The sequence below is a fragment of the Physella acuta genome, unplaced genomic scaffold (genome assembly GCF_028476545.2).
Source record: "Physella acuta isolate Inbredline_101_S28 unplaced genomic scaffold, ASM2847654v3 ptg000594l, whole genome shotgun sequence".
In the NCBI taxonomy this organism is placed as follows: Eukaryota; Metazoa; Mollusca; class Gastropoda; family Physidae; genus Physella; species Physella acuta.
The window spans coordinates 39,987-156,246 of NW_026732113.1; the positions used below are offsets into that span (position 1 = coordinate 39,987).

Consider the following 116,260-nt stretch of genomic DNA (forward strand, 5'->3'; position numbering starts at 1 on the left):
ATATATATATATATATATATATATATATATATATATATATATATATATATATATATATATATATATATATATATATATATATATATATATATAAATATATTAAATACATTTATTATATATATATAAAAATAAAACTATTTATGCATTTATTTTTATATATGTATATGCGTGTATCAATCTATTTCAACAAATATCGCTTGCTAAATGCAAAGTGGACTAGACAAGATGTACATGAATTGTGCATATATTTAAACACTAGAACTACTGTACATGTCCTAACATAATATACCAATCTAGTAAACATTCAATTTATTAGATTTACAATCGGAATTAATACACCGCCCCGCCCACCCACCCCCAACCACCACCTCCCCTCCTCTATTTTATTGTATTTTAATAAAACATGATGTGTATGGAAACAATATCGACATTTGACATATAGATGTTTAGCCATAAGCCAGTATGCAGCGAGTTCAGCAACGAACGCTTGAAATTTATTTTATTTTTTTGGTTTTCTGAAGTCATAAAGCTGTTTCATGTTTAGTATGAGGCGTTGTTTTCATTTTCCTTATATCTTACCCTTGTGAATTTTAACAATTGTTTTCAAACATTTCTGGTAAATACTTCGAGAATACAAACGCAACGATGGGATTTAATTCTAATTTTAAATCATTTTCTAAATAAATGTTAGCTTTTATTTTACAAATTACAAGAATAAAACTTGGAAAAAACTAGATCGTAGGGCGTAGCGAGAGGGGGGGGGGGCCGGGGGTGCGGACCGCACCGGGTGACACCAATTAGGGGGGTGACACCAAGGCAAAAAAATAGCAAAATATATACAGAAAAATTTGAGGGGGGTGGAAATCGAAAGTTTGAGGAGGGGTGCAAATCAAAAGTTTGAGGGGAGGGGGGGGGGTAAATCGAAAATTAAAAGTTTGTCCCCGTGAAGGGTCGCTACGCCTCTGGGAGGGGTGACACCATAAAGTGCCGCACCGGGTAACACCCGACCTCGCTACGCCACTGGGTAGGGATCATTCAAACCGTCCGGTGAGCTGTCGTTCATAAAATGTTGTTTAGAACAATAGAGCCGTGACAGACGCTAGTACTGGAGTGATACTTTTCATTTTAAAATTAAAATACTGCTATTTATTGATTGTAATCAGGACTAAAATGTATTTGGTAGGTTTGCCAACATAAGTAATATTGATTGAACTGGAAAGAAAAACATCGAATAACAAAATGTAATTTAAAATTTCTTGATAATAAAATAGGAAATGCAATAAGATAATCTCGAGTTCGAATCCGGGTTCAAGTCAGTAGACTGTCCGTGAGTCCACCCAACTATGATGGGTACCTAACTCATGTTAAGGAACGTAAAAGCGGCTGGGCATAGTGCTGACCACACTATCTCTTCATATGCCGAGGTCACAGAAACAAGTCAACTCTACTTCACTTGCCCTTTAGTCCGTTTGAAAGGGAACTTTACTTTTACAATAAGATAGAACACTTTTAGGTATAAAAGAAAAGCTTTGGCTTACTCTTGTGTATCAACAGATTCAAAGTCATCGAGATCACTCAAATCCTCGTCACATGGAGAATCCTCAAAATCTCCGTATTCATCGTCATTAATGAAACTTGCTTTATATCAAGCTACTTAAGTTTAAAAACTAGATGGTCCTTTAACTTCATTGATAAAACGATCAGTAGATAGGTTCTGGGTGTGTTGTAGTACTGCAATTACAACCCAGTCCCCTGCTGCTTTTTGATTGAAGTACCTGCAGATACATCGATTCATGCTTATGTAATTTATAAACACGTAGAAATTAGCATTGGGTTATGCATGCACATAATAAAATAATCTTTAAAAAATATCTAACCTGTTTAAATTTATTTAATAACAACTTACCAAATTATGTTGAATTGGATGGTTTTATTAAACATAATAAGTCTTATTATTTTGCTTATCTTATTTCTCTCTGTTTCAGAGGACTGTTTAGATATTATTTTCACTACAGCCAGAGGCGCAGCCACCTTTACCGGGGCACCCGGGGACAAACTTTTCGATTTGCTCACCCCCACCCCCCCCCCCCTCAAGATTTTCGATTTGCACCCCCCCCCCCCTCCTCAAGATTTCGATTTTGCACTCCCCCCCTCAACCTTTTAATTTATTTTTCCAACCCATTTTGGCGCCCCCCTAAGATCGTGCGCTCGGGGGACACATATGTCTTCCCCCCCCCCCCCCCCTTTGCTACGCAACTGACTACAGCATATAATTTTACAAATAGGGAATTAGGAAGCGCTTCACGAGTTACAACTCAACTATTTTGCCATCCATCACACTCATAATAGATAAAGACGAACCTCATTTTTCTAACATAACAACAGAAATTTGTGAAGTTTATCTTAATAAATTAATTAAAAATAGTAGCCATAAACGTGAATATAAGGTAACTTATCATTGATTATCATACCACTATGTAAGTTAATCAAAACCGAAAAAAAATGTTTTTACTATACAAATGTTTTAGTAATTAACTCCCCTCTTGCTCAAAACACTTCACATTCAACTAGCCCTAGCCAAAATCCTACAAAACAATCGCTCACGCTACTTGTATGCCCATATTCAACCTTATGATAAATAATACAAAAAGGGAGCAACTACAACTCACTAACCGTGGGGATCTCAACTATTTCTACCTAGCAATAAAAGTGATACGTAACAATATAATTTGTCAACAAGTTATCTTATTATATACTTATAACTATTGTAAATATTCACCAAACTTTAGTATGAAACTTTACATCGTATTTTGAACAGATAAAATACAATGGCTGAATACAACCATTTTAATATTAAGTACAATTTCAGGCAGTATCGAGGATATAGTAATGATTACGGCCATGATTCATTTGGATAAAAGATAATACTATCTGTTTAATGTAAAAGGTTTCAGGCAAAGCCGAAAGATAGAACTAGTTTTAGCCCGAGTAATACATGGTACCAAACTATTAAATATCCAGCCCAAACTTAACTTAGACCTACAAATATGTAAGCAAGGGATAACGTAAGAAATTTTAAAACTCTTAAATTACAAGTAAAAGTTTCGTAATGATACAAAAGTTACAGCTAACATAATAAACGTCTTTCCTAGCTCTAATTTTACCTCGCTCTATTGAAATAGCATTTACATTAAACAAACACATTGAACAATAACCAGAATTTTCCTTAAACTCATGTACTGTCGAAAGTAAACAGTTTAAATAAATAGCCTATGATTCATACTTAACATTTCAGTACAATTGCACTTTTTTTTTAAAATAACTGCCGTGCAGTTTACGCAGTTAAACACCATAAGGCATAATACACAAGGTGTTAAATCGAATTGTCTACTAGATCTAGATCTATTATATATAGATCTATAAGAAACAATTCATGATTAACCTTCGATGCTTGGGGCTAAGGGCTTTACACTGAAATAAATGATGCACATACAACTAGATCTAGCGTTAATGGCTCAAAACTTACATATGTAGCCGTAATTTTAACCCTTGCTATATTTTCGTCTTTGTAAATGTATGCAATTTTAATTATTCACTTAAATACGCAGATCATTTTTAAAAACTTGCAACGTCTTGGTCAACCATTAGCGCACTACTTTGGTGCAAACCCTTCTTTTTCTATTTTCATTTTTTTACACTGTGCAAATATTGTGTGCATTGTAAAAAACAAATTCATAAAAAACGTTTTAATAACAAGCTTGTATGTAATAATGCACTAAAAAGTAGAAAATAAATTATACACTACTATTTAAATTACTATAAAGAAAATAATTTATAATTTATTTTCTACTTTTTAGTGCATTATTACATAAAAGCTTGTTATTAAAACGTTTTTTGTGAATTTTTTTATATGACTAATAAAAGCTTGTTATTTGAACGTTTTATTTTTAAAAATTTAGTACTTTACATGTTTTTATTTACAATAGAGTAACATGACTAAAAACCATTGCGAAGCTATTGAACGTGATAACGCATTTTTGCCGTGATGACGCGTGTGGATAGAACTGCCTACAAATGTTGTCAAAATTTTAATTAATTCATAACAAATTAATCAGGAGACCAGTTAAGTCAGATTTAATGTCACGATGCATTGTCTTCGTGTCTTGACATACGTATCAATCACGAACCGTATCTGTCAGATAGAAGTGCCTGCAATTTCGCTCCTGCGTTTCGATCTAGACAGACTGACGACTGACGACTGACAGAGTTAAATAAAAGCTTGTAAAAAATGAATATCAAGGTTTTATTAGAAAACAAAAAAGAAAATAAATAATTCTCTTTAAGTGTGGGTGGTTATAGTTCATCTATTGGGGTTGTCCATAAATGACGTCACACTCGTAGGGGGAGGGTAGTCCGTAATTTTGTGACGGTGTGTTTGGACGGGGAGGGGGTCAGATGGTGTGACGTCACTTTTTGCATTATAAAAAAAGAAATGTTTGAAAACAAGTTTTTTTAGCCAGAGACAGAGATCTGACAAGATTTTGGAAAAATTTAACAGCAATTTTTAGGGGGGGGGGGGGTATAGGTTGCGGTGTGACGTCATTTTAGGGGGGGGGTCTGGCTTTTTGTGACAACGTGAGACGGAGGGAAGGGGGGGGGGAGGTAAAAATTGTCAAAAAAGTGACGTCATTTATGTATGACCCCATTAATATTATGTCTTTACAAAAGCAAGAATTTCACTCATTAAGCGTGTTTTTCAGTTTGCATAACACGGTTTAAAAATGTGCTACTACGAGAGGGTTCCTGAAAATTTGCCTAATGTCATTTCTTAGATAAGCATCAATTAGCTGTACAAAATTAGTTCATTCATTACCAATATTCACAATTAAAGAAAAAATATCATGTACGTTCATCCATGTTTTAATATGCCATCTAATAAATGTGATACTATGTTGAAGGATGTGTGCCAATTCATAAGTAATACAACTTTCTCTATATTATCGTAATATCATTCTTATCTTAACACATTAACTTTTATTTACATTGTAGATGCTGAAATTAAAAACGTCATGTATTACATAATACAGCATTGTATACTATAAAATAAATATAAATTTATATTCTCGGCACCTTTAAGTTTAACTTTGCTACACTGAGTTAACCTATAAAAAGTATTGAGTACATGGAGGGCAGATGTGTTTTTTATTATTGAAGTCTCCATTAGAAGTATAAACTACAACACGGACTTGCCTTTATATTTTACTTGGATGGCAGACATTCATTACAAGAATAAGCCGAAAAAACAATGAATAAATATAAGCGTGCTGATTATGGTTGCAAATTGAGTTAAATATATTAATATCTTTGGGGGAAAAAACGGTTAATTATTTTGCTATAAAATAAATTATATCTAAAAGCAAAGATTTATATTTTTCATTTAAAATGACATAAACATAAAAATTGCTGGAGCAGCCAACACAGACCAGAGTGGAGAGAGAGACGCTGACAAAGTCTTGTTGTTCGTAATTATCATCTAGCTCATCAGCTAACAGGGTCGTGGTCAGAAAAAATGTGAAGTTGACCACCAAGTAGATGAATGTGACCGTCAAGAGCGTGCGTGTGGCCCTATGAGACCCTGAACTAGGGCTGGTCAAAATATCCTTTCTTTTCATCGTCGCTATTTTGATTTTGATGATGATCAATAATCTGATCCTGTCGATTATTAATTGGACAATACTTGGCTTATGATTAAATATTATGTAGCCTTTAAATAAAGAAATAATTTCCCAATTTGTGTTAATATATTACTTAATTCTTTTTAATAGAATAAACTACATTAGCGGCATGTAGCCTACTAATGTGTCATTTAGAAAACAATGTTACACGCCTAAAAATAAATGATTGGTATTGCGTTGATGAAACCCTTATAAACCGTGTGTAGGACTAGATCGAAAGAACACTCGACGAGTACGGGTATTTAATAAAGCTCGTATTTTTATATTGTTGGCTTATTTATCAGGTTATATTTTTTTCACAGCATTTTAGTAAAGTTATTAATACAAATCATCAAGTCTACATTTTAAATATTATTTTTTTACATATCTAAAGTTGAGGACTATAATCATAAACATGATTAGTCTAAATGATATGATCTCCCTGACAGAATTCGGACATAAACGGTTCGATAAACAGTAAACTGGCAAATTTTGACCTCATGCTTTATAAAGAGATTTTTTTGTCCAGTTCCTGAGCTATTGGTATCTGTATTTATATATATAAATATATAGACGAACCATGCGGGAAAGCCCCGCGTAAGCTCAACAGACCATATCGCTACCACCCCCACCCCCACCCCACCCCCACCCCCTCCCATCCCAACCCCCCTCACACCCCCCCCCCCCCCCACCCACAAGTCTGGTGAGCTGTGGTTCACGGCGAATGTTTACAATCGTAGAGTTGGGTCGAATTAATGACGGCTTTTATGGGCAGGTAATTTAGTTTTTTAACGATTTGAAACTAAGTGGAGGTAATAACAAGTTCTGCTTGATCTTTTCATTGTCGTCTTTAGACTGTTGTCACGGACGGCTGCTTTCATTGGGGCGGGGAGGGGGGAGGAGTGGAAAGTGAGGGTGAGGATAATCGTCCTTCACGAGCCACTGATAGTGTTTTAAAACAAAATATTTTCAGTCTCAGCATTGGTAGTGTCGAATTCACAAATGATGAATTACTGAAAAATAGGAACTAAAACAACTAAATAGTGGCGTATGCTGACGCGGGTCAGCTCGTTATGTAATAATTACTCGAAACTTTTTATCACTTGTATCAACATGCTGTTGTAGTTCTCTGTTAACTTATTCAAATTGTTGACCAGCAAGTGACGCTCACTGTTAAAGAATATTTGATTTTCATCAGTAATGACAATTTATATTTATTGCGAGGAATTAAAATTGGTAACAGATTCCTACGTTGTCGAACATAGTTAAAATTAAAATGAGCATATAAATCTAAAAATTCAACACGAACTGTCTTAGTTGTTTTTTTTTTTTTACGTTTAAGACATTTGCAATAGGATATAATCAAAGTAAGTAATGAAGATAATGATTATTCAAAAACAATGTCTATTTATTATGTGTTTGCTTTTATATAAGTGCAATTTATAACTATTCAAATATGTATTTCTGATTCTATCTTTTTTTTTTAAAGTCACTACACTTAACCCCCCTTAAATGTTAGTCAACAATTATATGGGAGGCAACTCTTCCTCTTTCCGGTGACATAGGATGGACAAGCACAGAAGCGTAGCGGCCCTTCCCGGCGCCTGGGGACAAACTTTTCGATTTGCACCCCCCCCCCCCCCCTCAAGATTTCGATTTGCACCCCACCCCCCCCCCTCAAGATTTCGATTTGCACCCCCCCCCCACCCACTCAAACATTCGATTTGCACACCCCCCCCCCCTCAACCTTTCAATTTATTTTTCCAACGCATTTTGGCGCCCCCTAAGGTCGGCGACGGAGACATATGTCCGTCCCCCCCCCCCTCGCTACGCTACTGGACAAGCTTCCCCTGATTATGGGACGGCCTGGTCGAACGTTAGAGCACTAGACTGCTAACCCGTTGCTCCCCGAGTTAACCCAGTTCTGACGGCTACCTGACGCACGTTAATGAAACAAACACGGCTGGGCATAATGCTGATCACATTATGCCGTTGTCATTGAAAGGGTGACCTCAATTTCATCTGCCCTATGTGTTTTCGGTAGGAAAAAAAATGAAGACGAATATTCTCCTGATTGAGGTTTAAATCTGCCCCGTTCGATATACGCTATACCTATTTCCAATTAACGGCTACTAATGATCCCCCCAACATTATAATTAACAGCAAATGTAGACTTTTCAAATAATATGTAAGTACCATTCAAATAGGTCAACTACAGGCAGAGGCGTAGCGAGGGCGGGGCGGGGGGTGCGGACTGCGCCGGATGACACCATTTAGGGGGTGACACCAAGGCAAAAAATTGCAAAATGTACAGAAGAAAATTGCTTTTTGCCAGTTTCATTAATTAAATATATAGTCTTTTAGGAACAAATCGAACATTATTACAAAGGGGCTTGGGTGACACCATGACGTAAACGTGTTAACTCTGGAGAAAACAATGCTACATCCAAAATGTATTATTAACAGACTATAGATAAAAATCGTTACTATTACGTCTGCAGTGAAAAGAGCTTATTCACATGCATGTACGCATATGTGGCGTATATTTAAATTTTAGGCACATGTTAGCCGACACACACACACACATCACACATATATATCTATATATATACATACATACATATATCATATATATATATATATATATATATATATATATATATATATATATATATATATATATATATACTTTCTTTATTTTTTAACTATTTAAATAGTCGTGTACAATTTATTTTCTACTTTTTAGTGCATTATTACATAAAAGCTTGTAATTAAAACGTTTTTTTTAATGAATGCTTATGTGTTACAATTTGGTAGCAGAACAATAAAAAATATAGATCTAGATCTAGGCTTAAGTTTGTTTCAATATAGATCTAGTAGAGCCTAATTCATTTTTTAAAACACCCAAATCTATTTTTAAAATATGGCGGCTTATTTACTTCTGTAGATGCGTGTTGTGTTGGCTTGTTTCTCATTTCATGTATGGTATTTAAAATATTTAAACGTTTTCTGGATGAGTGAAAGCTTCTCCAATAGATCTAGATCTAGATCTATATAAATTTAAAGCTAATGAAATATTTCGCTGTAGATCAAATTATTAGATCTAGATCTAGATCTATAATCGGTAATCTATCGTTTTGGGTACGTAAAATCGCCCGCGACTAGTAATGTGAAAAACAGGTGACTCCTTAAATTTTAATAATTATTTCACATTTTGAGGAGGATTTATGTTTTGAAAAATACAAAAATGTTTCCTTCTTTCATTTATGTACCTGTTTTTAAACAATTGAATTAAAACTTTTCAGTAATAAATGAAGACTAGCGATGTTTCCAACAGATGCAACCATGCTCATTTACTATAGCAGCCATCTTGTTTAAGTTTTTTTTTAAAGCGGATATAGCGCGAGACAGGCGGAAGTCACTCTATTTTACAAATGGCTGCTGTTTATATAGCAAATCTTGCTCGCAAACACTGCTGTTTAAAGTTAATTTCTGGCATATATTGATATATTTAGCCATTGATTTAGGTTTATTATTCATTTATCTATAATATTTGACACAAATATATCACAATATACTTCTACTAAAGCCTTGACAATGAGGTAACTTTTTCGTACATTAATAGCCGCGGGCGATTTTACGTACCCAAAACGATAGATTACCCTATAATCTTATATCTATTCGGCATTCGGTAATCTATCGTTTTGTACGTAAAATCGCCCGCGGCTATTATTAAAGTACGAAAACGTTACCTCATTGTCAAGGCTTTAATATTAATAGAAGTAGATCTAGATCTATATTGTGATATGTTTGTGTCAAATATTATAGATAAATGAATAATAAACCTAAATAAATGGCGAAATATATCAATATAGGCCAGAAATTAACTTTAAACTTTAAACAACTGTGTCTGCTAGCAAGATTTACTAACTATAGTATTATAGTATATAATTATAATATATTGATATAAGTATATAATAAATTATTATATACTTATATCAATATATTATATACTATAATTAAATAATAAAAAATAGAGTGGCTTCCCCTTGAATCTTGCGCTATAAGTTTATAAAAATAAAACTTAAACAAGATGACTGTTATAGTAAGTAAATGAGCATGGTTGCATCTGTTGGAAACATCGCTAGTCTTCATCATTTATTACTGAAAAGTTTTAATTCAACTGTTTAAAAACTTAATAAAAACAGGTGCATAAATGAAACAAAGGAACTTTTTAGTATTTTAAAAAACATAAATCCTCCTCAAAATGTGAAATAATTATTAAAATTTAAGGAGTCACCTGTTTTTCACATTCAAGTCGCGGGCGATTTTACGTACCCAAAACGATAGATTACCCTTTATTCTTTAAACTTAAAAATTTTTAATACCAGTCTCGTCTTTTTACATTATCAATCCAATGATTATCATTATGATTGATCATCAAATGTTTATGTCTTATGACTGTTGAGGGCTAGAATCATAAATATTAAATATGATTGGTCTCAGTGTTAACTGTTATGATCGCCCTGACAGAATTCGGACAAAAACAGGAAACTGGCAAATTTTGACCTTATGCTTTATTATTATTATATTATAATAGATTCTAGAATCTATATTTAAATTATAAAGAGATTTTATCAGTAGTAATTACTAGAAACTTGTTATCACTTGTAGATCTATGATGTAGTATCAACATACTCATCATACTGTTGTAGCTCTCTCTCTCTCTCTCTCTCTCTCTCTCTCTGTTAACTTATTCTTACTTACTGTTAAAGAATATTTGATTCTCATCAACCATGGACAATTTATATTTATAATATAACTAGTGAGTTAGCATTAGATCAGAGAGTTAGTCAGTCTAGCTAGCAGTAGCAGCTAGTCCAGCTAGCCACTAACTAGATCTAGATCTAGTAGACATCTAGAAAAACTAGATCTGGTCTAGATCTAGATTTTCTAGATGTGGCTAGCTAGTTAGCTAGCTAGACTCTACACCTGCATCAGCCTGAGCTACTAATCTAGATCTAGTTACTAGTAGCTATTAGAGACCGAGATCTAGAATCCCCCAGTCAAGCCAGTGTATTTGAGTAGTAGATATATAGAATAAATCTAGCACAGCCTAGATTAGTATTCTGGAATGGTATTAGTAGATCTATACAGATTAGCATTTTAAAAAATGGTATAAGGCGTAGTCTGTTACGTCGTTCCAGAATCCACTGGTGGTTGATCTATTCTACTTCTCTTTGAAATTAAACCTTACTTTATTAAACTTTATTTGGCACCATGTTTTGTTTTAATTTTAAAATGTTTATATATCTAGATTCTAGATTGATTTTAGGTGCATGTTAATAAAATTAAATACTATTATTTTGCTATTAATTTTGTATTTCTAATTATTTTTAAGTGTTTTTGCTAATTATTGCTGCTATTAAACATTGTTCTATTTCTAGCCATTTTTACTATTTTGGTAAACATTTTTACTTGGCCTAGATTCTAGGTCTGGATATCTAATTGGCCGTCACAATTTTTTTTTTCCGTTTCTAAAAATATAATTAAACTAATTAGGCTACTACACTTGACTTTATTATTTATATTTAGAGCTACTAGATTTAACTGTAACTAATATTCTATTTATTTTTGTTTCTTTGTGAATGTCATATTAAACTTAAAATATAGTTCAAACACCTATTTAGTACACTTGACTATTTACATTTCAATGGTCAGATAAACTATGGTTTACAGTAAGTAATGTTTACCAAACTCTACAAACATTACTGGATAATTTCCTACGCTATACTTGGAGATTACCCGAAAAGATAATCCTACTCCAAGTTAGTAGATCTCATCTAAAGAATCTAAGTGAATATACTCTGGCGATAATTCGATAATTTGTTTAAATTTATGGAACAAGATTGCTAATGTAAATAAAATAAAAGTTAAAACTTTAAAAGTTTTAAAAACTATTGTCTCTTTATCTGAAAATCTATTCTAAACAAAACTAAAAAAACTACCTATTGCATGACCACCTAAAACAGAATCCTTACGATGTTTATCATTTCTCTTATTCTATTTCTGTGTATATTCTAGCGTTATATTTTTTGTTGTTCATAATATATTTGCTGTTTACGGCTAATGTGAAAAAGGCTTCTGTTCCTTTTGTAACTTTTTAAAAAACCATTAACAAACATAAGAAAGTGTTATACATTTAAATTACAAAATGAATACCTTTTCTACAGATTGGCATAGCCTGATATTTTCAAATGGGTTCAGTATTATATTGCATGTAACACATAAGTAGATTTAGTGAGCAGACAGTTAAAACCTCTCAATTAATTTCTTTATTTTGTTTTGAATTTAGTCCAAGCTTGTTACAAAACGCACAAACTAGTTTGAAGAACAAACAAAAATTATGGAACCTGGCAATGAAGCTGTCAAAACTGTAAGATTTTATTGAATTGTAATTATTCATTATTTTACCTTTACTTTGTATATAAGACATAAGCGGATATAATAGACTACATTTACCAACAAAAGCGTCATCCTAATTCACTTATCATTTTTCAGACTGCAGACAAAACTAAGGCTGAGTTAGGAGATAAAAATGTCAACTCATCTTTCACCTTCAGAAAACCTTTCCCAGAAGTTAAAGCAGCGACCTCAGCACGGTTGGGTGGAGCATCACAAACTTTAAGTAAATTTCTTATTCAATGATTTTTATATGATATTAATATTTACACAGTTTTAAGTAAGCATGTAAAAAATGACTTTACTTATTATATCAATATTTGGGTTTTTACACAATTTTAAATAAAAAACTTATATGATGACTGTACACAAGCTTTCAATTTTTTTTTTAATTGACACATTTTTAAGTACATTGAGTGCACAGATATATATATCTATATATATATATATATAAATTTACACAATTTGAAGTAAATATTTATACATGACTATAAATTTAATCTTGTATAATATTACTTCAGATTTTTTTTTATTCAGCATACATAGTATCAACAAAAATTAGAAGAATTAACAATTTATTTGATAACTTAATTTTTAAAAAGACTGATCATAGAATAATATGATGTATTTTTGTACTAAATTATCTATTTTAAAGTACCAACATAGAAGAAACATGATATTTAACTAATGAAATAAATTAAATGACTGAACATACACATGCACATCTATTTATAGCAGAGGCGTAGCAACCCTTCCCGGCGCCCGTGGAGAAACTTTCTATTTGCACCCGCCACCCCACCCTCAAACTTTTCATTTGCACCCCCCCCCCCTCAAACTTTCTATTTGGCGCCCCTCGCTACACCTCTGATTTATAGCCTGAAGTACTTGGAAAACCTGTGGTGCACTATTCCAACAATACTGACAATAAACAAAAACAAAAAATGGTCCCCTACTACATCCGCAGCACTGTTAAATCTTCTTAAGGGGATATGCTATGTTTTTTTCTATTTTTTACAGTTTAAGATCTAAAGCCTTTTGAATACTTTAATCATATTTGGCATATAAAAGTAAGTATTAAACAGCAAAAAAAAAGGTCGAAAACAATTTTGGTTGTCATGGAAACCAAAAAACCTCCGCCATTTTGAATTTTTCGGTACTTTTAAAAATGCTAAGGCTTTTTTATTTATGCATCTATAGTAATCAAATTTAAACTGCTTATATTTCAGTATATATTAAAACTTTTGTCACGACAACTTTTTGAAATAATTACTAGTAAGAATTTTATAAGGTCTAAAAAATCGTACCCTTTTTAGTATTCAAAAGTTTCAAAATGTGCATATTAATTACCAAATACTTTTTTTCTATGAAAGCAATCACAATTCCCTCGTGACAAAAGTTGTATTTTTGCATCAAGAACGTTTACTGAAAATATGGTTGGCATTGTTTAATAAATAAAAAAGTAGTAGGCTTTTTAGTGTTAAAAACCTGCAAACTGAGAAAAACAGCCAAAAGTAACGAAAACTAGGTCAGGAAAGTACCATATCTGTGTAAACTGCAAAGCCGATTGTAAGCTTTGGATGTTTCCGAGATGTAGGAAATTAAGTTTATAAAATACATGAGAAATCCAGCTTTCCAATGATGTCAAATACAATATAATGACGGATATAAAACTTTTCATAGAGAGCTTGTAAGATTGGGAAAAATTGATTATTTTTTAATTAATAGGGTCATAAAAATCGTAATTCAAACACATAAAATAATTTTTTTTTCTTTAAAGTTATTATTTTCTATATACAAAAATGGACAAAGTATCCAAAAGTGCAAGAAACCCATCATGACAAAAAACAAGAAATTTTGTGATTTTTTTCCGCGCATATCCCCTTAAACAAAAATGACAAGAAACAAACCCCTCAAAAAAAAACTTTTAAGTATGTATTCATATCAACCATGTAATGAAGACATTTTATTTTACTCAGCACCACAAACTACATCAACAGAAAAATATGAAGACAGTAAATCAATTCAAGCGGCTAAACAATTTCTACAAACAGCGAGTAATTGGTTGTTTTTTTTTTACTGAAATAAATATATAAAAAAAGAAGCTAAGTTAAGCATGTAATACTTCTACTTTTAAAGTTTATACTTATTTCATTGTTTTAAATATTGTGTGTTAATTTTACATGTATTACAGAAATAATCAGTCGACTAGAACTTATAGAGAAAGCTCTATTTTCTCTTCAAGACAGCAAACAAAAGACTGAAGATGACATATTAGAAATAAAACAATGGAGAGACAACTTGCAGACAGAAAAAAATAATATGGCAGAACAATTTTGTAATCAACAAAAACAAAATCTTGAAAGCCTCAGACAAGAAATAAGAGAACAAGATGACAAAATAAAGGAGCTAAACAAAGAAATTGAGAGTTTAAAAGAAAAGGAAGCACAGTCAAACAAAACACTAGAAAAACTTTCTGTAAAGATCAAAGAATATGAAAACAACTTAAACCCAATAAATCAAGAGATGGAACTTAAAACAGATAGTCTAACACAAGAAGTTAGAATTCATTGCTCTCTGGTGTCTTCTATACAAGACCAACTACAGGAAAACATGCTACATACAACTTGTAACTTAAATGAGTTATATGCTAAGGTAATTAATTAGGTTGTTTTTTGTGTTTACTTATGAAAGCAATATTTTGTTTAACTAGTTTGTAGCCATGTTTAGAAATTTCATTGTATTGTGTTCAAGATGTGTCAGATATTTTACATTGTGATTGTAGGGTGTGTGTTTTCAACAGGTAAACCTCCATTAATTTGGTGAATATCGTACCGTGTTTTGTGTTATACATTTTAATACAAATTAAAACTGACAGGCTTTGTTATTGTCAGAATATAAACTGACCAGATTTATTGTTATTGTAACAGCTAGTATATCATATCCATTTATCATGTCAATGTCATAGGGAAGTAGACTGACCAGTTTTGTTAGTGTTACAGGAGATTTAAAATGACCAGTAACAAGAGTATGTGTCATATTAACCAGTTATTAATTTAAGTTTGCATCATAAAGAATATAAACTTACCAGTTAACATAGACTTAGGTGTCATAGGATAAAAACTGACCAGTTACTAGAGAATTGTGTTCTGTTTGAGATATATATTAATGTATTATAGTATTTATAGGGGATCTACACATTCAAAAGAAATAAATTTTAAAAAATTGTTTTTATTTAATACATTTATCTATATTTTTAAAAAATAGTTGGCCTCTTCTTTGTCATCTTTGAAAATACTTTTTAAATTATTAAATTTAATGTCTTTTTTTTACTGTTCTGCAGTTTGAAAATCAAGCGAAGAATGTTTTGAAGCTTGAAAATCAAGTAAAGGATGTTTTGAAGCTTGAAAATCAAGTAAAGGATGTTTTGAAGCTTGAAAATCAAGTAAAGGATGTTTTGAAGCTTGAAAATCAAGTAAAGGATATTTTGAAGCTTGAAAATCAAGTAAAGGATGTTTTTTAAGCTTGAAAATCAGGTAAAAGAAGGTTTTGAAGCTTGAAAATCAAGTAAAGGATGTTTTGAAGCTTGAAAATCAAGTAAAGGATGTTTTGAAGCTTTCAACACCTTTGAATACAATTAGTAAGTGTAGTAGTTTTACTTTTAAATTTCACATTTAAAATGTAGCTGTTATGCTTATTAATTTTATCCTATTACATTTTGAGATGCACAGTTATACCTGTTTATTTTAGACCACATATTTTCTTGTGGTGTAAAGGTGACTGATTAAATTATCTATAGACAACCTCTAACTGACTTAATTTAATGAGCCTAAACACTTGGATCAATTTATTTCCTACCCCCTGTCTACTGGGAGAATTGTGGCAAGAGTTACACCTCTTGTACACCCTGTCTCTGAACCATAGTGGTTGTCTCTTGACTTAGAATCAACAAATCCAACAAACACATTAGCTAAGAGCTATGTTGTTGATATGTATGTAGTTACCAGCTATGTTGTTTATAAACACCTGAGCTGACCCACTATGTAGCATACGCCGCTTTCTAGTTGTTTTATTTTCTACTTATCAACAATTCATAATTCGTGAATTCAAAAATACCCCACCCCCCTGCTTACCCGCCCAGTGAAAGCAGCCGTTTACAGACAACAATAAAAATATCAAGCAGAACTCATTACCTCCCCTTAGTTTCAAATCATTTAAAAAGAAAATTATCTGCCCCTAACAGCCATCACTTATTCGAACCAGCTCTACTATTGTAAACATTTGGGGTGAACCATAGCTCACCTGACAGGTGGGGATGAGGGTGGTGGATAAGCTGCGTGGTGTCTCGTATGGTCCCCATGAAGAGAATTTGAATTATGTATATAGATTAGCTACCAGCTATGTTATTTATAAATACAATAGCTACATTGACTACTTACAACTATGGATAAGTGTTGCCTTATTTAGATCCACTAAATATATCAATCAGTGTATTACCAATGTGTGATCTTACAACAGACTGTATTGAGGATGTGTAAACAACAGCCGTTTTAAAACATCAGTAGACCTTATAGACATAAAATACATGTCAAACAAAATATAACAACAGACAGTATTGAAGTGTCAGTAGAAATAAATAACTTACTTATGCACACCCTTTTCCCCCTCACCAAACACACGTTTACCTGCTTTCCCCCCCCCTCCCCACACACACACATAAAAACATTAAATTGACACAATCACACAGAAACAAACACATACATTATGTTTAATAATATTAACAATAATTTCACATTTTCCCAACAGAATCCCCTTCATGTAAACCTTACATCTGTCAACTGCACGTTGATAACAACACACCAGTAACCAGGGGAACCATTGTTTCTACATTCTATAATGTTTGGGAATGTAACGGCTGCCATTTTAATCAGACAACAGGCAAGCTTGTAGCACCAGATGATGGCATCTATCTGGTCATTGCAACATTGCTGGAGAATGAAAATAAACTAATTCGAGTGAATGTTTTAATGGGGGATGTGTTATGCAATGAAGTTTTTGTCAAGTCTGCCCTAACATCAGTCTGTGCATCAACTGTTGTTTCCATGAAGAAAGGGGGAGAACTTTTCTTTCAAGTGGTTCAAGCTGATGTAGGGGCAAGGCTACAAGGAGGAAGTGGTTTCACCATTGTTAGATTATAAAAATAAAGTCTGTATTTTACTTACTACATTTAGTGTTGAAAAATAATTTTCTGTATTTTACTTAATACATTTGGTGTTGTAAAAATTATTTTCTGTACTTTACTTAATACTTTTGGTGTTAGATTGAAAAAATAAATGTCTTATTTTACTTAATAATTAATACATTTAATGTAAGATTGAAAAAATTTATTTCTGAATTTTACCAAAAATATTTGATGTTAGATTTTTTTTTTATGTTTATTTTACCAAATAAAGTTGATGTTTTGTTGTTACAAGTTGAAGCTAGAAGGAGGAAGTGGTTTCACCATTGTTAGATTATAAAATTATAGTCTGTATTTTACTTAATACATTTAGTGTTGTAAAAATAATTTTCTGTACTTTACTTAATACATTTGGTGTAAAAATAATTTTCTGTATTTTACTAATTTCATTTGGTGTTAGATTGAAAAAAATTAATGAAATGTCTTATTTTACTTAATACTTTTGATGTAAGATTGTAAAAATAAATGTCTGAATTTTACCAAAAATATTTGATGTTAGATTTTTTTTTTAATGTCTTTTGCCAAATAAAGTTGATATTGTTGATGTTATAAGGAGGAATTGGTTTCACTATTGTAAAGTTTATAAATAAATTTCTTTATGTTACAAAATGCATTTGATGTAAGATTATAAAATACATCTTTCTTTCATAAAATCCTTGTGAAGCAATAAAACCTAGTGAACACAGTTTTCCTCTTTGATTCGCTAAAATAAACAAGAAATGCCATTGGTCAGTTATAGAAGAAATGTATACAATAAATAAATGTTATACATATTGTAGCATGTACAAAGACAAGTCAAACTATAATCACATGTAAAACTTAACAAGGCTTACTAAAATAAAAATGCACAAACAGACAAAACGTGATCAAATTTGGGCATTTATTAAGTATATAGTAATCATATTAACTCAAAGCCATACAGTAAAGTTATATATGTTTATGTCTCTTAAAATTTTAGTCCTTTTTTTACTTGATTCATTGGTAATAGCATTGTGAATTACTTACAAAATTTACACATTGGACACTTAACATATTTCATTTCAAAAAATTACTTTCTCACCCCATAGCTACTATATGAGTATTCTTTTATGCATAGTTCTTATGGCAAGTAAAACTATTGCTCTTATTATGTTTCAGCTCTAAACAATATAATCATAAACCAAATTAGCCCAGTAAAAGTAAATAATTGGAGAAGTAAGACAACGACCACATTTTAGAAAACTAAAAACTGTAAAATTTCTTAATCTACACAAAAATTAACAAACTCGGCGTATAAACAAATGATGCATGTGGTGAATTTCATTTATACATATGTTTTTTTACATAAAATTATGATGTTTATAGTACTTAAAGAATAAAGTTAATTGACCTACCAATAGTCTGGAAATCCTGTGACACTTTAAAACTTCTTTTTCAAGTGTTTGAATCTGGTAGTGGATACATGGGATGTCATATTTCAGACAGTAAAAAAATATTTATATAATTTACAGATACATTTTGATTGGCCATAATCATTGATATACTTTTTGCACAATTCAATACATATATTACACATTAACAGCCTGCATAAAGAGAGTGTTAACATTTACGAAAATTCTGATAACTCAAAATTGATTGAGTCATTTTACCTTCAATATTAATATTATGTACCAAATTTTTTCCTAGAAATAGCTCTTAATCTTTTTTTAAACTGGCTGAAAACACTATAAATTCATTAGATTTGTATTTGCACTATTCTTCAGACACCTAAAACTGTTTCCATCAAGCAGATGTACAAATATAAGTTTAGAATAAACAACAGATTATTGTACTTCATACTTTAATCAAGCATTGTACTTAGGCTACCATGATAAATTTATCATTGATTTGTTCCTTATTTAACTAACTAATGAATAAATATTGTTAAAAAAACTAAAGGTTATTATATTTACTTTGCTTTTGCTGTTATCCACTTGTAAAGTTGAAGTTTGTTCTAAAAAGCATGTGCTTTCTTGTGTAAAATTGTCAGATTTGGGAGTGTAAACTTGTATTTCTTCATTCAAAGTTCATACGTTTTTTTCATATTCTTTTAAATCTAGAGACAGTTTATCTAGCATTGTGTTAGACATTGATACGGTTTCTTTTAAAATTTTTGTTTCATTATTCAGCTCCATTATTTTCTCATTTTGTTCAATAACCTGTTGTATGAAGTTTTGTTTTTGTTTGTTTGTTAAGTGTTCAAATTGTATCCACAAGGCATTTTGTTCTGTTACAAAGTTGTTTCTCCATTGTTTTATTTCTGATATGTTATCGTCTGTCTTTAATTTTGTGAATTGAAGAGAAGATATGTTAGCTTCAATATGTTCTAGCCTTTTGATAACACTTGAATGAATTTCACCTGTTAGTTAAATTTTGATAAAATGTAATATATGCAATGGCATTTGTAGGAAAAAGGGTTATAAAGAAAATGTAATATATTTATTAGGAAAACATACATTGATAGAGATAGTATTCAAAGCTAAAAACATTGAGGCTATAGGAGAGGTAGGCTAATTGATATAAAGTTTCTACATTAAGTTTAAACTTGATTCAAAACTTAATGATTTGGTGATATTAATACGATGTTTTAATGAGGCACATATCAGATCATCAGTGATTTTCTACTCAGTTAAATATGATTAATTTACCTGACATAAGTGTATGAGAGATTGGTTTCGCTTGAGGTGGTGTCAAATATTTAGTTCCTGTTTGTATTTCTTCAGTGGTAGGAAACATCTTGGTGGATTCTGTTAAATTATGTAAGCTAAATATTGATCTTATCTTTGCATAACGCTATATATTGTGATATTTAAATGATGATTAAAATAATTAAATGCAATGCAATTTGTAGATCATGAAAACTTTGTTCATGTTATTTTTCATTGCAAAGTACACATTTTTATTTGTGGGCTATCTTTTTGAGAAATATGTTCAAGTATTGCTTATTAATAACTTACCCATTAACAAATCCATATGCTCTAGTATTATACTTTGCGCTGCTGTTACCATCAGCATAATATCTTTGATTGTTAAATAAGTGTCTGTAGCATTCCCAAGAAATTCTGTTGCTTTTAGTTTAATCTATAAAAATAATTGGTTTTTTTATTGCTAATTAGCATTTTAAAGTAAATTTTAATAATGAGGGCATGTCAATTTTTTTATATTAAAATAAAGTAAAAAATATAAATGTCATTAAAAAAAACATAACGTCCATATTTACCATCTTAATAAATTCACTGAAGCTATTTTGTAAATGAAGACATGATTCCTCTAGCTGACTAAGCTGTGTGTTCAAATATTGCTTTGAGTGATGGGACATCTAGAGATTAAAAAAATAAAACTTTAGTCATGAGCAAACGAAAAAAGCAGTTTGTATAATGTATAATGGTAGACTCGATCCAGAGGCGTAGGGGGAGGGGGGGGGGGGGGTAAAGTCATAAAGCAATGTTTCAAGCCTTTTATTAAATACAATATTTTAACTAACTGCCTGGAAGGTGCAGATAAACACGTCGGTAGTAGCTGTCAAAGTTTCTTCCCCCCCCCCCCCCCACAAAGTAAGTCCAGAGTTTCTTCCAGGCATCTCTTCGGGGGAAGAGGGGAGTGATGAAAGTCTACCGCCCCCCCCCCCCCCGAACGAAATGAAATTTATATAGAAAATATATTTTTTTAACAGTGCCCCCCCCCCCCCCGAAAATTTCAAGTGCCCCCCCCCCCCGGAGAAAAATGTCTGAAGGAAACAGTGAGTAAGTCTACCGCCACCAACCCCCCCCCCCCCCCCACTTCCCCGAAAATACCAAGTGCCCCACCTCCGGAGAAAAATACTGAAAGAAACACAAGTAGATGTTAAGTAAATAATTCTACTTGCAATATTTAACTTACGTTGATGAAGCATTCAATAGAATACATAAAAACAATGTTTTATGATTAGACTAACTCTTTCAAGTATACGCCCACTTTAGGTTTGATTAGAGTTACCTAATATTGGAATTCCCCGATATGACATTGTTATTTATATTTGTATATTCAATGTAAAAAAAAACTTAGTCAGTAATAATAAGTTTTGAAATATGCGGTAAAAATAAAAAAGAAGAGTGCACTACAAATAGACTATATAATAATACAACACTATTTAAATAACTAAACAAACTCGAGAGTCGCGTATACATTTTTCAGGGTATTCGATACTAAATAAGTTTCCTAGGGTCATCCGTTAAGGGTAAGCATCAATAAAACTATCTCATAACTCAAATTACATTGTTCCTTCCCCTTAGTACATTGTGTCAGACAATCCTTCATCACAAGTGGACAAAAGACAAGCATGAACAATTAATTGAAAATGATATAGCAGCGGGGTTGCTTTCTGTAACAATTACGTCGTCCAGGACTGGCAAAATTATATTATTTCCATTTTCAGTGCAGTGTTTCTTTCATACATGTTTCTCCGTGTGGCGGAGGGAGGGAGACTTCACATTTTCGGGTGGCGTGCTTAAATTTCCTGAGGGGGGGGGGGGAAGGGGGTGGACACTGTTAAAAGTATATATTTTACATATACAATCCATGTCGTTCGAGGAGGGGGCGGTAGACATTCTTCGAGGGGACTGGGGGTGGGGCTCTGCCCCGAAGAGATGCCTGGAAGAAACTCTCAGTGTTAGCCACCCCAAAGCTACCAAGTTCCCTGATTCCAGTACAAGCTATAGCATCAACATAACAGGTGAGTTTAATATATCTTTCTCTAGTAGCCTACACATTATAGGAGCATCAGGTTAGTTTGATACATATTTCTATAATACAAACTATAGGAGCATTATTAACATCTTTTTTATCAATTGTCACGCTTGGGCATCTGGTCGCATTTTAATTTTCACCAGTCACTTTATTCACGTAAGTGCCCCTGTAAGAAACAATTTGCATCACTAAAGATTTGTTTCGTGTGTTATTGTAAAATGAAACAATCATTTTAGAATAATCGGATTTTCCCCATATTATTTTATCAGCCTACTGATCATTGATCTAAAAAGTAAATAGGACTCGCAAGCGTATGTATAAGTTCTCTAAATGTTTAAAATATTTCTAAATAAGTTAAAATTTAAATGTTCTCCTGATTTATATTTGACAATAATGAGATTGGAATGTTTTCAGAGTTTCTTCCAGGCATCTTTTCGGCGGCGGGGGGGGGGGGGGGGGGGGCGCCGAATAAAGTCTACCGCCCCCTCCCCTTCCCCGAAAATATATACTTTTAACATTGTCCGCCCCCCGAAGAAAGTCCACTGCCCCTCCCCCCACCTCGAAAATTTCAATCCCCCCCCCCCCCCCCCAGGAGAAAAAAGTCCGGAAGAAACACCGAGTGTTTTGTATAAAGTATAAGTATAAGCTTAGATCTAGATCTACTTCTTTAAAAAAAACAATATTAACCATATTGACTATTTATTGTTGACATTAGTTACTAACTACCTAAACTAAACTCTTAACTCTAAGATCTAAGTTGTTAATATAATTTTAATGTTGTTTTGTTTTGTTATTATTATATTTATATTAGTATTATTAATTATTAGCTTATACAATATTCTGAATTTAGCCTTTAAACTTTCTGTTTTAACTTAGTATATACTATATATATGGTATAGCCACCAATTTCTAAATTTATAGCCTAAAATGTTAGGGTTTGGGTCTACCTCACCACCAACTTAATTGATAAAAATTAAATCCCTATATACTATATTGTACTTAATTATACATGATTTTTATAGTTCTATTCTTATAACAGCTACATATGTTTGATAATAATAGGGGCATTCACTACAGTATTAATAGCATTATTGCTAACTGCTAGATCTAGTTTACAATTATTAATTATTTTAGTGGCATTAGTAGCAATTGGTTAGCTGGATCATAGATCTAATGGTTGGTAATATAATGTTTAATATTCAAATGATATACCTTATAATATTTCATAAAATAGTGTACATATGAAATAATTCTATCATTAATTTGCAATTAATGTATGCAACTAGTAATTTTAAGTAAATAATTAGGCCTATATTTTAAGAGTTTAAATGTAATTTTACAACATACTAAAAGTAAGAATAAATTTGCCAGAATTTATGAAAAAAAAAAGAACATTTTCAAATCTTACTTAAATAAACTCTACACAGATGTCTGACCACCTAAAGAAATATTTAACTACACAGCTGGAGCTAATCGACGAGTCAAGTTTTCATCTACATAGTAGGATCAGTGATTTTATACAGCAGGTAAACTGACTAGACATATTCAAATTTGGTTTTGTTAGTAATGTTGTCATTTTAATTAGTTGTATTTTAAAGTAAAATAATGTAACATCACAGTATATGCCTACAATTCATACCTATAGCAATTGACAAGTCTCAATGTATTTTTTAATTATTTTAAATACTGAATGCAATCAATATTTAAATTATTTAGTATTAAACAAGTTTGGATGAAATAATAGATAGACCTTACCTGCATTTTGTTATTTTAATAGTATAACTACATAAACACACAGACATGTTCACTGGTATGGTGATCATTTTATATTTTACATTTTTTTTTATTACACTTGTATTTACTTTTTACAAATTTGTTTAATTTTTTAGCTTATAAAGCTATTATATTTTGTAACACTTACCAAATTATAATTTCTTTAACTTTTATAAACTACTTCACACTGACTATTGAGTCACTATTGTGAACTTCGTTTGTAACAAATTATCAATTTTAAACTGCTGTCACTGAGTGTACAAATAGAGACACTATGGCCAATGCTTTACTTAATTTAATTCAATGTTGACTGATGTGCATCATGTTTGTATCTTCTTAACAGAATCCACAAAGATGACAGGATATAAGACAACACTGGAAAGTAAAAGTTTAAAATTAACAGAAGAAAATATTTCAACAGACTTTACACCTGGTTTTTTTTTTTCTTATTAAAATTTTGCATCACTACGTTTAATCCTAACGACAAATTGTATTGCAATGTGCATTAATACATTTGTAACATAATAGTTGTGTACCCTAATTTAAACTTATTTGTATGTAGCCTACAGAATTAAAACAATACCCAATGAAGACAAATATGCATTATAAAGCTTTTAATAAAAATGTAATGCTTGATAATGATCACAATAAAGCTAAACAAATTTGAAAATTATGAATTGTTATCATATTTCTCAGCTTAATTTTACATTTTATCTAAAGTGGCAAGTCATACAGAAACAATAAGAAGACTTAAAGATATAGGAACAACATTAACTTCTCTACAAGATGCAAAACAAAAGACTGAAGATGACATCTCAGAAATAAAACAATGGAGAGACAATTTTGTAGCAGAACAAAGTAATATGACGGTAATATTTTAAAATATGTCTAAGAAACAAAAGCAGAATTTAAAAAACATAAGAAAACAAAAACATGAACAAGACAACAAAATAGAAGAGATGAGCTAATTAATTGAAAAATTAGAAGAAAAAGAATCAACACCAAACAAAGCACTAGAGGAACTGTCTCTAGATTTGAAAAAACATGAAAAAACCTTACACAAAATAAACAAAGAGATCCAGAATCACACAGACAAAACTGAATATTTAGCTCAAGAAATTAAAAGAGTTTCTCAATTAATCTCTACAACGCAAGAAAAATTACTGTTTAAGGTGATATTGTAGAGTATTTATGTTAATCACATGAGAGTTATTGTTCTAATAATTACAAGCAATTTGATTATGTTATATACCTGATATAATTAAATTATAAAAAATGTTCAATTGTGTGAAATGATGACAGTAAATCTACTCAACAGCATAGTGTGGTTTGTCAACTGCTACAACAAAGATTGTCGCCTATTGACAAAATGATTCAAGCAAGTAACAAATACTTAGAGACTACCAAGAAAAATATGAAGAAGGTGAAATGACACATTTATTTAAGTATTTATTTAGTTTTAAACATTTCGCATACACATTTAAGCATTTATAAAATAGACATATTGTGCATTTATTATATTAAGGTAAACATTAGAAAACAACTCAAATGATGACTTTTATTAAAGACTTCATTACCTATGTCATAACTTAATATTTTTATTTTTAGATTGAAACTCTGGAAAAAAAATGTTTTATAGTTGTCACAGGATTTTCAGAAAATTGGTTGGTAATTTATATGTAAGAGCAAATATGTTTAATGACATATAAATCTGGTGGAAACAAAAGGTAAACTTAGAATAAATTAATAAAATATCTTGTGTATTCTAGCTTAAGTGAACTTATATTATGTATTTTATGTGGTTTTGTTTTAATCAAGTGTCTTTTAACATCTTTACATTAATTTATTCTTTTAGCATGTTTTAAAATTTCTTTAGATACATGTTTCCAAAATAAAGTTCTATTTAGTAATTTCTTTCATTATTATTTATGCTTTAATAACAAAAGTCATTTAATGTCTTTACATTTAATTTCTTCTATAGACGTATGTAAACATTCCTTAGGTGCATGTTTGTCAAATAAAATTCTATCTAGTAGTTTTTTTTTCAATGTTGCTTTCAAAAGACAAATAAATTATTTGTCTAAGTAGCTCTGTCTGTTGGCATTTTGTAAATAGTGTTTGGAACCATTTTAAAGATAATGGAACATGTTTACATGACAAATGCATTAAAATTAAAAATTTTAAGTCAGTAGAACCTAAAGTATTAAAAATGTTAGCATTTTGATTTCGCTGACTTTATGTGTTACAGAGTGACCTCCTCTTAAACCCTTCAGAAAAATATTAAATTATTTGTGTCTATTATATTTTCTTGTTAGACTAAACTAATTAGATTAAACTTCTTATTAATGAATTTGGACCTGGAAATGTATTATTGTCTTCTTTGATAGCCTGTATGAGTATTAAATATATTTATTTCTTTATATTTTTTGATATTTCATTGCGCATGCACATTCTGTTAAAAGCAGCGATTACCGATTGCTAATCGAGGCACCACATTTATAGGCCAATATCTATACTTGTAATAAAATTAAATTGTCATTTTGTTTTAAAATTTTATTTTTTTGCAGCCAATCAACAAGTGAAACATCCAGCACCGGGCTTTATTGCTTCACAAGGTCGCTGGGACGGGAAAAGATATGACAAAGTTATTACATTCAGGGCTGTAGAACGTAACATAGGAAACCATTTTGATCCAAAGACTGGAGAGTTTACCGCCCCTGTTGATGGCCTGTATAAAGGAAGTCTTAGAATAAAACAAGCAGGAGATCGTGCTGTACAAGCTGGTGTTGGGCACAGATGTGGTGGTGTGGTGACATGGCTCGTTATGGTTGAGACAAAAGCAAAATGCTTTGAAGCTTCAACAACTTTTGAGGTTTATATGAAAGCTAGAGATGTATTATTTTCATTCACTGAATATGATGGTTGTGAATGTACGCATTTTTCTTGTGTTTTTCATGACGTCTAACGTCAATTTTTTCTTTAATGTCTTACAGACTTAATATTGACGACAATCTAAAAATTTATACATTAATAGTTGAGAATTCTTTTAGATATTCTATACAGTTACACGCGAAATTTGACTTATTTTCTCCTCCAAAGGGCTAATATTTTATACGTTGCTAATGTAACGAAGACATATAAACTTCCCATAAACAAAATAAAAGTAATATTAAACCTAAATAGTTTGCCTTTATGTATTATTTCAAAACAAATGTATCTACTTGTGCAATAAATAATGTAAAGTTTTAATGAAAAAAAATTCATTGTGTTATTGATTAGCGTATTTGACAGTTAGGTCACTGACGTTGGCTGTATAAATTCCCTCATCAAAAATGTAAATAATTAAAAACCAAGAAACATAAAATATTTCAACGCAAAAGTAAGTCGTCAATTTTATTTGGATTAAAATATAAACAGCTTAGTAAAAAGTAATATTTTAAAATATTTTCTCGAATTCCCTAAAAATGAGTTCCAGTTGCACAACAAGTAATGTATTAGCTAGCATCCAAAAGGTTTGCTTCACACAGGAAATTCAGACTTTCGGGACTGCTAAAGACATTTATTATTGAGATTGATCGTGTTATCATATTAGTGTGTTGTAAAAAAAAATCCATGCAACGCATCTGGTCTCAAAGATTTCTTTTAATAAGTCGGTGGTCTCAGATACGAAAAAACATATAGTAAGAAAAATAATTTTGAGATGGAATGTTAGTCTTTAATTTTTTAACAGTATAGTTAACTAAACTTTTTGTGTACCTACAAAATAATTTTGTAATTGTATTTTGTCTTATCTTAATCTTCACTTATGTATTACTTCAGTACTGTTGGACTGGTGTAGATGCCGTTTGAAGAAATCGAGTTAATTTTTAGAAATAAAGTATTTGAAACCGCTCTGTTTTTTCTTAATCTATTTGCAACATAGATCCAGGTGTTTGGTTGTTTTGTGTGTGTTATTTTTTATGTTAAAAAATAATAGTCATTGCTTTAAGTATCAATCAGTTTAATGCAAATAAAAAAAGTCAACAGATACGTTTTATAATTTTAATAACATAACAAACGAAGAGCCCCTTTACGAGGTTGAAAGTGGAGGACGAAATCAACAAAAACATCCCACTATTTGGTCATTTTATAAAAAATAAGGGGACGGAACTAAAACTGTCTCTCTCTATTAATGTTGTATTTTCTTTATGATTTCCCATATCCCGAAACAATGTAGCCAACTGTAATGAAAATTTGCTGCATAAAGTTAAGACACGGAAACATTATAAAGTATAATCTACCGTAGAACAAAATACAAATTAAACTATTTGAATGATTATTTACATTAATTTAGAACAAAAGTCTACGCATTTACGCGACATTAAAATACACTAGAAAATCTGGTACACATGTGTGTGCGACACTGTGCGAGCCTTGTATAATATGCACCAGGGGATACTACCCAACACTACTGAAGAATGTATAATTTTAACTGTTGTCTCCCTTAGACCAGTGTATAAGATTTTATTGATCTGATCATCTGCAGTTCCCAGCGTCTCATGATTAACGTTTTAGTAAACAAAGTTAAAATTCTCTACGTTGTTACAGAACAAGCAGTCACACTGACATGTCTCTAGTTTATAGGCTACGTCATGATTAATGTTTTTTGTTAACTCACAGTACCTGATTAGAATTAGTCCTTGTTTAGATGTTATTAAACTAAGTTTATTAGTTAGTAAGTAAAGTTTCGTTTCGAACCTTAGGGGCCAGTTTATGTGACCTCGTGAATGGATAGTACGGTGAACACTGTGCCCAACCGCCTTGCGTGCTTTCTATATAGAAATGTATGTGCTCTCAAACAATTCCATACAGTTAATATTGAATAACTTATATAGTGTTTAGTTTTTAGTTGATTATTTGGTACAGAAAAAGTAATATATTTCAAACGTTTACTAACAACATTAAAAATGTGATGCTTCGTCTTTAAAATGTTATTTTAATGGGGATTGCTAATTGCAACATAACCAACAAAAATAAACAAACTTAATTTTTTAAATAATTTTTTTGTAAAGGTTGTTATAAATAATACAATAATTATAATTTGTAAAACAATTAAAAAGAATGAATATAAAGAATAAGACACTTTTCTTTAAATAAACAATTTCTGGTAACCAAATCTTAAGTTGTGTATGTTTTCGCATTTGTGTGAAAATAGACTTTAATCCTTTTGTTCTTTGAACTCAGTGATGTAGGCCAATATGACATGCACTATTTATGAAACATATGTTTGAACTTAAAACTAATCATATTTTTTTTCCTATTAAGAAGGATTATATGAATGCGATTATGAAGCTGGTGGGGTTCGTTACCTCCACCAAAGTTTAAGAACCACTGATATAGAGATTATAGATAGTGCGAGAACAACCAGGGTATGTGGTTACCTTTAAAATTTAAATATTTAAAAATAAATACAGAAATAGAGATTGAATAAAAAGATTCACTCTGCATTTAATTATTTCGTATTACACAACATATTTTTACTTTTCTTTTTTTTTAATTAGAAAAACTTAATATTCTAAAAATAATTCGCTGTAATATAAAAATTGATTTAAGTTGTTTTTAACTATTGGATTTTCCCGATATTATGTGTTGGCAGCTTAAAGGAACTCTAAACTCAACATTTAGCTGTAGTGATTCTAAAATATTCATTATTATAATCTTAAAAGTAAGAATGATGTGTAGAGACATATACTTTATGTCTCAACATAAAATATAACGTGCAGTCTGTTAACAATGTACATGTTAGCTATATAATAACTATATATTATTTATTTTAAGATTTAAATTGTACTGTCCAGTGTTTTAGAAGGTTTCAGTTTCATTTTATTATTAGCCCATAATATTTTATATTTTTATATTGAGTAGATATTTCAAAAATTTACTTCTAATGCTAAAACTAAGGTAATAATAATATAATATAATCAACTTTATAGATTTCAATCTTGGTGGAGATTTTAAAGCCTTTGTAGACACTAAATAACAATTTTAATAACATTTTGCAGATGTCTGACAAATTAAAGAAACATTTAAATAATCAACTTGGGTTATTGAATGAATCAAGCTTAGATCTACAGAGTAGCATCAGCAGTTTTATACAACAGGTAAATACAAATGCATAGTGAACGTATCATGTATTTTTAATATTCTGTTCTATTTAAGCAAGGTTAACAGTAAAATGTATTATCTAATCAAAAATCTATTATAAAATATTATTTATAAAAAAAATAATAGTGTAAAGTTTTATTCTTGTTTAAATATATCATCCAGTTCTTTGAACTTAAGAAAGTCTAACACTCCCCAAGCGAAATGGAATTTATATTAGGCATATACACTTTTAACAGTTTTAACAGTGTCTGCCCCCGAAAATTTTAGTCACCCCCCACCCCTCCAAAACAAATGTCAAGAGCTACCCCCCCTCACCCCAACTCCCTAACCCTCAGGGAAAAAGTCTGGAAGAAACACTGCAAGCAATGTAGTTTATTTCAAAGTAATGCTTATAATGTTATTCAGGAATTATTTATTTATTTTTGTATAAATTATTCAGATCAAATATGAATAAAATAAACTTCACTTTATAGGTTACAAAAAAAGCTATGGAATATATAGACAACACAACTGACACCAATATGACAGTGAAAGATGCACTTGTTATGGTAGCTACAGCACAGAGTGTAATATTTGAACATGTGAATATGATGAATGGTATGGTGATATTTATGTCTATGGTTATTCATGTAGTTAATGTCTTCATACATTAATTATTTGGTGAAATAAATTTATATATATAGATCTTATATATATATATATATATATATATATATATATATATATATATATATATATATATATATATATATATATATATATATATATATATATATATATATATATATGTATATAGGGGGGGCTATAGGGGGGGCTATATATATAGGGTGAGATTAAACCTATATATATATATATATATATATATATATATATATATATATATATATATATATATATATATATATATATATATATATATATATATATATATATATATATATATATATATATATATATATATATATATATATATATATATATATATATATATATATATATATATATAAAAGTTTATATTTGAAACTATTTATCGATACTAGTGTGCCTTCAATTTTTCTCTAAAACTGCTGCAGCTTACAAAGTAAACTTTTGACAATAGAAATTACTTTCCTTCACATTGATATAATATCATGTTGACAGAAACCACCAAGCTTTATCCTTTCACTGTGATGACAGGAGACCAGACAACAACTGAGAGTAAAAGTTTTATCCCAGCAGGTGCTCAATATGTTTCTACAGTGCCTATGTCTGGTCAGAATTTTTTTTATGTAATTATAAATATTTACCACACCACAAATAAACATTTAATTAAAATGGAACAAAAACAAATAATATATTATTTTTTTACAGTATTTGATAATAAATTAAACATATATATCTTTACGCAACCACTTATTTAGTGTTTTAACATCATACATTAAAACTGATCAAATATATTGATCTTCCTACATCCATTTAAATTATATATCTTTATAACATTCGAATATACTATTATAATTGTTATCACACTTTATCCTTACTATTTAAGGTGATACGGAAACAATAATAAGACTAAAAGATATTGAAACAGCTTTATCATCCCTTCAAGACACAAAACAAAAGACTGAAGATGACGTATCAGAAATAAAACAATGGAGAGACAAATTTGTAACAGAACATAGAGACTTGGGGATAACAGTTGAAAATTTGTCTAAGAAACAAAAACAGAATTTTAAAAACTTAAGAAAACAGTTAAAAGAACAAGATAACAAAATAGTAGAACTGAATGAACAAATTGACAGTTTAAAAACAAAAGAACCAGAAAAAGACAAAACTATGGAGAAACTGTCTCTAGATATGAAAGAATATGAAAACAACCTGCACACACTAAATAAAGAGATGAGAGTTTACATAGATAAAACAGATCATGTAACACAAGAAATTAAAAGACAATCTGATTTGATATCTGCTATACAAGATGACACAACAAAAACATTTGATACATTATTATCTAAGGTACATTTGTAATAATATTTATATTAATGCATTATGTTCAATTAGTGGCAACATTGGCATTGTATTTTTATTGCTTATACCAATGTATGAGTTATAACACATTTGTAGTATTAAACTATAGTCTGTGTTTACACATACACCCTTGTGGCTCTACAGCCTCAAATGACGTTGGTTTGCTTTACAACATCCTCGAGTATAAAATTATCTGTTTATTTTGTTTTCCACATCTGATCTTTGTACTATTGTATGTATGTCTCTACCATCTGTACATCAAAGTCTAGGTCTGTCTGATGGTTATTTACAATTGTGTTGGTTAAACACTATCTTAGTACTCTTGACTTGTACTCTTAATCACTAAACCATTATTTTATACGTAGTAAAATTTCTGTCAATAATGTAGTGTGTTTTATTTATATCAACCATTTATCAATACATTTATTAACAATGAACTTTTACATTTCTTCTCTTTAGCATGTTGTGATGTGTAAACTTTTACAGCAAAGATTGATGCCACTTGACAAAATAGTTGAAACATATAATCAAAACTCTGAGACTAGGGAAGAGAAAATGAAGAAGGTAAATTAAACTCATATTTTTTTAGCTAAACCCAATTTTTAATATTTAACTTAGAATTCAAAATAATATACTTCATTTGGTTAAAAAGAAGTGCTCATTTAATGTATCTTGATCTTTTATTTCACTATTTTAATAAAGATGTTACCAAAACAATTTTAAATATCAAAAATATATATTATTTTTTAGTAATAAATTTAGAATGTTTGTAAGCTTTAGTTTCCCCATATATCACAACTGCCACATGTGTTTATTGTTTTGCAGTTCGCCTAGTTAAAAAAAATTGATGGATTGAGTTGTGTTCTTTTTATTTTGATGTTCATAGTTTGTTACACATAATGTATTTCGTAACTGTTGTTCTGTTTTTAGATTGTAAATCTGGAAATAGAAGTTTTAAAGCTGTCAAATGATTTTCAATCAATTGGTAGGTTATTTCTCTTCAATATAAATTTACAATATAATCATGAAATACTAATTAAAATTGTTTTTCATTTACCAGAAAACACAATGATTATTATATATGTTAATGTACCTAACTTTTTATGTGACTTGTTTGTTTAATCTATCTCTCTATCTATATAAATAAAAAGCAATGTATGTTTGTGTGTGTGTCTTTTATGCATTACTACATCTCTCACAACATCTCCGTGAAACTTTGTGAAGTTGTTGTGAATATACCTGGGGAGGTTTCTACGAAAAAAAATATTTCAAATTCGCAATTGTTTTTTCTCAATATACGGTATATAAAAATTTAAGTCGATTGCGGTTTCTCTCCGTTCATTCGATCGCCATCAAACTTTGGGGTGTTGATTAAAACACTCCAGGGAAGGGTTATACAAACAAATCTTCTTTTTTAATTTCGCAAGGGCGGCGCCACGGGGGGGGGGGGGGGGGTTGCGTTTTCTCTCATATACGGTACATAAAAATAATAAAAGTGAATTGCGGTGACACCGTTCACACGATCGCCATGAAACTTTTGGAAGATGTTGAGAATATTCCTGGGGAGGTTTCTGCGCTAAAAACATTTTCAATTTCGCAGGGTTGGCGCCCTGTCAGGGCGCGATTTGTTTTCTCTTTATATATGGTATATAAAAATAAAAAGCGATTGCGGTCTCACAACGTTCATCCGATAGCCATCAAACTTCAGGGACTTGATTAGAACACTCCAGGGAAGGGTTCTGTAAAAAATCATTTTTAATTTCGCATGGGCGGCCCCACGGAATGGTGGGATTTTTCTCAATATGCATTATATAGAAATAAAAGACGATTGCGGTTCGACGCAATTTATCCCAGTGCCATAAAACTTTTAGGGAGTTGATGAATACTCACAAGAAGGTTTCTGGGGTGGGAGTGGGGAATAGGGGTGGTGGGGGCGGGGAGATTTAATTTTGCATGGGCGGCCCCCGGCAGGATGCGATTTTGCGCCCTGGTCTTTCCCGTTAGCGCTATGGTGATTACGATCGGTCTAAACAGCTTGATAGACAATGGATAGGATGGGGCGTTACAAACGCTCACTAAATTTAATCAGGCGTGTCCTCTGGCGCCCTGGTAGGGTGCGATTAGGCTACAAATAAAAATATCTGTTTCGGTCCCCAAAGGCTCACATGGACCGCTGAGGGCCATGTAATACGTTTTATATTAATAATCAGAAAAATTATCCAAGGTTAGATTATTAAGTGGGATGTTTCTTTTTTTCCGACAAAAAATCCAAACAGTTTCGCCACTTTGCGAATGATGCAATTGGCATCTATGTTTAGATAATCCAATCAGAAATTGAGATCGAGCATCTAATAATAGACCATTAGTAACGCTAGCATATTGCATCAGTCACCCTGATGTTTAAAAGAGGTCAAATGATTTGTTTAAGAGTTAAAGAAAAAATCCTGTTAATTTGTGTCACTTTAGTGAATGACGCAATCTGCATCATTGTTGACAGGATGTTATTTGGCACGATGGCGCCTGTTAGTTTTAAGGAGCCAGGGGTCGTACGCCGCGCCTATGCGGTAGTGTAATCGGGGGGGGGGGGGGGCTCCTGAGAGTGATTAATGTACACTCAAGGTTTTCATGTGGTAGTGTAGGTAAACCCGTGTCCCGATATTTAAGATCCAAGCGCAGGCATTGTTTACATTTAAATAACCCACTTTTAGAAAAGTAGGTCACGCGTCTAAGAACATATGATTGGTAACGCGTTGGTGAAATCCTTCTAATATATTTCGTCAAACTTTCTTCTATCCGGCAACGCGCGGGGACGGGTACGCTAGTTATGTAAAAAAATGTGGAACTTAAACCCTTTTTACAAGCTTTTATTTAACTTGCTTCCTCTGTCTGTCTAGACCGAAACACCGGAGTGAAAATTCGGACAGTTCTACTTGACCGATACGATTCACATTTGACACGTGTGTCAAGACATGAAGACAATGCAATCTGAAACTAAATTTGACTTAATTGGATGCCTAATTAATTTTCTATGAATTAATTAAAATTTGGACCGAATTAGTAGGCATGTCTAACCAACCACACCACGCGCGTCATCACGTTCAATAGCCGCGCCATCAGGTTTAATAGCTGCACCATCACGTTCAATAGACGCGTAATGGTTTTTAGTCATGTAACACTATTGTAAATAAAACATGTAAAGTACTGAATTTTTTTTTTATAAAAAACGTTTAAATAACAAGCTTTTATGTAATTATGCACTAAAAAGTAGAAAATAAATTATACACTACTATTTAAATTACTATAAAGAAAAGCGTGGGTCTCTTCTCAAATATAAGAAAAGGTATCCAATAGGTACTAAAGTACAAAAGAGACCCACGCTTTTCTTTATAGAAATTTAAATAGTAGCGTATAATTTATTTTCTAGTTTTTAGTGCATAATTACATAAAAGCTTGTTATTAAAACATTTTTTATGAAATTGTATTATTCTTAGAATGCTTCAAAAGAAAGTTAGATCATATAAACATATTGATAGACTGCGAAAATCGCTCGTTATAGTATTAATAAACATATTTGTTTATAAAAACACGTTTAAGGATTTTGTTTTTCAAGATAATTATCTATAGTTATAGCCTTTGTTAATTTAAATCAATTAGACACAGGGGCGGAAATACAGTGCCACCAGATCCCGCAATGCCAGAACGGAGGGGGTGGGGGCACGCCATTTAGCGGGCCCACAGCTGACCATAATCAATTGTTTATATTTACAAAAATTTAATTTTCTTGTATTGTTTACTTGATGCTTGTTTTGTAAAAAAAGAATACTGTAGCTGTCGTTTGATTATCTTTATTCTGTAGACATCATCCTACGATCTTGTATATTCCTTTTCCCTTTGTTTTTAAAACATTGTGATATATTGGGGGGGGGGAGACATTTTTTTGCGGGGTTTCCCTTTTTTCTAGTTCCGCCACTGATTAGACAGTTAAAGTTATATGCTTATGGTCTTGTTTTATATAGAATTATGTTATTGCCAAAATTAATTATTGCATTGTTTTTATTGCAAGATACTTTTATCTATCGACCAATATCTACTGTGCTAGACGTCTTTGGTTACTTTAGAAAGGGAAACAATCCACCTAAACCAATTGCCAATCAATGTTAGTCAATAGTACGAGAGTGATAAAATAAAAGTATTCTGTTCGGAGCTGAGCCTACCCTTTTAATGACCGTAACATTATTAAGAAATGATTGGTCCATAACGTGTATGATGTGGTATCTTGTGTGGGTTAATGCATTCAATATACAAATGTATTCTGTTTCTTTAACAATCTACTTGGAAAATATAATTTTCTTCTAATTTATAAATGTATTTCTAAAGACTGCGTTGCTTAATTCGTCGCAGTACTAACGTAAAATGTTGGCATAATCACAGCAAACAATTGTTTTAAAATTAGTTTATTGTAAATTGTTTGTACAACATATTTGGCATTGTGTCGATACCTAATTGTATTTTATTTCTTTCAAACAATCAACAAGTGAAACATTCAACACCAGGGTTTATTGCTGCACAAGGTCACTGGGACGGGAAAATGTATGACAGATACAAAATTATTACATTCAGTGCTGTAGAACGTAACTTAGGAAACCATTTTGATCCAAACTCTGGAGAGTTTACCGCCCCTGTTGATGGCCTGTATAAAGCAAGACTTGCAATAAAATCAACAGGAGATCGTGCTGTAGTAGCTGGTGTTTGGCACATATCTGGTGGTGTGGAGTCACTGCTCGGTAATGTTTTGACTAAAGATAAATCTGTTGAAGCATCCAGAACATTTGAGGTTCTGATGAAAAGTGGAGATGTTTTATATTCAACCACTTGCTATAAGGATATGGAATGTACACATTTTTCTTGTTCCCTTCTTGTCGTCTAATAGTAAAAAAACATATGTTGTTTTTCATCTTTATCAGAAAGACTATAATTAAACTTGATTCAACTTTGGTAAAATTTTATTTAATAATAATCAGATTGTTATAGACTAGATAGTATAACGTATTAATGAATGACGAGTTTTGATAAATTAAAAGTAGTATACTATTATTTGTTATTGTGTATATTCACATCATTTCGCTTACATGTTAAAAAGATTATATGATACTTTTTAATAAGAAAAAATGAGGTAAAACTATATGAAAAAATTATTTTACTTAATTAAATTTCAACAGTTTTTATCTCTGTATATTACTTTCTTAACTCAAACAACATTTAGTTTATAAACAAATTTTGGTTATGGAGTGGTCGGATGGGAAAGAGCAGTAGGGCTAACTCAAAAGTCTTATGTACTGAATCCCCTGGCATATGAGGGTCTTAGCTAGGGACAACAACCCATCGATGGGAGGAAACTCAAACACGGAAGTTGGTAGTTGACGTCACATCTGGGGGACAGAAGTAGCAGAGATATTTGTTTTTCTGTATAAGTAGCCATTTTATCAATGCGGATAATTATAAACAAAGGATATAATAGAGGTTGATTTGTATATTAAAGATATTTCACACATATATGAAGGTTAAAATAATCGATTTTATTGGTAGAGAAAGATAAGCAGTGCGTGTGATATCTGTGAATCACGTGGCGTTTCTAACTTTTCTGATTGAACCATTTGTACACGGTATGCATGTCCGTTGAGTCACACTGCGATATCTTAGAAAAGGGCTAGGATGAAGGAAATAATGCAGGCAGATGGTTAGGGTTGTAACCGATTTGAAGGCTTAATTGTTACCGTCCAGTTACTTTCTACGTCTTGTATTGTAGATCTATTGGTTTTTTAAGGCTGCGATAGCTAGACATTTGTCTGTAGCGCTAACGATAAAACACGTCAATTATTGCTCACAGGCAACCTTCTAAACGCTAGAACTACAAAACGATTTTTTTTTCTTTTGTGACGTAGATGTCTATACGAAAGTGTTTAGTCACGGATAGAGTGTGTGTGAGAGTGGCTTCCCCTTGGAAGTGGTGTGCTGGCGTGAAAACAAGTGTGTGAACGAAGTAGTGTGTAAGCAGTGTGGTGTCGTGAAAACATGGTCTATCTACTAGTCAATGTTTCTTCTTGTGATGTGTTCGTGTGATGGATAAAAAATATACACCTATAAAACGAATTCTAGTTGTGGAGTGTATTTCTTTAAAATTGTTACAGCGAGTCCAAAATACAGAAGGAGCCGGCTGTAACACTTTGCTAAAATTAAATTGTGGCGACTTTTAAATGGATCAATGTGTTATTGTAGTTTTAGTAACTAAATCAACTAAAGTATTTGGTCTGTAATTAAAGTGTGAAAAAATATTTATAACTGTTAGAACTGTTAGACCAGTTCGCTAATCTTAAAGAATACATTTTATTTATCGTGTAGTTTTGTTTGAACTCATGGTTCAACATTACAGAAAAACGCACTTCAGGTTTCTTATTTGTATTCTATAAACAGAAGGCTCTATATATCCTCATGCATACATCTGTCTATGTCATAATATATACATTGTTCTCTATTCAGTTTGACATGATTCAGATTGTGTTGAAATTATTTTTTTTTGCTTTGATTATGTTATTTAAATGTTAGAAAATGAAAAAAAATATATATTTACAAATCATTACAACAAAATGAATTTTAAAAAAAAATGGTGTTGCCTTACTAAAGTTATATGCAGGTAATGATAAAATGTCTTATATTATTTTAATTGCTTTTTATATGTTATTTTAATATACAATTTTGTAACTTGGGTAATCTACATTGTGTTTAAGTTTAAAAAAAATAATATTTCTAATTTATTTTTCTTAAGTAGTATTTTTTTATGTTTACTTCCACGTTGAAAAGGGAGATAATATATTTTTTGTAACAATGTATGATAAGGAGACATTGTTTATTTAACTGTATATAATATACGTTGTCATTATTTTGTATTAATGGGATTGGTTTGTAATAAAACAGAAACATATATTTTTATTTCCGCTTAAATAATGTATTGAGTTTCACTGATAGTCAAACCCATGAAAATAGGACCTACTTACAATTTACTTGCAATTCACAACCACATTAAAAGGCAAAGACACAAATAAAATTACAAATACAAAAAAACTCAGTGAAAACAACGTACAGCTTAAAATTGAAAAACAGCATCTAGACATGGAAGACTGGCATACGAATGTTATCAAATAATGGCTGACTATATTTACCAAACACCCCCACCCCCCTCGTATATACACACGACAGATAATATTGCTTGACAAAAATATCATTCACCCAAAAAAGGACTGGATGATGTTAAAAATGGACGCGATAATTTTTTTACTTAAATAAATTATTTATAATCAATTACAAATTAAAATACCAAGACAAGCAGCACAGGTCTAGGAGAAATCTAACGTCCACCACCACCACACTTGCCCCCTCTCCCAACACAAACCAACGGAAGACAGAGCAGGTCAAAGAGACACCATTTAGGGGGGTGACACCAAGGCAAAAAATAGCAAACTATATAGAGAAAAATGATAATTCCACTTAATTAAGTGATTAATTCGAGTGTTAAATACTCTTTTAAGAGGTGCAAATCGTAACTTTGAGGGGGGGGGAGGTGCAAATCGAAAATTGAAAGTTTGTCCCCGGGAAGGGTCGCTACGACTCTGGGGTGGGGGTTGACACCATTAAGTGCCGCACCGGGCGACACCCGACCTCAACACGCCACTGCATAAACCATCAAACATTTCTTCTTAATTTAAACACGCAATCATGTTGTTTTCTTTTCCTATTTGCCAAGTAAGACTAGGCTGTTTTTATCTTATCAAATTGTATTGTAGAAAATTTTATAGAAAATGTTAATCACTCAATATTCGCGTTAAAACAACACATTTTCAATAAACATCGTACGTGAGTGTGGCGAACGTGAGGAAATTAGCACTTTGAAGTTGGACTACATTAGATCGATAATTAGTATTGAAGTCATACTATAATTAAAACAAATAGCATCTGCCCTCGAGATAGTGACATCAGTATAGACCGTGGGTTACTTACACATTTTAAGTGTGACAATCGAAACATGAGGAAGAGATTGAATTATAAGTATAATCAAAAACACTCACTTACATTTAAATATAGTCGCTATGTTTATTAGTTTCCTACACATGCATCTTCTTATAAACTGCACTACACCTACTTAAATTACTATGTCTCTCCTCTTTCCATCCAACTTATTCCACTTTAGCCAATTTACTGCTGATCTAGTTTTGTTTACACTAAGTTCCGAGATTGACTACGCTTTATTCAACTGGTACCAATAAAGAAATTCACTCAATTGCTGACTTATTCAATAACTTTTCTTCAACTGACTGCCACTTTCATCTAAATTTGACCTCTCGTGTCTACAGTCACGTGACTCACCTTGATTGGTCAAGGCTAGCCATTATTTTGATGAGTTAATTTAAACTTGACCAATGGATCGCTACTATTTTTACCTTAACATTTTCTCTCTAATCTTTAACATTGAATCACTGTATAAGTATCTTTTTCTGCTTTATAGATTCAAATAAAATATGTCAGAAAAAGTTGCAATATTTCTTAATTCAAGCACACATCAGATAAAGCGAAAGACCAAGCGAAAGCATACAAAAATTTAAAAAGATAACATCAAGTACTTAGCATCAGACATAACAGAATATGCAAAAAGATAATCAATGTTTCGAAAAAAAAGAGCAAAAATAGATTGTTTAAATCCCACTTTTATTCTCCTTTATAAAAAGGTGGGTTCATTAAACTCAATTGTCGCTCTTATTCCTTCCTTCCTTTTATAGACATCTCATAATTTATTGTTGCCTAGCAATCACTTTTTATTGATCAAAATACCGTGTAAGATCAATGATTGTGTGATGATTTGGGGTATTTGGGTAAATATTTGCTTAAGTTTGGGACATGGTGTGGTGTGGCTAGAATAATGAGGTTTGGTATGGAATGGTGTTGGGTTTGTTCGGAGTTCTATTCATGTGCTGTGATGGTTGGTTTGTTGATAGTTTTGAGAGTGGGGGGTAAGTAGATTGGGGTTTGGTCTATGTGTGTAGTGGAATAGGCTGTGGTGTATTGGGGATGGTGTGGGATAAGTGATTAGGTGTGGATCGTGTGATAAGGGGTGTGAGATGTGGGCAGTAGACTGGGTTTTAATGTACGTTGTAGGATATAATCTTTTTTATACATAATGGGGTGTGCGAGGATGTGGTTTTTTTTATCTACTCCGTCTTGTGTTTTGTATGTGTGTGGTGAATCGTGAGTATGAGTGATTGGGTGTGTATTGTTGGGTTAGTGGGGTGATGTTTGGATTAGGCTAAGTTAGGCTATATAATGTGATGTGTTGGTAAGAGCAGGGCAAAAGTTGGAGTGTGGGACGGGTGGTGTCGGATTTGGCTTGTCGTTGTTAATGTCGTGCGGGTTGCAATGCATTTTTTTTTTTTTTTAATTTCCCCTTCTGTTACCCATTACATTTAATTAATTTTGATATCTAGTTTTGTGAAATTCATATTTTCTTTCACGAGAATTTCCAATAATCGTTTTTTCTTTTTTGTCATACTTACATTTTCCATCCTCCAAAAAGTACACTGCAGAGTTCCGCACTGTGGCGAAACACGAGTATGTTGATTTTCAACAGTTTATATTTAAATCCGGATAAAAATGACGACTTATTGTTTAATATATACACTAAAGGCTATTGTTGGTACTAAATTTACAATTGTACTGAGTGATTGTCAAACAGGATCATATTTATAAAGACAACGTCAGTTAAATGTCATATACGCCAATCAAAAGTAGATAAGCTGGTTGTTGAAATAAAACATAAAAGCAAATTATTTAGGATTTATAGTACTGTTTATTTTGTTTATGGGCATGTTATATGGTTTCCTTAGATTAACATTATAAACATTTCACCTTCGCTTGTATCAAATATTTTTTTTAAAGATCCTCATTAACTTATATATTGCAAATAAGTTCCAAATTAATCAATATTAATAAATAAATAAACCGGGAGTGATCTCCCCTAAACTTTCTCGAATATTCTTATTTAAAACAACAGGGGATGGGAACTCGGGCTATAGACATGATTTTTAATCCATTTTAAATACTTAAATTTTTTAAAAATAGAATAAAATCTCGTAGACAAAAGAATTGCACACCAAGTGAACGCCAAAAAAAAGTGCATAATAGTGCGCAATATTATTAGTACTTTAAAAATTTACATTAGTTTTTTGAGAAATCGGAAGTAGCGTAAATTACTACTTCCGGTCAACGGAAATTACTCAAAATTTAACAGAAGGTAGAGAATTAGATCTTATACTTAGATGTGAAATTTCATTTATCTATATGAAATAGTACTCAAGTTATAGGCTTTTGAAAAATTCAAAGTAGAAAAAGTACCACTTCCGGTTATCGGAAATCGCTCAAAAGTTGATACGGATCTATGATTTTGATAAAATACTTATATATGAAATTTCATCAACCTAGCTGTAACGGTACTCAAGTAATCGTGTTTACACACGGACACACACACAGACAGACAGACACACAGACATACGGACAGTATTGCAAAGCCCAGTTTTTCAGACTGGATTACGCATAAAACCTCTTAATTTTGATAAATCTGGATTGATAATTTTTGCCCGATTAAAATAAGTCCTCGATACTTCGGATGTGATGAAGGACTGAGGTGCAATACAGTGAAAATTGTTAAAATTCCAAGTGATTTTTGTGCACGATTACAACACTTTCTCTATACTTCGTATATACGAGAAAGTAAAAATGTAGCACTTGTTAACATTACAATAAAAATGAGATTTCTGCTTGGAATGAAGATTGTGTTGTAATGTATAAAAGCTAGACAACAAGAAGAGCACAAGAAGAATGTGTACATTCACAATGTGAATTGGAAGTGATTGAACATAACACGTCTCCAGTTTTCATATAAACCTCAATTGTTGTTGAATAATCACGATAATTTCCTCTAGTCTCAATAATACCGGGCGTTGACACCTCACCGCCAGATTTGAGAAGAAGCGAAGCATTTAGAGTACGAAATCCTCTTTGTCTTACTGTAAGACTTGCTTTATACAGGCCATCAACAGGGGCGGTAAACTCTCCTGTGTTTGGATCAAAATGGTTTCCTACGTTACGTTCTACAGCACTGAATGTAAAAACGTTGTACTGAGTCTTGTTAGGTGTGCCAAATGGGTTCAAGAGATAGTGACCTTGTGAGGCAATAAACCCAGGTGTAGAAATTTCCTTTTGGTAATTGGCTGCAAGAAATATAATACACACTTGTCTCTGTTCATTATAATATATTACTCTAACACTAGGTATTACTATATCAAGCGACTATTATACGTCATACTATAACAGAGTACTGTAGTTAACCCATAATAGAAAATTATATTTATTTTATTGTGTTCGTACTACTGGTAAAATTTGGTTTGACAAATTTTGTAGTTGGGTTTGTTTACCATTTTCACTTAACAACATGGCATCACGTCTATATTATTTTATCCCTGATATACACAATCAAATAATAGAGAAAATACAGCAGAAATAACAGTAAATTAATGGACACTAAAAAACAGAAATTCTATGAACTAAAAATGTAAAAAGTGGAAATTTAATAACAAGAACAATCAACTAGCTGAGAAAAAGCATACGCAGTGCTTATTTACGTTCGTTTAATGGGCGTGTTGCAGAATGAAGGAAAAAAAATAGAGTTAGTTATGTACAATTAAAAAACAAAATACGGTTCTCTTTCGAACCTTACAGCCCATGGGGCAAGTAAAGTAGAGTTTTTTTATCGTATAATTTCTGCTACATTTTTAAATCAACTATTGCATACATATAAATTACCTACCAATAGCTTGACAATTCAGTGACAACTTCAAAACATCTTTTCCCAGAGTTTCATTCTAAGAAAAGAACAATTTTAGATAACTATTAATTTTGAATAACAAAAAACAATCCAACTCAGAAATGACTATTCGTTTTTTTCAGACAACGTTCTTTGGGGAGGGGGAGGGGGGAATTTAAACTTCAAAACAGTGAACACATATACTGTATGGGATATAAATAATACATTATTTAAAAAAATATATATAAGGTATTTTTTCATTGTCTGTAGTATATTTTGTTAAACTAAAATAAAGGATTATTTACAGCCACTTAGTTATAATGTTTAATAACATTAATTGTATGTATAAGTTTATAATTTTTTAAGCAAATAAAACCAAATCATCAACAAAATGTATCTTTATAAAATCTAGTTGACACATAAATAAAACATAGCATTGCCATTTAAATACATTAATTAAAAATGTTTGTTGTCGGTGTGATACAAAAGTTAGAACTATACACAGGCTTATACTTTGTTATGTTAATAATTGTGAATATTTTACAGTTAAATTAAATAAGGAAAGAGAAAAGTATTCAACTTTGTATAAGAAACATAATAAATATTCATTTTACCTTCATCGAATTTTCTTCTCTAGACTCATAGCTTCTATTGTATGTTTCAATCAGTTTGTCCATGGACAACAATCTTTGTTGTAGAAGTTTACATAACACAACATGCTATTGATTATAATTATTATCTGCATTTTACTTTTGGGTAAAAGTAGTATAATTTTTAATTCAAAAATTAATTAATCAAAATGTTTGCAAATGTAACATGGTTGTAATACTGGAACTGATAATATATAATGCAAATAATAATTTATTTTGTTTTTAACTCACCTTAGATATTAACTTTTCACATGTCTTTGTTATATACATAATATTTTTCTTTCCATCTTCTTGTACTGTAGCTATCAAACCATGTGGCTCCTGATTTCTTGTGATAAATTTTCTGCTTTATCTGTGTATTCTTGTGTCGCTTTGTTTTATTTTGTTTAAAATATTTTCATGTTCTTTTAAATCTAGTGTCATTTTGCCTAGTTCATTGTTTGTAGTTGATTCTTTTTCTTCTAATTTTTCAATTACTTTGCTAAGCACATCCATTTTGTTATTTTCTTCATTTAATTGTTTTCTCAAGTTTTTTAAAATCCTGTTTTTGTTTCTTAGAACACTTTTCAATTTTTATCATCATGGCACTTTGTTCTGTAACAAAGTCATCTTTCCATTGTTTTATTTCTGATAAGCCATTTTCACTCTTTTGTTTTGAGTCTTGAAGAGATGCTAGTGTTGTTTCAATATCCTTCAGTCTTTCCGTTAATTCTGAATTATATATATACATATATATACATATATAGTATTATTATATAATTATATATATATATATATATAAATATATATTGTTTAGAAAATTATTTTTAAGTATTTAGACAAAGGTATATTTTACAGTTTTATTATTATCTTTATGTAGCATTTAGTTGTATTGAAAACTTTATAACACAAACACAAACACACACACACACACACACACACACACACATATATATATATATATATATATATATATATATATATATATATATATATATATATATATATATATATATATATATATATATATATATATATATATATATATATATATATCTTTATTGTTAACCATTTTGGTCTTTTACATATGTGCAAGTTTAAATTTCGCTAAACAATTATTGATGTTAAAAATGTATCCATACACATTGTATTACTTTTATTTCTTCACTGTTTAAATGCCATATACAAACTTTAATTCTGAAAAAAATGTATACCAAGTGTAGAGTCTTTTGAAATATTTTCATTTCTGTCTTTCAAACATTTACTGTCTGGTGTTGTCTGTTCTTTTGAAATCACTGAGGGAGGGTACATTTTGGTGGATTCTGTCAACAAGAAATAATATTTGCTAATACTTTTGTTCATATAAATCCATATTTTTCACTAAAAAGAAAGTTAAATACTGGTAACGAGTAATGATGGGAATTTGTATTAACTATTTATATCTTTAAAATGTTTTTAATACATTTAAACACATGATGATTTTATAGTAGACAACTAAAACAATTTGTAAATTCTAAACAAGAGCAAATTATTAACAATTAATAAATAAAAAAGATATGAATATACCCATTAACATATAAGTGTGTTCCATGATTGTGCTTTGTGCTCTTGTAACCAAAATTAGCAAATCATTCATTGTCATATTGGTGTCAGAAGTCTTGTCTAAATATCCCATAGCTCTTGTTTTAATCTGCAAAGGTTGAGAATAATAGTAGGACTTATTTTAGAACAACTGCCATGTAGCGCCTTTTAATACCACTGGTCACATAAATTGAAGTTAAGGAATAGGCCCAGAAGCTGGTGAATTAAAACAGTGTTAATATAAAAGTTTTATTGGCTGCCTTAATTTATAAACCAAATAGTTTAATGACTTATGTTTTTGGAATAAAATTATGCTTTACTTTTGTATTTATAATAGATTGACGACAGAAGCCTGTGGTTGTATATAACACATTTAATGGGTCTAACTACCACGATGGTAATACACAGAGAGTACGGAAGGAAGTACACGAGGGACATCACTCAAGATAACAATATTATAAATATAACTAATACAGAAGAGTGAGTTCCCTTGACCTCACAATTATTTCAATCTATTACATCCCTTTACCCTTAGAACACAATAACACATCTCTCAATAGAACAATTGATAGTATCCTAAAATCACCAATTATATTGTAACATGAACACTATGGTAGATTACATCCTTACAAACAATGCACAATATGCCATAACATAATCAAAATACAAAACAATAATGTCAAAGTCCTTTTGACCTTTAGAATCATAGGTCTAACTTATTTGGGACTTTGATTGTCCTGTTTGACCTTCTCAGTAGCTTTTGATTTGGTGACTCAATATTCTGACCATTTGGATTCTCTATCTCAGGAGGTCTAGGATTTAAATCATTAACTCCAGAATTTACATTTTCTGACTCCAGACAACTTGGTTCACTCATATCAACAGAACTTGATTGTGGAACAAACTGAGTTGGTGTGAACTGTTCAGATTTGGTGGGATTGACAGATTCACACTTATTATCTGCACAAGTTATTTTTAACTTTATAAGACACAGGTCCTGTACATTGAACAATTTGACCTGGTATCCATTTTTCCTTTCTCCCATAATTTCTTAGATACACATTCTTATTAACACCAAATTCTCTTTCAATGCATGAGTTGTCATGATTTAATGGAACTATTTTTGAATTGGCATCTGAAAGTATTATGCTGTTATTCAGATCCTTAACTGACATAGATTTCTTTGATTGATCAATTTCCTCATGTAATCTGATAGTGCTTTTTGGTAACCAAAAATACTGTTTATGAGTAATATTCTGGACCATATCACTTTGCAACTGTGATCCAGTATTTGAAGTGGGTGTATTAAATGGCAAAAATCTTTTTTTCTTCTTTTGATGTTACCCTTTTAGTTTCTGTAAGTGCTAATGATGTTAGCAAAGTTGTTTGATGATCACATTCCTTCTTACTAATGTATTCTCTTTAAAACATTTGAAATTGCCATAACACCATAATCATTTATTAAGTTACAAGTACTTTGTTTAGGCAACTCTGACTGATAATGGACTGCATCTTCTCCATCTTTTATATTATCTTCACAAAGGGTTTTATTTCTTATTTAATATGGCCTTAAGTCATCATTCACAGACTCTTCAGGCCAACCATTCTTACAGTACTCATATACTTTTATTAAGCACTCATCTTTGTGTTTCTCTTTTAAATCATTCACATTTATATTGGAGTTATCCATGATAGTGAAGAGAACAAATACATCTTCTGGTACATAGCTCAGGCTTTGGTTTTTTAAAGGTAATCTACTAAGACTATCTGCACTATTCTCAGATCCAGGTTTGTATTTCAATTCATAATTGTATGCAGTTAGTGTGATAGCCAATCTTTGAATCCTTGGTGAGGCATGCTCAGGTAGGGTTTTGTTTTCTCCAAATAAACCTAGCAATGGTTTATGATCTGTAAAGATGGTGAACTTCCTACCAAACAAAAACTTATGAAATTTCTTAACACCAAAAATGATGCCTAAGCCTTCCCTATCTAACTGAGAATAATTTTTCTCAGCCTGGTTCAAAGATCTACTGGCAAAAGCAATGGGTCTGTCACCCTTCTCATCCATGTGGGACAAGACTGCTCCTACACCATCTGGTGAAGCATCACATGTCAATACAAGTCTTTTCCCTGGGTCATAGTGAGTTAGCAAGGTGTCAGCAGACAAAGCCTCTTTTGCTGTATTAAAAGCAGCTTCTTGTTGTTTACCCCAGTGCCAAGTTGCATTTTTCTGTAGCAGCTTGTACAGTGGTGATAGTTTACCAGACAGATTTCCTATGAACTTTGCATAGTAATTTATCAAGCCCAAAAAAGCTCTTAGTTGTTGGGTATTTTCAGGTTTGGGTGCTTCTTTAATGGCTTTTGTTTTCTCAGGTTGAGGTCTGATGCCTTGCTTGCTTAATATATAACCAAGAAAACTAATTTCTGTCAGCATGAATTGACATTTATCTTTGTTTATCTTTAAACCTTTTTCAGCAACTATTTTCAATACTTTATCAAGTGTTTTAAGATGTTCAGTGTCATTCTTACCAGTTATGTACACATTGTCAAAGTACACACAAACATTTGGAATATCCTTAAAAATACTGTCCATGACAGCATGGAAAATTCCAGGGCTAGATGATATGCCAAAACATAGTCTTTCATATTGGTAGAGTCCTTTATGTGTGTTTATTGTCGTATAGACTTTTGAATCTGGATGCAGTTCTAGTTGAGTGTAAGCATGACTAAAGTCTAATTCAGTGAATTTGTCTCCTCCTGCCAAATTCAAAGAAATTTCCTCAATGTTAGGTATAGGGTACCTATTTAGCTCTATTTGCTTATTCAGTGTAGTTTTATAATCTCCACAAATTCTTATAGAACCATCCTTCTTTAACACTGGCACAATGGGTGTCGCCCAATCGGAATAGTCTACCTTCTTTATAATGCCATTAGATTCCAATCTACTTAGCTCATTTTCAATTTTATTCCTCATTGCATAAGGTGGAACTCTAGCTTTGCAGTATCTTGGATTTGTGTCTTTAATGCTTAACTTCACTGTTCTATCATTTAGTAATCCAGAGTTACCAAAAACACATTTATTTTCAGATATTACTTTATCTAGTGAAGTAAGACTAGATTCTTTTCCATTGTTCAATGAACAAATACTCTCCCAATTTAACTTAAGATCACTTAACCAGTTCCTACCTAGTAATGGCGGTCCATTTCCTTCAACCACAAGAAGAGGAAGTTTAACACTTTGACCATTATAACTTACATGAACCATACACTCTCCTATTACCGGAACATTGTCACCAGTGTATGTTGTTAGACACTTGTGACACGGCTGTAGAGACACTGATCCTCCTATGACAGCGTCAAAATCTTTCTTTGTTATGACTGTTAGAGATGCTCCAGTGTCAAGTTGGAAGCTGGTGCTCTTACCGTTGATATTAACTGGTACATTGATGGGAGCATGACTTATTGATTTCACAGAGAATAGATTGAAATCCGGCTGCGAATCAGTTTGAGCATTTTCACAGGTAGAGTGGTTCATTGGTTGGGTTAGGTAGTCTTGGTGAGAGTTAACATAGTGCTGCTTTTGGTTGCGGTACTGTCTTGACTGGCTAGATTTAGCAACAGACGAAGACTTTGCAAAGCAGGCCTTGGCAATGTGACCTTGCTTACCGCACTTATAACAAGTTGCTAACTTGAACTTGCACCGATGAGATGCATGGGGACCTTTGCATCGATGACATTTTTGATAATTATTACTAGATTTAGATCTAGGATTTGAACGAGCAGGCTGTTTAGCATAAGTTGGAATGCTCTGATGGGGTTGATGTTTATTGACTAACCTGCTGTTTACTGCATGGATCTCTGAAGGTGCTAGAGATTTCGCCGCATCTGATGACTGCTGGATTGAAGTTGCAAGTTGTATTGCTTTTTCTAATGTTAGATCTGACTCGAGCAGCAACTTTCTTTGAATATCAGGGCTGTTTACACCTGTCACAAACTTTTCACATAGTCTGTCAGACAGCGTATCGCCGAATTCACAAAATTCACTTAAATGACGTAAAGCAGCAACATATTCTGATATTGACTCGTTTGGTTGACGAGTCCTACTGTCAAATCTAGCTCTACATAAAAACTTTGATGGGGTAGGCGCATGGTGGTCTGTTAGCAATTTGCTCAGCTCGTTAAAGCTCTTGGTAGTTAGACTAGCTGGCGCGGATAAGTCTTTTAGTAGCCTAAATTGTTGAGGCCCTATGACTGTTAACAAAACAGCTCTCTTTTTGGCTTCTATCGTCACGTTGTTAGCTTCTAGGTAAAAGCTTAACCTCTCTAGGTAATCTTGAATGATTTCATCATTCGCATCAAATTCTTTTATTTGGCCATACAGCGCCATAATTCTAGAAATAATTAGCTAATAAGCTCTAGCAAACCTCTTTTTTGCGTAAGTAGGTGCTCTTTCTAGTAGATGTTTATCCTTCGTCGCCAGTTATAATAGATTGACGACAGAAGCCTGTGGTTGTATATAACACATTTAATGGGTCTAACTACCACGATGGTAATACACAGAGAGGACGGAAGGAAGTACACAAGGGACATCACTCAAGATAACAATATTATAAATATAACTAATACAGAAGAGTGAGTTCCCTTGACCTCACAATTATTTCAATCTATTACAGTATTAAAATAGAATACATGTTAGTAAACATGATTAAAGGCATCACAATGAGAAATAGAACAAAATTAAAATTATGTAAATAAAAATGTTTTGATACTCAGTATTGCATGTGAATAAAAGACAAACTTAGAAAATAGAAATCATGGGATATTAACTACTTTAAAAGATTACATTAAACATGGTTATACAGTGTTATAAATTGTATGTGTATAGCAAACATGGAGGTCTATATAATTTTGTGTTAGGGTATAATAGATTATATAAATTAAAGGATTCTGAAATAACATGTTTTTTTTAAATGCAATATTATAACTGTCAAAGCGTAGTGAACATATACATATCTGTTTGTATTTACCTGCTGTACAAAATCACTGATGCTACTCTGTAGATGAAAACTTGACTCGTCCAATAGCTCGAGCTGGGTAGTTAAATGTTTCTTTAATGGGTCTGTCATCTGCATGAATTTTATCTTGTTAAAGATCTTTTATTTTTTTTAATTTTTTTTTGTTTCATAAAAAAATGTTTTAATTGCGATTTAAATGTATCTTAAACCCTTAGAACTTAGATCTAGTTCTTACACATTAAAACAATATCTAAAAATAGGCTGCTATACTGTTATACTTATAGAAATCGAATAAATCATATTACAGTATTAACATTATTTTATTTTAAGTTGAATTAAAATATATTGAAGAAATACATTAGGATTTTCAATTTTAAAAAAAGAATGTTAATTTATACAAGATACACACATTTTTAGATTAACGTCATATAATAATACAATAACAGAACAGTTTTCCTTTTTGATGTAGCTCAAACGGTTAAATAGTTATGATTTTTTTTCGTATTAAAAAATGTGATTTTTTTAACATAGGATTTTTTCCTATTTCTGTGATAGAGTTTTTTTAAGCGTTTACTAAAATTGTCCTAGCTTGTAAACCATATGGTCAAATTTGTTATAACTTTGCAATGTCTTTATTTATTATATATGGAAGCATAATAAACAATAAAATTAGAAATTTATGGGCAGAGTTAAACAAAAACAGAAGTAGAACAGGGTACCCCCCCTAATTTTTCATATACAGTGCATTCATACAATCTCAGTTAAAATTTTAACTATTCCAAAAATTAAGCTCAAACTTGCTGAGAATGTTGAGCTATGGATGTGTCAGTTATTACAATCAAAATAATATTCATAACTGAAAAGTTTTTTGTTTTAACTGCTACAAAGCTGATAGATTATGCAATTTCGCAAAACTGAAGTCTTGTTGATGTGAAATGCAACATGATGGCAAATTTGAGTTATTAAGCACTTAAGTCTCAAAATTTGCCTGGCTCTAGATGACTCTATTCTTAAACAGAAACAATCAAAATATGTGTTTAAATCTATCTGTTTGACAAAAAATAAGGGGTGGAACAGGGTACACCCCCCTATTTTTAAATACGAAATTTGTTCATACAATATCAGCTTAGGTCCAAACTATTTGAATCTAAAGCTAAAAACTAACCAGAGTGAAGCTCTGAAATAAGTGTGTTTGATGGTTCTATCTAAATAGTTGACAAATAGGTAAAAGATGGTAAAAAGGTAAAACGCTGAGTCATCGACGCGCCTGACATACTTGAAAAACTGAACTAATATATGAAAATAAAAATGATGGCAAATTAGATCTATTAGAAATGTAAGGTCTTTTATTTGTATAAATGTAATTAACTTATTAGTCTACTTATATATATAGTTTAATTAAAAAGATGTGTTTCTGTCTATTCATTAGTATTTTACATTTCAGAAGAAGTTCAACATTGGTTGGTTTTAACATGATATAGAATCTAGAACTAGTTCATATTACTAAACTTTCAATGTACTGCTTCAAAATTTATTTAAGTTATTTAAAAAAATATTACTTAATTTGTCTGAATAAAAGGTGAACACATTTATTGTAATAGTTTTAATTCCTCTTTACATAGTGTTCCCTCATTAGGCCATATAACTGCTCATCATATCGTAGAGATGTGCTGGTTTTAGAAGTGTAGGTTCTATCTGGAAAAGTAAACAGTACATTATTTGCTTTCACATCAAAATAAATAAAATGGTTTTTCTGGAGACACTAAAATTAAATATTGAACATTTATTGCTATTACCGCACCAAACCTCCCCCCCCCCCCCCCCTCTACTCCACTACCTTCAATATCAAAACAGCGTTTGCCACTATCGCCGGCGGCAAAACATCGTTCGACACTATCGCCGGCGGCAAATCGCCACTATCACCGGCGGCAAAACATCGTTCGCCACTATCGCCGGCGGCAAAACATCGTTCGCCTCTATCGCCGGCGGCAAATCGCCACAATCGCCGGCGGAAAAACATCGTTCGCCACTATCGCCGGCGGCAAAACATCGTTCGCCACTACCGCCGGCGGCAAAACATCGTTCGCCACTATCGCCGGCGGCAAAACATCGTTCGCCACTACCGCCGGCGGAAAAACATCGTTCGCCACTATCGCCGGCGTCAAAACATCGTTCGCCACTATCGCCGGCGTCAAAACATCGTTCGCCACTATCGCCGGCGGCAAAACATCGTTCGACACTATCGCCGGCGGCAAATCGCCACTATCGCCGGCGGCAAAACATCGTTCGCCACTATCGCCGGCGGCAAAACATCGTTCGCCACTATCGCCGGCGACAAAACATCGTTCGCCACTATCGCCGGCGGCAAAACATCGTTCGCCACTATCGCCGGCGGCAAAACATCGTTCGCCACTATCGCCGGCGGCAAAACATCGTTCGCCACTATCGCCGGCGGCAAAACATCGTTCGCCACTATCGCCGGCGGCAAAACATCGTTCGCCACTATCGCTTGCGTCAAAACACCGCTCGCCGCATTTTTTTTCTATTACCTCCCTTGCCACTTTCGCTTTCAAATAAACACTAACGGTACCATGAAACAGTAGTTTTAACAAATGGCGAACAAGAATTTCGCTTTAACTGACAAAATAAATTTGGGAAAATCCAATAATTTTAAAAAAAAACAGAACTTATTAGGTATTGTCTTCTGATACGTTGATAAGGGCATATTTTTGTAGTTTAGTTGTTAGTGTTACTTCTACTGTGTATCCTGCTTGCTAACATCAACATTGGGCCAGTGTGTTTTACCAATATGTTTATTTTTTGTTTATGACCATGTAATAGCGGGGTTTCCCGTTTAATAGTTTTCAGTTTTGGTTTCATATTCATGTTTTTCACTGTTGGCCATATAAAATAACGTCCAACTACACTACATAGAAAAGATTTGAGCAATTCTAAAATGAGTTACGTAACCAGATGGTGTTTTTAAGATATAATCAAATCATAGTGTCAACACATCTCATTATCTGCTTTTATATGGTCCCAACATATTTTCCAATCTACTATCATTAATTAGGAACCAAAGTGTGATGATTAGAGCGACATTTCTAGATACATAGGAAATGATGCGTATCCACTGCTGTTTTGTATAGCCGTTAAACAAGTAGATACTGATTATCTTATAGGATGCATACATTTAATTGTTGTCTCCCTTTGACCAGTCTCTTTCTAGCCTCTAAGATCCTCTCATGTGTACAGTTGTGGCTTAAGTCAGTCAATGTCGCTCAGCTGTTTACAGTTTTTAATGAATTTGTTTAGAGAGTTTGTCCCGTCTTGTTTGTCCTTTGTTTTTCCTTCACCAATACGTTATCTTAATCGTCGTGTTCCCTGGTGTGTTTTGTACTGGCTGACCTGCCGTTAGTGTGTAGGGGGAGAGGGGCGGGTGTGGTGATAGACTTTAGAGTTTTCGTAGACTTGTCAGTTGTGTTCTACTTGACTGGCTAATGCTTTAATTCATAATTTAAAAAAGATAATTAATATAAGTAAAAAATGTCTTAAGTCCCCGTAACCGCAACCAGTCGTGTTTACAGTCCCGCTTTGGGGACTTTTTTTGTGAAACAGTTTTTTTATGTTGTTTTTTATATCCTAGATGTTGGTTTTTAGTAAAAGGTAGTCAGCCATTTATCAAAGTTTGGTAACATTCGTGTGCTAGTCGTCCATGTTTAGATGTTTTTCCATTGCTGAAGAGTAATATATTATTAAAGCTGAAATCGGCATCATTTCTGTTTCATCACAAACCGAGCCCATCAAAGCAAATAGTGGCAACGTATGTTTTATAACTAAAACAAGTTAATAAAAAGTCTAGTGACAATTTAAGCGCATTTTCCTTAATTAATTTTTTGTGACCGAACGAAAGGATATTTTTGAAAACTTTCTTCGGCAATATTGTTCTAAATTATGGCAGGAATCGATTGGTAAATGTTTCACGTCGCTAAGTAGTATGGTTGCCGAGATATGGGCCAAAAACAGCATTTTTTTCGAGTTTTTTTTTGGCTTTTCCGGGAAATCCAGGATCGAATTCCGGGAATTTTTTTGGCCTATGTTCATCCTCGGAAATTGCTTAACATGTTTGCTTTGGAACTAGTCCTCGATATTGCTTCGTTGAGGAGGAGATACGATTTAAAGCTGCGGATACACATCGGACACACATCCATCCTTGACGAGTTAATAATCACAATTGTCAGTATGGTAATTGCGCTAAAAATAATATGTCTAGTGCCTTATATAAACACCGCTCCCCTATCAAACGTTGTAAAAATATAACGCTGTTAAACATTAATTATTTCCAATGTAGCGTTGGAAATGAAGTAAGGGGGGATACCAATAACAAAACCAAACAAATACAATTTTAAAGAAAAAACAAAAGTTTGAAACTTACATATAATGCAGAGTTTATAAAGTACAAAAAAATGTTCGTGGACATCGACATGGGGGGTGTGTGTGAAATATTCGCATATGGATGTAATAAAAGGTGGGGGGGGGGGGAACGCCACATTTTTGTAGACGTCAAAAATTAATTAGTGATATCTAAACACTGATATAAAAGTTGAAGAAACCTAATCAAACAGACGTCACCTAATCGTTTTTTCTCTTCGACTGGTTGATTGAAAGTCTTGATCAAGTTTCAAGTTTGACTACCCAGCCTTAAGTCAATGCTGAAAACAATTTGTCTGAAATCATAAATAAAGGTGATACCAGAAAAAAAATGACGAAGGGACTACTTGGAAAAAAAAACTTTTAAAGCTGCACAATGAGATCAAATAACCCGTTTAACCTTCTTCTGACAAAACTATCTAAACCGTGTGGCCAAGCAGTTGCGCTTTGGGCGCATTGTCAGGGGTTTAGGGTGTATAGTTATAGTAAATCTTGTAAAGAGATCTAGTCGATACGTTAAGCAGCTTTTTAAAAATTTATTTTAATAGCCTATTACAATCTATTGTTTTAGTCTTTATTGTGTTACTCCCTGTCCCATCAAGACAACACATAGACCTAAACAATGAACATTTAGATGACAAGAAAAACCAGGTGATTATAGCAATATGTGCATCTTCTTTCGGCCAAAAATAAATGGTTTCAAGAAAAATCCGTATTAGTGTCATTTTAAAAGAACATATGTGTATTCGTATTATTTTTAACATCCATGATAAAAGAAGACACTTAGAATGAGACATCATCTTTCTTTTTTAAACATAACAGTCAAGGAAATTAGTTTAAAAACAAAAACAATTATATTTCCAGCAAAATAGGTTTACATCAATATTAAATGCATGAAATTAATTCAATTGGTTACAATAAAGACACATAGTATAGCTAGGTGATTGGACTAATGTTACTAGAGTTGTTTTTTTATTGTTGCCTCCCCTTCACTATGGACACAGAGTAAAAATTTGTATGTTTAGAATAAACTTTTTTTTTTTTATAAATGACTCATGAATTTTTTTATTGTTAATTAAATTGTGATGCATTACTGTACATTCGAAGAGTATCTTTTTTTAGTTTATATACGAATTCCTACAAAAAACAATTGTGTGTGTATTAAAGAAAAAAAAAACAATAATATGATTTCGGAAAATTCCGCTATTAGGGCCTATAACTCTGATCAGCCCTAAAGTGGGCGTATACTTGAAAGTTAGTTTAATAATAAAACTGCATTTTATTTTCTCTTTTGTATGAAAAGTTTCACCAACCGTAAGTTAATAACAGCAACCTATTTATTAATTTAACCTCTACTACACAGTGTATGACAATATAGTTTAAGTGATGTGTTCCAGCGAAGGCTAGGCAAGGTCCTATTTTGTGTGATTGTAATACATAAGGGATGTCTTGTCAATATCAAAATAATTCATGATGATTTGTCATCACGGCCTCTAATAATTATAGTAGAATAAGCAACATGACAAAGACACGTTCAATTATTATATTCTAATCGGTTAAATTCATGTATGTCTTTGATAAAAATATGTAATATATTATTATATCGCATAGGTATAATGAAACAGGAAAAAATGTATAAGCCATTGTAGTATCACAGTAATTTTGGTAGATTTAATCGGGCACTCGCTTTAAATGATTTTCAGTGATATCAACATATCAAAATACAATAATAATTATAATAAGTATACAAAAACGAGCCAACAGGCTATCCTTTGATAGCAGCACAAACATCAGTCGCTGTTTAAGTCCATGTTAGTCACAAAACTCTACCATCACAGAGATCTGCTTTACAATGTGTTTCTTGTGTTGTGAGGTAACTTTAGGTTGGACAATGTTAATAATGTAGTGTCAATGCATTACACTTGAGGCAATGTATTCTTAATTGTAGTTATCAAAACGTAGATTAGATGTGTATATGACAAGACTGAATGTAGACTAAGACAGAAATGATTAAGGGCGATTAAGTTCGATACTGTGTGCGTTTGTTTTATTTGAATAATAGACAAGAGAGACAACAATTAAATATTTCTATCGTGCAAGACAATTTGGTAACTTCCCTTCTTTCCTCTGCAACTAAACATATAATATTTCTCACCTGGACTTCTGTGCTGACCACTCGGTAAATGTTAACTGGATGCTTTACTATCATAAAATTCCTCTCATTGTAACTGCTCAATTGTGTTGTTTACTTTTACTATTTGCAAATGGAAATAAAATTGTGTTTGATCCCACAAACTATTTCTAACACATAATAAAAAAAATACAAGTACATAATCGATTACAAAGAACTTTATAATAGAGTTTAATCTGATTATATTCACAGATGTCTGACCACTTAAAGAAATATTTAACTACACAGCTTGAGCTATTGGACGAGTCAAGTTTTCATCTATGGAGTAACATCAGTGATTTTGTACAGCAGGTATATACAAATCGTTTTTTTTAGGAATGATGTGTATTTTAAACGGGATAATTTGATAATTTGATTCAAAACAATCAGATCCACTATTCATTGAAATTGTATTTTAAACATTCCATTTCAATCACGTTAATTTTTATAGTCTAAATATGAGTAATACAATTATGTGTTAACTCATTTCTAATACTCAGAACGTGTTCAAAGCATGCTTTTAAACAGTTTTAGACACACACAAAATCTACATTGTGTTGTAATATTATAGGTTACCACTTTTAATATAAGTTTTCTTATTTGGCCAGATAAAAACCAGAGCGAATGAATGTGTAGATAACATTCCTGACTCCAATAAAGCAGTGAAAGATGCAATCGCTATGGTAACAACTGCACAGAGTAGAATAATAGAACACACAGATATGTTTACGGGTACGGTCATAATTTTTATTTTATTTTTTCTATTAAACATAGAATTGATTTGATACTAATTCATAACCGTTGAGCTTGTAAAATGATGATATTTTGTGTCACTGCTATAGAAACCTCAGAATGTTTTCTATAAACAAGAAAAATATTGTAAGAATAAAAACATGCCTATATACATTCATCTGACAACACCCATGTCATCTCATAAATTAGTTGAAAGGTTAAGTAAACAACGTTTTTTTTAAAATTGCAATATCAATAATGGTCCACTAACAATATATAAGAAGAAATAAAATGTAGCATTTTAAATGCATGTTTTTCCTTCTAAAATATTAAATGAATGCTATGAAATAGATAGTTTGATTTTGTTTTAAATAAATATTTAATTAACAATGTTTATTCTTGTCCCCAAATATTTTGTGTTTATTTATTTTTTACTTTGTGGAATAATATTTTCTACAGACATTGACAAAATTATAAATTTGTAATTTAACAGATGAATATAATCCAGAAACATCTAGAAGACTAAAGGATTTTGAAACAGTGTTATCATCCCTTCAAGACACCAAACAAAAGACTGAAGATGACATATCAGAAATAAAACAATGGAGAGACAACTTTGTAACAGAACACAGTGATCTGGGGATCAAAGTTCACAACTTCACTAAGAAACAAAAACAGAATTTTAAAAACTTAAGAAAACAATTAATAGAACAAGATAACAAAATAGAAGAGCTGACCAAACAAATTGAAAGTTTAAAAACAAAAGAATCAGACACAGACAAAACACTGGAGAAACTGTCTCTAGATATGAAAGAATATGAAAACAACCTGCACACACTAAATAAAGAGATGAGAGTTTACACAAATAAAACAGATCATGTTACACAAGAAATTAAAAATCATTCTGATTTGATATCTGCTATAAAAGTAGATAAAAACAAAAAATTTGAAACATTATTGTCTAAGGTATATTTTTAATAATATTTTGATAAATAAATTAAGTTCTAATAGTAGTTATAAAGGCATTATATGTTTTATTGCCTATACATATTTTTGAGTTATAACACATTTGTAGCATAAACTAAATTTTGTGTTTACACATACACCCCTGTGTCTCTCGCCCTCTAATGACTTCTAATTAACACCCTTCTCAGGTATAAAATAATCTGTTTATTTTCCACATTGTTTTCCACATCTGATCTCTGTACTATTGTATGTATGTCTCTACCATCTGTCCATCAAAGTCTAGGTCTACCTGCTAATAATTTACAATTGAGTTGTTTAAACACCACCATAGCTACTTTTTACTTGTAATTTAAGTCACAGTACCATCATTCTATTCTCTGTTTAAATTACTGCCAATATTGTAAGTTATTGTATGTGTTTATTTTCATGTTTTCTATTTAGCATGTTGTGTTGTGTAAACTTCTACAACAAAGATTGATGCCAATTGACAAAATGATTGAAACATATAATCAAAACTCTGAGACTACAGAAGGGAAAATAAAGAAGGTAAATGAGCCTCATATGTTTTTAACTAAACACAATTTTTAATATTCAATTTGGGTGGCATAATAATATACTTAATTCAATTATAAACAAGTCCTCATTTAATGTATATTCATCTTTTTATTTCACTAGTTTAATAAAGAAGTTACCAACAAATTTGAATATCAATTAAAATAGTTATTTCTTTAGTAATACATTTAAAATGTTAGTAGGTTTTAGGTTCCCCATATGTCAATGCTGTCACATGTGCTTATTGTCTTGAAGTATTTTTTTATGTCCATAGTTTGTTTCGCTAATGTATTTCTGTAACTGTTGTTTTTAGATTGAAAAAGAAGTTTTAAAGTTGTCAAATGACGTTCTATCAATTGGTAGGTTGTATCTTTTCAATTTAAATATACTTTATAATCATGAAATACTAATTAAATTAGTTTCTAGTGTACCAGAAAACACATTGCTTAATATTTATGTTAATGTGTTAAATTTTTCTGTGAGTTGTGTGTCATTTGTTTTTCTAAAATTTTGTAAATTGAAGACTTTGAATCGTTTGTGAATGCTTCGGAATACAGTTATACTATAGATCATAAAAAATTTATATTATATATGTATATATATATATATTTATGTATATTTATATTATAAATGTTTTGATACTCTGAAAATATTTTCCAATTATCATATTAATAAACATATTTTTAAACAGGTTTAGATCTTTATTTGTTTAAGCATTTTGTTTTTGAAGATTATAATCAATAGCTGTAGCCTTTCTATTTTTTAAATCAATTAGAAAGTTAAAGTGCTTTGCTTATGGTCTTGTTTTATGTTAAATTATGTTATGGTCATAATAATTATAACAGGTAGTTTTCTCATTGTTTTTATTGTAAGAGCAATTTAATTATTTATCGATCCTAATCAGAGATTTAATGGACGTTACAGTTTGCAGTGTTTCTTCCAGACTAAACTTTCCGGGGAGGGGCGGACACTATTAAAAGTATATATTTTCTAAATGGATTCCATTTTGTACAAGAATGAACTCTGCATGTTTGGTTTATTTACAAAGGAAAAAAAAACAACTAAAACAATTTTCAAACTATATTAGTCAAACGTACGAGAGTGGTAAAAACAAGTTAATAAAAAGTCTAGTGACAATTTAAGCGCAATTTCCTTATGTTATCCATAACAATTTTAATTTTTTGTGACCGAAAGAAAGAATATTTTTTGCGCTAAAAAAAGGACAACTATATTAACCTATATCAACGGAAATAGTTTTATTTTAACGAGTAGGCCTACACGATGCTCAGTTTAAAAAAGAAGTAAATATCATCCTAGGCCTACACGATGCTCAGTTTAAATGTTCTTAATTAATTTTTTGTGACCGAACGAAAAGATATTTTTTTAAACTTTCTTCGGCAATATTGTATTAAATTATGGCAGAAATCGATTGGTAAATGTTTCAAGTCGCTAAGTGGTCTGGTTGCCGAGATATGGGCTAAAAACTGCATTTTTTTAGGTTTTTTGGCTTTTCCGGGAAATCCAGGAGAGAATTCCGGAAATTTTTTCGGCCCACAATCATCCTCGGAACTTGCTTAACATATTTGCTTTTGGAACTAGTCCTCGGTATTTCTTCGTTGAGGAGGAGATACGACTTAAAGCTGCGGACACACATCCAGAAATGACGAATTAATAATCGCAATTCCAGTATGGAAATTGCGCTAAAAACAAACATCATAAACAACTGATAGGTCCATGATATACTATTTACTTAGCAATCTACTTGGAAAATTTTCATAAAATTTCATTTATAAATGTATTTCTAAAAACTGCGTAGTTTGATTCTAATGTGAAAATTTGGTCTAAGTACAGCTGATAAGTGTATAAAATTGGGTTTAGTGTACATTGTTTGAATAACTTATTTGGTGATGTGTAGATACCATTTTGTATTTTATTTCCTGCAGCCAATCAACGAATAAAACATTCTACTCTGGGGTTTGTTGCTTCACAAGGTCGCTGGGACGGGACAAACCGTGAATTATACACAGTTATTACATTCAACAGTGTAGAACGTAACGTAGGAAACCATTTTAATCCAAACACTGGAGAGTTTACCGCCCCTGTTGATGGTCTATACAAAGCAAAACTTACAATAAAACAAACAGGAGATAAAATTGTGGGGGCTGGCATTAAGCACATGTCTGATGGCGTGGAGTCATGGCTCGGTAGTGTTGGGACTAAAGATAAATATGTTGAAGCTTCAAAAACATTTGCAGTTCGGTTGAAATTTGGAGATATTTTATATTCATACACTGGCTATGAGGATTGTGAATGTACACATTTTTCTTGTTCGCTACTTACCGTCTAATGTTAACACATCATAACACAAAATTTACATGCAAAATCAAAATATTTTGTATACATTAACAAGTTTTACAGATTTTTTGCTTTTATTAGAGATGTATTATAGAGATAAATCTGAAAATATTTGCTATAAATCAGAAAATAATGATATTTATTGATATTGATAAATCAGAAAGTTAGGATTTTTATTTATATTCATTTAGTTGTGAAATAATAAATAAGCCCCCCCCCCCCCCCCAGAAAATTGTGTTTTAAGTGTGCAAATCTAAATTGGTTTTTATCTATATTCTTCTAAACATGACCCAATGTTTACACGTTTGTATATGTATTTATGTATATATTATATATATATATATATATATATATATATATATATATATATATATATATATATATATATATATATATATATATATATATATATGTCGATTTTATGATATCAGAAAACCGGCAGTATTATTTAATTTAGAAAAACACCTTTAATATAAACTAACCTAACTTCAATGAATAAACTTTGCACATGCAAGTAATTGCTTCGCGAAAAAAAATAGCTGTTGATTTTTTACCATTTAAAAGATTAATGCGTTTAAATGCATTTGTATATTTCAGCTATGGATTTATTGTTTCATTTAGTTGCTATTTCGATTAAGTTTCAACAATAGGATACGCTTAAATTATCTGTGTTTACCTTCTTTCGGAGACTAAGTAAAATAACTAAAGTGTCTATATGGCGGACTGGCAGAGTCCACAGCGTGTTAGACACTCATATAAGTAACGGATCCGAAACCCATGCAGGCATACTATTTATTTTTCTAATATAGTGTAAATCTGTTATATGTTTTAACTATTTTAAATGATATATTAAGTTGTTATGTATATTAAAAGAATTAACAGGTTTCGTTATAATTTGTTTGACAGATCTTACAGTTCGAATCTTAATAGTGAATATGTGTAATATATTATTTACTGATGAACGCACGGACAATAAAGAAATCATTTTTAATGTCGGCATAAAGATAGGGATAAAACAATATTTTAAAAATACCAATACATAAGGGGTTTCTATCAGATTATTTAAGGAAATAAGGTTGTGTACTTTATAAAGTTATTAGGTGTTTAGGTGAATAATATTTAAATAAATATTGTCTTTGTTTTTTCCATAGTAGTTTGTGCATGCTATATTTGTTGTGTAAAACCCAACCTAAGCATATTTTAATAATGTCTCTATGTGGCTAATCGGGTTGCTCAAATTATTTTTCCCCCTAGATCGACAACGCCTGGCCTTTAATGCTGTAAAAAAGCGTGATGATATTTTCACACTGTCTGATGACAACAAACAGGGAGATTCCATTCAGTCTCTCGCGCGTTGTCTTAGAGGTACTATGCAAATCTTCGTGCAAACCCTCGCTGGCAAAAAATTCAACATTGAGGTTGATTCATCAGACACCATTGAAATTGTCATGGATAAAATATGTGAAAAAGAAGGCATTACACCATACAAACAACGTCTGATATTTTGTGGCACAAATCTTAAAGCTGGTCGCAGATTGTCAGATTACAACATTAAGAAAAACGAAACCATTTATCTTATGCTTCGTCTGGGACATAACTAATACTTGACCCTTTCATTGAATAACCCAAGCTCAATCACTATGTTACTCTATTTACTGTTCTTCTAAAGTCAATTTCACATTTTTAATAGTCAAGTGATGAAAATGTTGGGCTGAGGTAAACAGTTGACTGCCAAGCTAATCACTAATATGGCATGGTTACCAAAAACCTAAGTATATATTGTCACTTTTTGTTTGTTTTAATGTTCCCACGAGTAAAGTAGACAATTCGCTCTGCTAGTTTGTTTTGTAGTTTTATTTTAAGTCATGGCTTAACGTTACAGGATAACTCAAAATTTAAGTCGGGAAAAATAATTATTTCTTCTTTTTAAATTCTTTAACAAAAGGTATTAGAGATTTCAATGCATGTGTATGTCTGTATACATTGTTATGTATATCTGTTAAACATAATTCAATGTTGTGTGATTTTTTATCTTATTATTACACTTAGGCGGGTCTTCTATAATATAACCATGACTTTTATCACACTACACTGCATTTTAACATTGATCTCTATTACACCCTACTGTTATGTAACAAAGATTTATATTAAACTCTAATTATTAATTAATTTAATTTGTCTCACATTATTATTATAAAGTATTTGATACAGATTTTAGTTACAGCTTTTATGTTTATCTCGTGTAGTGTCTGAGTAGGAACATGATAATCGACTTTTATTGCGCATTTGTACAATTAGTTTTGCTCTACTTTTTGTTGTTACTTAGATGTTAGAAGAAGATATAGAGAACAGTTCAACTACAACAATAATTATACTGTTATTAAAGACATCATTTACAAACGCATATTACATGTTATTTTAACACACAGAAGAACAAATCGCTATTTTATTCTATAGCCATTTATTACAATTTTATAGCTTATAAACTCTGCATTATGTTTAAGCTTCACAATTTTATTTATCTTAAAATTTGTATATGTTTGGTTTTTGGTTTTGTCATAGCAGCCTCGCATTACAGCATTATATATTTTGCAGCGCTTGATAGGGGGGGAATTTCGTACATGGGACACTACACATATGTTTTTTAGTCTTTAATATACGTTGGGTTTGGTTTGTGATAAGACAGAAATAAAAAAGTTGATTTCCACTTTAAAAATGGTTACGTTTAATTAATTTTAATAGATAGTTGCTTGAATTGAGGACACCGTCAACAAAATTAAAGACATATCTAACATCCACCACGACGCCCACCCCTCTCCCTACACACACTAACGGAAGACATTAGAGTAGGTCAGCCAGTACACAACATACTAGGGAAGACGACGATTTAGATAACGAATTGGTGAAGAAAAAAGAGAAGACAAACTAAAAACCAGTCCCGACAAACTCTCTAAACAAATTCATTTAAAACTGTAGACAGCTGAGCGACAGTGACAGACTTGCACCAAGCAGTACAGACGCGATCTTATCGACAATATGGAGACTGAACAAAGGGAGACAACAATGAAATATATTAATTTTGCTAGTATTATTAGGTAATTTCCCCTTTTTTTCCAAAAATTCACAATATCAGTAGACATACCATACACATTAAAAATATTCCTGTTACAAAATCTGCTCTTTAAAATCAACGATATTAAAATCTGATATACGCCACTGAAGAGTTTTATTAGACCGAGGTATCTGTGACAGTTTTATTTTACTGGAAGCCCTAATATTTTATTTCACTTTTTTAACCTACAATTGTATTTTTTTTTGTCTTCTGAACTCATATTTGACCTTATTCGTTGCGTACATTAATGTTGAACTCTCTTTCTAAAAACTACTTGTTAAATCAAGTCTTTGATGTTTGCAACTAAAAGAACTCTAAAGCCTCTATAGTATATTCTGGATTATTCGTCTCTGTAAGAAGTTTGCTTTTTTGGAGGATCATGAGACAACTGGGGAAAATGGTGTTTAATAAAAGAAACTGGTGAAATTTTTAAAAGTTAATAGAATGCTAATTCAGTCAAACTTTATGTCACATTGTATTGTCATCAAGAGGGTGATATGTGTGGGCACTATGAGAGCAGTTGATTGGCTATTAATTAAGCTTTGTGAAAAACTTTGTCATTCTTGTGATTGAATTTATTTTTCTTTAAGTTTCTATTGGAGTATATTATTTTGCTTAAACAACACAAAATACTTGGTTGTTTGCGGTTTTTTAAATCTTTGTTCCACCTGGATCAGCGAGCCATAAACATGATAGGTCTAAACTAAGATATGTTTTAATTACATTAGGAGAGATGTGAAAGACGAAACAAGTCAATCATTATGAAGGGCGATATTGTTATTTACAAAATACAAAAGAGACAGGCAACTTTAATGTTATTATGACCTATTTCAAAGTTGTTGAATCTGGCATTAGAAAAATATAGCAAGGTAGACAACAAAATTAAGATTGGTTAGGCGATAACTCTTTAATACAATACAGAAAAAGGCTGATAGAAATTACAGACAAAACATTTGTGACTCAGCAATTATTGGCGAGAACAAAAACACATCAGCAAAGAAGGAAAGACAAATTTAGCTATTGTTTAGGAAAATATCTAACTATTTAGTATCAAAATTGTAGTAGTATGTTTAATGTCGCTTGTAATGACTATCAATAAAAGTCCTTAGTTTCTAATATGTTGAAAACAATTTCGGATTCTAATCTATATTTACTCTATAATAAATGATAATAATTGTACAGCTTATTGGTATTTTTTTTTTTAAATTACTATTGACGTTCCTTGCAAATGTCATGTCATGATGTCTAAAGATAACAAGAAAAATGTGAACATTCCAAATCCTTAAAGCCAGATGATAAAAATAAAACATCTCCAGATTTCATCCGAACCTCAAATGTCTCTGAAGCTTCTACAGATGTATTTTGTGTCCAAACATCACCGACCCATGACACCTTACCACTAGATTTGTGATAAGCAATAGCTCCTACAGCACTATCACCTGTTTGTTTTATTGTAAGACTTGCTTTATACAGGCCAAAAACAGGGGCGGTAAACACTCCAGTCTTTGGATCAAAATGGTTTCCTACGTTAGTTTCTACAGCACTGAATGTAATAATTTGGTATTCGTCATAAATTTTCCCGTCCCAGCGACCTTCTGAAGCAACAAAAACCGGTGTAGAAGGTTTCACTTGTTGATTGGCTGCAAGAAATAAAATATATAAGGTATCTAAACATTACAAAATAATTAAAAATAACTTTTTTTTTAACTTGTTGGTTGAACTTAGACCAGATTTTCACATTAGAACTGTTCCGAATCAAGTGACGCAACTTTTAGACATACATTTATAAGATAAAATTTCAAGAAAAATTTTTCTAACTAGATTTCTAAGTAAAAGTATGAATTACATTTGTATATTGAATGCATATAACCCACACAAGACACCAAATCATGCACATTATGGACCAATCATTTGTTCAGACGTTTGAAATCTATAAAAGGGTAGCCTCAGTCCGAAACAGAAGACTACGTTTAATCTATCATTCTCGTACTTTTGGCTTACATTAGTTTCACAATTATTAAAGTGGATTGTTTCCCTTACAAAAATGTCTCCTGCAGTAGAGTCCATTACATCTCTGATATGGGCCAATAGAATAATTTTTAAAATACAAAGGCTTTAGCAGTAGACGATTAACTTGAGAAATAAAATCCTTAAACAAATAAAGATATAAACGTATTTTTAAAATATGTTTATTAATAACATAATGAGGAATTATTCGCAGTGTATTAAGATGTTTATATGATCTATTGTATAACTTTACTTTAAAGCATTCACAAAAGAATCGAAGGCTCGAAGTTACACGAATTTAGATAAAAACTACACAAACAACTCAACCAAAAAGTTAACCACATTAACATATTTCCTAAACGGTGTGTTTTCTGTAAACTAGAAAACACTTTTAACTTGTATGCCATGATTATATTGTATATTTATATTGAAAAGAAATTTTAATAGCCTACCAATAGATTGAAGATCCTGTGATAGCTTTAAAACTTCTTTTTCCAGAGTTTCAATCTAAGAATAAAACAACAGTTACAGAAATAAATTATGTGTCACGAACTATTAATTTGTCTAAATCCATCATCTTTTTTTTAGTTGGCGCATTTAACTACAATAACTACAAGTACTTTGCGACACAGTACTGATATAAAGGAAGACGAGAAATTTTACTTTACATTTTTAATTTATTACTATAAATAAATAAAACTATTTTATTTAATATTTAAATATTAATAACTTTTTTAACTAGTGAAATACAAAGATTAAGATACATTTCATGAGCACTTGTTTTAGAATTCTATTTAATATATTACATTATATTTAGCTAAAAACATTTGAGTTCATTTACCTTTTTCATTTTCCCTTCCCTAGTCTCATAGTTTTGATTATATGTTTCAATTATTTTATGAATTGGAATCAATTTTTGTTGTAGAAGTTTACACATCACATAATGCTAAATAGAAGAAATGTAAAAGCAGATGGTTAATAAATGTGGTAACATAATATTGAAATAAATTAAACTCATAAAAAAGAAATTAAACTCACAAAGCAAAAATTTTACAAAGAATACAATAAATAATGGGTTTGTGATTAAAAATACTAGTAAAGAGTAACTTTGGTAGTGTTTAACCAACACAATTGTAAATAACCAGCAGACAGACCTAGACTTTGATGGACAGATGGTAGAGACATACATACAATAGTACAGAGATCAGATGTGGAAAACAAAACAAACAGATAATTTTATACTGGAGAAGGTTGTAAAGCAGCCATTAGAGTATGTAGAGCCACAGGGGTGTATGTGAAAACACAAGCTATAGTTTAATACTACAAATGTGTTATAACTTATAACTATGTATAGACAAGAAAAAATAAAATTCCTATATAGCCAATAATAGAACTCTAATGTTATGCATTAATCTAAATATTACTTTTAAAAGTACCTTAGACAATAGTGTATCAAATGTTTTTGTTGTATCTTCTTGGATAGTAGATATCAAATCCGAATGCCTTTTAATTTCTTGTGTTACATCATCTGTTTTATCTGTGTAAACTCTCATCTCTTTATTTAGTGTGTGCAGGTTGTTTTCATGTTCTTTCATATCTATAGACAGTTTCTCCAGTGTTTTGTTTGTGTCTGATTCTTTTTTTTTTAAACTGTCAATTTGTTGATTCAGCTTTTCTATTTTGTTATCCTGTTCTTTTATTTGTTTCCCTAGGTTTTTAAAATTCTGTGTTTGTTTCTTGGAAAACTTTTCAATTTTTATCCCCACGTCACTTTGTTCTGTTACAAATTTGTCCCTCCATTGTTTTATTTCTGATATGTCATCTTCAGTCATTTGTTTTGTGTTTTGTAGAGAAGTTAAAGCTGTTTCAATATCGTTAAGTCTTTTTATTGTTTCCGAATTACATTGATCTGTTAAATAAAAATGAACAACAGCAAATATATGATAGCCTAATACTGATTTTTTAATATTATTCTTCAAAAAGTAAATCTTGTAATGTTTTGTGTTATAGTAAAAAGAAAATGTACGTTTATTTTATTTAGTTTAATTATTATCTTAAGTGCTTAATAGTTTACATTATGATATTACATTCATTTATCTAACTAGTTTAGATTGAGTGATGTTAAATAAATATTAAGCGCTTTTAAAAATGTTTAATTTTTTTTTAACTATTGTTAATTTTTCTTTTAATTTTAAGCTATACGGCTTTGTTTTGGTAGTCAAAATGATCAGTGGAGAATAATAATAATTTTTAAAAAAAATAGAATTAAAATACCAAACGTATGTTCAACATTCTTTGGTTTCATACTTTTACTTTCTGTTGCTGTCTGTTCCTCTGACATCACTGTGGGATGGTACAACTTGATGGATTCTGTCAACACAGAAAATATTTTAGATCACACAAAGCTAAATGCAAACCTTTGTTTAATGGTTACATGAAGCTTAATAATTTATAAAATGTAGTTTTCACATGTTACCAAGCTTTAGAAAAATAAAATAAAAATGAATCGTTATTTTTATTAAAAGATTTAATGAATACTTTGTAAAAACAACACCCAATTAAACAAAAAAAACCTGCCTTATGGTTGTTTAGTAAAAAAAAAAAAGGTAGACAAAGATGTAATAACAACATTTACAATTAAGGCCGCAAATAGTTGGATAATAATGTAATGGACACAATAATGAAATATATGACCATACCATTTAACATATCTGCATGTTCTATTAAAGTACTTTGTGCTGTTGTTACCATGGCTACTGCGTCTTTAATTGTCATATTGGTGCCTGAAATATTTTCTTCACATTCCATTGCCTGTGTTTTTATCTGTAATATGGTTAAATAATATTACAATAGTTACCATTAATTTTGTTACTCACTATATTTCGTTAATGTAAGTATATGTAAAGTATATGTTAAATTACATACACGTCACATTTAATTACAACATAAATAATGTTTTTTCACATATTTATTTATGATTATTAAATTGAAACCTTTTCTTAGAATTTCAATTTTAAAATAATTTTTATGTGAATAGGCGAGACTAAAGCAAATATTTTTACATAACAAGACTAACAAAGTATATGGTATTTACCTGCAGTACAAAATCACTGATGCTACTCTGTAGATGAAAACTTGACTCGTCCAATAGCTCGAGCTGGGTAGTTAAATGTTTCTTTAGACCCAAGTGGTGAGACATCTGAAGAAATACATATGTATTGGGTCTCTTATATATATATATATATATATATATATATATATATATATATATATATATATATATATATATATATATATATATATATATATATGTGTGTGTGTGTGTTTATATTCATATATAGACTTATGTTTTCATAAGATTATAATGTAACGTAAAAATAAAAAATAGTACACTTAATAAAAAAATGACCTACTGTAATTGGTCATGTTAAAATTGCTACAACCGAACGGTATGTTGTTTGATACTTAGTGTTACATAGCTAGACAAAAATGTCGGCCAAATTTAGACTTCAAACTTCAGGTTTATTTTAAGCAAATTGTCAACTTATCTACTATTTAAATATAGGTATGTGTAATTATGCTCCTATATAGAATCATGTTACAGTATTTACATTGGGGCTAGTGAAGAATAATCCGATCACACAAGGGTAAAACAGTTGCTTGTTTACTCATCAGAGTGGACTCCACGAAATAAAATAGGAAATTCCCGTTTGGGTATTCTTGGTAGTTGAGAAATTCCGTATAAGTGAATCTACTTTGCTTTACTTACATTACAGCCGTGGAGGAGTTAATGCATCTAAATAAAAGTCGTGGTATTCAGGGGTTGAACTCTCATGCCGACACTCCAAAAGGCGAAATGGAATGAGAAATTAGTGGGGTGCCTGGGGGGGGGGAATGAAAACTGTTTTTATGGGGGTGGTATTTTTTGGATTAGAAGTGCACTACTTTACTAGTAACGCCAATGATGGTTTACATATAAATAACCCACATTGCTTATGATAAACAAGTAGCCCATTTGAAAATATGAATTTTTAAACGTGTAGTAAGAGTACAAAGGTCTGAGGATTATTGCATAATTTTATACCGTAATCCTAATGTCGAAATTTTAAATCTCGTAATTCTTGAGTCGCTACTAAGCATTGAAGATATTTTGCTAAATTAACAACATCCTGGATTAAATCCAAATTTTAAACTTACACTACAAAATCCTTGACGGCACTGTGTACTGATGTCATGCTATGAGCTAGCACATAGAAAGCAACTGCATGAGTCGGGGGTGAGCGGGGTGGGAGCTAAATGTGACGTCATTTCAAGCTGTGTCAACATGTTGATGTGACAGTGCTGTACGAATGATGTGACTGAACCTTCTTGCTGCAGTTGAGATACAAAATCTAGTAATGACAACAATATGTTTTTAATGTTACATTTGTGTTTGCATAATATTTACAGTGAGAAACAGCTTCTTAATGTTTTCGCTTGTTTAGCAGGACTGCAACCTCATGATGGATATAAACTACGTTGTCGTTAAACATTCTATGTATAAAATCATTTCGTAATTAAATAAACCAGCACTATGAAAAAAAGTTTCTTAAAAAAGTATCAATCTTACGGATCTTTAAACATGTAATGTTCAGAAACATCGCATTGTTTCGTGTATATCAAGAAGTGAAAATAATATTTTTAAGTAATCGGATTTTCCCGATATTATTTTACCTAGTTGGCTACAAGGAAAAGAAAGTACGCCATTGCTTTAAGCTCAGCTTTGAGTAATTTAATGTCTTAATTAAATGTATGTGTGTTTGTTGTGTGTGTGTAGTAGAGTTAGTTTAACCAAGAAGTACTAAACTACTTAATACATGTCAATTTTCTACGCTTACATAGTTTTGTTTGGAAACATTTAACACTTTAAGACTTGATTTAAATAAAGTATACTGTACTCAGATGTCTGTCTACCTCAAGAAACATTTAACAACCCAGCTCGAGCTATTGGACGAGTCAAGTTCTCATCTACAGAGGAGCATCAATGATTTTGTACAGCAGGTAAATACTAAATAATAATAACACTGTTTTGTTACCTATGTCTAATTGGTTTAAATGTAAAATGCTAAAAGTGAAGAAAAATAGCATATTATGTTTTCAACAACTATGAATAATTTTAGCCTACATGTTTAACGTGTGTTTAAATAATGATAAAATAGTAAAAAAAATGAAATGTATTTTCTAAATTATCAAGATTAAGGAAAGCGCTATGGAATGTGTAGACAAGACTTCTGGCACCGACATAACAGTGAAAGATGCAATTACTATGGTAACATCAGCACAAAGTACACTTGTAGAGCAAATACAAGCACTAAATGGTACGAAATATTCTGCCTATAGTAGATGCTAGTTCGAATTTGCAGTTTTTTAAGTAATTATTATGCATTTATTTTAGATTTTGATTCACTGACATAATTTATGCGTATAACATGTTGGCAGAATCCACCAAGCTGTACCCTCCCAGAGAAGGAAAAACATCAGCAGAAAATAAACTTTTAAAATCAATGCACCTTGGAAATAGTTCTAAAGAAACGATGTCAGGTAAACTAAACCTTTTCATACGAATTCACTCTTATTTTGACATAAGTAACACTGATAAAAAATAAATAAATATGGATTTTCGTTTGCGCATCGAAACGACCGGCGATAAAACGGCCACGTCAAAAAACCAAATGGATCCTGTCAAATGTGCTTTAGAAAGAATAGGTTCACGTATTTTGGCTTAAGACAAAAAGGTAACGGATTCATTTAACCTGACACATACGGTAGGATCCCTTTATCAATATCCTTCAGTTTGCTCAGCCATTGCGTTTATATGAGAAAACGTTTGTAGTTCTTCGTCGATACGCCTTATATTTTATACTATTTTATCTAATACTATGTAATAATAGTATGAATCGGTTGTGGGCTGTTCCTCATCCTGTGGGGAGAGAGTTCCATGCAATACATTTATCTGGAGAATGCTTGACAAGTTATCAAAATTGAACGTTTTTTATCATGTAAACATATGTGTTATACATTTAAAATTCAGTACTTGCTTTGAAGCAGCAGGTCTTCATGGTTGGTAGTACAACATTATAAACATTTTTAAATTATTGGCATGTTCCTGTTAAGAGATCGATTTGTTTATGAATTGCTGTATATTTATGACTGGAACTGCATGTATTTGGAGGAAATGTTAACGTCTATGTTGCCCATTTGACGGTAGCCAATATGTCGGGGCAATTTGATGAGGGTTTTTTTTGAGTGGGTCATTTTGTTGGGGGCCGATTTGTCGGGTTTGTTTTGACGGGGCTGTTTTGTCAAAAGCCGTTATTTTTTACAAGAAAAAGTATTTTTATTTTATTTTTATGTAATAGTTGAATGTAATGCCGACACTATACGAAGATTAGAAAAACTCGAATCAGCCGTTATTTCTCTACAAGACACAAAACAAAAGACTGAAGATGACATATCAGAATTAAAACAACGGAGAGACAACTCTGTAAAAGAACAAAGTGACGTGGGAATAAAAATTGAAAAGTTGTCAAAGAAACAAAAACACGATTTTAAAAACCTAAGAAAAAAAAAATGAACAAGATAATAAAATTGATGAGATGAGCAAAGAAATTGAAAAATTAAAAGAAAAAGAAAAACCAATAAACAAAGCAGTACAGAAAATGTCACTAGATTTTGAAGAACATGAAAATATCTTACGCAAAATAAACAAAGAGATGCAAGAATACAGAGATAAAGCAGAAAATTTAACACTAGAAATTAGGAGCCATTCCGCTTTGATATCTACAATACAAGAAGATGGAAAGGAAAATAATATGTATGTAACAAACGCATGTGAGAAACTACTGACTAAGGTTAGTTAAGAACAAAATTAATAATAAAATTTTAAGAACAATAGATTACATTGCAAAGATTTGTAAAAGGTAAAATGCAAATAATTATACTCAACAGCATGTTGTGATATGTAAACTTCTACAACAAAGATTTATGTCCTTTGATAAACTGATTGAATCATATAATAAAAGCTTTGAGTCCAGGGAAAGGAAATCGATGAAGGTAAATGTATATTATTATGTTTGTTTTAGATATTTTTGCACTTTTCACATTTGATTAACATGACATATTATACGCCTGTGCATAGTTCTCAGTACATTTTAAAATAATGGATTTACTTAGTAATGTTATAATTCAACAACATTATGTAAAAAAACATTTAGTTGTTGATATTATTTTAATTGCAGACCATCATCAAACATTGCATACAAGTAATTGTATTACCGTTATAACTGACTGAGTGTTGTTAATCCCTTGCTTATAAACTGCAAATACAACGAAAAAATACCTTTTATTAAAAAAATGTTTCATATTAATTTATTAGTGTTTACTTTCTCTTATGTATGTAGGAAGTATTGTAATCGTGCACAAAAATTACACGAAATTTCGACACCCCTTTACACCCCAGTACTTTATCATATACGGAGTATATGGGACTTATATTAATCGGGGACAATTTATCAATTCAGCTTTATCAAAAAATTTCGTTTTCTGCGTAATCGGGCCAGAAAAACTAGGTTGATGAAATGTCATAAATAAGTATTATATCAAATTTGTAGTGCTGTATTAACTTTTAAGCGATTTTCGATAACCGAAAGTGAAACGTATTAAATTTATTTTTTTCAAAAGCCTATAACTTGAGAACCGTTTAAATCATATGAACAACATTTCATCAATAAGTAAAAGATCTAATAGTCTGCCTTCTCTCTAATGTTGAATAATTTTAGATGACCGGAAGTACTAATTTACGCTATTTCCAATTTCTCAAAAATAAGTTTATGAATTTATAAATTATTAATATTCCGCACTATTATACAGACATTGTTTACTGTTCATTAGGTACGCAATTCTTTTTTTTTTCTTCGAGATTATATTTTTTAAAAGTTAAGGTAATTAAAAATGTATTAAAATCATGTCTAAATCTTGAATTGCCAACCCCCGTAGTGTTATATAAGAATATTCGAGAACGTTTAGGGGAGCTCACTCCCGCTTTAGTTCTCCAGGACATCCTAAACAGTTTTTGTGTGCTCACTGTTTTAATTATTTAAATCCCCCCTCCTCTTTTCCAAGAGAAAATTATCTGAAAGAAATACTTATTTTGAGTTGTAATGTTTTTTGTTATTTAAAAATTAATATAAACAGTAACAATTGTTCCGTTCTTAGATTGAAACTCTGGAAAAAGAATCTTTAATGCTGTCACAAGATTTTCAAAAAATGGGTAGGTAATTTTTATTTGATAAACTGCTGACTTTAAAATATAGTAGAAACAATACCATCTTAATATAATACCTAAACTCTACTTCACTTTCCCAATGGGCCACCTTCCCTCTCCACACCTGCCACTCCCCTTAAAAGTCTGCTTATGATATGTCAGCAAATGTATTTGGTTGTCTCTGCTAGTTGATTGTGCGTATATTTAATTAGTTTTCTCTGCTAGTTAGTTGTGATTATTGTTAATTTCCTCTGGTAGTTGCTTGTGTTTATTGTTAGTGTTATCTGCTAGTTAATTGTGTTTACATTTCTTTTTCGAGTTCGTCGTGTTTCTCTTCAGTTTTATCTATTATTTGACTGTGATTTGTGCTGTATATTTATATATTATTTCATTGTGTATATCAGAAATTTAATATTATTGACGTGATGAAAGTTATTGTGGAAATCATGTATAGTTAAGTTAAACTATAAAACAAATAGGAAAAAAAAAACTTAGCATAACCCTTTAAAAGTGAAAACAACCCTCCTACAACATTAGTCAAACCATTCATAGTCAGCAGTACGAGCAAGATAAATACATATAATATTCTGTTGTCGGCTGACGCTACTATGTAATAGAGCAATAATCATCTTTTCATTTGGCGGAAATTTAATTGTTTGGTCTGAATACAGGCATTAACATGTGTGTTTTTTTCATTATAATCATCGTTAGAGTAAGAAATATTGTAATGAGCAGAGACAATTTTTTATTTTATATCTTGCAGCCAACCATATACACGAACATACTGCACCTGGGTTTATTGCCTCACAAGGTCACAGGCAACGCAATGGTTTTTTAAAATTTCATGCTGTAAAACGTAACGTAGGAAACCATTTTAATCCAAGCACTGGAGAATTTTCCGTCTCTGTTGATGGACGGTATAAAGTAAGTCTTACAATAAAACAAATAGGAGATCGAGCTGTATCAGCTGAAGTTTGTCACGATTCTGGTGTTGCGAAGTTCTGTTCTGGTTTTGTTGCGACAAAAGAAAAATTTGTTGAAGCATCAACAACAATTGATGTTTGTCTGAAACATGGAGATGTGTTATATTCATACACTGCCTTTGATGATTGTGAATGTACACATTTGTCTTGTGTACTTCTTGACGTCTAGCTTCCAAATATTATTAAACAACCTTCACTTGCAAAAAAAAAACTTTGTATTGTAATGTCAACAAGTGTTGTATTTTTAAAAATTTATTAAAGAGTTTAAATTTATTAAAATCTGAAAATATATGCAACATATTATCAAATGACGATTTTTAAAAATATTCAATACAAGCGACATCGATCTTTTTCATTGCTGGCCTAGTGTTTTATACGATGTTAATTGTACGAAAACATATATCATGCCCATTAACAAAAATAAACAATAATATCAAACCTGTATTGTTTGCTTTTATGTATTGTTGAAACAAGTTTATCTACTTGAACAACAAACACTGTTATATTTAAAGAAAAATTCAGTATTATTGATTGGCGTAAATGACATGTCACTGACGTTGTCTTTTTAGATATGGTCCTGTTTAACATTCTCTCGTTATAACTGTAAATTTAAAACCAAGAAACAGCAAACATTAGAACCTGTGGACATACTTATCAGTCAGTCGTCATTTGTATGCGGATTGAAATCTTATCTGTTGAAAAGTAATATTTTAAAATATTTTTTGTATTCCCTAAAAATGATTTCCTATTTCACAACAACGAATGCAGTTACTAGCAACCGTAAGAGTGTGTGTCACATAGGAAATGCAGATTTTGTGAGTGCCAAAGACATAACTATGTATAACTCTGATCGTGTTTTCAACTAGACACGAACCACATAAATCATTCCTCTTGAGAACGTCTGTGCTGACTACCTCTGAAAAAGTGTGCCTGATTTTCTTTTAATCTATCTATCTATCTATCTATATACTACTAAAAGTCAAGTTTGTTTACATGTTTGAATATTTATTTTTTTGTTTGTTTGTCCGATCGAGTATTTTGATATGTTCGACTCTATCTGGAGAGCTGTAAAATAGTATGTAGGTAGAGAATAATTTTTTAATGCAGACAGACTGTTAATCACAAATTTATTTAAATACGTTAATTAATTTATTGATTTATTCATACGTAGAGTAACCCATTTTTTTTTAAATGTTAAATTTGGAAGTGGAGAGCTGTAAAAAATGGCGTCAACTTGTTTACTTCCGGAATTGATGTCAACTTTCTTTCATAGTTTTTAGTGTTTTTATTCACTATTTAATCCAAAAAAATCTAAGGGAAGTACTACTCATCCATTAGGGTTGAGAATGTAGTTTAGTACTTATTTACTAGCCGGTTCTTATTGTGATATTTTAAGTTTTTATTTTATTGTCTCATCCATTGTTAAAATGTAAACCGGATATCTATATTCTTAGTTGTTGTAGATCTACTGATGATTCGTTTTCTTTTTCATCTATTTCTACTGATGTCCGCATGATATTTTAATTTTACTGGTGAGTGAAAATGTTAGGGACTGGTGTTGTCACCAGAAGCAGCAGAGCTAAGAAGTATCGTTTAAATAAAGAAAAAGCGATATCAAAAAAGATTGCTAACATTTGTGCAGCGGATGATATTCATTTTCAAAAGAAAGATGGAGGACAATGCGTTATCATTGCCTTTAGAAACTCAATTAGCTATGAAAAAGTAAAAAGAATCTTCAAAACAAAATATGCTGGTGTTGATGAGGAAAGAAGGGATGATGATGGCGCCAATGTTGAAGATATTTATAAATTACCAGGGCTGTCTGTCCATCTGTACCACACGAATAACAAAATTATGGTACAGGGAAAATCTAACGTTGTGTCTGTTTGGGTGGATTCGGAATTTTGCTGTATTCTAAATAACCTAATTACAACAGACAAAGCTGTCGACATGCCTCTACCCATGTCGCCGCCACTATCACTGTCACCACCACCTTCACTGTCCCCACCAAGAGTATTGGAGCTACCCATTTCACCGCCCATGATTATGTCCGCTTCCAACAGTGACAATCAATGTGCAGAGGATACGATCAATACCAATCCGTTAGATTGTGTAACACCTATAAATAACTATACATTTTCATCAAACCTATCTCAACCAACTGATTTGCTTAGTCCAAAAATATCATTTCTTCAAACCACACAACTGGATAATAACTTAAGATCGTTTATTCTTAACGAGATCACCTGTGTTAAAAAAGCTTTTAAAGCGGAGAAATTGCAGTTTAACAGCCAACTAGAACAACTCCGAGTCGAAAACGCTGTCTTAAGGGACGAAGTCAAGAGACTATCTAATGAAGTGCATAGCTGCAAAGATATACACGTTAACCTTAAGAAGCGTTTGATTGATCAAGAAAATATTTCTGCGTCACTAAAGAAACTCCTCACAACCAAGAATCCCTTTTGCAGCACAATATCCACCTCAACATGTGAGGATAATCAACAACTAATAAATGAAACAAAAATCACATCGGCAGGCATCATGCAAGAAGCTCCGTTCCCAATCCCTGTTAAAATTATACAACGTGATGACAGAGCGCGAATCAAACCATCGGAACATTCGAGTCCCAGCACCCTGCAACGACCACGAACTAAAAGCAATTCTACACAATACAGCGTCCCAACCGTCAAGTCTGTTCATGTCCCAGTTGTCCAACGCTCTACTCACTATGCCACTAATAGAGATAGCACACAACATGTCGCCGCCCCCTACACCAACCTAACAACGAAACACCATTTGATCCTTGGTGACTCTACACTTAAAGGTCTCCATCCTGATATAATGGCCACGGATCATTACGAGCGTGTATCGGTAATAGCGCTGCCTGGGGCAAATTTTGAAAAATTAGGGACGTTATTAGTAGCAGATCACGTGACTCTAATACCACAACTGTAATCTTACATTGTGGTGTCAACGACAGTCTATCAAACGTCAGACTGTCACAAGCTAATATGCTAGAAATTGTGAGAAGTATCACTCACAAATTTCCCAACGCAACAATCCGATTTTCATCCATCGTACCCCCATGTCGGGGCAAGGGTAGGCACTTGATAGATATAAATAATAGATTTTTACAGTCTTTCTGCATTAGTTATAAATACTGTTTTATAAACAATACACCTTTTTTCACTGCGAAGTCAGGTGCCCCGAGACAACGCTTGTACAGTGACAGTATTCATTTGATTAAAATTGGAAGCAGCATTCTCGCTAAAAATATAAAGTATCCCCAAAGAGCCGTCAGCTTAACAGATAAAGACCATGTGCAACTTTCAAACGTAAAAGGTACAACGTCTGATTTGGTTTCGACTGTTGATTTGCTTCCAACAATATCTTCAGATCAATTGAACTCTAGCCCAGGCTTACATCACTTAATGGGCTTTAGCCCTTTGTTGCTTCATCAAGCTCTAATGTTGTCGCTTAAGCGCCTTCCTGGAACCTAACTTTTTTCACTTACTATTTACTAGTTTAGCTCACTGTATTATTTTAATTATAGTGAAGGCAGTGTGAAGAGCAGCGAGTGTTTGTTTATTGGATGACAAAGCGTGTAATTGTAAGACAATTATATTGATTCTGTTTAATTAGTTCATTATATTGATTTTTGTTTATAACATCTCTTATTCATTGATATTTTATTATCTTTATGCATTGTCTATTTTCATCATCCTGGCCCTCACAAAGTGGGCTAAAATTGGGCCATTTAAATATTTTCCACATATTTAATAAACACCGTGAAGTTCTAAAAATTTTAAACAATTCCAACAATCCTTTCCATATCTTTGGTTTCTCTGAAACTCGATTACAATCTTTTATAAATGATGTTGAGATATCCGTCTCTGATTATAACCTAATACGCCGAGACCCATCCTTACACAAAGAAACTGGCCTTTGTGTCTATGTCCACTCCTCAATTCGTTTCAAGTACAGGAAGGATCTGTCAACGGACAATATAGAATGTATTTGGATTGAACTCGAAAAAAGCAAACACCATCCGGCAATTTTAATTTGCTTCCTTTATAGAAATCCCTGTGAAAACATGGATTGGTATGATCGTTTTTGCTCCATGATGGATACCGTTTTATCTACTAACAATGAATATATCATATTGGGAGATTTTAATATAAATTTATTAAAACCTCAAGGATATTGGCAAGATATTGTTGATTCTTTGAATCTAAAACAATTTGTGCACACGGCTACCAGGGTAAATGATAAATCAAGTACAATAATTGACCACATATACGCATCACCTGACTGCAACCTAATAGAGGTCTGTGTCCCCTCTTGTGGTGTTAGTGACCACTTCCCTGTTTGTTGTACTTTTTCGACAAAAAGATTATGTGTACCTTCGCGGCAACACATAACTATAAGTTATCGCTCTTTTAGAAAATTTAATGAAAATCTTTTTCTTTCGGATTTATTGGCTGCCCCCTTCTGCAATGTATACAATTATAATTGTCCCGATCTTGCCATTTCTGAATGGCTGCGTATTTTCTATACTATATATGACAAACATATTCCTAAAATCTCTAAAGAAGGCTTGTATGTAGTCTTAAGAGTTAAGACTACATACAAGCCTTCTTGGTTTAACAACAATATCGAATCTGCAATTAATAAAAGAGACTGGCTTAAACGTTATGGATTTTCTGAGGACTTTTGTAGGCAGCGAAATTATGTCAAACTGCTCGTGCGTAGGTCGAAGAAGGAGTATTTTAATAAGCTGCTGTCAGGCAAACCTAATTCCAAATCTATCTGGACTGCTATAAATCAAATAATTAGAAAAAAACGCACATGTAATACAGCTGGACATTGCCAGATACCTGCTGATGACTTTAACAATCATTTTATATCATCTGCAGCGCTCAACACAGATGCTGATTACACAATCAGCGAGGAGCTTAAAAAATTTTGTAATTCTGCTCACCGTGGTAGGACAGAGCTGATCATTCCGCTTCTCACTGTTCATGAAGTATATGTTAGCCTAAGATCTCTTAAACCGTCTTCAACAACTTCGTTTGATGATATTTCTAATAATGTATTGAAGATTTCAGCTCCTATAATTTCCGAAGTTTTAACCTATGTCTATAACCTCTGTATTGCCAAGCATTATTACCCGACACATTTTAAGCATGCTAAGGTTATACCACTACACAAAAAAGGTAACATCCAAGATGCTAATAACTACAGGCCAATTTCTATACTTTCTTCCCTCTCCAAGCCACTAGAAATACATATAAACAAATGCATTTCAAATTACCTAGAAAAGCTCAAGCTTTTCCATAGTAATCAGTCTGGGTTTAGAAAGTTTCATTCTTGTCACACTGCTCTGATTAAGATGAATGAAAACTGGCTTATAAATATTAACAAAAACCTACTCTGTGGCTCGCTGTTTGTCGATTTCAGAAAAGCCTTTGATTCTATTGATCACACCATACTTCTTAAAAAACTAATTCCATACAAATTCCACGACTTTACAGTTCGGTTACTTCACTCCTTTTTATCTAACCGATCTCAACGCGTGTTTCACCTTAATACCATCTCTTCACAGAAATATGTTAATATAGGGGTTCCACAGGGCTCAATCTTAGGTCCTTTACTTTTTTCTTTATACATTAATGATCTTCCATTACATATTGACGCTGGTCAGTGCGAGATGTTCGCTGATGATACTTCTTTGCATGTCTTTGCAGACAGTGCTGAGTCACTCAGTTACAAACTTCAAACATGTGCCAATCAGCTTGCTACTTGGACAAAATTTAACAAAATGAAACTTCACCCCGATAAAACCAAGTCAATGTTTATTACAACTCATCAGAAACGCCTTCGTCTTCCATCCACCGCATTAAACATTACTATAGACAATTCAAACATTGAACAGGTAGACAGTTACAAATGCCTAGGATTGTTTATAGATCACAACCTCACTTGGTCTGACCATATTCATTTTCTAAGAATGTCCTTATTAAAGTCAACCTTTCAATTAGCTAGGATAAAGAACTTTCTCAACTATAGGAGCAGGCTGGTTTTTTATGAGGCTTTTATTCAATCCAGGTTGATTATGCTTCTGTAGTGTGGAGCGGCAGCTTTATATCTAAGCAGCGTCCTCTTCTTTCTTTACAAAAAAGGGCTATAAAACTGGTTACTGGCTTGTCTAGTAGTCTGGATTCTTTTCTTACAACTAAAATACTTCCATTAAATAAAAAGATAATATATACTAAATCAATTTTCTTATATAAAATATTCCACGAAACAGCCCCCTCTTACTTATCAGATCTGTTTTCTTTTAACATAAAATTAAATCGTCGTCTTAACTTACCATTCCCTTATTCAACCTTTTTCCAAAAACATAGCTTCGCCTACTCTGGTTCTAATTTGTGGAACAATCTTCCTAATAAAATAAAGCTATCTAGATCTGAAAATATATTCAAATCTAAACTAAAACTAAAATTATTTAATGACCTAACTGACTCATTGTAACATTTCTCATACATCTATTATATTCTCCGGGCCTATTAGCGCAGCTAATGATTAGATCTAGATCTAGATTCTAGATATAGCAAGAAAAACTAAACTTAAGACTTAAGAAAACGAGTCGTAGAATCTAGATCTAGATAATTCTATCTAGATCTAGATAATTTCAAACCTTCTTTATTTTATATAAATCTTTGTTTGGCTAATTTAAGATAAAATTTAATTTGAAAGTTACTACTACTAGACTTAGATCTACATCTATGCGCGTAAATAAAGTTGCATATGGAGACTCATAGTATAGTATAAAAATTCACTTGTGACGTCACGAGTAAATAGCTATGTTGGTAGAGTAGTCGGCTCTCATGCAAGTGACACGGGTTCTAGACCAATGTCAATGATATTTTTGTTTTCAATTTTTTTTTAGATGTGAATGATAAAGTTGCCTATCTGAACTTGGTAGGATACAGGGCAGGTGAAGTAGAGTTCATCTATTTCTTTGTCCTAAGCATATGAAAGGATAGTGTGGTCAGAGACATGCTCGGCTGGAATTGTTTTTTAAACGATAAAAACATGTTGTCTGAGACTTGGCGGGACACTGGGCAGATGAAGTAGAGTAGGTCACCTGTGACGTCAGTATATGAAGGGATAGTCCGAAATCGGTGTTTTCGGTGTATTTAAAAGAAAAAAAACATATTTTTGAATGTGGGGTCTGTTTTTTGTGACGATAAGTGACACTGCAGTAGCGTAGCGAGGAGGGGGTGGGGGCGCCTTAGAAGGCGCCAAAATGGGTTGGAAAAATAAATTGAAAAGTTGATGGGGGTGCAAATTGAAAGTTTGGGTGGGGGGGGGGTTCAAATCAAAATATTGAGGGGGGGGGGGGGGTGCACATCAAAGTTTGGGGGGGGGGTTGTAAATCGAAATCTTGCGGGGGGGGGGGGGTGGGTTCAAATTGAAAAGTTTGTTCCCGGGCGCCGGGAAGGGTCGCTGTGCCTCTGAGTGACAGACGTGATGTTTTTTGATGGATGACCCCCGGAACCCACAGTTATCCAACGGATGACTGGTACTCTAGTGTCACTTAAATGTACACATCTTTGTTCTAAATTATTGTAAATAATCATTCAGTTAGTATTATTTTGCTTTTTTTTCCTACGGTAAACTAGACTGTACATTATTCCAGTCACATAACTGTGCTGCAAATTTGTATGGATTAGGCATGCTTACAGTATAGGGGAAAAAGAAAGAAAATTACAACATTACCCAAGACAGCTTTAGTTCCTTTCCCTTCGCATTATAAAATAACTCGATACTGTAATGTTTTTATAAACCACAACCAGAGCCGTAGATTATAAATACAAAATGCAAACGATGAATTTACTAAAATTTTGATTTCGCCAAACTTGGACGAGATTATTGTTACACAAACACAATGACCTGTTATTTAGAGTGAATCTTTCAATTAGTTTTATTTATTCCAACTGGTGAGGTAGGATAGTGTCACATGGGGTCTGACACTTAAGTCTACGTCTACCACAGTTATTCTCACGGACAGTAAAGGGGTTGACATCTGATCACTGAGGCGTAAAACTAATCAGGCATTTACTGAGAGCTGATTCAACTTATTTTAATCTAGTTTCAAGTGTAACTATCCGGCTGTAATCTAATGCTGAGAAAAAGTCGTACAAACTTGGTCAACGTGACTACAACAGCCGCTATTTCTACAGAATATTTTCCAACCAACATGAGAATGAGTGCTGCACACGAAATGTAGTGAGCGACTTTGTTTTCTTTTAAAATATGTGCTGGCAGCTTATTGCAGATAATTGACATTTTACTTAATAAGTCTCTAATTTTATTAACCAATTTCAATTAATACGTCTTCAATTTTCCAAATTGTTTAATGTATATACAATATAAAAATGAGTTGGTTTTTTTTTCTCCATATATGGTGCTTTCATGTATATTGTTGTAAATGTATGTAGTAAGTATAATGTAGTTGTTTTATTCTATAGGGGTAACGGTGATGATCTTTTGACGCCTAATTTTCATATTGCAGGATTGATTTTGATCGCTTGTCAGGAAATTTTGCGACTTCTTTTATTTAGGTATTTGTATGTGATTTCAAATGACTGCTTGGCTATTCGACGGTTTACCTGGAATGTGATTTTCGTGCATTCTATACTTCAAATTTGCAACAACAAAAAATGCAGCAGGGGAAGTAACGTTTAAAATAGTTACATTTAAACATTATAGAATTAAACAGTTAAAAGTAAATGCTTCTTCAAAGTAGCAAATTACACGTTCAATGAAATATCTAAACCACGACACTTTAATCACGAAGCTTTTTACTAGTTTTATACAAGCTCTTCCCTTGTTATTAATCTATATTTCCGCCGCTACATACATTATTCATAATAATGAATCAACAACGCCTGTCCTTTTATGCTGTAAAGAAACGTGATGATGCCCTAACACTGTCTGATGACAACAAACAGGGAGATTCCATTCAGTCTATCGCACGTCGTCTTTGAGGTACTATGCAAATCTTCGTGCAAACCCTTGCTGGAAAAAAATTCAACATTGAGGTTGATCCATCAGACACCACTGAAATTGTCATGGACAAAATATGTGAAAAAGAAGGCATTACACCAAACAAACAACGTCTGATATTTTGTGGCACCAATCTTAAAGCTGGTCGCAGATTGTCAGATTACAACATTAAGAAAAACGAAACCATTTATCTTATGCTTCGTCTGGGACATAACTAATACTTGACCCTTTCATTGAATAACCCAAGCTCAATCACTATGGTACTCTATTTGCTGTTCTTCTAAAGTCAATTTCACATTTTTAGTAGTCAAGTGATGAAAATGTTAGGCTGAGGTAAACAATTGACCGACAAGCTAATCACTAATGTGGCATGGTAACCGAACCTAAGCATATATTGTCAACATTTTTTTTTTAATGTTCCCAAAGTATAGTAGACAGTTTGCTCTACTAGTGTGTTTTGTAGTTTTGTTTTAAGTCATGGCTTAACGTTACAGGATAACTCAACATTTAAGTCGGGAAAAATAATTATTTCCTTTTTTAAATTTTTTAACAAAAGGTATTAGAGATTTCAATGCATGTGTATGTCTGTATGCATTGTTATGTATAATAGTTAAACATAATTCAATGTAGTGTGTTTTTATCTTAATATTACACTTAGGCGGGTCTTCTATAATATAACCATGACTTTTATCACACTATACGGCATTTTAACATTTAATATTATTGACGTGATGAAAGTTATTGTGGAAATCATGTATAGTTAAGTTAAACTATAAAACAAATAGGAAAAAAAAAACTTAGCATAACCCTTTAAAAGTGAAAACAACCCTCCTACAACATTAGTCAAACCATTCATAGTCAGCAGTACGAGCAAGATAAATACATATAATATTCTGTTGTCGGCTGACGCTACTATGTAATAGAGCAATAATCATCTTTTCATTTGGCGGAAATTTAATTGTTTGGTCTGAATACAGGCATTAACATGTGTGTTTTTTTCATTATAATCATCGTTAGAGTAAGAAATATTGTAATGAGCAGAGACAATTTTTTATTTTATATCTTGCAGCCAACCATATACACGAACATACTGCACCTGGGTTTATTGCCTCACAAGGTCACAGGCAACGCAATGGTTTTTTAAAATTTCATGCTGTAAAACGTAACGTAGGAAACCATTTTAATCCAAGCACTGGAGAATTTTCCGTCTCTGTTGATGGACGGTATAAAGTAAGTCTTACAATAAAACAAATAGGAGATCGAGCTGTATCAGCTGAAGTTTGTCACGATTCTGGTGTTGCGAAGTTCTGTTCTGGTTTTGTTGCGACAAAAGAAAAATTTGTTGAAGCATCAACAACAATTGATGTTTGTCTGAAACATGGAGATGTGTTATATTCATACACTGCCTTTGATGATTGTGAATGTACACATTTGTCTTGTGTACTTCTTGACGTCTAGCTTCCAAATATTATTAAACAACCTTCACTTGCAAAAAAAAAACTTTGTATTGTAATGTCAACAAGTGTTGTATTTTTAAAAATTTATTAAAGAGTTTAAATTTATTAAAATCTGAAAATATATGCAACATATTATCAAATGACGATTTTTAAAAATATTCAATACAAGCGACATCGATCTTTTTCATTGCTGGCCTAGTGTTTTATACGATGTTAATTGTACGAAAACATATATCATGCCCATTAACAAAAATAAACAATAATATCAAACCTGTATTGTTTGCTTTTATGTATTGTTGAAACAAGTTTATCTACTTGAACAACAAACACTGTTATATTTAAAGAAAAATTCAGTATTATTGATTGGCGTAAATGACATGTCACTGACGTTGTCTTTTTAGATATGGTCCTGTTTAACATTCTCTCGTTATAACTGTAAATTTAAAACCAAGAAACAGCAAACATTAGAACCTGTGGACATACTTATCAGTCAGTCGTCATTTGTATGCGGATTGAAATCTTATCTGTTGAAAAGTAATATTTTAAAATATTTTTTGTATTCCCTAAAAATGATTTCCTATTTCACAACAACGAATGCAGTTACTATCAACCGTAAGAGTGTGTGTCACATAGGAAATGCAGATTTTGTGAGTGCCAAAGACATAACTATGTATAACTCTGATCGTGTTTTCAACTAGACACGAACCACATAAATCATTCCTCTTGAGAACGTCTGTGCTGACTACCTCTGAAAAAGTGTGCCTGATTTTCTTTTAATCTATCTATCTATCTATCTATATACTACTAAAAGTCAAGTTTGTTTACATGTTTGAATATTTATTTTTTTGTTTGTTTGTCCGATCGAGTATTTTGATATGTTCGACTCTATCTGGAGAGCTGTAAAATAGTATGTAGGTAGAGAATAATTTTTTAATGCAGACAGACTGTTAATCACAAATTTATTTAAATACGTTAATTAATTTATTGATTTATTCATACGTAGAGTAACCCATTTTTTTTTAAATGTTAAATTTGGAAGTGGAGAGCTGTAAAAAATGGCGTCAACTTGTTTACTTCCGGAATTGATGTCAACTTTCTTTCATAGTTTTTAGTGTTTTTATTCACTATTTAATCCAAAAAAATCTAAGGGAAGTACTACTCATCCATTAGGGTTGAGAATGTAGTTTAGTACTTATTTACTAGCCGGTTCTTATTGTGATATTTTAAGTTTTTATTTTATTGTCTCATCCATTGTTAAAATGTAAACCGGATATCTATATTCTTAGTTGTTGTAGATCTACTGATGATTCGTTTTCTTTTTCATCTATTTCTACTGATGTCCGCATGATATTTTAATTTTACTGGTGAGTGAAAATGTTAGGGACTGGTGTTGTCACCAGAAGCAGCAGAGCTAAGAAGTATCGTTTAAATAAAGAAAAAGCGATATCAAAAAAGATTGCTAACATTTGTGCAGCGGATGATATTCATTTTCAAAAGAAAGATGGAGGACAATGCGTTATCATTGCCTTTAGAAACTCAATTAGCTATGAAAAAGTAAAAAGAATCTTCAAAACAAAATATGCTGGTGTTGATGAGGAAAGAAGGGATGATGATGGCGCCAATGTTGAAGATATTTATAAATTACCAGGGCTGTCTGTCCATCTGTACCACACGAATAACAAAATTATGGTACAGGGAAAATCTAACGTGGTGTCTGTTTGGGTGGATTCGGAATTTTGCTGTATTCTAAATAACCTAATTACAACAGACAAAGCTGTCGACATGCCTCTACCCATGTCGCCGCCACTATCACTGTCACCACCACCTTCACTGTCCCCACCAAGAGTATTGGAGCTACCCATTTCACCGCCCATGATTATGTCCGCTTCCAACAGTGACAATCAATGTGCAGAGGATACGATCAATACCAATCCGTTAGATTGTGTAACACCTATAAATAACTATACATTTTCATCAAACCTATCTCAACCAACTGATTTGCTTAGTCCAAAAATATCATTTCTTCAAACCACACAACTGGATAATAACTTAAGATCGTTTATTCTTAACGAGATCACCTGTGTTAAAAAAGCTTTTAAAGCGGAGAAATTGCAGTTTAACAGCCAACTAGAACAACTCCGAGTCGAAAACGCTGTCTTAAGGGACGAAGTCAAGAGACTATCTAATGAAGTGCATAGCTGCAAAGATATACACGTTAACCTTAAGAAGCGTTTGATTGATCAAGAAAATATTTCTGCGTCACTAAAGAAACTCCTCACAACCAAGAATCCCTTTTGCAGCACAATATCCACCTCAACATGTGAGGATAATCAACAACTAATAAATGAAACAAAAATCACATCGGCAGGCATCATGCAAGAAGCTCCGTTCCCAATCCCTGTTAAAATTATACAACGTGATGACAGAGCGCGAATCAAACCATCGGAACATTCGAGTCCCAGCACCCTGCAACGACCACGAACTAAAAGCAATTCTACACAATACAGCGTCCCAACCGTCAAGTCTGTTCATGTCCCAGTTGTCCAACGCTCTACTCACTATGCCACTAATAGAGATAGCACACAACATGTCGCCGCCCCCTACACCAACCTAACAACGAAACACCATTTGATCCTTGGTGACTCTACACTTAAAGGTCTCCATCCTGATATAATGGCCACGGATCATTACGAGCGTGTATCGGTAATAGCGCTGCCTGGGGCAAATTTTGAAAAATTAGGGACGTTATTAGTAGCAGATCACGTGACTCTAATACCACAACTGTAATCTTACATTGTGGTGTCAACGACAGTCTATCAAACGTCAGACTGTCACAAGCTAATATGCTAGAAATTGTGAGAAGTATCACTCACAAATTTCCCAACGCAACAATCCGATTTTCATCCATCGTACCCCCATGTCGGGGCAAGGGTAGGCACTTGATAGATATAAATAATAGATTTTTACAGTCTTTCTGCATTAGTTATAAATACTGTTTTATAAACAATACACCTTTTTTCACTGCGAAGTCAGGTGCCCCGAGACAACGCTTGTACAGTGACAGTATTCATTTGATTAAAATTGGAAGCAGCATTCTCGCTAAAAATATAAAGTATCCCCAAAGAGCCGTCAGCTTAACAGATAAAGACCATGTGCAACTTTCAAACGTAAAAGGTACAACGTCTGATTTGGTTTCGACTGTTGATTTGCTTCCAACAATATCTTCAGATCAATTGAACTCTAGCCCAGGCTTACATCACTTAATGGGCTTTAGCCCTTTGTTGCTTCATCAAGCTCTAATGTTGTCGCTTAAGCGCCTTCCTGGAACCTAACTTTTTTCACTTACTATTTACTAGTTTAGCTCACTGTATTATTTTAATTATAGTGAAGGCAGTGTGAAGAGCAGCGAGTGTTTGTTTATTGGATGACAAAGCGTGTAATTGTAAGACAATTATATTGATTCTGTTTAATTAGTTCATTATATTGATTTTTGTTTATAACATCTCTTATTCATTGATATTTTATTATCTTTATGCATTGTCTATTTTCATCATCCTGGCCCTCACAAAGTGGGCTAAAATTGGGCCATTTAAATATTTTCCACATATTTAATAAACACCATGAAGTTCTAAAAATTTTAAACAATTCCAACAATCCTTTCCATATCTTTGGTTTCTCTGAAACTCGATTACAATCTTTTATAAATGATGTTGAGATATCCGTCTCTGATTATAACCTAATACGCCGAGACCCATCCTTACACAAAGAAACTGGCCTTTGTGTCTATGTCCACTCCTCAATTCGTTTCAAGTACAGGAAGGATCTGTCAACGGACAATATAGAATGTATTTGGATTGAACTCGAAAAAAGCAAACACCATCCGGCAATTTTAATTTGCTTCCTTTATAGAAATCCCTGTGAAAACATGGATTGGTATGATCGTTTTTGCTCCATGATGGATACCGTTTTATCTACTAACAATGAATATATCATATTGGGAGATTTTAATATAAATTTATTAAAACCTCAAGGATATTGGCAAGATATTGTTGATTCTTTGAATCTAAAACAATTTGTGCACACGGCTACCAGGGTAAATGATAAATCAAGTACAATAATTGACCACATATACGCATCACCTGACTGCAACCTAATAGAGGTCTGTGTCCCCTCTTGTGGTGTTAGTGACCACTTCCCTGTTTGTTGTACTTTTTCGACAAAAAGATTATGTGTACCTTCGCGGCAACACATAACTATAAGTTATCGCTCTTTTAGAAAATTTAATAAAAATCTTTTTCTTTCGGATTTATTGGCTGCCCCCTTCTGCAATGTATACAATTATAATTGTCCCGATCTTGCCATTTCTGAATGGCTGCGTATTTTCTATACTATATATGACAAACATATTCCTAAAATCTCTAAAAGAGTTAAGACTACATACAAGCCTTCTTGGTTTAACAACAATATCGAATCTGCAATTAATAAAAGAGACTGGCTTAAACGTTATGGATTTTCTGAGGACTTTTGTAGGCAGCGAAATTATGTCAAACTGCTCGTGCGTAGGTCGAAGAAGGAGTATTTTAATAAGCTGCTGTCAGGCAAACCTAATTCCAAATCTATCTGGACTGCTATAAATCAAATAATTAGAAAAAAACGCACATGTAATACAGCTGGACATTGCCAGATACCTGCTGATGACTTTAACAATCATTTTATATCATCTGCAGCGCTCAACACAGATGCTGATTACACAATCAGCGAGGAGCTTAAAAAATTTTGTAATTCTGCTCACCGTGGTAGGACAGAGCTGATCATTCCGCTTCTCACTGTTCATGAAGTATATGTTAGCCTAAGATCTCTTAAACCGTCTTCAACAACTTCGTTTGATGATATTTCTAATAATGTATTGAAGATTTCAGCTCCTATAATTTCCGAAGTTTTAACCTATGTCTATAACCTCTGTATTGCCAAGCATTATTACCCGACACATTTTAAGCATGCTAAGGTTATACCACTACACAAAAAAGGTAACATCCAAGATGCTAATAACTACAGGCCAATTTCTATACTTTCTTCCCTCTCCAAGCCACTAGAAATACATATAAACAAATGCATTTCAAATTACCTAGAAAAGCTCAAGCTTTTCCATAGTAATCAGTCTGGGTTTAGAAAGTTTCATTCTTGTCACACTGCTCTGATTAAGATGAATGAAAACTGGCTTATAAATATTAACAAAAACCTACTCTGTGGCTCGCTGTTTGTCGATTTCAGAAAAGCCTTTGATTCTATTGATCACACCATACTTCTTAAAAAACTAATTCCATACAAATTCCACGACTTTACAGTTCGGTTACTTCACTCCTTTTTATCTAACCGATCTCAACGCGTGTTTCACCTTAATACCATCTCTTCACAGAAATATGTTAATATAGGGGTTCCACAGGGCTCAATCTTAGGTCCTTTACTTTTTTCTTTATACATTAATGATCTTCCATTACATATTGACGCTGGTCAGTGCGAGATGTTCGCTGATGATACTTCTTTGCATGTCTTTGCAGACAGTGCTGAGTCACTCAGTTACAAACTTCAAACATGTGCCAATCAGCTTGCTACTTGGACAAAATTTAACAAAATGAAACTTCACCCCGATAAAACCAAGTCAATGTTTATTACAACTCATCAGAAACGCCTTCGTCTTCCATCCACCGCATTAAACATTACTATAGACAATTCAAACATTGAACAGGTAGACAGTTACAAATGCCTAGGATTGTTTATAGATCACAACCTCACTTGGTCTGACCATATTCATTTTCTAAGAATGTCCTTATTAAAGTCAACCTTTCAATTAGCTAGGATAAAGAACTTTCTCAACTATAGGAGCAGGCTGGTTTTTTATGAGGCTTTTATTCAATCCAGGTTGATTATGCTTCTGTAGTGTGGAGCGGCAGCTTTATATCTAAGCAGCGTCCTCTTCTTTCTTTACAAAAAAGGGCTATAAAACTGGTTACTGGCTTGTCTAGTAGTCTGGATTCTTTTCTTACAACTAAAATACTTCCATTAAATAAAAAGATAATATATACTAAATCAATTTTCTTATATAAAATATTCCACGAAACAGCCCCCTCTTACTTATCAGATCTGTTTTCTTTTAACATAAAATTAAATCGTCGTCTTAACTTACCATTCCCTTATTCAACCTTTTTCCAAAAACATAGCTTCGCCTACTCTGGTTCTAATTTGTGGAACAATCTTCCTAATAAAATAAAGCTATCTAGATCTGAAAATATATTCAAATCTAAACTAAAACTAAAATTATTTAATGACCTAACTGACTCATTGTAACATTTCTCATACATCTATTATATTCTCCGGGCCTATTAGCGTAGCTAATGATTAGATCTAGATCTAGATTCTAGATATAGCAAGAAAAACTAAACTTAAGACTTAAGAAAACGAGTCGTAGAATCTAGATCTAGATAATTCTATCTAGATCTAGATAATTTCAAACCTTCTTTATTTTATATAAATCTTTGTTTGGCTAATTTAAGATAAAATTTAATTTGAAAGTTACTACTACTAGACTTAGATCTACATCTATGCGCGTAAATAAAGTTGCATATGGAGACTCATAGTATAGTATAAAAATTCACTTGTGACGTCACGAGTAAATAGCTATGTTGGTAGAGTAGTCGGCTCTCATGCAAGTGACACGGGTTCTAGACCAATGTCAATGATATTTTTGTTTTCAATTTTTTTTTAGATGTGAATGATAAAGTTGCCTATCTGAACTTGGTAGGATACAGGGCAGGTGAAGTAGAGTTCATCTATTTCTTTGTCCTAAGCATATGAAAGGATAGTGTGGTCAGAGACATGCTCGGCTGGAATTGTTTTTTAAACGATAAAAACATGTTGTCTGAGACTTGGCGGGACACTGGGCAGATGAAGTAGAGTAGGTCACCTGTGACGTCAGTATATGAAGGGATAGTCCGAAATCGGTGTTTTCGGTGTATTTAAAAGAAAAAAAACATATTTTTGAATGTGGGGTCTGTTTTTTGTGACGATAAGTGACACTGCAGTAGCGTAGCGAGGAGGGGGTGGGGGGCGCCTTAGAAGGCGCCAAAATGGGTTGGAAAAATAAATTGAAAAGTTGATGGGGGTGCAAATTGAAAGTTTGGGTGGGGGGGGGGGTTCAAATCAAAATATTGAGGGGGGGGGGGTGCATATCAAAGTTTGGGGGGGGGGGGTTGTAAATCGAAATCTTGCGGGGGGGGGGGTGGGTTCAAATTGAAAAGTTTGTTCCCGGGCGCCGGGAAGGGTCGCTGTGCCTCTGAGTGACAGACGTGATGTTTTTTGATGGATGACCCCCGGAACCCACAGTTATCCAACGGATGACGGGTACTCTAGTGTCACTTAAATGTACACATCTTTGTTCTAAATTATTGTAAATAATCATTCAGTTAGTATTATTTTGCTTTTTTTTCCTACGGTAAACTAGACTGTACATTATTCCAGTCACATAACTGTGCTGCAAATTTGTATGGATTAGGCATGCTTACAGTATAGGGGAAAAAGAAAGAAAATTACAACATTACCCAAGACAGCTTTAGTTCCTTTCCCTTCGCATTATAAAATAACTCGATACTGTAATGTTTTTATAAACCACAACCAGAGCCGTAGATTATAAATACAAAATGCAAACGATGAATTTACTAAAATTTTGATTTCGCCAAACTTGGACGAGATTATTGTTACACAAACACAATGACCTGTTATTTAGAGTGAATCTTTCAATTAGTTTTATTTATTCCAACTGGTGAGGTAGGATAGTGTCACATGGGGTCTGACACTTAAGTCTACGTCTACCACAGTTATTCTCACGGACAGTAAAGGGGTTGACATCTGATCACTGAGGCGTAAAACTAATCAGGCATTTACTGAGAGCTGATTCAACTTATTTTAATCTAGTTTCAAGTGTAACTATCCGGCTGTAATCTAATGCTGAGAAAAAGTCGTACAAACTTGGTCAACGTGACTACAACAGCCGCTATTTCTACAGAATATTTTCCAACCAACATGAGAATGAGTGCTGCACACGAAATGTAGTGAGCGACTTTGTTTTCTTTTAAAATATGTGCTGGCAGCTTATTGCAGATAATTGACATTTTACTTAATAAGTCTCTAATTTTATTAACCAATTTCAATTAATACGTCTTCAATTTTCCAAATTGTTTAATGTATATACAATATAAAAATGAGTTGGTTTTTTTTTCTCCATATATGGTGCTTTCATGTATATTGTTGTAAATGTATGTAGTAAGTATAATGTAGTTGTTTTATTCTATAGGGGTAACGGTGATGATCTTTTGACGCCTAATTTTCATATTGCAGGATTGATTTTGATCGCTTGTCAGGAAATTTTGCGACTTCTTTTATTTAGGTATTTGTATGTGATTTCAAATGACTGCTTGGCTATTCGACGGTTTACCTGGAATGTGATTTTCGTGCATTCTATACTTCAAATTTGCAACAACAAAAAATGCAGCAGGGGAAGTAACGTTTAAAATAGTTACATTTAAACATTATAGAATTAAACAGTTAAAAGTAAATGCTTCTTCAAAGTAGCAAATTACACGTTCAATGAAATATCTAAACCACGACACTTTAATCACGAAGCTTTTTACTAGTTTTATACAAGCTCTTCCCTTGTTATTAATCTATATTTCCGCCGCTACATACATTATTCATAATAATGAATCAACAACGCCTGTCCTTTTATGCTGTAAAGAAACGTGATGATGCCCTAACACTGTCTGATGACAACAAACAGGGAGATTCCATTCAGTCTATCGCACGTCGTCTTTGAGGTACTATGCAAATCTTCGTGCAAACCCTTGCTGGAAAAAAATTCAACATTGAGGTTGATCCATCAGACACCACTGAAATTGTCATGGACAAAATATGTGAAAAAGAAGGCATTACACCAAACAAACAACGTCTGATATTTTGTGGCACCAATCTTAAAGCTGGTCGCAGATTGTCAGATTACAACATTAAGAAAAACGAAACCATTTATCTTATGCTTCGTCTGGGACATAACTAATACTTGACCCTTTCATTGAATAACCCAAGCTCAATCACTATGGTACTCTATTTGCTGTTCTTCTAAAGTCAATTTCACATTTTTAGTAGTCAAGTGATGAAAATGTTAGGCTGAGGTAAACAATTGACCGACAAGCTAATCACTAATGTGGCATGGTAACCGAACCTAAGCATATATTGTCAACATTTTTTTTTTAATGTTCCCAAAGTATAGTAGACAGTTTGCTCTACTAGTGTGTTTTGTAGTTTTGTTTTAAGTCATGGCTTAACGTTACAGGATAACTCAACATTTAAGTCGGGAAAAATAATTATTTCCTTTTTTAAATTTTTTAACAAAAGGTATTAGAGATTTCAATGCATGTGTATGTCTGTATGCATTGTTATGTATAATAGTTAAACATAATTCAATGTAGTGTGTTTTTATCTTAATATTACACTTAGGCGGGTCTTCTATAATATAACCATGACTTTTATCACACTATACTGCATTTTAACATTGATCTCTATTACACCATACTGCTATGTAACAAAGATTTATATTAAACTCTAATCATTAATTAATTTAATTTGTCTCACATTGTTATTATAAAGTCATTGATACAGATTTTAGTTACAGCTTTTGTGTTTATCACGTGTAGTGTCTGAGTAGGAACATAATAATCGACTTTTATTGAGCATTTGTACAATTAGTTTTGCTCGACTTTTTGTTTTTACTTAGATGTTAGAAGAAGAAGTAGAGAACAGTTCAACTACAACAATAATTATACTGTTATTAAAGAGATCAAACGCATATTACATGTTATTTTAACACACAGAAGAACAAATCGCCATAACTACACATATGTTTTTTATTATTTAATATACGTTGCCACTATTTGCTGTGATGGGTTTGATTTGTGATAAGACAGAAATAAAAATGTTGATTTCCACTTTAAAAATCGTCACGTTTAATTAATTTTAATAGATAGTTGCTTGAAATGAGAACACCGTCAAAGACAAGAACAATTTACAACGACATTAAAAGACAGCGGACCCGAAACAATAACAAACACAAAAATGTCCCAGTAAAAACAATGTACAGCTTAAAATTGAAAATAGCATCAAAGATATACACGACAGAGAACATTACCCAAAAAAAAACATCACCCAAAAGCTGGAATGTAAACACGACTGGACGATGTTAAAAGGGGGCCTAAGACATTTATGTTATTTTTTTTTTAACTTATCTTTTGTAAATTATGTTTAAAACATGAGCTAGATAACAGCTAAATACTTACAAGTCTAAGGAAAATCTAACTTCTACCCACTCCACTAGTAGAAGACATTAGAGTAGGTCAACCAGTACACAACACTCAAGGGAAGACGACGATTTAGATAACGTCTTTGTAAAGGAAAAAGAGAGGACAAAAAAAAACAAAAAAGAAATTCTTTTAAAATCGTAAACAGCTGAGTGAAGGTGACAGCCTTGAACCACAACTGTACACATGAGACGATTAAGGAGACAGGTCAAAGGGAAACAACAATTACATATATTTATCTTATAAGTATTTTTAGGTCCTATGTTGATGTACCTGTCATCGAGATGTCAACCCGAGGCTGTCATGGAAAAGTTGTCCTGTTGACAGTCCCTGTTATGTTGCTGTATGTATGGCTGGGTAGTGGTGAGTACCGGTACTGAAAGTATGTAGAGTGATGATATTGTTATTCGTTCTGATTATTGTAACACTGCAATCTATTTTATTGTCTGTAATAAGTAATAAATTTATTGAAATGCCAAGTTATATTTTTAGTTTAATATTAATGTTGCATTTATGTTTTAGTGGAAGTAATTAGTTTGCTCAGGTCTTATATATATATATATATATATATATATATATATATATATATAAATATATATATATATATATATATATATATATATATATACCATATTTATATAATAAATAACATGTGCGTTTGCGTGTGCGGGTGTTTCTGTGTGTACATAAAGATTTATGTATAGATGTCTGTATTTTCTTTTTGTAGGTTAAGTCTTTGAAGCGTTACACTCCACCTGTTCCTATCACTTCCTATCTACACTGCAACTTCTATCCCCCTTATGTCACGTCAACTACCAACTGTTCTGTATATGACGACTTTGCTGCGGTTGACTTTTTAGACTTCCACTAATTTTCTGGACCCACTAGTACAACTACAGAGTTTCTTTAGATAATATTTGCTCCAGTAAAGGATTGCTAGCTTCTCCTCGACTTGAATTCAAACTGGCCTTCACTTTTCTCCAGGCTTTAACTTTGCTTGGCTACCATTGGTCACTTTGTTTGAGCCGTTCCGGCTGATCCAGCTATGACCTAGTTATTAGACATAAAACATTACGTCATCACACAATATGTAGCTTGTTCTTAGCATTAAAGGCAGCAGTTGTTTGATTTTAGATTTTTCTCCCCTACATGGGTGTTGTCATCAGCTAACGGGCCTCAATTGCCCGTGGTTTTGCGCTCAGGCGTTTTGGGTTAATTCTCCCGCTCTAACCCTTCCGACCATTCCGTAACCAAATGTGTCTATAAACGAAGGTTGTGTGAGTTTAGAAAGAAATAAACATAGACAAAAGCAGTTGAAATTAATATTTTAAAATAAGCAAAATTATATGAATATACATAACAAATAATTTTTAATTTATCGAAATACGTCATTCATTAACACGTTAAACTATCTAGTTTATAAAATCAGATTATTATCATATAAAATGTTACTAGAGTAAAAGTAAGTTAGCCTTTACGATAAAGACGAAGAAACAAAATAACTTGTTATTACTGATGTCAACCGTTAAAATATCTGTTACTCTTTTTGTTACTCCTTTAAACAATGTTTTTTCCTATACATGTTATGATGTATGAGCATTAGACGTCAAGAAGGGAACAAGAAAAAAGTGAACATTCACAATCTTTATAGCCGGTGTGTGAATATAAAATATCTCCAGTTTTCATCCGAACCTCAAATGTTCTTGAAGCTTCCACAGATGTATCGTGTGTACTAACACCAGCAAGCCATGACAACACACCACCAGATTTGTACCCAACCCAAGCTCCTACAGCACGATCTCCTGTTTGTTTTATTGTAAGACTTCCTTTATACAGGCCATCAACAGGGGCGGTAAACTCTCCGGTCTTTGGATCAAAATGGTTTCCTACGTTACGTTCTACACTGTTGAATGTAATAACTGTGTATAATTCACGGTTTGTCCCGTCCCAGCGACCGTGTGAAGCAATAAACCCCAGTGTATGTTTCACTTGTTGATTGGCTGCATGAAATAAAATAGAACTAAATAAATTGTACATACAACGTACATTTAACCTAATTTTAAAACACTTGTTGGATGTATTTAGGCCAATTTTATCGATATACTTTATTTTAATTAATTATATTAATTATTATATTTTATCACAATATTATTCAGCCAAATCAACCAGGAATTTGTTTGCATAGATTTATAAAACACACATTCAAAAACAAGATATTTTCCAAGTAAACAGTAAGTTGTATATTGAATGCCCGTAAACCACACAAGAACTAAACTATACACATTATGGACTAATTGTTTGTTAATTTAAATAACAACAACAACAATATTTTGACGGTTGATGCCCAAGATACACAATAGAAGTGTAGGGCTCGCCTAAAAACAGAAGACTACATTTAATCTATCACTCCCTAGCTATTGGCTACAATTTTTTATTTTTTTTAAAAATTATTTTAGGTGGGTTATTTCCCTTTCTCAAGTAACCAAACGTGTCTCCCACTCAGAATTTTTTCCTGGCATCTAGAAAAAATTCTACCGCCCCCCCCCCCCCCCGAACATTACATTTCTGGTATAGGATGAAGCAAAAATAATTCCAATAATAACAATTAGAAAATGCCCACACGTTTTTCCATGACATTATTCTATAGTTTAAAAGCCCTTTATTAATATAATTATAAAAACAAAATTTCTTTTATATTACATTATTTTGAGAAAAAATGTTTTCAAATTAATGTTCATGATGGATTGCAATGTTTTATTTACACTTTCATGTGGAAATTTGTTTAATATATAGATAATGAATTTGTTATAGAGCATAGTTTAACTTAATTAATGAAAGCAGAGGCGTAGCGACCCTTCCCGGCGCCCGGGGACATACTTTCAATTTCGCGCCCCCTTGGGAGCAAATTTTCGATTTGCACCCCCCCCCCTCGAACTTTTCATTTGCACCCCCCTCAAACTTTCAATTTGGCGTCCCCCTAAGGTCGGCGCCCGGGGACGTATGTCCCCCCCCCCGCCCCCCCCCCCCCCCTCGCTACGCTACTGAATGAAAGCATTAGTAAAAATAAAATCCGTTTCTCAAAATAAAAAGTTATACAAAAAACAACTCTTAAAAATACCACACTGACCACTACTTAGTATAGGTCTATATTTTTCATTTGAAGAAAAAACGTTAGCCATGTAACAATTATTTATGTTAGTTATCTTACCTGACATTATTTTACTTACCAAATGTCTGAGAATCCCCTGACAAGAATAAAACATCTTTTTCTTGAGTTTCAATCTAAGAATAGAACAATAACTAAGAAATAACTTATTTATATTCATATTACAAACTATAGATTTCAGTAGAAACATGTTACTTTATTCAGTTTTAAATTTACATCTAAGACACATTACTAGAGTGTACAAGAAGAATTCAAACTGCAAGTTTCAAAATGGGATTTATTCATCACATTTATAATTTATAATAGTCATTCTTTTTAGTTTAATCTGATCTTCTTGTTCTAAATTTCTTATTTGAATTCAATATATTGTTAAATATATTTTTTTTCACATATTCACTTTAGGTTTTTTTTAAAGGTTTACTTCGGCATCTGAAATTACCGGTTTTAAAATAAAATGGTAAATATCTGAATATTTTTTATTTTTTTTTTATTAATTCTTTTTGTACTTTTACTATCTTATAAATATAACTTGTACACTAAAGCCTATGAGATTTTGTGTTCATATTAGTTCTATTTTTTTAAGATTAAAACAAAGTCAGGTGTATAATTACCCCCAATCTACTGTACATACACATTAAAAGTGGCATAAATATACATTTCCATTTTTATTTGTATGTATTGTATATTAAGAACATTCTAATATGACAAGCCAGGGGCTCGAGTGGAACCCAGGGAAAATGAAAGTGAGGGTGCCCAAGATAGATCTGGAGGCTGAGTCTTCTTGAAGAACTGACGATAGAAGGGGTCTTGGGAGGTTGCAAAGACAACAGTGTGGGAAAGAACAAAATGGAAGGTTATGGTTGAGGCTCTATGCTCCACAAGAAGTAAAGAGGATTAAGTAAAGTCATAATTAAAAAAATGCTTAGAGGCACTAAAAAGATGACATGACAAAACATCAACTATTTTACTATTAAATAGTTATATAATATTCTGGTATAGTATAGCATATATAAATACAATGTAGTATATAGTATTTAAGGAAAATATTCAAACATGTATAAAAACAATCTATACATGTATTTTACCTTCACTTTTCTCTCTTTAGTCTCAAAATGTCTATTAAAAGTTTGAATCATTTTGTCAATAGGCATCAATCTTTGTTGTAGAAGTTTACATACAACAGTGTGCTATTGAATAAGATAATTGGTAGTAATGCATATAAAAGAAATTCATATTAAACAAAGTGTATGTCAAAATGAGCATAAATTGAGTGATATAAAACATTTTAAATAAAAGATATCAGATAAAAATTAATCAGCTTACTACAACTTTTATAAATTATTACCTTAGACAGTATATTTTCACACAATTTAGTTGTATGTACAATGTTTTTCTTTCCATCGTCTTGTATTGCAGATATCAAATCTGAATGGCTCCTAATTTCTTGTGATACATTTTCTTTTTGATTTCTCTGAACCTGTATCTCTTTATTCATATTGTCTAAATTGCTTTTGCAATCTATCGAATCTATTGACATTTTCTCTAACATTTTATTAGATAATGATTCCTTTTCTTTTAAACTTTCCATTTCTTCATAAAGCTTTTCTACTTTGTTATCTTGTTCGTTTATTTCTTTCCCAATGTTTTTAAAGTTTTGCTTATGTTTCTTGGACAACTTTTCAAATTTTATCCCTATATTACTTTGTTCTGTTTCAAAGTTGTCTCTCCATTGTTTTATTTCTGATATGTCATCTTCAGTCTTTTGTTTGGTGCCTTGAAGGGATGATAACGTTGTTTCAATATCCTTTAGTCTTCTAGATATTTCAGAATTGTATTCATCTGTTAGGTAAAATATTAAAATGTGGTAATAGGTGACTAAACAAAAATTTCCTTATATTGACAAAAAAGAGTAATGTTAATATAAATACTTTGAATTCAAGAAATGTATAGTAAATTAAACATTCAGGTAAACAAATCATGCTTCATACTATTTGTGGTATTGATTTAATATATTAGATGAAATAGAATGAAATAAAAAATATTACAATTCATGTTCTTCTCATACAATGCTATTGAAGTGCTAACTATTTTGATGAATCATTTTGACGGTAGGACTTGTCAACCATACGAGACAATATCAGAATATGTTGCTGCTTTACGTCATTTAAGTAGATTTTGTGAATTCGGAGACACGCTGTCTGACAGACTATGTGAAAAGTTTGTGACAGGTGTAAACGGCCCTGATGTTCAAAGAAAGTTGCTTCTCGAGTCAGATCTCACATTGGATAAAGCAATACAACTTGCGACTTCATTCCAGCAGTCATCCGATGCGGCGAAATCTCTAACACCCACAGTAAACAGCAGGTTAGTCAACAAACACCAACCCCATCAGAGCATTTCAACTTATGCTAAACAGCCTGCACGTTCAGATCCTAGATCTAAATCTAGTAATAATGATCAAAAATGTCATCGATGCAAAGGTCCCCATGCATCTCATCGATGCAAGTTCAAATCAGCAACTTGTTATAAGTGCAGTACGCAAGGTCACATTGCCAAGGCCTGCTTTGCAAAGACTTCGTCTGTTGCTAAATCTAGCCAGTCAAGACAGTACCGCAACCAAAGGCAGCACTATGTTAACTCTCACCAAGACTACCTAACCCAACCAATGAACCACTCTACCTGTGAAAATACTCAAACTGATTCGCAGCCGGATTTCAACCTGTTCTCTGTGAAATCAATAAGTCATGCTCCCATCAATGTACTAGTTAATATCAACGGTAAGAGCATCAGCTTCCAACTTGACACTGGAGCATCTCTAACAGTCATCGCAAAGAAGGACTTTGACGCTGTCACAGGAGGATCAGTGTCTCTACAACCATGTCACAAGTGCCTAACAACATACACTGGTGACAATGTTCCGGTAATAGGAGAGTGTATGGTTCATGTAAGTTATAATGGTCAAAGTGTTAAACTTCCTCTTCTTGTGGTTGAAGGAAATGGACCACCATTACTAGGTAGGAACTGGTTAGTTGATCTTAAGTTAAATTGGGAGAGTATATTTTCAGTGATCAATGCAAGAGAATCTAGTCTTACTTCAATAAATAAAGTTATATCTGAAAATAAATGTGTTTTTGGTAATCCTGGATTACTAAATGATAGAACAGTGAAGATAAGCATTAAAGACACAAATCCAATATACTGCAAAGCTAGAGTTCCACCTTATGCAATGAGGAATAAAATTGAAAATGAGCTAAGTAGATTGGAATCTAATGGCATCATAAAGAAGGTAGACTATTCCGATTGGGCAACGCCCATTGTGCCAGTGTTAAAGAAGGATGGTTCTGTAAGAATTTGTGGAGACTATAAAGCCACACTGAATAAGCAAATAGAGCTAAATAGGTACCCTATTCCTAACATTGAGGAAATTTCTTTGAATTTGGCAGGAGGAGACAAATTCACTGAATTAGACTTTAGTCATGCTTACACTCAACTAGAACTGCATCCAGATTCAAAAGTCTATACGACAATAAACACACATAAAGGACTCTACCAATATGAAAGACTATGTTTTGGTATATCATCCAGCCCTGGAATTTTCCATGCTGTCATGGACAGTATTTTTAAGGATATTCCAAATATTTGTGTTTACTTTGACAATCTGTACATAACTGGTAAGAATGACACTGAACATCTTAAAACACTAGATAAAGTCTTGAAAATAGTTGGTGAAAAAGGGTTAAAGATAAACAAAGATAAATGTCAATTCAAGCTGACAGAAATTAGTTTTCTTGGTTATATATTAAGCAAGCAAGGTATCAGACCTCAACCTGAGAAAACAAAAGCTATTAAAGAAGCACCCAAACCTGAAAATACCCAACAACTAAGAGCTTTTTTGGGCTTGATAAATTACTATGCAAAGTTCATAGGAAATATGTCTGGTAAACTATCACCACTGTACAAGCTGCTACAGAAAAATGCAACTTGGCACTGGGGTAAACAACAAGAAGCTGCTTTTAATACAGCAAAAGAAGCTTTGTCTTCTGACACATTACTAACTCACTATGACCCAGGGAAAAGACTTGTCTTGACATGTGATGCTTCACCAGATGGTGTAGGAGCAGTCTTGTCCCACATGGATGAAAAGGGTGACAGACCCATTGCTTTTGCCAGTAGATCTTTGAACCAGGCTGAGAAAAATTATTCTCAGTTAGATAGGGAAGGCTTAGGCATCATTTTTGGTGTTAAGAAATTTCATAAGTTTCTGTTTGGTGGAAAGAGTTCACCATCTTTACAGATCATAAGCCATTGCTAGGCTTATTTGGAGAAAACAAACCCCTACCTGAGCATGCCTCACCAAGAATTCAAAGATGGGCTATCACACTAGCCGCATACAATTATGAATTGAGATACAAACCTGGATCTGAGAATAGTGCAGATAGTCTTAGTCGATTACCTTTAAAAAAACCAAAGCCTTAGTTATGAACCAGAAGATGTATTTGTTCTCTTCACTATCATGGATAACTCCAATATAAATGTGAATGATGTTAAAAGAGAAACACAAAAAGATGAGTGCTTAATAAAAGTATATGAGTACTGTAAAAATGGTTGGCCTAAAGAGTCTGTGAATGATGACTTAAGGCCATATAAAATAAGAAAAATGGAATTAAGTCTAAAAGATGGAGAAGATGCAGTCCATTATCAGTCAGAGTTACCTAAACAAAGTATTTATAACTTAATAAATGATTATGGTGATATGGCAATTTCAAATGCTTTTAAAGAGAATACATTAGTAAGAAGGAATGTGATCATCAAACAACTTTGCTAACATCATTAGCACTTACAGAAACTAAAAGGGTAACATCAAAAGAAAAAAAAAAGATTTTTGCCATTTAATACACCCACTTCAAATACTGGATCACAGTTGCAAATTGATATGGTCCAGGATAGTACTTTTAAACAGTATTTTTGGTTACCAAAAAGCACTATCAGATTACCTGAGAAAATTGATCAATCAAAGAAATCTATGTCAGTTAAGGATCTGAATAATAGCATAATACTTTCAGATGCCAATTCAAAAATAGTTCCTTTCTATCAAAAAAAAAACATCCCAGGATAAACCTGTAAAATTAATTAACAAGCCAAATACTTCTGAAACTTCTAGGTATTTGGAAATCAAAAGTAAATCATGACAAATCATCCATTGAAAGAGAATTTGGATTTAATGATAATGTGTATCTGAGAAATTATGGGAGAAGGGAAAAATGGATACCAGGTCAAATTGTTCAATGTACAGGACCTGTGTCTTATAAAGTAAAAACAAATGATGGACTTATTGTCCGTAGACATGCAGACAAGTTAAAAATAACTTGTGCAGATAATAAGTGTGAATCTATCAATCCCACCAAATCTGATCAGTTCACCCCAACTCAGTTTGTTCCACAACCAAGTTCTGTTGATATGAGTGAACCAAGTTGTCTAGAGTCAGAAAATGTAAATTCTGGAATTAATGATTTAAATCCTAGACCTCCCGAGATAGAGAATCCATATGGTCAGAATCTTGAGTCACCAAATCAAAAGCCACTGAGAAGGTCAAACAGGACAATCAAAGTCCCAAATAAGTTAGACCTATGATTTTAAAGGTCAAAAGGACTTTGACATCATTGTTTTGTATTTTAATTATGTTGTAACATATTGTGCATTGTTTGTAAGGATGTAATCTACCATAATGTTCATGTTACAATATATTTGGTGATTTTAGGATACTGTAGATTGTTCTATCGAGAGATGTGTTGTGTTTACTAAGGGTAAAGGGATGTAATATAGTGAGACTTGTGAAGTCAAGGGAACTCACTCTTCTTGTATTAGTATTATATTTATACTGTTATCTTGAGTGATGTCCCTTATATGTTTATATATATTTGTGTCTCTCGTCACTTCCGCCCTCTCTTTCCATCATGCCTGAATAAAGGCTAGTTAACAACCAACGCGGCTTCTCGTCAGTGTTTCCAATCCATTACACACTAAAAATGCACACCAATGCAAATGAAACAATTATGATTTACCTGCTGTACAAAATAACTGATGCTACTCTGTAGATAAACATTTGACTCATCCAATAGTTCAAGTTGACAAGACAAATGTTTCTTTAAATGTTGATACATCTGCAAAATACATATTTTAAATTATTTTACTTAGATGATACATTTTTAGTCAATTAAATTTCTTAATCAGATTCTTTCATATTTTAAATGATAAAATTTAAAACTAAATTAAATTTGAGAATAACTATTGACTAATAATTATAAAGTTATTCTAGGTTATTAACATATATGCATTGATCTATAATCTGTAACATTGTCTAACTTTTAAAATGGGTATACTTTATTTTGGAACTACATTTATATTATTGAGACCACTATTGTTTTAATTTTCGTTTTGTAAATTACATCCAAACACACATTACACTCCTAAATTATATTTAGGTCTAAATCAGTAATACCTTAAAATTATTTTAATTTTGTTTTACAGACGTGAAACAAAATGGCTTATCTTCTTTTCCTCTTAACACTGAAAAATAATAACGGGAAAATCCAATTTCTCTGAATTGTTCAATTCATTTTGTGGAATTAAAATTTAGAATCTTTAAGTGTTTACTATTTGATATTTTTGTTATTAAATTATATACAAACAGTAAAACAATATACTTTATATGGTTGCTAAATGTTTTTAAAGAGCTATATTATAATTCATCTTGTGTATAACGCGTCTAGTATTGCCTTAACATGAATAAGGAATGAAAGTGAAACCTTTACATTGCTGCTGAGTCAACGCGTATTTTTCTTATATGTTATAACACCCTACTGCTATTTAATTAACAAAGATTTATATTAGTCAAATCAATAATGAATTTCATTTGTTTCACTTTATTATAAAGACATTGATACATTTTTTAGTTGCAGCGTCCTTGTCGATCGTGTGTGATGTATAAGGATACTGACTGTCTTTAATAGCGCATTTGTGCAATATGTAGTTTGCTAAATTTTTTATTGTTTTTTAGTTTATTTGTTTTTGTGTTTTTGTGGGTTTTTTTCTTTTTCTTTTTTTTTTTTTTTTTTTTAATTTTATTTTAAATTATTTCAATCCCAAGTGTTCCGGCGATCACTGGTGTTGCCGAACAAATTTTAAGCACTTGATGTTCCAGTGTTCTTGTAATTTTAGTCAGTGTATCAACTAGTCTTTAATTTGACTCCATCTCCTCCCCATCCCGTTCCATGTCCACTTCCACCATCTGTTTTCTCTGTTTGAGGACAGCTGCAGGTGACTTGATAAGATGCATATATTTTTCCACTTCCCTTCTGTCTGCTTCTTTTCTGAGCTCTTTTCCTTTTTTTAATTAGCAATGAAATTATTTTGTCTTCTTGTGCTAATTTCTTCAATTCTTTTCATTGCTTTCACTGTATTCTGCCATAATTCTTTATTATATTTTACATGTTTATTTCTCCTCTTGTCAAACTCTAAAAATGCATCAACTGTAAGTTCATTTCCAGCAGCCTTACTGAATGCTTTAGTCCAGCGAGCCTTGCGTGGGTTGCGTTTCTTCTGGAACAACTTATGACACTTTAAACGACAAAATCTAAATATCTACAAAATGTATTCATTGGCCTGGTTACATAGGAGGTGAACAGAAAAAAAACACTTACGTACTCTCATTTTCAATAATTTTTTAGTCAAATTTAAATCAAAACACCTTACTGTTAAACGTTTTTAGTTATCAGAAGTGTAAGTAGAGAGCACTGCAATGAATTTTGTTAAAGTACGTTGATAAAAGATATTAAGAAGTTAATAAAGTAAAGAATAGAATGTATATTATCTTAACACAAAAAAAATGATTTAATTTTAAACTTTAATGCCACATTTTGCCAGTTATGTAATTTTTTAGCTTGAAATTATGTTTAAGTTTCTAAATTTTATTTTGTCTATAAAAATGTATTTGTCTGGTTTTATTATTGGTGCCCTCCTTTATTTAATTTCAAAGGCAACATGGGAGATTATAAATGTTAAACAGCATTATATTTTTACAACGTTTGATTGGGGAGCGTTGTTACACACGTAAGTTTGTCTGTATATAATATACGTTGCAAATATTTGACGAGTTCTGTTTGTGATAAGATGTAAATAAATTAATATGTTGACTTTCACTTTAAAATCATTACGTTTCACTGATTAGGAACGATAGTTGCTTGAAATGAGGATACCGTCAACCAAATCAAAGAAAAGATTAATTTACAAAGACATAAAAAGACGAAGAACCCAACAAAATTACAAACACAAAAAAGACCCAGTGAAAACAACGTACAGCTTAAAATTGAAAAATAGCATCTAGACATTGAACATTAGCACACGAATGTTACCAAACCTTGAAAAACGGCTGAAAAATGGCTGACATCTTTACCAAAAGCCAACCTCAAAGATATACAAGACAGAGAATATTACTTGACGAAAAATCACTCAACCAAAAGCCGGACTGTAAACACGACTGGATGATGTTAAAAGGGGCCTTAAGACATTTATGTTATTTTTTTTTCTTAAATAAATTCTCCATTATAAATTATAGTTAAAACATTAGCTAGACAACAGCACAATACTGACAAGTCTACGGAAAATCTAACTTCTACCCACTCCACTAACAGAAAACATTAGAGTAGGTCAGCCAGTACACAACACACCAGGGAAGACGACGATTTAGATAACATCTTGGTGAAGGGAAAAGAGAGCACGAACCAACAACTAGACCCGACAAACTCTCTAAACAAATTCATTAAAAACTGTAAACAGCTGAGCGACAGTGACAGACTTGACCCACAACTTTACACAGAGGACACAATCTTAGAGACCATAAGGCGACATAAGGAGACTGGTCAAAGGGAGACAACAATTAAATATTTTCATCTTACAAGTATTTTTAGGTAGCTTTCCAATTTTTTCTAAAAAAAAAATATAATATGCGTGAAAAATCTATGTAATCATACTAAATTTTTGTAAAAAAAAGTTATTTTACATTGGTAAAAATTAAAGCCGTTTGGGAACCATCGATTACACACATTTTTACATTTTTGTATCGAATATAAGCTGTTGAAAAGCCGTTTAGAATTATTTTATCAATTTAAATATTTTCAAAAACTGCCCTACAACAATAAAAGTTAGAACAATTGTTCCCCATAATAAAAATACACAACAGTGAACTATAGTTAATAGCGTAGTATTTTATTTATATTAAATAATATAACATCCCTAATCACACAATACCCTGACTCTACTAATCCAAATAAAAAATAAAAGTGTTTGTAAATCACTATTATATTCTACAATTATTATTGTACTTTTTGTTTTTTTGTCTGCTGATTTCATATTCGACCTTATTTGATGCGTGAATTAACGGTAAGCTCACTTTCGGAAAGGTTCCTGTTTAATCAAGTCAAGTCTTTGATGTTTGCAGCTAACAAAATTCTGAAGGCTCTATAGTGTATTAAGGATTATCCGTCTCTATGGGAAGTTTGTGTTTTGGAGGATATGAGGCCTACAAATGGGAAAAATTGTGTTTGAACAAAGAAACTGTTTAATTTTTTTTTTAAATTAACAAAAATACTTATTCAGGCAAACGTTATGTCATAGTGTATTGTCATCAATAGGGAGATATGTGGGGGCACTATGGTATACTAGATGGTAGGCCATGAATTAATTTTTGTGAAAAACTGTGTCATTACTGTCATTGAATTTATTTTTCTTTAAGTTTATATTCGAGTATATTATTTTACGCGAATAACACACCATGAGTTAATTGATTGTGTTCTTTATAATCGTTGTTGTCTCCCCCACCCCAACCCGCTCCCCCTGATCAGCGAGCCATAAAAATGATAGGTCAGGTGTAACAAAAGCATTATAAACTAAGATCTGTTTTAGTTACATTAGGCGGGATGTAAAGGATGAAATAAGCCAATCATTATGAAGGGCAATATTGTTATTTACAAAATACTAAAGAGACAGGCAACTTTAATATTATTAAGACCTGCATTAGAAACTGGCATTAGAAAAATTAAGCAAGGTAGACAACACAATTCTGACGGTTAATTAAGCGATAACTCTTTAATACAATACAGAACAAGGCTGATTACAATAAGAAACAAAACATGTGTGACTCAGCAATCTCTAGCGACAACAAAAAACGATCGGCAATCTACGAAAAACAATTTGTTTGCTATTGTTTAGGAAAATATCTAAATATTTAGTATCAAAATAGTAATAATATGTTTAATATGTAATGACTATCAATAAAAGTCCTAATAAAAGTTTCTAATATGTTGAAAACAAGTTCGGATTCTATTCTACATTTACACTTTAATAAATGCTAATAATTGTACAACATATTGATATTTTATTGTTTAAATACAATTAATCTCCTTCCAAATGTCGTGTCATGATTTCTGAAGGGAACAAGAAAAATGCGAACATTCCAAATCCGGTGAGTTAGCTGCTGAAAATAAAACATCTCCAGTTCTCAATCTCACCCGAACCTCAAAATTCCTTGAAACTTCAACAGATTTAGATTTTGTCCAAACATCCCCCAGCCAATTCGTCTTACCACCAGATTTGTGATAAACACCAGCTCCTACATTAAGAGCTCCTGTTTTTTTAATTGTAAGACTTGCTTCATACAGGCCATTAGCAGGGGCGGTAAACACTCCAGTCTTTGGATCAAAATGGTTTCCTACGTTACGTTCTACAGCACTGAATGTAATAATTTGGTATCCGTCATACATTTTCCCTTCCAAGCGACCTTGTGAAGCAATAAACCCCAGTGTAGAAGGTTTCACTTGTTGATTGCCTGCAAGAAATAAAATACATAAAGTATCTAAACATTACCAAATACTTAATACTAACTATTTTTTTTTAAACTTGTTTTTGAACTTAGACTAAATTTTTACCTTAGAACTGTTCCGAATCAAGTGACGCAGCTTTTAGACATACATTTATAAGATAAATTTCAAGAAAAATATTATTTTCTAACTAGATTTCTAAGTAAAAAGTAAGGATTAACTTTGTATATTGAATGCATGTAACCACACAAGACACCAAATCATGTAAATTATGGACCAATTATTTCTTCAGAAGTTTGAGGTCTATAAAAGGGGAGCCTCAGCCCAAGACAGAAGACTACTTTTAATCTATCATTCTCGTACTTTTAGCTAACATTAGTTTCACAATTTTTTAAGTTGGGTTGTTTCCCTTACAAATAAAACAATGGGAATCTACATTTAATGATTAATACGAAAATAGCATACTTCTACAAACAAAAATGCAATAATCAAAGCACATAAACTGTTTAGCTTGATTTTTGAAATACAAAGGCTTTAGCTGTAGACGATTAACTTGAGAAATAAAATCCTTAAACAAATAAAGATATAAACGTATTTTTAAAATATGTGTATTAATAACATAATGAGGAAATATTCGCAGTGTATCATGATGTTTATATGATCTATTGTATAACTTTGCTTTAAAGCATTCACAAAAGAATCGAAGGCTCGAAGTTACACGAATTTAGATAAAAACTACACTAACAATTCAAACAAAAAGTTATACACATTAACATATTTATTAAACGCTGTGTTTTCTGGTAAACTAGAAAACAAATTTAACTAGTGTTCCATGATTATATTGTATATTTATATTGAAAATAAATAGCCTACCAATAGATTGAAGATCCTGTGATAGCTTTAAAACTTCTTTTTCCAAAGTTTCAATCTAAGAACAGAACAACAGTTACAGAAATACACTATGTGTCACAAACTATTAATTTGTCTCAATCCATCATCTTTTTTTTAGTTGGCACACTTAACTACAATAACTACAAGTACTTTGTGACACAGTACTGATATTTCATGAGCACTTGTTTTATAATTCTATTTAATATATTACATTATATTTAGCTAAAAACATTTGAGTTCATTTACCTTTTTCATTTTCCCTTCCCTAGTCTCATAGTTTTGATTATATGTTTCAATTATTTTATCAATTGGAATCAATTTTTGTTGTAGAAGTTTACACATCACAACATGCTAAATAGAAGAAAAAAGCAGATGGTTAATAAATGTGTTAACATAAGATTAAAATAAATTAAACTCATAAAACAGAAATTAAACTCACAAAACATAAATTTTACAAAGAGTAAAATTATGTGTATGTGATTAAAAATACTAGTAAAGAGTGGCCATGGTAGTGTTTAAAAAACACAATGGTAAATAACCAGCAGGCAGACCTAGACTTTAATGGACAGATGGTAGAGACATACATACAATAGTACAGAGATCAGATGTGGAAAACAAAATAAACAGATAATTTTATAATGGAGAAGGTTGTAAAGCAGCCATTAGAGTATGTAGAGCCACAGGGGTGTATATGAAAACACACACTATGGTTAATATGTTTCAATCATTTTGTCAATGGGCATCAATTTTTGTTGAAAAAGTTTGCATATAACAACATGCCGAAAGTAAAACTTTAAAAGTATTTGACTAGAAAAATTTATTAGTAAAAGTATAGGGGTATAGGGATTATTTTATATAATTCACCAATTATAAATTATTGTAAAAGAAAATATATGTTAATGCAGCAACATGGAATTTATAAAAAAAAAAGAACATAATCTTTAAATTTAATGTGATTTTTTTTATTCATTACATGTTTCTTTCCTTCTTTTTGTACAGTAGATATCAAATATTTATTGTGACAAATTTTCTACCTTATCCGTGTGAACTTGCATCTCTGTGTTGATGTTTTTTATGTTGTTTTTGTACTCTCTTAGATCTAGAGATAGTTTATCTAGTGCTTTCTCTGTCTTTGTTTCTCTTTCTTTTAAATCTGTAATTTCTTTCTTAAACTCATCAATTCTGTTGTCTTGTTCATGTATTTCTTTCCTAATGTTTTTAGAATTATGTTTTTGTTTTTTAAACATCTTGTCAATATTTATCCATAAGCCATTTTGTTCTGTTATAAAGTTGTCTCTCCATTGTTTTATTTCTGATATGTCATCTTCAGTCTTTTGTTGTGTGCCTTGTAGAGAAGCTAGAGTTGCTTCAATATCCTTTAGTCTTCTTATTGTTTCAGAATCACCTTTAATTGTGAGGAAAATGTTTGTAACAATTAATTAAGTATACACGTTATATTAAAACGTTAAAAAGATGTTTATTTTAAATGTTTGTAGGAAAATCAATGTCATGGCAATTTTAACCGGCACAGATAAAACTACATATTAGTGTTTTCTTAAAATATTATAAACAATAAATTTAATATTAAATACTGAAAGCTTAACATATTAATTTTCTTCTACTCTTTAAATAGAGTGTTAATGTGTTGTGCTAAATATTTTTAATTATATAAATAAAACTGACAAGACATAGACACTGTAGAAACATGTTGATCACCTGCTGAGATAAAACTTTTACTCTCTGTTTTTGTCTTGATGGTTTCTGTCAATAAGATAAACTAAGATGTTATATTGACTATGGAATATTTGGTAAGCTAAAACAATGCAATGAATAATTAAATACGTATATATATATATATATATATATATATATATATATATATATATATATATATATATATATATATATATATATGTGTGTGTGTGTGTGTATGTGTATGAGTGTGTGTGTGTATGTGTGTGTACGTGTGTGTGTGTGCAAAAAAGTATATTTAGATAAGAACTTTAACAAATTATTTTCATTTTAAAATAAAATTGAACATATAGATCACCATACCATTCATCATATTCACATGTTCAAATATTACACTCTGTGCTGTAGCTACCATAACAAGCGCATCTTTCACTGTCATATTGGTGTCAGTAGTGTTGTCTCTATATCCAATTGCTTTTGATTTAATCTATAAAATTTTGTTTTTTAAATTAATATATGAGTAGCACTATTTTAACTTCTATCACTTACATAAAACTTAAGTGTGATAGTTGAATCTCTTAATATCATTGTGGAATTTAGAGATAGGATAAATTACTGCTATTTGAAATTAAGTAAAAATAAACTGGCAGCATAACTAATAAACTGACAGAACATAAATATTACTAAATGACTTCCTATTAATACATTTTGGGTTTAAATATAAGGCTGACACTATTTTGACCTAGGTCTGTACAGACATGGCACACTATTTGGTTTGGTTGGAATATTTTTTTAAAAAAATACTAGATCTAGTTATTTACACACACAAATTGGAATTGATGCAATTTGAAACTGAATTAAACGAAGAGGTGAGCCACTGTTACACAGACCCATTTTAGATTTAATGTTTTTGTTTTACTCAGCATCTAACTTAAATATAATATATTTTATATTTTAGCCACCGATATAAAAACATGTGTATTTAGATATTACCTGCTGTACGTAATCACTGATGCTATTCTGTAGTTGAAAACTTGACTCGTCCAATAGATCGAGCTGCGTTGTCAAATGTTTCTTTAAGTGGTCAGACATCTGGAGAATGTATGGCACAATTAACGAAGGTTTTATTATCTCCTTTGATATTAATATTTACGAACTTAGCTAGATCGATGTAGTTTTAATAACAAAGATGCTTTTAAAGTCTGTCGGTGGATCTACTAACATTTTAGTGGCTTGTTTCGTTTATATCTAAACAAAGTGAAACTGAACCATTATTTAACGTTCTAAAACTCCAACAATAAATCGTAAAATACATAGCCAACATTTACATTAAAATAGACTACATGTTATACGCCATTGTATATATGTATAGTATAAGATTATCATCACATTTAAGACTACACTGGATCTATAAGATAAATGATTTAAAACCTTCCTAGTTCTGTGGCCTCCAGTTAATGGTGTCTTGAGTCTTTCGCTGCACACAAATAATATCGGGGAAATCCGGTTTTTATTTAAAACGTTTAATTTGCTTATATATATATATATATATATATATATATATATATATATATATATATATATATATATATATATATATAGTCAACAGTGGCGTAGCGAGGTCGGGTGTCACCCGGCGCGGCACTTAATAGTATCGCCCCCCAGAGGCGTAGCGACCCTTCCCGGTGTCACCCGGTGCGTTCCGCACCCCCCGCCCCCCCCCCTCGCTACGCCCCTGATAGTCAATGTGCAGATGATTGGTGGAAACCAGTTGATCTCAGTTTTCCCGACCCTCCTTAGTCTGAAGAAAATGTGAAAGTCAGTATTAAATGTGTTAAAATGTGTATCTTAATTTTGAGCATATATGTTTATGTTGATGGTTTGTG

The 116,260-nt window shown here is 32.0% G+C and overlaps 9 protein-coding genes, 1 long non-coding RNA gene and 1 pseudogene across 13 annotated transcripts; 6 read left to right on the top strand and 5 right to left on the bottom strand.

The window, feature by feature from the left end:
• Positions 1–8,617: 8,617 nt before the first annotated feature.
• On the top strand, positions 8,618–17,371 carry LOC131947454 (uncharacterized). Its single transcript, XM_059308672.1, has 8 exons — positions 8,618–8,694; positions 12,070–12,150; positions 12,276–12,402; positions 14,153–14,230; positions 14,368–14,828; positions 15,517–15,648; positions 15,747–15,813; positions 16,980–17,371. The coding sequence occupies exons 2-8, from the start codon at positions 12,121–12,123 to the stop codon at positions 17,369–17,371; spliced, it is 1,287 nt and encodes a 428-aa protein (XP_059164655.1). The 5' UTR covers positions 8,618–8,694; positions 12,070–12,120.
• A 7,926-nt stretch (positions 17,372–25,297) lies between these two features.
• On the top strand, positions 25,298–26,893 carry LOC131947455 (uncharacterized). Its single transcript, XM_059308673.1, has 3 exons — positions 25,298–25,351; positions 25,568–25,592; positions 26,496–26,893. The coding sequence occupies exons 1-3, from the start codon at positions 25,298–25,300 to the stop codon at positions 26,891–26,893; spliced, it is 477 nt and encodes a 158-aa protein (XP_059164656.1).
• A 3,084-nt stretch (positions 26,894–29,977) lies between these two features.
• On the top strand, positions 29,978–31,293 carry LOC131947480 (uncharacterized). The gene is made up of 3 exons (XR_009387883.1): positions 29,978–30,068; positions 30,546–30,669; positions 31,213–31,293. It is a non-coding gene; the product is annotated as an uncharacterized LOC131947480 (long non-coding RNA).
• An 11,679-nt stretch (positions 31,294–42,972) lies between these two features.
• On the bottom strand, positions 42,973–51,644 carry LOC131947456 (uncharacterized). Its single transcript, XM_059308674.1, has 8 exons — positions 51,619–51,644; positions 51,222–51,320; positions 46,180–46,303; positions 45,828–45,935; positions 44,866–44,936; positions 44,599–44,703; positions 43,988–44,042; positions 42,973–43,391 (listed from the first exon to the last, which is right to left on the bottom strand). Exons 2-8 carry the CDS (start codon positions 51,318–51,320, stop codon positions 42,973–42,975), a joined length of 981 nt encoding a protein of 326 aa, XP_059164657.1. The 5' UTR covers positions 51,619–51,644.
• Positions 51,645–56,859: 5,215 nt separating this feature from the next.
• On the top strand, positions 56,860–62,407 carry LOC131947457 (putative leucine-rich repeat-containing protein DDB_G0290503). The gene is made up of 7 exons (XM_059308675.1): positions 56,860–56,954; positions 58,024–58,122; positions 58,419–58,542; positions 59,036–59,508; positions 59,950–60,054; positions 60,374–60,419; positions 62,004–62,407. The coding sequence occupies exons 2-7, from the start codon at positions 58,024–58,026 to the stop codon at positions 62,405–62,407; spliced, it is 1,251 nt and encodes a 416-aa protein (XP_059164658.1). The 5' UTR covers positions 56,860–56,954.
• Positions 62,408–63,770: 1,363 nt separating this feature from the next.
• Positions 63,771–96,454, top strand: LOC131947458 (polyubiquitin-B-like). The gene is made up of 5 exons (XM_059308676.1): positions 63,771–63,999; positions 73,625–73,633; positions 85,877–86,095; positions 94,151–94,162; positions 96,219–96,454. The coding sequence occupies exons 1-5, from the start codon at positions 63,786–63,788 to the stop codon at positions 96,452–96,454; spliced, it is 690 nt and encodes a 229-aa protein (XP_059164659.1). The 5' UTR covers positions 63,771–63,785.
• Positions 66,730–71,231, bottom strand: LOC131947471 (uncharacterized). Of its 3 annotated transcripts, none has more exons than XM_059308691.1 (8): positions 70,948–71,210; positions 70,629–70,733; positions 70,234–70,357; positions 69,809–69,904; positions 68,971–69,443; positions 68,376–68,480; positions 67,987–68,041; positions 66,730–67,167 (listed from the first exon to the last, which is right to left on the bottom strand). In XM_059308691.1, exons 2-8 carry the CDS (start codon positions 70,731–70,733, stop codon positions 66,773–66,775), a joined length of 1,353 nt encoding a protein of 450 aa, XP_059164674.1. In that variant the 5' UTR covers positions 70,948–71,210; the 3' UTR covers positions 66,730–66,772. The 3 variants fall into 3 exon arrangements, with proteins under 3 accessions (XP_059164674.1, XP_059164675.1, XP_059164673.1); XM_059308692.1 differs by having other exon boundaries at positions 69,842–69,904; positions 70,948–71,205; XM_059308690.1 differs by having other exon boundaries at positions 66,731–67,167; positions 71,146–71,231.
• LOC131947477 (uncharacterized) lies at positions 72,262–77,002 on the top strand. Of its 2 annotated transcripts, XM_059308701.1 has the most exons (8): positions 72,262–72,323; positions 72,512–72,574; positions 72,768–72,891; positions 73,013–73,114; positions 73,933–74,424; positions 74,522–74,626; positions 75,788–75,842; positions 76,600–77,002. In XM_059308701.1, exons 5-8 carry the CDS (start codon positions 74,170–74,172, stop codon positions 76,986–76,988), a joined length of 804 nt encoding a protein of 267 aa, XP_059164684.1. In that variant the 5' UTR covers positions 72,262–72,323; positions 72,512–72,574; positions 72,768–72,891; positions 73,013–73,114; positions 73,933–74,169; the 3' UTR covers positions 76,989–77,002. The 2 variants fall into 2 exon arrangements, with proteins under 2 accessions (XP_059164684.1, XP_059164682.1); XM_059308699.1 differs by lacking the exon at positions 72,262–72,323 and having other exon boundaries at positions 72,368–72,574.
• A 2,267-nt stretch (positions 96,455–98,721) lies between the features above and the next one.
• LOC131947459 (uncharacterized) lies at positions 98,722–102,969 on the bottom strand. The gene is made up of 6 exons (XM_059308678.1): positions 102,963–102,969; positions 102,263–102,756; positions 102,003–102,104; positions 100,979–101,033; positions 99,392–99,751; positions 98,722–98,801 (listed from the first exon to the last, which is right to left on the bottom strand). The coding sequence occupies exons 1-6, from the start codon at positions 102,967–102,969 to the stop codon at positions 98,722–98,724; spliced, it is 1,098 nt and encodes a 365-aa protein (XP_059164661.1).
• Positions 102,970–108,106: 5,137 nt separating this feature from the next.
• LOC131947460 (putative ribosome biogenesis protein RLP24) lies at positions 108,107–109,363 on the bottom strand (annotated as a pseudogene).
• Positions 109,364–110,812: 1,449 nt separating this feature from the next.
• LOC131947476 (repetitive organellar protein) lies at positions 110,813–115,847 on the bottom strand. The gene is made up of 8 exons (XM_059308698.1): positions 115,806–115,847; positions 115,368–115,466; positions 114,738–114,861; positions 114,399–114,443; positions 113,717–114,087; positions 112,929–113,033; positions 112,665–112,719; positions 110,813–111,799 (listed from the first exon to the last, which is right to left on the bottom strand). The coding sequence occupies exons 2-8, from the start codon at positions 115,464–115,466 to the stop codon at positions 111,390–111,392; spliced, it is 1,209 nt and encodes a 402-aa protein (XP_059164681.1). The 5' UTR covers positions 115,806–115,847; the 3' UTR covers positions 110,813–111,389.
• Positions 115,848–116,260: the final 413 nt, after the last annotated feature.

Excerpts from the sequence above, each read along its gene's own strand:
- LOC131947454 (XM_059308672.1), top strand. The coding sequence starts at position 12,121 with ATGGAACCTGGCAATGAAGCTGTCAAAACT. Across the intron at positions 15,649-15,746 it reads TTTTGAAGCTTGAAAATCAA|GATGTTTTGAAGCTTGAAAA; the intron begins GTAAAGGATATT and ends AATCAAGTAAAG. Across the intron at positions 15,814-16,979 it reads AACACCTTTGAATACAATTA|AATCCCCTTCATGTAAACCT; the intron begins GTAAGTGTAGTA and ends TTTTCCCAACAG.
- LOC131947455 (XM_059308673.1), top strand. The coding sequence starts at position 25,298 with ATGATTCAAGCAAGTAACAAATACTTAGAGACTACCAAGAAAAATATG. Across the intron at positions 25,352-25,567 it reads CCAAGAAAAATATGAAGAAG|TTGTCACAGGATTTTCAGAA; the intron begins GTGAAATGACAC and ends AATGTTTTATAG. Across the intron at positions 25,593-26,495 it reads ACAGGATTTTCAGAAAATTG|CCAATCAACAAGTGAAACAT; the intron begins GTTGGTAATTTA and ends ATTTTTTTGCAG.
- LOC131947456 (XM_059308674.1), bottom strand. The coding sequence starts at position 51,320 with ATGACAGACCCATTAAAGAAACATTTAACTACCCAGCTCGAGCTATTG. Across the intron at positions 45,936-46,179 it reads ACACACTTATATGTTAATGG|AATCCACCAAAATGTACCCT; the intron begins GTATATTCATAT and ends TCTTGTTGACAG. Across the intron at positions 44,043-44,598 it reads GAGAAGAAAATTCGATGAAG|AATGAAACTCTGGGAAAAGA; the intron begins GTAAAATGAATA and ends TTCTTTTCTTAG.
- LOC131947457 (XM_059308675.1), top strand. The coding sequence starts at position 58,024 with ATGTCTGACCACTTAAAGAAATATTTAACTACACAGCTTGAGCTATTG. Across the intron at positions 58,123-58,418 it reads TCAGTGATTTTGTACAGCAG|ATAAAAACCAGAGCGAATGA; the intron begins GTATATACAAAT and ends TTATTTGGCCAG. Across the intron at positions 60,055-60,373 it reads CAGAAGGGAAAATAAAGAAG|ATTGAAAAAGAAGTTTTAAA; the intron begins GTAAATGAGCCT and ends TGTTGTTTTTAG.
- LOC131947458 (XM_059308676.1), top strand. The coding sequence starts at position 63,786 with ATGCAAATCTTCGTGCAAACCCTCGCTGGCAAAAAATTCAACATTGAG.
- LOC131947471 (XM_059308691.1), bottom strand. The coding sequence starts at position 70,733 with ATGTCTCACCACTTGGGTCTAAAGAAACATTTAACTACCCAGCTCGAG. Across the intron at positions 70,358-70,628 it reads TCAGTGATTTTGTACTGCAG|ATAAAAACACAGGCAATGGA; the intron begins GTAAATACCATA and ends ACCATATTACAG. Across the intron at positions 68,042-68,375 it reads GGGAAGGGAAAATGAAAAAG|ATTGAAACTCTGGAAAAAGA; the intron begins GTAAATGAACTC and ends TTTTATTCTTAG.
- LOC131947477 (XM_059308701.1), top strand. The coding sequence starts at position 74,170 with ATGAGCAAAGAAATTGAAAAATTAAAAGAAAAAGAAAAACCAATAAAC. Across the intron at positions 74,425-74,521 it reads GTGAGAAACTACTGACTAAG|CATGTTGTGATATGTAAACT; the intron begins GTTAGTTAAGAA and ends TATACTCAACAG. Across the intron at positions 75,843-76,599 it reads ACAAGATTTTCAAAAAATGG|CCAACCATATACACGAACAT; the intron begins GTAGGTAATTTT and ends TATATCTTGCAG.
- LOC131947459 (XM_059308678.1), bottom strand. Across the intron at positions 101,034-102,002 it reads CTAAAGAGAGAAAAGTGAAG|ATTGAAACTCAAGAAAAAGA; the intron begins GTAAAATACATG and ends TTCTATTCTTAG. Across the intron at positions 99,752-100,978 it reads AGGGGATTCTCAGACATTTG|CCAATCAACAAGTGAAACAT; the intron begins GTAAGTAAAATA and ends TATTTCATGCAG.
- LOC131947476 (XM_059308698.1), bottom strand. The coding sequence starts at position 115,466 with ATGTCTGACCACTTAAAGAAACATTTGACAACGCAGCTCGATCTATTG. Across the intron at positions 114,862-115,367 it reads TCAGTGATTACGTACAGCAG|ATTAAATCAAAAGCAATTGG; the intron begins GTAATATCTAAA and ends AAAATTTTATAG. Across the intron at positions 111,800-112,664 it reads ACAGGATCTTCAATCTATTG|GCAATCAACAAGTGAAACCT; the intron begins GTAGGCTATTTA and ends TATTTCTTGCAG.